Below are 119,835 nucleotides of genomic sequence, written 5' to 3' on the forward strand. Positions count from 1 at the left end.
GATGAGGAGCAGCAGGAGGTGGGTGTGATGGGCACAGAAAACCAAGCACACATGGTGGGAGGTGCTGCTCCCCCTCCAGCCCCAGCATTTCTCCCTCTGTGAACTCCCCCAGTCCTGAGTTTCTGCTCATCTCGGGCTGGGTGAGAGCCTGAGCTCAGAAATGATCCAGAAATGCTAAAAACCAACAGAGCCTTGGAGCACCTGAGAGGTGCCGTGGGGTTCAGGTGGAGCTCCAGCACCGCAGCAACCCCAGCCCAGAGAGCAAACATGCCTTTGGATTATGAATAAAGATGGAGGAGAGGCATTCCTGCCGCTCCCAAGGCTCTCCTGCCTGAATACTAATTGCTGGTCTGAACTGAGACTGCTCCAAAGTATGTTTGGGGCCAGGGTCTGGAAGAGACTGCGGAGCATTTGCATCATTTGGGGAAAAAACAGGTGGTTTTGCTGGATTCAGAAAACTTCTGTTCTTGGAGTAAACTTTGGATGCTGCCAAAACCCGAGAGGGGTGAAGGGCTGCATAGAAATAGCTGGAGAGTGGGGAAGGATTGCCAAGAGCATCAGCTCAGCTCGTGAGTCAGCAGCATTAGCTCTCACCTCAACAAGCAATCTGCAAATTGTGCAAATCTGCTTTTCACAGTTCACCTAACCTGCGAAATGGCCCCAGATTTACAGCCCCGGTGTTCATGCTTAAAAACAACCGAGTTAATGACAAACTGGGAGGGAAGGGGGGGAAATTACACAAAGACAGATTTTGGGTTTCACCTGGAGCTGTGGCTGGTGCCATCCTGCACGGGGGTTTCTGCCACACGATGCTCGGCCAGGCTGGGTTTGCAGTCCCATCCCCACAAACACCTGGGGCTGGTTCCCAAGCCTGGCATCCCTTTTGTTACCCTGTTTCCCCATCTGCTCACTGCAGCTGCAGCCCCCATCTGATTCTTTGACAGGGCAAAGGTTTCCAATCCTTCTGGATTCAAACCCTCCCGTCATCAGACGCAGAGCGGACGAGGAGATCAGTCTGTGCTAGGAGAGGATGAAAGGGGCTGTGCTTCCCCTCCCTTTGTAAAGTGGTGAGATCAATACCACGTTTCCACTGAGTTAAAAGGGCCAGCTCGGCTGTGGGGAAATTGCTGGGGAAGGAGGAGGCAGGAGCAGAATGAATCGGTGCAAGGAGCCACCCCAGGGTTTACCTTTAAAGTATTTTTAGTGCCGAGCTCGGAAGAAAAAGCTGCAAATGAAGAGTTCAGAGCAGGACAAGGAGAGGACATGGAGGAGTTACCTGTGTGCACAGGTCATGGAGCAGAACTGGGAATGGAGAGGGAGCAGAGGAGAGGGGGGAAAGTTGTGACAATTTCATCTGCTGCTTGCACTTGCACAGGAGCTTCTGTGTGATGGGAGAGTGGTGGCTTTGAAGCCTCTCTTGGGGCCTCACCCCTTGGATTTTAGATCTCTGAAAGAAAATGCATTAGTTCTTCATGCAGGGCTGTGTGTGAGAAGGTACCTGTGAGTCCCATGTGTGTGAAATGTGGTGTTCAGAAACCCTTGGGTGATGCTCTGGATAATCTCCAGCGTTTCATGGAGCTGTGCCACTGGTGGCTCCTTCAACCCAATCCTGGCCTTCAGACCAGGACCCCCCTGAGCCACCCTGAGCAAAACTTTGCCCACATTTTGCTGCCAACCTCTGCACTGGGGACTTTTTGATGGGAACAGTCACTCAGCTTTTCCCACAGAAACTGGGACTGTCAATCCCACTCCAATCCCAATTTCAGATGGTGTTTGCTCTCTTTCCAGCTAATGTCATCTTAATGTTCTTCAACGGGCTGCTATTAATCTTGTGCCGCAGACAGACAGATCATTATGGATGGGGGGATCTGCAGCACAGATTGATCAAGTCTCTTACAAAAAAGAGATGTGATTTATGTCCATATTACACCACACATATGGATATTTATACAGCACGTGCCCCCCACGTAGTGTGACACAGCATGGAGGCTTTTCAGGGGCTGTAATCACATCCTGGTGGGAGAAACAGCTTCCTACAAACAGTGGCTGGAGAAGAGGGCAGGCCAGCACTTATTATACAAATATAAATATGTATTTATATGTACTCAAAGGGGACACCTTGGGTGGTGCAGGAGTCTCACAGAGGCTACACCCAAGATGGACAATGGTCAAGGGCTTTTCTGACAGATATAAATTTGGTTTATTTGCATATCTGTCGCCCTGAAAATTAAACCTTCTGATCTTGTTTTCATAGTTCTAGCAACTTTCCCAGGAAAGTAACTATAAACATAGATGTTTATACATTCTTTCAAAGAAATGTCTTTTGAGGGATGTTTCTCATAACCAGTGTGATTGGGAAGGTGGTAACCTAACTATCAAATCCCTGGTCATTGTCAAGAATCTATAAATACTGGAGCCACAAAAATAAAAGCTTTCTTTTTTTCCCTTTCATACATTGAACTGTGTCTGTGTGAATCACTCTGTGTCCTACAGCAACACATATCAGATGTTAATTGTCCAATTACAGCTACAGGTAATGGAGTCCCATTCCCCCAGTTTGCTCCCCTACTTCACTGTTGTTCACATTTTTTGGGGCCTGAGACAGTAAGATGTCCTTTTAGGCCTAGAGAGAAATTGTTTAGTCTGAGTGAAATGGGAGAACAGGCTGTGGAGTTTTAGAATTATACAATAATTCTAAAAATTATTAAAAGTTAAACTAGGGCATCAGTCTAGCATCACCCTTCTCTCTTTCCCCTTCCCACACAAGGACTGGGATGAGCATCAAACAGCACCTCCCTTCTCAGCCAGCACCCCTAATCCCAGGCCCCATGGAGCACACTCCTGTCCCTGTGCCACCCTCCAGGTCCCCTCTGTCTTCAGAACATCCCAAGCTCAGCCAGAGGCTGCAGGGCCACTCTTGGAGAGGTCATTAAATCAGCACTGGAATCCAGGCTCTTTGCCCAGACCCATCTCTGACCTCCTGCTGCTCCAGGGGTCAGATCCAGCCCAGGAGCTGCCTGTGTTTTATTCAGGCTGACAAAGCACCTCCACTTGTTCTACAGCATCACCCCGTGAGGTTTAACAGCTGCTGCATCCCCCATTGCATTGCTGCACCCTGGGACCTGCCCAAGATCTGTGGAAGGCAGTGGAAAACTCCTGTTGGCATCAATCAATCCATGGTTAAACAGTGACTGTAAAGCCCCTGATACCTGAGGGATGAAAGATGTAAATAGAACTCTTTGTCAAAATTTACATTTTAAAGAAATGCAGTTTTCCATGATCAGTAAAAAGCCAACATTGCTTGTTGGGGTGAAACTCAGGAGATCATTCTCCTGATTTCAGGAGACACTGAGCACAGGAGGAAAGCTGCTGAAATCCAAGTACAAACCTGGAGGACAGAGAGGAGCACGTGTGCCAAAAGCACCTCGGAACTCAGGCTGAAGGATGCTTCAAGCCAGGAAACTCTTCACCCCCAGTGGCCTTTGCAATAAAAAAACCCAAGAAACTCTTATTTTTTGCAGCTTCCTTGAAATAACAGGGAAAGAGGACAAAATGCCAGGTATCCCAAAGTTATTTCTTTGAAATTGGAGCTTTAAAAGGACCAGTTTTATCTAAAGGTGATAAAACAGCAGAACTCAAATGGCATCCAAGCAGACCAAAAGCACATTATTCTGTGCTAGGAGCCTTACAGGAGAAAAGTTCTGGTTGGCAGCACCAATTTAAAGTGCAGCTTAAAACCCAGGGACTTCAAGGTGGGTTTTTTGTTTCTGTTTTGTTTCATTTTTTTTTTAAATTAATTACTTTGCCTTCTGAATGCTCTTCAAAAGCTTTGCTTTCTCTATCCAGCAATTCTCACACTGTGCTGCTGCAGAGCCCTGGTGGCACCAGACTTGGGAAAAATAAAGTAAATCCACTTTTAATCTCAAGGGCTGAAGGTGTTAGGGTTTTTTTTTATATTGCTACTATTTAATGTTGAATATTTTCAGTGCTTCTGATAACCAGGGTGAGGGTGTATTGATTTCTCCACTTCTTGCTATAAGGTGGCTTGTATTAAAAAAGAGATAACTCAGCTTTTTTTCTAGTTCAGAGCCTGCCCATGTTTGACTGTTTTTTAAGCAGTGGTGAACCACCCTTTCTACCCCAAGAAAATCCTTAAAAATATTCACAGAGGAAAACTAAATGCCAGCCTTTCTGATGAGTTTTGGAACAGCCCATTAGCAGCAAAACAACTGAAAGGATTTTTAACAGAAGCAAATAAACCAGTTTAACTGATTTAATGAGAAATTGAGGTGTCAAACGTGGGACTATACCCAAAGATTAGAGCTGAATTTGTGAGGAAATGCAAGGTTTTAAAAGCTTCTTGAGCAAGTTTGGGAATTTCTGCCTTGCAGGGGGCAGCAGCCCCTGAACACCTGCAAACTCTCAGTGACCAGCTGTGATGATATTGGAGCACTCACCTGTATTTTCCCAGCACAATTAACGTGGTTGTCTGGTGAGTTTGGCAGGACTTCCTTCCTAATCCCCCACCTCTGCTTTAAGGATGGAAGAATGTCCTGTCAGAGCAATTTAAATTTTCCAGCCTGGCTTTCCACTCTCCTGCCTCAGCAATTTCCAGTTTTAATTCCATGGATGTTTGTAATTATAGTGAGGGGTAAAACAAAAAACAAACGGGGAGATCTTGGCAGCTTTGCCTCTTGGCGTGTTTTGTTGAATGCTTTGGGATTAATTTCCTCATGTTTTTCTTCAGGAGAAAAGTACTTAATTCAATGAATCTCCTTTGGCTATAACCTTCCAAGGCCTCAGACCTAGGTGGCACCTGAGCTGAGGCCAGGAGCGCATCCTGCAGCAGCATCAGGTGCTTCATCCACAGATCCAGGGGAGAAAAAAACACCCAAAAGCTCAGCAGACATTGATGTGAAGGACCAGCATGGATTCTCTCCCTCGCTGTAGCTGGGAGCACATTTCTGTCAGAAAACTGAGGTTTGGGAAGCTCAGGAAGAAGGGTTTTGGAAGTGTGCGCGAGCATTTCATCAGAGTCACCTCCTGGCTCAGGAGGAATTCATCATGAGAGCAGGATTTATAGGAGAGCTGGGTAGAACCTCAGAAAAAGAAAACAAAATCTAATTAAGCCTCCTATTAAGGTCATGGTTTAGCAATTTTTGCTCAAATTCAGCATCTCAGGACATCACCCAGCTTTGGCTGGCCCTGCCCCGGGCTGGGATGCTCTGTGCCCCTCCGGGACCGGCTTTATTCCTCCCTCCCAACCTCCCATTCTCATCTGACATTTCCCTTCCCCTCAGGTCCCCCAGCAGGTTCCAGCCTCCCCAGCTCCAGGAACCGAGGGCTGGCAGAGTTTTTATCCAGCAGAAAATGAGCAGTGGCCAGGGGTCACCTCTGCCTGTGGCTGCTCCGCCGATTGTTCCGAACCGAGGGGAACCCACAGCCCATTGTCACCCCCGAGCTCCGGCTGGTGACACTTCAAAAATCGCTCCTGCTTTCTTTTCAGCATTTTAAAGAGGGATTGTCAACAGTAGTGAGGCTGTAAGGAAAGAAAAAGGGCTAAAAATACCTTAATAAACCCAAAATGCAGGGAGGAAGTGCAGGTGGTGAGAGACGAGGGCAGGGAGAGCTGCACAGGCACAGGCTGCTCCCCTCCATCAGCTTTATTTCTTTTATTTCTACACCAAGGCTGCACTGGAATTTCCTGCTCATAATTCTTCACCTGCAGATGCCGAATGAGCAGCTTGTTGTGAAACTCAATAGCTGAGATGTTGATAGCACTGGTTAATTGTAATTGAGTACATAAATCTCAGCCTGCATTACTGTTCCGAGCTCCACTCTCAGAATCACGTTCTCGATGCAAATATTTGTTCTCATGAATTCAAAATTATCTCACCATTAATATTTTTCACATATTTGTTGTTTTCTGGCAATACTCCTGAGCTGATCTGCAGGAACTGTTGGAGATGCTGAAGACCAGAGAGTGGGGCACCTTTAAACCCAAAATATGCAGCCTCAGCACCTGAGTGACAAAACTTCTCTGTCCTTGATCCTGGCCCTCTGGTTTTCAGAGAAACTTTTTATCAGTGCAACCCTGACTATTACCAACTCCAAGGACTCCCATTTTAAATTAGCTTCCTTATTAACATAAAAAAGTAAAGAAAATGAGAAATGCTAAGCTGAACCTGGGTTCTCCCAACTCAAAAGAAAATAAAGGTCCATTTGTATTCCTATGCCATACTTAATTTTTTTTTAATCCCCCTTTCATTTTTATGACACAAACCTGGTAATCAGGTATTAGTGCTGCTGTTGAACTTTACAGAGGATAAAATGCCAGCTGATAAAAAATCCTGGTTGCTGCAGGGACACACCCCTGCCCTTCCAGAGGGTCCTTTTTTAACAAGGAGCCTGTCTGGAGATGTCTCTTGTTTTGATCATTTGCTTTTAAAAGGGAAGAAGAAAGAGCCTCACAAATACTAACAAGTTCATGACACACACATGTCTTTATAGGAACTAATTATCTGATATTGCAATCACTGTCCCTCAAAGCAAGAGAGGAGACACAAACCCCAGTGACTTGGAGCCAGCTTTGTTTTGGGGCTGCTGCTCACAAAACAACCAATTCCCTCCTTACCCTGCTGCTTCCAACCAGGGAACAACCACGGGAAAAAACAGCTGGTGGCTGATGTGAAGAAACCCAGGTGAAGCCACCCCTTCCTGTGTTTACCTGCAGCAAATCTCCCCTTCTGAAGGACGCCAGGGGAGTTTAGAACAGAGGCCCTGACTTGCAGTGGAGCATTTGTGATGAACCATCGGAGACCTCGCCCTGGGTGTGGGATTCAGCTCCCTTGAGACAGCTCCTGCTCAGTGCTGGGGGAAGAGCACCAGGACATGGCCTAAAGGACCAAACTGATGAAATCTGTGTTAAGAGTCACCTTGAGGCTGATCTGCCCCCTCTTGAACGGATGTGAACTAAATCCATGCACAGATCCCTGCTGGGGTCACACCAGTGGAGGTGAGGGTGGCAGGAGGAACATTTGAGGCTTCCCTGAAGTTTTGGATGAGAGCTGGAATGGGACCCTGAACCCTCTGCTTCACCCCCTCCCTGCCAGCATCTCTCACCTCCAGGGCTTGGCTCTGGGTGTCCTGGCACAGAGCAAGGAGCGATGGATCCCCTGGTAAATCCAGCTGGTGCAGAGCTCAGCCTCAGGGGTGTGAAGGGGCCCAGTCCTGGCACTGCCCTCATGAAAAGCCTCCAGGGACAGGGGACTTTCGGAAGGTTTTGTTACATCTTTTGAATTTGCAGCTCTGGAGACACCAGAACAAGCTGCAGACCATTCCTGCTCACCCAAGACAGGACTGCAGCACCACAGCACAGCACAGAGCCCAGAGGCTGCCAGTGAGAGACAAATACCCTCATTTCTACCTTGAAAAGCAATTTGCAAACCCACAGAGCGATTCTGAAGAGCCTCACTGAAATCACGTTCTGAGTTTGCAAGAAAGATGCTTTTACCCTCCTGCCAGCCCTGGGATTCATCATCATCAGGGCTTAAAAGTGCTCTACAAGGTAACCCAGCTCTCACATTTTCAGAACTCCAGCAGCTTTTGGAGCGTGCAGCAGCAGTGGGGTGGGTGAAACCTGTGAGCCTTCAGGGGGTTTAGCCAAGGATGTCAATTTGGGGTTGAAGAACCTGCAGGAGCCCTGTCAGGTTCCCAGAGCCCAAGAGCTGTTGGTGTGGCCAGGGGTGCTGCACTGGTGTGATGGGATTCCACTCTTGTGAAGTTTAAAGCTGTTGGGAGAGGCCAAAGAGAAAAGGGAAACCTTTCCCATGTGCTCTTCCAGCTCTTCTCCAAAAGGTTTAGCTTTGAAATAGGACCACACCAACATCACTCACTCTCTTACTGCATTCCTGTGCAAATGCTTCCCTGAGGATTCCTCTGGCTGGTGCACAGCACAATTAACCCACGGCCTAATTCAAAAAATGCATTTGTTTCTGAGCAGACCTTAAAAACTTTGGGAAAAAGCAACAAATACACAAGAAAGGGAAGAGAACTAAAAGGCTTTGGTTAGAAAATTAAAGTTGTTTGCCATGGCTTGATGGCTTAATCAGTCGATCAATATTGTTCACAGGGCAGGCAGGGAGGGAGCCATGAGCGGTGATGAAAAATGCATGAGGGGACAAGGGAGACCTGGGAGCAGAAAATTAAAAAGTCAGCCTGTTACATTTGTCCAATATTGGCAGAGAAATTAAAGCTGTTTGGTGAGGGGTGCAGGGAGGGAAAGGGGAGCAGCTGCGAATCTGCTGTGGGTTCCCTTCACCAGAGAAACTTTGACATTAATTAAGTTGCTTTCTTAGCAAAAAGATGGATTTTGTAACCTTTAGCACTCCCCAGCACCACGAGCACAGCGGGAGGGGTTTGCACAGGGGAAAACAGGAGAGGATTTCTTCCAGAGGAGCATGTTGGACTCAGGGTGATGACACCAAGTGCCAGTGCCCAGGGTGAGGGGCTGCAGCTGCCCTGCAGCAGGAGGGGAGCTGCAAGGATGAAACAATCACACCGGGATGATTCAGCTCTGCCACAGCCAGAGCCACTACAGCAGCTCTTGTTTCTGCCTGTGCATCACTTTCCTTCTCTTTCTCGGTTCAATTTGGCCACTCCTGATTCTGCAGCAGTGCTGGCCTTGCAGAAATGAGGATGAGAAGTGCAGGCCTGGAAGATGCTCTGGAAGAAGTGGGAGCCAACCACTCCTTATGGATCACATCCTTGGTGTTTGCCTTAGAAACTGGGACTGCATCAATAACTGCAACAAACTACAGAGGTAAAAAGCAAAACCACTCTTTCCTCAGTTAAACTGCTTTTGGTCACCCGTCCTTTCTAAGGGTGACAAAAATAATTATAATGCCCAGCATCCAAAGCTGAGAATAAACACAGAAATTCTGTGTGAGAATGGCTCTGTACTTAGGAGTCACCTCCCAGTTTCCAGCCCTCACACTCAGAGCAACCTCTGCCTTCCCTGGAAATCCACATGCCAGGGATAACCAGGCACTGCCACCAGGCATGGGGACTGCCAGGACAACGAGCAGGGACAGGCACAGACTGAATCCTAACTGCTGGAACTCCTGAGTTGAGTTTCACTCCCCCTAATGAAAATATTCCAACCTGTTTCCCTTCAAGGCTTGCAGGGACAGAACTCCCTGCTCCTCCCAGGGCCCTGGTGAGAGAGGATCCTGATCCCTGTGAGACAGATCAGGGGGAAGGAACGTGACAAAGGGGTTTGTGCTGCACGTCAGTTAAGACAAATTATTTTTGTACTGTGGCACCTACAGCGAATTGTGTGACTCTCCATCAGACTCCCTAGTTACAGGTTTAAAATTTCAGGCTCAATTAACAGACTTGAATGATGCTGTTTTCTGAAACTAATTATCTCCAAATGCCAAGACACGATTCTACACTCGGTACTTTTGTGAACCTCAGGATTTGCTTTCTACACCATTATTTAAGCATCAACAGAAGAGAGCAGCCAGCACTGCCTAAAGCAGGTTGGATATCATATTATGACCTTTATATTAACAAAAAAAAAATGCTTATGCTATCAGAAAGCCAGGCCTTCTAATTAGCACAGGAAGGGGATGGAGAGTGGGGCTGATTGTTTCCAAGGCTTGGGCTCATCCAAGATGCAAACTTCGTTCTGTCTTGGCTGATCTTTGGACTGAGAAGGCTGCTTGGGTCAAGTAACAGCACAAAAAGTTTTCATTAGGTAATTCAACTGCAGCTGGCTGAAATGGCCATTATCCTGCTGGTAAATGCTTGGTAATTCTTCTGTTTGGCAACTGGGAATATATGAACTAATATGGATAAAAAATTAGATCTCATTATTAACATCCTGAAACACACACACTGCCATCCTTCACACACAATGTCGTGCCTCCAGCCCTAAACATGCATTTTCATATGAGCCAGTCCTGCAAAAGAAGCTTGTCCAAAGGCAGAAGGAACCTCAAAAATTACTCTGCAGCACTGTCAATTTATTTGAAAATTAATGGAGTGACAAGGATCCTCCAGAGCTCCCCTTCCCAGCTCCCAAATCAGCTCATTCTGAAGCCTTTGTGGTTTGTAGAAGCAAAAGGTGGGAATGAGAGTGGAATTAATCAAATTGGCTGTCAGGGGGTGACACAGGAGATGAGGATTCAGGAAAATACCACAAGAGATTTCACCCACTACACCCCCAGGCTGGGACAGGAGCAGGGACCTTTCCCTGTGTCTGGGGGAAGGAAAACCAGACAAGGCTCATAGGATGGAACTCTCCCATCCCTTCTGAGCTCAGGGATTGCTGGGAGGGATCCTGCTCTTCTCCAGCGTGTTCTGTGGACATTTAGGGAACACACTGGATCCCTGCTCTGCAGAAACGCTGTTTCAGTTGTAGAACACCACTGCTCATCACACATTTCCTAACTACTTCATACATGCAGATTTTGTTAACATTTCTCATTACAATTTTAGTAAAGGATAACATCTGTTTCCCCCTGCCTTAGAAAGTTACACTGCATCTTCCAAGCTGCCACATGCCTTTGAAATTCTGTGTTTAATCAATGCCATAATCTCCTCTTCCACTAAAAAACCCCAAGCACTCAGATAAGCAGCCTTGCAACAATTCCCCCCCCAACATTTCAGCATGTTTCAATGTTTCCAGTTTTCCTAAAGAAAAGAGCAGCACTAAAAACCCACACCAAACTCAAAGGTTTTGCTGACCAAACAACGAAACAAACAGCACAAATTTTGAGAATACAAAATTTATTTCAAGCTTATAAAAGTCCTCAGCATTGCAAATTCTGTCACAAAACACAAACTGTACAATGGATATTTTCATGAAAGTTTAGAGTAATGATAATTACTGCCAGATCTTCCCAGGCAGATCATTTCAGATCACACACAGCTTCTTCCCATCTTCTCCAAGATGTATCAGCCTCACATGTGCCTCGCAGATGGCTGCTCCAGAGTCAAATGTTTCAGTGCAACCTCATTGCTTAGGACAGGGAGGTTCAGAAGTGGAGGCATCAGTGCTGTCCCAACCCCCCTGAGTGCTGCCTGCTGCTGGTGGAAGGCTCTGGGCTCCTACTGCCTGCAGGTGTCGTGGAAAGCCTCGAGTGTTCGGAAGTCCCTCCACGTGGGTGGCAGGCCATCCTGCAGGAACTTCCCACAGCGCTGGCACGGAGCCTGGAACAGCTTTATGTAACTCCTCAGCCAGGTCTAAAAGGAAAAACGGAGAGAAATGAAAGAAAACTGGATAGAGATGTTCCCCTTTGTCATTATTCTTGTCAAACAGGAGCCGCAAGGACAGAGTTGTGCTTTGGCCAGGCCCCAGTGAGGTGCAGGGTGATTTTATAAACACAAGCACACTGAAGATTACAAGGTCGCTGTAGATCTGAATTCCCACTTTATTAATAATTTATTAATAATCTCTTGCTTTTTTAGTCACTTAAGCAAATTTGTTAATAGAAATTCCTGCCCTGTGAGCAGGAGGCATTCACAGCTCCAGAACTGCAAGGGGAGGCAAGTGCTGCAACACCTCTTACTTTTCCTGGGATATAATTGTTCCTGATGGTGCCTTCTCCAGCTGAGTATTGGTCTGTCTCCTGCCACAACCATCTATCACCCCCTGCTGCACTCCCACTGCAGCCTGGGCTCTCCAGAGCCAAAGACAGAAAGACTCCCACATCCAGCTAATGAACTTCCTCTCTAATGTGATTTTAGGATCAATACTCACTGATCATAAAAATACTGAGCCATTTTAAACCTGATTACACTGATGACTACATATATATATATATATATATACACAAATAAAAGGCCAGTAGTGCTGAACAACAGAGGGTAAGTTCAGATGTTCCTTCACAAAGTTCCTGTCTGAAATGGGTTGTTCCCATTGTCACACACAGCAATGAGCATTGCATAACCCAATTCCCCACTCAAGGAGATACACAACTCAAAAAACCCTAAACCAGCAGACTTATACTGTGAAGGATGCACATGAATCTTGTCATTTAAAGTCCTATTGAATTACATCGATAAGAGAAAATTGCTCTCTGAAGAAGAGGTCAGCTGAGTTTATTGAAACAAATCCTTCCATCTTCATCAGAGTCTTCTCTATAGCAACCAAACCTTGGGCCGTCAATAACTCTCCTCCAGAAGAACCAGATCTTGTCTGGGTTGAGCAGTAAATATGAGGACAAGGGCAACACAACTCTAAAAGTAAATTGCTGTTATTTACTTCAGCTTGGATGGGCTTTGCTTGCACTATTGAGAAATCGGATTTTCTGAGCCATAATACAAAAAAAGGTAAATGAAGTTAAATTGTGCACTTGAGATGTGTGTTGACAGAAAAGAAAGGAATGGGTTCTTCATTTCCATTGGAAAATCAGGGCTTCAGAAGATCCTGTCATGTGGATTGCACAAGTGACAGGTCAAAGGCCTAACATACTGACACTTGTGCTGGTTTTGCTTTGTTGGGAGTTTTGGTGTTTTCTCTGATCAATACAGCAGGGCTTAGGCTCACACAAACCACTTGTTCTATTAAACATTCATTTTCAGGACCATGTTGAACATGGATCTGACCAGTAATGGCTGCTTTCACTTTTCAAAACCTATTATTTTAAGATGTACTCTGCAAATCTCTCATCTTAGTGGCCTTTTTGTTAAATAACCAATCCAGCACAGCAGAGAGCAGAGCCTGACTGTTCTGAAATTACACACTGGAAATTAAAGATGTAAAAGAAGTGGTGCTACACACTCCTAAAGACAGTGAACAGCAAAATGAGGTTTTTGTTTCCCAAAGTCTCAGCTGCATTGCTCAGGTGAAGGGGTAACATAAGGGAAGGAAATGGAGGAAAAAGCCTGAATTGTAAAGAAAATCTCTTCCAAGATCTTCCATTGGGAGACTGCAGCAGAGAGAACAGCAAGTTTCCACTGCCAAAATTCTTGGTAGAAGGAATTCTGTATCTTAATTCCTTGTTCTCATCCTCTGGTTAACAGGGCTGCTTCTTATGCAAGTTTATTTCACAAATATGATTCTAAATACAAAGAGAATTAAAGGGGATAAACTTAAATCTGTATATCAAGGTAGAATAGTACTGAATTAATTTTATTCAGTAAGATAAGATCTGAATACTCCAGTATTTCCTTGCTTCTCCAAACACCTGCTGCCAAGCTGGGTGAGTACACACAATTCTACAGAAACAAAGTCTGGATACAGCAAAATGGAATTTTCTGTAAATAATGTAATAATGTAAATAATGGCCATCACTTCCATACTGGGCAAGCTGCCTCATCTGGAATACACAGACTGGGAATTTCAATTTCCTCTTACCAGGGAACTTCCAGTAGAGCAGATTTTGTACATCCTGAACTTGCACAGTAGGAACAGTCACAGGTCTGGGCCATAGGACAGAGTGTGGTTGAGGGAGTTTTTCCTCTTGTCATGGCCCAGACCCAGATGACCCAGACCTCTGCAGACAAGAATCATCAATATTGAGACCTGGGACAGCAGAGCCATCCCCAGCTCAGTTTTCCAACACCAACTACCCCAGGGAAACAGGAATGAGCTCTTCATCCCTGTCCAGGTAGGAGACACAAAGAATCACAGTCACCAGCTCCTTTGAACTGGGGAAATTACAACTGCATCAGAACTGCCTGATGCCAGTCACTGCAAACACACTCAGAGCTGGCTGGAAAAATGTGTTTTCCAACACCCTTACCATGAAGGACCTGACCACCACATCTGGCATCTGGGGCAGCTGGTAGTGCAGCAGGGCAGTGGTCGCATGATCTGTCACCTGCATCAGACCAAAAGAGAAAGGAAATACCTTTATTCATTCCCCATTTTAGACAAAGCAGTGTTAACCTACAGGAAAACTATAAATTCCTTGGGGAGGCAGCAGACCAGGGAGTACAAGGATTACTCAGTTTCATTTCCTCTGACATCAGGAATCAATTAATACAATTAAGGTTTATAAATACTTGCATTACTAAAAGATTTCTGATAAAGAGCTTTTTAATTTCCCCAAATGGAGCCATAAGAAGATCATACATCTGGGAATTGCACATGGACACAATACATATAAAATATGTATTTATAATAACAAGAATAATTAAAGAAAAATCAGGAAAATTAACCAATGCTGACAGATTTTTTTTAAAAAAAATAACTACAATTTATTAAATTATTCTGGAAGGGGCAGTTTCTGACAGTTATGATACAATGTTCTAGCAGTATTCAGCCTGTGAAATATTATCAACACAGTCAACAGCTTACTGCTTCTTAGAAATTCCAGGCTGAATGCAAGATATTATTGGAAAAACTCTTTAGGCTGGACAAGAAAGAGCTCAAAACAACAACATAACCACAGGAGCTTTTTCACAGATTTCAACTCATGAATCTCAGTGGTCCTCATCAGTAATGTCAAAGCTTCCAACAAAATACATGACTTTTTAGGGAGTGATTAAATTGTATTTTCTAGTTCTGACATGGAGGAGCAAAGCTCTTCTCAGGGTCAGTCTACAGACAACAGCAAACTTTGAGTAAGAGAAAGAACTGCAATTCCCATGGCTATTCCCAGCTAACTCCAGTTCCTCATTTGCAGTTCAACTGCAAGTCCAATTCAGCAACAGGAGCTGGAGCACTCCAAGTTTCACTGAAGAAAAGAGACTCGTGCTTGAAGCTATTCAGGGAGGTGGTTTTGCCAAAGATATATTCCTGAATAAATCCATGTATAGCCAGGCTCTCATTCACACCACACAAACTTCCTCCACAGAGCACTCCATCACATCAGTCTGTCTGAATCCAGTTCTGAGTTTTCCTGCTATTTTAGACACAGGATCTGCTCCCCATCATTCTCACACACCCAGCTCCGTTCAGCATGAGCAGGGACTCACATGTGATTCTGACATTTGGAAGGGAAAACTTTCAGGACTTTGCACATTCTGGTGAGTTTGCAAAAATATTCACAAAATGGACCTCGGCCCGTTTTAGCCACTTCTGTGTTACCAAGTAAAAATAAGTATGAGAAATAATGTGATGAACTGTGCATTAATAGCACAGCACAACTCAAACCAGCCATTTATTTTAAACACATATCATGTAGTGCTCAGAAGCCAACCCAAGCCCCACCAGCTATCTGATTTTTTTTTTTTTTGAGATGGTGCTTTTATAGGATAGTAGCAGACAAGTCAAAGAATTGGAAGTTCAGAAGATATTTATGAGCAGCCGTTCTCCTTCTGCTGTATTTCTACTTCTAACAAACTGTGGCTTGTTTTGGGTTTTTTTTTTTCCTCCTGAACTACAAAGTTGTTTTCTCTTGGCACCAAGGAAGTTGCTTAAAAAATACTGCTATTAACAAATTTAAATTGACTGGCTACTTTGGCAAAGTTGCCCATATGCTGTTGCTATTGTAATGTAAAGATAATGAGATTCCTTGGGGAGATAAAAGCCATCCCAGCATTGCTGGAACACTAATAATGCCTTCTGCATGAAAAGAAGGCAATTTCTACCCTAAACAAAAGCTGATAGCTAAAAAAGATCAAAGTGGGTGTCAAATTTGAGGAAGAAGAGTAAAGGAATGACTCCCCTCCCCTTCCCAACCCAGCAAGGAACGTGAAGTCAAACAGAAAAGAGCTGGGCCATGAATGAACTGCCCAGGGCATGGAGTGAGGGAGAACTCCATGCTGGTTACCCCCCAAGAAACATGAGAGAAAACACAAAGTGATCAAGATTAACAGGGAAGAGGAAAAATGAAAAAAAGAGGAGGGGGCAAAAGAACAAATCCCAAAAGATCAATACCCAGCTTTCCTAATGGCAATACAATTTCACACCAAAGCAAAGCAAAACAAACTGCATATGTGCCAGCTCACTTAAGGGACACACTTTTTCTTCCAGCCAAGCTGAAATCAGAAACTAATTTATTCTGGGTGTAGGATGATATTTTGTACATCTCAGGGTTTTATTTTATTAACTCCACTTTTATCGTTGTGTTTTACCTACTGCTATCTAAGTTATCAGTCACTTTCTCATTTCTCTATTTTCTTTTTATGGGGAAACATATTCAGGGGAGCACACATCGATTGGGATAGCTCTGCTCTGGACCTTGAAATGGATTTTCAAGAGATCTTGCAGAAGAGTTCAATATTTCACAATTCATCTATTGAAAAGCACTTGTGTTTCTTGTCTAAAAAAAGGAAAAGCAAGGCAATCTCATGCAGCAAAATTCTGCTAAATAAAATAGTCATTGTTTAACTAAGTACTTGGAGACTGAGGCAAATAGGCTTCAGTGACATGGAAAAAAACAAATTTGGCAAAGAAACTCAATTTTTCACAGGAAGAGTTATAATGCATTGGAACAGTCCTGAGTTTTCCAAAGATGACACATCCAAAAATGGCTTTATTGGGCTTTGATGACACTGGTTAATCACACAGAATTCCTAAAGCTGGAAAATCCAATTAAAAAAATTAAATTATACAATGTACAGGTGGAGAAGGCTGAGCAAGTCCTTCCTGTAACTAGGATAAGCAGCACAAAAGCAAAGACCTAAAGGATAGCTTTGCCCCACTGCAGATCAGGTGAATGAAGCTACCCCTGGCCTAATAAAAACCATCACATGACTGAATTAAAAAAGCTTTCCCTCTCCCTACATATTTTATCCCACTGCCAGGAAATATCCTTCTCAAAAGTAGGTGCAGAACTTCCTTTAAGAGCCACAACTTTCCCTGCTGGTTTATTCCCTCAAGCATAGCACTGACAACTCCATCTAATATAAAGGGATTCTTTAAATCCCCTGGAAGGTTTTTAATTTTTTTTTCCCAAACCTTTGTGAGTTCATGGCCTTAACAGTGGCCTGTAGCAATGAGCTGTGGAGGCTGATCACAGCACTAAGGGAAAGTAAAAAAAGGAAGTTATTTCATTAGTGTTTAGATCTTTCATAGCAAGGAAAACTGCATGAACGCCTTTGTTCATTTCCAAGGATTCCCATTACTCAATCTTCTCTCCAGGAACGCATCTGAGTCTCTCTGGAGGGAATGTGGAGCACAGAATGTGTTGCCCAGGAGGTGCTGGGAAGGATGATGGATGGAACAGACACTGATGAACTCACACAAATCTTTACACACCCTTCCCCACTCTCAGTGCAGGAAAACACCACCACACTTCTCTGAAAGACGGGATTTATCAGCTGTTTTCAGAGCTCACAAAGTGTTTAGTTATTATTTTGCTTGTTCTGCTTATTTGGACTGGGTCACAGAGGTTTTATTTCACTCAAGGAGGTCTTTGAAGAGAGCCAGGGACTGAGCCTGCCCAGGAGCAGCTGTGCAGGTGACCCTGGAACAGCCCAGCTCCTCTCCTTGAGCAGCAGCAGCACAGCCCACGGTTTGTCTCATGCATGCATTCATCCTGCATGTGATCTCACTCTGAGATTATTGACAAGAATACATCTTCATACATTACAATACTTATGTGCCCTTGTGGTGCTGAAAATGCCGTCACTTTGGGATCACACGGCTCACAAACAGCTTCTCAAAGTTCTGCTTAAAATGGGCCCTGGGGAGAAGCAGATCAAGCAAAAACAACCAGTTTGTGGCATTGTTAAAACTGGGGAGACTGTTTAGGTGAAAATAAGGAAGGGGCTCTGAGATCAGAAAGAAATAGATGGGTTTAAAAAAAGCCTTTGCATATGATTTAAACAGCCAACCTCATCATAGTACCCAGCAACACCAGCTATGCTGCTTTTAACTGGGCAGCTGTTTGACACCATAGCCCAGTTTGATTCACTCACAGCAGCTCCAAACTTCTGTGTTCTTCCCTCCTTTTTGAATGCAAAGTTATGAACATTGCACCATTCCTTACAGTTAGAATTTTGAACCCTTTGCACAATGACTAGAATTATGCAGCCTTCATGTATACCAGGATTTAAGCCCCAAAATCTTTCCTTATTTCCTGTTTTATTCCTCTTCTTGCGTTAGTGGATCAAGAGGCACAAAGTGTTAAAATAAGGAGGTTTAAGATGAAAGCATTTGCTGCTCCTGCAGAGTTTAAATGGCACACCAACATGGAAGCCTGAAAAACCTTTTGTTTGCTCCTTGTGCCTCTGCCCTTTCAGCATTCCCCTCTCTTATTTCCCAGCTCCATTCTCTGGATCTAACCCTGCTGGTGCATTGAGCACCTATAAGGTTTGTTCACCCCAGGACCAGGTTAAGGAAGTCTCCAGGAAATTGGGAAAATGACTGTACACTTGAACAGTAATGGGCCCTCCAGGAGCTGGCCCCCATCAAATCACACACACTCAGGTATCCTGCCTAATAAGGAGGAAAGAGAAAAGCCTTGCTGACACAGCCAATGTTTGCAAACAAAAAGTCAGGACAAATTTAGCTTCGTTTGACAGGGTTGGATTGAAGATCAGAGGTCTCTGGTCCTTAATCTAGAAAGTCATGCTGAAACCCTGTGAGAATTTGACAGGCCTGCAGCTCCCCCAGGCAGGGATCTGGGGAGCTCCAGATGCTGTTGTGTTATCTCTGAAGACAAAGTTGGGGATTTCAGTCAGGGTTTTAAAGAAGAACAGCTCTGTCCTTCAGAGGGGCGATGGATTTTACATTTAAAGGCAGCAGAGAAAGGGCAGCCCAGCCTCCTCCATGGGAGGAGCAGTTACTCATCCCTATTTTTCCTTCTTCCACATTGCCATACTGGTGACTGCCATGAGAAACACATTTCAAGAACATTCAGATGTGCTGACACATTTACTCATGATTTTTTGGTGGCATGAAAACATTTGTTCAGAAAATCCTGCAGTATAGATCCTACCCTGGTAACAGAGTATAATAGTTTCTGTAACAGTATTTTATCTACTTCCATCATTTTGCTGCTGCTAAATCACTACTCCTGGGCATTACAAATATACACAAGTGCAGCTTTAGAGAATAAAGAGGAAATCAAACCAAGCATTGCACCACAGAGAATTTACTATGCTGAACCACAGCACCTTCTATCACCTGTTTGAAAACTTGACGTGGGTCCCAGACTCAACTTCTTCAACTATCAGCTCAATCTACACCACCTATTGATTAGAAGGTGCCATCACCTTGCATTTTTATCACATTCCTCAGGCAAGAATCTGAGAGCTCTTTGCAACCAATTCAGTGAGAGCTCTTGTGAAGTCAGCAAATATTACCCCAACCTTAGGGATGAGAAACTCAGCCAAAGACAGGTGAAGTTGTCCAAGGTAACAGAGACAGAGTCAGCAATAAAATCTATAAAACTACCATAAAACCCCCCCACAGACATTTATTCAGCTGGTTACAGGACACCCTTTCCCTGAAGTCTTTCTGGGTTGGTTTTTATTTTTTGGTAAATATTAATAATTTGGTATTTAAGAAGAGAAAACTGGACAACAGGAACTTATGAAGAGAACAAAGATTCTCATTTATCCATACTGCAGCCACAGAGGTGTTTGTGTTCTCACTCATCTCTTCCAGCTTCTGCTCTGAAAGCATCACCTGGACATGAAGGGAAATTTATTCCACTTATTTATGCACCCTGAGTCCTTAATGTGGACATCTAAGCAAACTAGACATTTACTGTAGTCTGTTATCTTGCTATAGACAATTATATCATCAAAACCTGATTATTTATTATCATTTAACACAAATTTCAGAAATATGAATTTACCCTTTCAAGATATTCTAAACCAAAACAGCCAGGAGGACAATCTTATGCCCAAATGAGTATACAACCAAATACACACATCAGGAAATTGAGATGATGCAGGTCATCCCCAAACCTTATATTTATTCCACTGCAAAAATCACTTTAAAGCAGGCTGATAAGCAAATGCTGCTTTATTTCCTGCTCTACTACCCTACTTGATACTAAAATAGAATATTTAAACCACTAATCTCCAGGATAAAGAATCAACTGCAGCAAAAATTCCCTTTAATGCCAGGCAGAGAAGGGAGAGCAACTGAGCTCCCCAAAAGCTGTCCTTTGATCTCCAGCAGGGTAATATCCTGGGTCAAACATCTCCCCTCTTGACTGCCTCCGAAATCTTGGAAGGGAGCTGCACAAACACAGCCAAGATGCCGCAATTCTGACCCCTGTTCTTGAGCCTTTTGGAGTCCCTGACCCCCATTTGTTTCATGAACTACAAATGCAGATGAAAGGAGCCATTGCAGCAGCTGGAGACTGCAGCTCCTTGAGCTGGGGCTTGAGGGTAGGGAAACTGGAATTTAAACTCAGATCAATCTGAACTTACAGCGTTCTGACAAGAGGCCTTCAAAGAGAAATCTTCCCTTCCTTGAAAATAGCAAGATATAGATCGTTCTAAAATACACTTTAACCTTCTTAGCATTTTTATTTTTATTGCTGCCATTCTCTCGGTCTTCTCTTATTCACGGCACAACATTCATTCCAGTAAGTCCCTCCTCTTGCTTACACCATCATGGGAAGAAGAACAGGTAAAAATAGTGTCATGGAAATTATTCCCAAACTCATTTTGGAAATGGAGTTCCACTGATTCATTAAACTCAAGCCCTCAGGAATGTGAGGCAACCAACCCCAATGAAAACAACAAAATCCAAATGAACCTGAAACACTCTTTTCTCCCCCAGAATATTTAAACTGAAGGAAGAATGCTCAGAGATTCTTCATGAAATTTTAAGCCTAGAGTAGTATAAGCTCCAATTTCCTGTTCCAAACCATGGACTGGAACTGTGATGGGAAATAAATCCAAATTAAATAATACCAGAAGTGATCTTCTTTTCTACTCAGTGTTTTCCATCATTACAGATTATTGTTTGCTATTTGCAAGTTGTGATGACAAAGAATAAATTCAGAATTATTTAACATAAAGGCCCAGATACTTAAAATCAATTCCACATATGAGCCTTAGGTAGAGAGAAATGAGACTTACCTTCTGAAAAACTTGATAGTTGGATTTAGACCATATGTCAAGCTAGAATAGGAAAAAAAAAAGTTATATATTACTACAGATAAAGCAGCAGCTTTGGAGAGAAAATGGATCAACAAAGATGTACCTCTGAGTTCACTCTTTTGACCCCTTGCCCTCACTTGTTGCAATCCAAGAAAGGGAATTAATAATGTAAGGTTTCCTTTGTATTGCAATGAAAAATGAACATAGTTCAGCACAGTTTTAATAAAAAAATTATACATACGAGACCTGTTGAATTAATGAGTTCTCTTTAAAAAAGCAAAAATCTTCATTTGTATGGGGTTGTGGCTGAGCTATGCAAATATTCATCAGCTTGAGTGTGTTTCTAAAATGAGGGCATTTTATTAAGTTTATGCTTGTCTTGTATTGAATAACTGATTCAGTTACAAACAACACAAAGAGCGTTTAGCTGAATTAAGCCAAAGCTTTGGGTCTACTGGGACTAAATAAAACATCCCTCAGGAAACTGCATTTACATTTGCAGACCAAAATCACACTAAGAGAAATTTAAGGTTGTAGATAACTGCACACATCCATGACTTAAATGTGTGCTCAGCTACACACAAACTAAAAGAACAAAGTTGAAATTTAAGGTTTTTTAGCCCTCAAACTGGAAGGTAAAGCTGTCCTTGCTGAACAGTCCAGTGGCTCTGGTGTTTAACAATTCCTACTGACGTTAATGCTCTCTTAGCCCAGCCCTGTGGAACATCTTGGACTGTCAAGGAAAAGCAGCAGGGAAAAACAAAAGGAGCTTCCATCAATCTCAGACTTGCAAATCACTTTTTCCAACAGATCCCAGCGTACTCAACGATTCTGTATGCACAGAACTTGTCACGGGAAAGGTGTTTGATAAAGCATTAATCTCAGGAGTCTAGACAGAAGAACTGAGTGAATTTATGAAGCAGGGGTAGCTCCTCTGGTGCCTGATACCACGGTTGGACACACGTGTTCTCACAAGGGGGTGTTCTCTCTTTTTCTGGTTATTAAACTGATTATTTTACTTCTGCCTTAGGTGCCGATGCATTCCAACTGACAGTACAAGACTCTTCAAAGGCACAAAAAGAGTCTGAAACGAAGGAAGTCATATGAAGTGAGTAAAACACATTAGAGGGAGGTGAGAGAAGCGAGGGGGAAGGATGCTGAGTGATTAATTCACTATGCTAAAAATGGTCAGAACGCTGAAAGCTCTCATTCTTTTAGGAGTAGCAGTGTGAAGTGGCCCATGTCCAAATCCTGCACAGCAGTGACTCCTGAGTCCCCAGTGCTCAGTGTGGACAGGATGTGATGTTAAAACTTCAAAACTCACTCCAGGATCGATGTTTCATGGCTCAGCACTGCTGACCTTGCTGTGAGACAAAAGGCAGCTGATGTCTCAGTGCCTTTTCCAGGCTGGATGGAGACATGAGTACCCTGAGGCACCTCCCTACAAACCTTTTAACATTTCCTGGTTCTTGGGGTGAGATCAAGAACCTGTGTGAACACCAACACTCAGGGTGCAGCTCAGACTTGGACCCAGGCTTGATTTACAGGGTATTATCCCACCTATGCCTGCTGGGAAGGCAGCACAGCCAGCACTTCCAGATTGGAAAAGCCTACATTTGAAAATAAAATAAAATTTGAAAATAAAATAAAATTTGAAAATAAAAAATAATGTATATATTTTTTAAAAAAAAATAATTTACAGCTTTTTTTTTGCCTGCAGAGTTGCTGTAATTAGAATGTATAGATAGTTTGCTAATCCCCAGTGATCAAACCAAGTATGTGATCCTCTCCAGTTAGGCTCAAAAAAAAGTCCACTTCAGATGGTGCTTTAAGATGAGTCCAACAGGTTCTGAATGTTCATTAGCTGGCAGGGAGACGGGAAAGCTGAAAAAGTAATGAATGCCTGTCTTACAGACATGATGTTATCCATGTTAAAAAAAGGAAGAAGGAAAAAAAAAAAAAGCAAGAAAACCCAGTAGCCCCTGCTCCATGCATACATCTTAAATGAGTGCCCACCTTTCCCTCCTGAAAGTGAGGATTAAGGCAGAGGCAGATTAAAGAATGCATCGTTATAGGTCTATTATTCTTCAACTTTTCACTTTCAATCAAGACACACATTTGTAACTAAAAAACTGCTGAAAGCACAATTTCAGGGCATCCTCTGCATGTGAATTAACCTGGGGCTTGCTTTCCCCAGTGCCCCTCTCCCCACCCACCCCCAGCAGCTGTAACAAGAGGCCGTTTCCTGAAGGTCGCAGGAGCGATTTCAAAGGCGATAACGAACCAGAATGTTCCCTGCATCCCATATCAAACAGGTCCGGTGCCAACACTTATTAGAGAAATCAGATTCAACCCCCCCTTCACCCAAACACACACACACAGTCAGCTTTGAAGTGGTGAGAATGCAGGGATCAGAAATTACCCGAGAGACAGCTCTGCCTGTCTTTGAAGCTTTCCTTTGATACTACTATTTCTTCTCCCCTCTTATGCTAGGAGGCTAAAAGCTGCCTTTTCTTATTGATATGGGGTAATTAATGAAGCCATAGCATTAACATAACCCAAGTTCCTGAACATGAGAATTCAACAGAGACACTAATGTTTCTTTAGTTAAGTCTAAGGGATGCAAAGTAGGAATTTGGCTAGCCACTGGTATGAAGTGCCCACATGCCCTGTTCCAGGTGGTTCTTGGTCTCTGCATGCAAAGAAAAGCAAGGTTTATCATGCCAAAAAATCCCAAAATGATTTTTTTGTTGGCAAACCAATGGCTCAGCTGCCCTGTGAAGATGAGCTGCATAGCTTCATTTAGTCAGGAATCAAGAAAACACTGGTAATTAATTACTATCCATGGTTAAGTTTCAATGTGACAAGAATGTCACAGCCTGAAATTAAGGGTGGCACTGTGCCACCACTAAAATCATGAAGATAATTAAAATGCACTAGTCTGTGGTGGACATGAAGGGTTAGGATGGTGAGCAAGAGCAACTGTGAGCAGGTCCAGCACCCAGGACGTGTCAGAGCCTGCCAGATCTCACATAGTGTTTTTGCAAAGTGGCACCGAAAATGTCCAAGCTATGCAGCTGGCAGCTTGGCAAAGACATATTCTGCAGGGTGTGTGAATAATTCACGAGAGAGGTACACGAGGCACTTAAGAAATGCAGTGATTCTGTCTGTATAAGCAAAGCTTGAAAATAAAACCCCAGAATGGCTGGTCTTGTTTTACTCACTGCAAGGTTAAAACTTTTGTTTTTTCACCTTAATTTTGAAAGTATTTAAATGTGTAAGGAGGAGGACCCAATTTAGGGAGGCTTCAGCAGAGACCACGTGAGGCTGTCATGTAAGCACCTGTCAACCTGCAGAGCACGATGTGTGAGCACACAGCAAGAGAATGCAAGCTGGAAATGCAATGTCAGCTTTCCTGGGAAACTGCTGGTGTGTCACTGTGCAGCTCCACAATCAGGAGAAACACCCAGATTTGGGTTTTTTTTGCCAGATTTGTCTGACTGAAGGACCACAAGTCTCAACAGCTCTGCTGTTTGCACTTATCTATTCCTTTTTTCTTCCCAGCTATGCAGAATTTGCTAAAAAACAGTGTATTTTCAGTAATAAATGATGAGTACTCTGATCAGAGGGGAAACCTTTGGCCTCTTCTGTGTGCAGTCCATTTCTCACTTCCTATCTGTGTGACCAGTCTCCCACTGATGGCCAGTTCTCCTTTTTAAAATATCACTGAACACATCTGATTGCCCAAACCCCTCTCTGCTTGTAAAAGGTCTCCCACTGAATTTCACTTTTTGTACTTAAAGGCCTTTCCAATGTGTGCAGTTTGGAGGGTGACTCAGACTCTCATCCAGTTATTTAAGTGCAAAGAAATACAAAAACTTATCCAGTGTCCCTTATTCAAGGTGCCTTACAGAAAAGAGGCACTTCAGCATTGCCATATTGCAAGTTAGCACCTAATTCCTCATCTCCCTGTTGTTTACAAATATTAAGTGCTTCCTAGGAATAAATAAGCTAAATCCCAAATCAACAATGACTGTGTAAATTGCTCCCTGGAAAAATTATCACCTCCTACTGTGTTCCTGAGGGTACTCCATATTTCTGTTATTTAATAAGGATGATACTCACTGATCATTTTCTTACTTTTTCTGTGTGTTTCTCCTTAATGCCTGTGCATTTTTCATGCTATCAGGCTATCAACTGAGAAGCCAGAATTGTGTAGAAACCTCACTGAAGCACCTTCCCAACAGCATCTGTTGTGACAGGGAAGGAATTGCAATGGACTCTGTTCATAACTGACTGCAATCGCTCATTCCCAGCAGGCACAATAAAGAAAGCAAATCACTGTGAGTGCACAATCTTAATTCTTATTCTCCAATTACCAGAGTAGTTAATTAGTGACAGAAAAAAAACCAAAAAAAAAGGAGCTCGCTGTTTGTCAATATGTGCTCCAGTTGGTAAAACTAGCAAACTATGCATTTATTTAATCTTCCAAGCCAAATTTGCTCATGATTTAAGTGGCTCCAACTCCAATTCTACTTCAGTCAAATGAAATGTTCCTATTTATACCTTCAAGTTTGCATAATCTCTGGGATGCCCACTGGAATAGCAAAGTGCCACATAAAGGTCACAGGTTGGTGCAGCCTTAAAGGAGCAGTCACACAGCCCAGGTTTGGACAGAAAGCTCAATGGTAGAGAACAGACTCCCCTGCAGACTGGCTTAGAGCAAGAAATAAGCCAGGTGTTAACAGCAATGCTCTGGAGGAGCAGAACTGCAGGCAAAGGTTAGTGCTCCATGCCCAGAGCTGGCCTTGGCAAGTCCTGCTGTCCCCTGACAGCAAATGATGGCAGAGGAACAATGTGCAGCTCCCAGGAGAGTTCACCTTGAGCTGAACAGAATCCCAATGCCAGATGCTGAGTTTCAGAAAGGAACTCCTTACTTAGCTTTTCAGCATATATAGCATTATTGTATTTCAAGGGAGCTTCAAAGGAAACTGGATTCATCAGAGAAAACGAGCACACCCAAATGAAGTGTGACATGGGAATCCATCACACACTGTCAGTGCTCTCTCAGCAGACCATCATTTCACTTCCATGCAGAGCCCGGGGTGAAGAGGGGCTGGTGCTGGAGCTCTGTATTTATATGCAAATATACAGGGAGTAGAGAGCAGCTGCTTCTGCAGCAAACTGGTATTTAAACCTGCCTATCTGAGAAAGGCAAATCAAAATTAAGCAATTTTTACTTTACTACTTCTTAGGCCAATCCCCTGCCCTTTGAGGGAGAATGTCTCACCTGGGAAATAGAGCTGCATTGTTTCCTTCAGCAGCTCAGCTCCTGGCCTTTCCCAGAGAAGAGAGCTTCAGACTCAGAGCTGCTGAACTCTGGGTCAGCACACAACGTGCTCCTGTGTGCTGAAACACAGTTATCACTTTTGAAAGGAAAAGTCTCACCTCATTATAACATGGCCTATGGGTGCCAAATACTCATCTTAATATAATGAACTTTTTATTTTAATAGGCTTCATAATCAGAAAAGAAAGCTCCAGAGAGACAATGTGAAACATGGAGGTATTTAATGCTGTTACTGGCAACGGAGAGTCCTGGTGGATGTCTCGGGAACAGAGTCCAGTCCACCCTGGAAAGAGACCCGAGCTGAGCTAAGGCCATCAGGTCCTGTTAACATCTCCTGATGTGCTGAGGAGAGCCATCTGGAGTGTGTGCAGGCACAGGAAATCTCAGGGTTCAAGCAGGGTGAACTGTTCACAAAACAAATCACTTGTGGAAACAGGTAACACTTGCTGTAGTAGCTGCTGTTCAAGGTGTGCTGCTGCTGGCAAGCAAATTCTTGAGGAGCACCTACCAGTGATCCTCTCTGTTGTGTTTATCAAGCCAAAAAAAATCAGCCCAGGATTTCTCAATGGTTCTCAGAAGAGAGAAAGCTGAACCTTGGACTGCTGATGTGCTGGTACACTGCAAAAATGTTTTCTCAGCAGACACTACAAACACAGCAACTGGGGTCTAAGGTGATAAATCAGAAATTCAAGCGAAGGCTTCAGAGCTCAGAAAGAACTCAGAGATCTGGGGATGCAAAACCCAAGTGAAGCCAGACAAATTAAAACTGGAACATTCTGCAGACATTCGTCTTTTGCCAGTTTTGTGTTCCTAGTGTACTTGCAGTGGGATCCACGCAGTTTTCTACCATGTAAACAGATACAAATGAAATGCAGGGTTGCTGCAGAGGCCATAACCCACCTTGCCATCCTCAGTGTAGACGTTCTCGTTGTAGCCCTTGACAATTGTCCGGTCAATGAAGAGGCTCCGCATCACCACGATCACTTTTAACACTTTTCCTAAGGTAACCTGTGAAGAACAGGACAAGGACACAAACGAGCTGAGGGTGAGTCCATGGTGTCTCAGTTCATAAGACCATCGAGTTAACAGCTAAAGTTGATGCAGTTTCAGTTTTCAATATTTTATAAAGAGACCAAAATAAAAGATCTAAAAGCAGGGTGTATTATGAGGAGGAGAGAGACTATAAAGTGCAGAACAAACAAACATTCATTTGCAACTGAAAATGTATGAGTTCACAGAATTCCCTTGTGCAGACATGACACTGCCAAGCAATTCTCTCCATTTTATTAACACCACAACTCAATAACTTGTCAAAAACAATGGGCAAACGTGATTATTTTCAATGGATTTGATATTCTCCAATATAAGTCCACTTAGAGAAAAACAATTTGAAAGAAGCATTGGACTCTCGTAATGCTGGCTTGTTAAAAGCATGCCATGAGTTTAATGGAAAACATTTTCTGTCCAATAAAAATGTAAAATTATATCAAAGGAAAGTACAGCTTAAAGTAAAAATGTTACGTTTTCAAAGGCTTCATTTCCTTCTGTGAAAGTGTTAAAGTGCAAAGAATAAAACTAGTATAATGGAAAAAATATAGAGGGTCAGTCAGAGTATAACAACAGAAATAAGTCTAAATTATATTATTGACAAAAATGCAATAATGAAGGCATTTGAATCTAAAAATCAATTTATATTTCAAAGATGAAGTTGTACTTCAATACAGTTAAGAAGTGTGTCTAACAAGAATCTCATCTTTGTGTTTTGTTATGCAGAGATTATTAGAGAGCTTTTCCTCACCCACAAAAGCATAAAACCGAGGTAAAATAGAAACAATTAATTCATTTTAATATTTCCCAACCAGCAGTGGCTCATTTTCTGCCAGTATTCCAACATTTCATCCTGTATAGATTAACACCCACTAAAACAAATGTGTTTTTACTGCTGACCTCAGCAGACAAATCCACACCTAAAGAAATCAGTCAATATGCACCTTTATTGATCTGTTGGATGTTATTCCTTTGTAACTTCTGTTAATGACTCCTGCCCATCACCTTGTTCCAACACCAGCAGCTCCAAACTGAGCTGATTTAATCAGAACAGAGCAGGACAGAGCCACAAACTCTGGAGAGAACTAATGCCAAGCCTTTGGCACAGAACTCCAGCAGGAAAGATTCTGAACAGGGCAGGACAAGTTCACAGCAAGAGAAAAGACAGGAGAACTAGAAGGGAAGGCAATGACAGCCATCAAGCAGACAGGCTGCCACACATAATGCTGCAAGAACATAAAAAGTGGGTCAGAAGAATGGATAATTTCTGAAGAAAAAAAAAGTGAAAGGCTGAAGGACATGAACTTGTATCAGGGCCTGAGTCATGCACACACCAGGAACCATGAACATGTATGCAAACACTATGTTATGCTATCAGGTGCTGTGAATTTTGGTTTAAATGCAAGAGTACCTTGCCAGGGTAATCTTAAACAAGATCTAGTTGGTCCTTAAACACAGAAAATTGGCAGAGCTGTTTCAGCACCTGGCACTGTATTAATTAAGTAAAAAAATACAAAGTCATGACCCAGAGGTGCCTAAGCTATGATGCTGATCAGCCACTGGAATCACAGAGTTTTGTCATAATTGCTAAGAGGAGGAAATTAATAAACTTTGAGGAAAGTTGCCAGCACATTAAGAGTTAACAGTTTTCAATTTATTTTTCTGCCTTATTAAAACTGGCACTTCAGTGGGATATTAGTCTGCTGAGAGAACAGACTCTTATTTATAACTTCACACTAGGCATCAACCATACATAATAAAATCAAAAGGAGGAAAAGAAGATATTTTAAAGAAAAAGAAATCTTAATGAAAGAAGGATAAGGCTGCCCTACAAACACCCAGACTCAGATTTCTGTATAATATTTCCTATCCACATTGCCTTCACACACCTTAGTTGAGGCTCCCTTCTTTCCTCTTTATATTGTGCACTCACAGCATTTCACACTGCTGCCAGGTAGAAATAAATCTGAGGTTGATCTGAAGCTTGTGTGGGATGTTCCTGAAAATCCTCAGAGTGAACAGCAGAACAGTGAAAAATCCTGTGTGTGGCAGTCTGGCTTGCTGGAATAAACTTACTGCTGGCCTCCAACCTCCTCCCCACGATTTACCTGCACAAATGCTCCTGCATTAGCTCCCTTCCCTTTTCCAGGGGATCTGACTTCATACCCTTTCAGTGGTTCACTCCCCACTTCCAGAATCCATCACAGCACAGAAATGTCACATCCTGCACAGTGTCCAGGACAGACAGTACCTGGATCACTCACTTGCCTGACCGCTGAAATTCAGAATTCCTGTCTCTCACATGTGTAAGGAGCTGTGGGAACCCATCCCTAGCTGGGAACCAAAGTGAGCTCCCTGGGACAGGTCCTACTGCTGCACTCCCCCTTTACAGGGAGCACCCAGGTACCCTGGAAATCCAAACTTTGGCTGGGTTAGTGTTGGGTTGTCTGAATTAGCACTTACAGTGCTCTGGTACTGGAACAAAAAACTTTCCTCTTTTTTATCACAATTGTTTTGACAAGGGATTCCTCTAGATTTTACTCTGGCTGGAAGAGAGATCGAGACTTCAAAATAATTTCTGTAGGATTGTATCATTAGTTAAGTCTGACAGAAGCAGGAATTTTGTAAAAGAGCAGCTCAGAAAAATTGCAGTTCATCGTTTTAACAGCACTGAAAGAATGAGGGTAGTAGTACAAAGAATGAACAGCAGCCTGTCACCAGACTGGAAGATGCTGTGAGATGTGGAAGCCAGAACTGTGCTCCACAGCTATTTTCAGGGTGAAGCACATTCCATATTGTACAAATGAATACCCTTTATTTTTTCCTCCAGTAATCAAGATTCGTAACTATTTCCAGGGCTTAATGTTTTTGTTCAACTCCACCGTGTTTTACAAATCATCTTTTTCAGCAGACCATTTTATTCCAATCCCTGCTCAACTTGGCTACTTGGAGGCCGTGTTCAGAACAGATCTATGTATGGAATGTAATTTACACTTACAGTCATATAACTGTGTCCCTGCAGATCACCTGAAAGAAGGTAATAAAACACTAATGGCTTTGGTAAACCAGTAATTTAATAGTTTTACTCCAAGCTCCAAGAGTGCAGGTCTCTTCTGGAGGTCCAGACCCACCCAGATGGTCCCTATTTAATGGGCACTGAAATATCCTTGCATTTCCATGGGTACCAACTGAAATTTCTTTCCTTGTTCAGAAAAGGTACCTTTCAGTTGTGACAAAAAGGCAACAATTTCCTTTCTAAGCCAAGTTTTCCTATTAAATTTCAACTTCTCCTGTCGATATCCTGTTAAGACAGCACTTGGCTTTTTAATATTTTGCCTGAAGGATATATGCCAACTCGTCCTTGATGTAGAAAATTTTAATTCAAATCAATACATGTACAAGGTCACTTTAAAATTCAATTAATATGAATGAAAAAATATGCCCCACAGTTCTGTGAGCTGAAAATGGAACAGTTGCAAGTTAAATACTTCTGTAGCTTCTGTTTTGGGCTGTGTAATAACAATGTACTTTTAACTTCCTTTTAACTAAAGTATACTAAATTCAGACAGTTAAGTTATTCATAAATCCCCTGCTTCCTAAAATGGCAAGCCCCAGAAGAAGGTAGGACAGGCAGCTGATTGAAATCAGCAATATTATGCAGCTTTTCTGACAAAGACATATAAAATAAAAATCTTCTTGAAATATCCCAGTTTTAAAAATATTTTGTCTATCACCAAGATAAATCTCAAGGAGCATCTGACAGACACAGTATGCCAAGAAAGGGAGAGGGGGAAACAGAATAATCAGGGAGGATGACTTAGATAATTTCTTCTAAGACTGCTAAAAAAAAAATTCCTATTTAACACCAATTATAATTGGAAAAGAAGTAAGTACCTTTTCAAGTAAGTCAGAACCACGGTCCACATGAGTTTACAAAATGAAAAGGACTAAAATTAATTTGCCATGCCAGAGGAAACAGTCTGAAATCCCCCCCCCTAACTTTAATTTTGCCTCCTCACTGAAACTAATATAAAGTGAAAAGCCCTTTTATGAACCATTTTAACAACACATTAACAAATGTTCTGTCTTAAAATTTATTTAAGTTTGGTATCAGGGAAACGTATGCTGACAACATCAAGCTCCCACACTTTCTGAAATGAAAAATTCCCAAAGCTGCAGATTTCCCCTCAGGATTACAGGGAATTTGCTGCTGATTTGAGCTGCAGCTGCTCTGCAATGCAGAGCTAAAAGAAAGAAAACATTATTTTCAGTTAACATGGGCACCTCCCTGCTTCTATGAAAAGGAGCACAAGTATGAGTGTGGTTTTTATTCACCTCAGAAATAAGGCAGCATCCAACAGGAGATGTAACCAAGCTACAGATTTCCAGCAAAAGGCCAGACACCTGCTCATTGCCATGGAACCAGCCAAAAGCTCAGCCTCCCACTTGCAGATCCTTCTTACTAATCAGTACAATGCATGGAAATCGTATTTATATATACTGGGGGAAAAAAAAAAAAGGTTTTGCATTAAAAATAAAGTTTAAAAAAACCACAAAAACAAAACAACACACAGACTTTCAACTAGATTTTTTTTCTCCTCATTTTTTATGTCTCATCTGCTGCTGGTATGGCTGCTTTTTCCCTCACATGCTCGTTATTCTTTAATGATGCCTATTTGTAAATAGCAAGATAAGATGCAATTAAGCCATTAGAGTCTAAAATAAACAAACATACTAATTAGGTTCTTTACAAGGACTTCTTTTTTTATGCAAGGGCTGGAATTTACCTTTCATTAGTCTAAACTAATTGCAATAGCTCCTGATAAAAAGTCAACATAAACGAAGGACTTTAAATGCTCCCATTATATTAAGGATGAGCTGGCTCTTCTCCTTCGGTAACATTCCCTATTCTCTTAATAAGGCAAAAAAACTGTCACAGGAATATTTTTCAAAGGTTCAAGGACAGATTTTGCCAGTGGCCAGTCACACTTAGGGAAGGGTCACACCAGTCCAGCATTGCTACACAAGATGAAATGGATTTTGTCTCTTTTTTTCTTTCTAAATTAGAGCACAACCAGGAATTTTACAAGGATGAAAATGATGTCTGATCTTGCACAATATAAATCTATGGGAATATCAATACACATCTGAGAGCTTTGGGCACAGTAACCCTGTGGACAGAGCAAAGCTGAGGACATTTCTCACAAGTCTTTCTCTACTTTTTTCTACTCTTGTTCCCTTTTCCAAATGGAAAAGGCTCTTCCTTATCTTCCTTGTTCTTCATTAGACAAGCAGAGAATACTTTCCAATTTACTTGACAACCCCTGCTCAAGTACTTTGTTAATTCAAGACATTTTTCCTCTGCCCATGTCACCTCAAACACTGAATTAACACCCTTTAAATGCTGATTTTAATGCTTTTTAAATGCTGGTTCTCCATCTTAAGGCAAAAACTGTGAAGCCACTGCAGTCACAAGTCCCATTGTGAGCTCAGGAGTGGTTCCTCCAGCTCAAGCAGATCCTGAAACATTCCAAGAGTTCCCTCAAACACCAAAACCAAGCTACTGTCTCCAAGGCAGTAAATCCTTATATGAATATCCATCCTACAAGCCTAAAAATCAGGTGCCCAAGCCACCAAACGTGACCACCAGAGCTGCATCCCTCCCATGAACCTGTGTGCTTTTATCCTGGGCCTGCTGAGCACTGCTTTCCTGATAAAACACCCGACAGGGAAGAAGGAAGGCTTACACAGCAAAGCACTTTGAAAATACGGAATTGTTTTGGAAATAACAGCACTGAATTGTTTCCAATCAATACAACATCAATACCAATTTCAAATCACTTTGCAAATTCCTCCTCACTCCTCCCAGTTCTCCAACATCAGGGTCTCATGCAGAGAAATCAGTCTGGTGCTTTTCTTAATGGGCAAAGAATAAAATTCAGCATCCATTTTCCCCACAAAAATAATAATGGTTTTATGTAAAACACTAACAAACAACAGTGAGACACAAGGAATTATTCAGTTTCAGAGAACAGATGTCTGGCCTATTTGCAATTAATACAACCCACTGCCACACACTCAGACTGCTGCAAATGCCGGGAACAAGATCTGAAAGTTCAAATGCAAATGTGTCTGGTTTGAAGAAGAATGAATAAAACTGTGCAAAGACCTGCTTCATATTTTTCTATGACAGATATATTAAAAATCCAGGCAGCAGATAAATTTATAAAAATTCATTTAAAAGCAAATATTTGTAAGATAACCTGTAAAAAAAAATCACGACCATGATTTCTGACCTGAGTTTGGCAGAAATAATTCAATTTTTGGGTTGCAAGTTACTTACACATATCATTGTGCTTTAGAAAAAGAAATTACAGAAAACAGTTCCATTATCTGCAAAAATATTTACCCAGTGCTTGTAATTTCTGTAGTAGTTCTTTACAAAATTGGGGATAAAAAAGAATTAAAAGACAAAGTAGTTCCCAGACACAGGAAAGAAAATAAGCCTCTTCCCCAAGTAGGACTGGATAGGTAAACAATGCTAAGGAATTAATATTTTTCAGCTGGAAAAGTAGGGCTAAAGTTTACTGTCTTCCCAAATCTTTCTGTTTTTAATGAATAAATTGTACACAGGACTTGTTTCACACAAAAAATATTCTGAATATTGGTAACAGAAACAAGGTATGTGAAACAATCACAAAATAATTTGATTATTATAGTAGGAAAAATAATGTATCTAGGAATACAAGTAATCATTCAAGGAAAAAAATCTAGTTATTTTCATTCATTAAAAACTATTGAATGTTTTCTTAATAGGTAAGGTTTACCTATTTACAATTCCTGGCAAAATCTCACAAAAACCTTAAGGAGTCCACAGTTCCCCTGTGCTGCTGCTGGAAATTAATTTTGCCTAACACAGTTATTAGAGCTGATATATCCTATGTTTAATCTATTTTATACACAGTGCTATTAAAAGATTAATTGAAAAATCACTGGTGAAGACTGGGATTAAACAGCACCTTGAAATGCCACAATAAACTGCTTTTAAAATCGGACGAGGATCTCACACAGCCCTGAAAGGTTTCAATTATTTATGTGTTTGGCCTGTGTAGCATAAATCCAGACTAATGAGGTACAATTGCTGTGTATAAATCTAAAACATAAAAAAATCTCATTGTCTGGAGGCAGCAGTTCATTTTTCTCACAGAAGTTTGCAGCTTCTGGTCAGGGAGAGCCCAGCTGAGCATGAGAGTTACTCGCCAGCAGAGTTTGACCAACGGGCTCACACAGCTCCTAATTATTACAGAATTCCAGAATTGCTGGGGTTGGAAGGGATTTCTTGAGATGATCCCATCCAACCTCCTGCCCAAGGCAGGGTCAGCTGGGGCAGATGACACAGGAACATTTCCAGGTGGGTTTGGAATGTCTCCAGTCCATACGCTCCCTGGGTTCCTCTTCCAGTGCTCTGCCACTGTCCATGGAAAGAAGTTTGTCACAGAATATTCCGAGTTGGAAGGGACCCACAAGGATCACAGGGTCCAACTCTTACATGAATGGCCCATAAAGAGATCAAACCCACAACCCTGGAATTATGGGCGCCATGCCCGAACCAAGGCAGCTCATCTCAGGGTTCCTCCTCACACTGAAGTGAAATTTTTTGTGGTTTCTTTTAGTTTATGGCAGTTACTCCTTCTCCTGCCACTGGGCACCACTGAAGAGAGTCTGGCACTGACTTGACACCTCCTGGAGATATTTCCATGGATTGCTGAGATCCCCCTCAGCCTCCCCTTCTCCAGACATACCCGGCCCAGCTCCCGCAGTGTCTCCTCATCAGAGAGGTGCTGCAGCCCCCAGATCCTCCCTGTGGCCTCCGCAGGACCCTCTCCAGCAGCTCCTTGTTCTTCTTGAAGAGAAAGACATCTTCAACCACCAGATGAATCTTAGTGGTGCAAGTCCTACCTCTACAGCTAAGGACATAAACAGATTTCCACGTGCACATGAAGTTGTAGAGTCTGGGACTGAAACTTTCTCTCTTGGATCTTTCTCCTAAAGATAATTTGTTTGGCAAAGGCTCCAACGTTTCTTGAGTTTCAAAGAGTCTTCCAGGCCTCCTTTCCCCTTCTTCCTCATCTCCCTCCAATCATTTACACATTTTTAAGATATGGATAGTGCTTACCAGTGCCTTTGAAGATGAATGCATGTGTTTTCTCTGGTAGATTGTGTTCAAAGATGTTATAAAAACTGGACCTTTGCATCAAGAACCTTCACAAGACGCTAGGTGTGCTATGAACAGTCCAAGGACGAGCAAGGTTGAGATTGTAAAGTTAGTTAATTAAGTCTGGGCAAATAGTATGGCTGTGAAATATTCTGAAATAAAATGAGCATTATCTGGAGCCTTTGGCACTGAGGTAAACCAGACTGCTGCAGGGGAGCAGCTCCACATGTAACTTGGGCCAAGTTCAGAGTGAGAAATCACAAGTGCTGAAGAATCCTCCCTCCTTCTGGGGGAGGTGCTCTTCACACTGCCCATCCCACAGCACCTTTTCCACTGAAGGATCTGTGGCTGAAAACAGCAAAAGCTTTTGTAGCAGTCAGGGCCAGATGGAAAGTGCCATATTGGCAACATCAACTGAGACAGATGGGGAAGAGGGAAAACCTGGCTAAAAGAAAAAATTATAAACCCATCCCACAATCACACACAAAAATACTTTAAAAACAATCTTTTTGATCTCTGATCCAAGGGAAATATGCACACCACTGGTTCAACATGGAGTGGGGATCTTGTAGAAACAAAAATGTCCTTGATTTATAGAGCACATGGAATTCACTCTGTTCCTGCTGTTTGTGAAAGGCGTTTCCTTCAGGTACCTCCAAACCTTGACTCTTCCATCCAAGATCATTTACCTTATTTCCTAATTGTGACTGAGTCGTGAAAAACATCATCTATTTCCTGACCACCTCAAAAAGCTACCAAAAGTGGAAGGTACTTCAGTATGCAAAGTAGGGCTCCAAGAGAATGGAAAATGTTTCAAAGTAAGGAAGCAAAACCAGACATTTTTCTACAGCAAAACAGATAAAACACAAAGTCAGCTTAAGAGGAAATGCAAAATCTTCTAAGACTTAAAACTTCTTAAGACTGCACTGATGAATTCCATTCTTTTCTGGAATATACTGTTCCACTTGGTGAATCCAACAATTGCAGATTAAATGTTTTAATGCCAGCTGTTTATTTTAACCTCTGACTCAGTTAATCTCTTGTGAATTTGTGGCTGTTCAAAGAAAGTTAATAATGAGATGTTAGTTGATTAATTAAAATTAAATACAATTAAAATACTTAAAAATTAAAAATAATCAGAGAAATAGTTGTTATAGGGAAATTTCCATGAGAAATGTGAGATGGAAAACACTGAACTGGCCTCAGTTCTTCCTCTGTGTATGTGGTTTTATTTAAAATTTGGCAAAATAGGTGACTTCTGCCTTTCCTTAGAAGGAAATCAGCATCCAGCTGCCACAGCATGGACTCCTCTTCCACTTTGTAGTCTTAGAGCTTTGAAGACTTCTTTTGCTGTAAGAACAACAGCTGCCCGTAAAAATGGATGTGAACAATAGGTTCCTCTGCAATGAAATCTTGCTTGGTCAGGCAGAAATAAGTCGAATGTATTGGACTTGTTTATCTCAAATCCAGCCTTTATTGCTCATTTACTTCAATGGCAAATTCTTAACTTCATCATATAACAGAAATCCACTGACCCAAGAGCAATGTGAACAAATCTAAATCATATTGGTTTCCTTCTTCTTTTCTTCTTCACAACATTCTCTTCCTTCTTAATTATCATGATTAAGATTCACTCATTGCCAAGTCTGCAGAAAACCACAGTGAATATTTGAGTTTGTGCTCATATTTCTACAAATTTAACAATAAAGCAATAGATCTTCTGTTTAGAGGGGAAATTATTTTTATCACTTATTTGCCTAAGAACAAGAAAGATGCTGCACTGCTTTGGCAGATGACGAATTATATGTTTCTGGAAAAAAAAATCTTTAATAACCCGCATTTTTGGGACATTAATTCAACCTGTGAAGAAAATCAACTCAAGGGATTAAATGATCCAACTTACCAGAAGCATTGCAGAGTTTCCATTTGGCCGGGAGAGCTGAATGGACATTTCAGGGAACATCCTATCAATCCGACTGATCACATCATCAACGTATCTACCAACCAAACCAAACAGCAGCATTAACACTGGGGCTCTCTCTCACACACTCAGATGATAAAAACTATGCTTTTTAAAAACATTTATCCTTTTTAGAAATTATCCTTTAAAAAAATTATCCCTTTTAACCCTGTTCATGGGACTCTCCTGAATCAAAATAATTCAAAAATTATTGATAAGAGGAAACAAATCAAAGCCCTCAGCAAGTTAGTTTTGAAAATCAATTACTCTACCCTTAAAAACATGCACTCACTTAAATTTTTCTCCAAATCTTCAGCCTCAAACATCTACCATTGTATTTCTATACTTTCTCCTTAGCAGGGTTGGAGGACACATAATTAAAATGACTCTTCCAGTGTAGGAATTCACAGGCTGTCATGTCTTTACTCTCTCTTTGATAAACTTAACAGATAAAGGTTTTATCAAAGTTTTTGTACGATTCTAAGGGGTGGTTTTTCTTCCCTGAGTCTTTCCAATTTATTTCATGCACTGCTGACTCTGAAATTGGCTGGTAAATTCCAGATGTTTCTCTGGAGCAATCAAACACAAAGGTAAAACAAGATCCTTTCTGCTGGGTGTAATCCCTGTTTCTGCAGGCTAAGGTGAGCTGGCACACAGCAGTCCTGTTCCCTGGGATCAAATTAAGAACCTCCATTAACACTGAAAATGGCCTTACAGAGACCTTGTTTCCCAGCACACCTGCCCCCAGCCATGGACATGCCACTTCAGCCACTCCTCTGGACACATTAAAATCCAAATATTTGCTTTAGCAGAGTTTCCAGGACAGTCTGTATTGCACCAATCTGTCCCCACTTACAAACTCTGAAACTCAAGCAGATCCATGAATGAATTTGTAAATAAAACTGTTTTCATGTTAATCCACAAATGTACTCTGAAAAAAAAAAGACTTTGGGAAAATTGGTTGCCTGAGTTAGATTAACAGTAAAACTCAAAACACCCAAAGCTAATTATTTCCGTTTAATCTGCTTAAACAAAGGCAAGAAAAAATGTTGAATTCTTGCTCTTCAAAGCAATTCAGTTCTAATGTTAGCGCTAAAACCTCCTGGACAACAATGAGGTGCTATGCTCCAATTGTTACTTTGCAAAGGATTAAAACAATCAGAAAAAATACAACTAAATCAGGAAAGCTACACCTCCTCAGCTGGTAAAGTCAGCTTTTAAAAGTAACCAAAGAATGAAATAAGTTATGACAATTTTGCACAAAAACCTTAATCCACACTTGTCATTGTGCAGAACAAAGTTCCTCCATTCACTGCATTGACTCATTAACACTTGGTGCTGATAAGCAAAGCCAAAAACATCCAGAAGCCAAGAACTTTCTCAGCACTGGGGAAGAGGAGGCGCATCAGACACTGCTCCAGGAGGAATAAACTACACATGGACAGCACAAATCCAACTCATTTCAAACACTGCTGAATCCCAGACTGATTTCATACAGCATTTAAACTGCTTCATAAATGCCATTACTCCAGGCTCTGCAAATAAATTAATCTCTCGCTTGGGGGACCAGGGATGGCTGCCTGTGGTACAGGCAAGGAGGGATTCTGAAGTTATGAACATGTCATAATGCAGATTTTTCCATAGCTTAAGTTTTCCAGTTTGCCAAACTTTAGGCAATAAGAAGTTAAAACAAACAAAATAAGAAGTTGCAGAAAACAAGACACTCACATAGTCAATGCATTAAGGGAGGAAAATTCAAGTGATTTTAAATCATGTGAAAAACAGTTGGATGTGAGCACTTAATCTGCTTATGTCCTTCTGAAAATCCCAGTGGACATGTACACTCATTCTTTGAAAATGGGATATAGGCTGGCTGGAGGTAATCAATTCTTCAAAGTCTTTCTTAGATATGATTATTAAAGTGCAAAACCTGTCTTGACCATGAGGCTTAAAATATGACTCAAACCCAACAGTCACCCTGTGCCACATAAGCAGTGTAAGGCAGAAGAGGGAATTCACAGGGTTGTGAAATCTTCCCTTTAAATGAAATCACACATACAGCAAACCAAAAATCTTCTAATCTGCATTAACCACCTTCTGAAAGCACTAAAAGGTGAGTTACTATGACTTTTTGGGCTTAGATGGCTGTTAATTTTGTACCACTTTCCATAGATCACCTGAAAGAAGGAAAATGAACACCACATCTCCAGGAAATGTGATGTTTTACTTTGGCAGCTCTATCAGGACCATCACACAGGGAACATTTTCCTTCTCTTCTCAACCAATGGGATGTCAGAGAAGATCCCAGAGCATCAGGAGAAAACAGCATTGATGTATGCAGCATTGTTTTGTGTCCCTATGCCTTCTTTCAAGTAGTCATCAGGCTTTCCTGAGCACTCACCAGAACAAAGATTCTTCAAAAATACATATATAGTTACTCAGTTAGCATGACTGGATTGTGGTCTCAAATACAAAATGACAAATAACCTTATCTAAGGCAAAATTCTTCTACAGATTTGTCCTTCTGAGAGAACATCCATTAAAACATCTTGTGAAGTGATGGAGATGAGAAATCAGATGCAGCAAAGTAATGTAAAAGTGTAACTGATGATGACTTCAGAGAAAACTGAGGAACACATGATAAAGAAGAGAAGAAAGTGCACTCCTGAGGCTGTCTGGAAGAAGGGTAAGAGGAAAAAGCTGGAACTTATTTTGTAGAACTGAAACACATAAATTTACTGCCAAAATAAGCAATACTTACAAAATTTACACGTCTCTGTCCAGTTTTAGCTCAAAAATATGATAGTTCCTATTTATGTTACAGAACCTCTTGCCCAATCTCAGAGAAGCAAAGCACTTGAGGATGAAGAAAAGTCTAATTTTACTTTGCCAACAAGCACTTCTAACTCCTGATGTCCTTTGCACACCTCAGTTTTCTCCTACATACCAGAGATGATGGCTGCAACAAGCATTTACAAACCCAGATGAAGTAACACAAAGTGGGGAAAACCAAATGGCAATAGATTTGTTCAGACCTTTGGCCTACGTTCATCTTACGAAAAAGAAATTAATGGAATTCTCTGAATTAAATACAAGCTGAAATTTCATGTCCTGCAACAGGCATTGTTCTACCTGAGAAGGGCTGAAGAGAGCATCTAGACAAAATCCCCCTCGCTTCTCCAGGATGCAAAGGTTTTTCAAAGAGGTCTGAAGCCAGACTGCCAAAGATTGTACCCAATAATCCCCATTTTACAGCACAGAATTTTAACTCTTTGTAGACAGAATTTTATTTTATGAACTATCCTAGGTCTCAAAAAACACTTAACAACTTCTCACTGCAACATCCTGAGTTAGTCCCGTTCTATTCAAAGAGGCTTTAAGTAATTTCATCAACACCTGCATCCTAATCCAGATCCATATGTACCTCCTAATCCAGATCCCTGAACATCCTACTCAGAAAACAACAACACACTCAACCAACAGGTTTTTACCTCATTAAACCTTATCAAGTAATAAAACAATTTCTCCAAAGTAATTTTATTGGTCTGGGGGGAATTTTTTAAAATATCTCCAATAGCAGGTTTGTACCAACCTCCCTCTCCTATTTTTTCTTCTTTCCTTCAGGACACAGGTTCATGATTTTTCAGGAGGTATTAAAATTGTATTTTAGATATAAAATCTTTACTTTAAAAAATGCTAATATTATCATTCAGGGGTTTGCATCTGAATGTGCAGAGCCAGCCAGTCCATCAAAGGCTGTCAACACTATAAATCAGTATTTTTATTTTAATGTAGAAAAGTTATTTTTTCCACAAACATGCCAGATTAATGCAACAAAAGTCAAAACAAATCATGAACATCAGCAATGACTAAAATGAATTCAGAATATTACACTTCAAATGAAGCCTTGTTATGAACACACAGAAAAACCAACACTAGAATAAAGTAATAGAGATATTAGTTTAGAAATATCTGGCATTTTGCCAGTATGTGTACACATAAATCCTTTAGTCCCTATTAGAGAAACAATGCCTGGGACATGCAGAAAACACCTCTGAAGCCAGTTGGAAAATACTGTTTAGAAAAGCCTAATTATCTATGCAAAACTCTCATGGAGAAGTTTCATGCTAAAACATCAGGTTGGCAATGTAGAAATAATTCAGGAACCATTTTTGTAGATAAATGGTCTTGTACCATCCCTTTGATTCACAAAAACGACCCCCAAAAGACAGCAATATAGGAAAGGAATTCATTATAAATGCTTTTCAATTCCACACTGGACAGATGGCTTTGCTCTCTAATGTGACCTTTTAATTTTTTCTTTTTATTTTTACTGGATTAGATCCAGCAATCCAGTGTTAGTGTGATGTTTAACAGTTTAGACAGGACTTAAATAGCATTTATCCCACACAGTGTTTCACTTGCATGCTGTTCATTTTTTACACCCAATACAACAATTTAAAAATTAGAAATATAGGTATTAATAACAATTTTCTTTTGGAAGAAAGAAAATTTTGCTAAGTGATCTTGGGAGGATGGAGAGAAAGAGAAAAGGGATAAAAATACGTATTTGTAACATGAAAGAAGTTTATCTTTCCTATACACTTAGCAGAAAACACCACACATAAGATGAAAATAAACTCTACAATTCTGTCCAATCTGGATTCATGATACTCTGGAGAGCAACAGGGGAAACTCTCCACACATCCTCTCACTAGCACAGTATTTACTTGTTCACAGATCTCAATTTGGTTTTTTTATTTTATTTTTTGGCTTTCAGTTCATATTTTCAAGCCAGTTAATAATTTCTTTTCACATGTGTGATATTTCAGAAGCATGAGCTGGCCCTGCTGCACATGTTTGGATGGCTGATGGAGGCATCAGGGGACAGCGTTTGCCTGCACTCATTCCAAGACCTATGAACAGCTATTTTTGGCAGAACCAAGACTACTAAAGATTTTAGCAGCAGCAGCAGAATTTACAGTATTATAGATTTTGAAAGAGATTTAATAGTTTTTTCAGGCAGCCTGATTAGAGAAATAGTATATTTTAACACATACATGGTAACCACAGTTCTAGTGTGATTTATTTATCATGGAATTTAAGTTTTAATTTGATTCAGCTACCTGCTAGGCAAGTCTCTGCAGGTAGCAAATTCAAGTTGATAGAAGGCTTTTCAGAAGCATCAATTAACAATAGTTTTTAAAACAGTGACCTCTGCCAGCTTTGGTGAGATGACACTTCCTGCCTGGATAGGCAATGAAGAGTGTGAAAAGAAATCCAACACCACTCACGCTGAGAAAGCGACTTCACATCTCAAGACTAAATTAGACAGCTGACACCAGCCCTGACATCTGTACAACAATCCTGGAAGTCTCTGCCTCCTCTCCCAGATTCCACAGTTTCTGTTGGTTTTGGTTTTTTTATTATTGTTAACACAGGTTGTTGCTTTTTGCTTCTGCAGAACCTCTATAAAATCCTCATGGTTTCCTGGCTCCAGTACTAAACTCTCTTGTTTTGAGCAACTTCTCCTCCAGCCATGAGTTTCCTCGCCAGGCTGCTTTCTTATACAGCTGTTAACATCGTCCTCTTGTCCTTTCTGAACAAACTGCTTCAGCAGTTTCCTCTCTCTTCTCACCCAATTTCCAAGTTCGTTGTGGTAGAAGATTTCAGCCAGGATCCTCTTGGCTCATCCTTCTCTTCCCTTCTCATCTGCACATTGACTTGGTCTCTGCTACTCCTGCAATGCCTCTGTAAATTTATTCATGAATAAGAAAGGGAGAATGTTCTTCCAAATAACTAACTGACTTCTAGCCAGGAGGTGAGGTGAGGGCAGAAGGAGCAAATCTGAGTTGTGCACAGCTCTTTCAGTCTTGGGGCTAAACCACAGAATGAGCAGGAGGGAGTTTCAGCACAGGAGAGTCTTGGCAGTGTGAATCTACAGGTGTGGGAAGAAGTCAGGATGTGTGGGCTGCAAGGAACCTTGGTTCCTTGGTCCTAAGGAACAAATTTGCTAAAATTTTTGCCCAACTCCACTCCACTCCACCTTCAGAGGAGTGGAAGCACTGAAAGATCCAAACCTGAGAGAAGGCAGACTTCCATTGAGTCTTATAAATCCACTTGTTTTCAACTTTGCTACGGATGTTATTTTGGTCATAGAGGAATTATGCTTTATTACTAAATGGATGCAAAAGATTAAGTTATGTGCCTAAATAGTCTAGCAGTGTTTACATATAAACACAGGGTGGTCTGCTGCAAAAGCATATGCACACAGAGCTGTATCAAACACTCACCATCTGCACTTCTCACTCATAAAAGGCCAAACCTGGTACAGCACTTAAGGACACATGTGGAATCATTTGGACTGTTCTCTAGAAGCCGAGACAGAGTGTTTAAGGGTTGGATTTACAAAGACATTTAGAAACCTGAGGCTGTGATTCAACAATTTTCAGGCTTCAGCAGCAATAGTGACATAAGGCACTGACACATCCCCTCCTGCACAGCATTCAGCCCCCTCAGCTGTGCTGTGCTGGAGGAGCTGGAGTTCACAGCTGAGCTGGCTTGAAAAAATAAAAGAAGTATTAGTTTAAATCTAAACCAGTTTCATGATTCAACTCCCCGTGTGGCTGCACACACAGCGTGCCAGTACAATTCCTGCTGGCACGACACATCATGGGCCAGGAATGCCACACACTGAGGTCATTCTATTACAACTATAAAATATTGGTTTATGGTAAAATGTTGTTACTTAAGCAGTGTTGTTTATACAGCAAACACAATTCAGAATTCTTCAGTGCCACCGTGAGTCCACTGCTAAGTGATGTGGTGCAGACCTGCCTGGAATGTCCTCAAAGGTCTGAGCTGACAGTGATGGCACAAATGAACACAGGTTCTCCTGCTGAAAGCTTCTGGAATGCAAACCTGCTGCTGAATCCAGATCCAGTCTCTGGACATCTGCACATTTACATTAAATATGAACAAACAGCTCTGTAACACACTCTGCAAACATGTTATCAATGTATACTTTGTTTTTTAAGACAGAGCAAAAAGGCATCTGTTCACAACACTGAATTTCAGTGCATCACCTTAAAAAGTGTAACTTTAATAAGGAAAACTTTAAGTTACAAATAGAGACCTTGCAGTCCAATTCCCAGGGATATTTTATTGTAGTATTGAAATAGCTTTCTTTGTACTTATGTGGAATGCTCTTCGAATTGCCTTTAATTCACAGCAGTAATCATGAGAGGAATATGGATATTAGAATGTGTGAAAACTAGTTAATAAAACAAGCATGCATCTACTTTACAGTCATCACCAGGATCCTGCCTGAGCCTGCACTGGTCTGTGCTTTATGAAAAAGAAAAGCATTAACTCCTTTATACACACCTTGAGAGGAAAACCAGCCCTCCCTTAACCATTCAGCATCAGTGGTAAAATAATTTCAGAACCAAGTATATTTCCACTTCATGAAACACAATGTTGCACCACAACAATAATAATATTGTTATTATTAACAATAAATGCTAACAGGAGTAATTTTCAGGGGCCTGGGTAAGAATCAGAATTATTACATTAGTGTTTATCTACAAAGATGGTTCTTGAATTATTTCTGGCTTTCCAAGCAATTTGTGCCCCACACATCAGCCTAAATTTGCACGTGCACACACATCTCCATACAGCAGAGCAGTGTCAGAACTCAGGAGAAACTCAAGCCAGAGTCCTTTAAAAAGGAAAAGCAGTGTTTGCACACACACAGAGCTGTCCCCCATGTTCCAAAGCTGGATAATGCCCCCCACCCTCTGAGGGTTCACCTGGGGTTGCTGGGTCAGTGCTGTGAGGTGAAATCCCCTCTCCTGCGCTCCCAGAGTGAGGGACAGGGATAAGCTGATTTCAGTAAACACCAGACAGTGCTTTGACAAAGCCTCAAAGGAAGGCATCGAGTTCAGTCCTGCCTCGAGGAAATGCAATGGGCTCGGGATGGTTCCTTGCCCATCCAGACTGCCAAGGGAAGTGAGCAGGGCTGTCTCCCACCTGGGAAAGGCCCCCCTGTGTGCACTGACCACCTGATGGGACTCTGACACCATGCATTACTCCACACTGGCACTGAACTCGAGTTCAGCCTTCTCAAGCTACAATCCAGTATTTTATAACGTGTTATTTTCAGCTTTGCTATTGAAGATTTACTGCAACAGCAAAGCCTTCTCACTCTCTTTCTTTGTGCTTTATTTCTCCCTCAACAGAGCAAAAATTACAGTACTTACCTACTTTTATGAACAGAAACAGATGATGCATGATACCCATTATTTATTCTATATTTAAGGGAAGCAGCAAGATTTTACCTTAGGGTGCAGTGACTGATGAACAGGAACACAGGACAGGAAACACAGGATGCTGTGCCCAGTCCAGACCTTTTCACAGACTGGGCTTGACCGTGATGGGCACTGCTGGCAGGAAGAGATCTTAGCGATCACTCCTCTCAGGCACATCAGCTCCCAGAACTTAGTGAAGCCATCACAAATTCCAGAGGCAGGGAGGAAGGGAGGATTAGGGATCTAACCCTCTGGAGAGCAGAGCAGATCATTTCATACACGGGACTAAAAATACACAGAATTAGCGAGTGAAGACTCAAATTTCAAGCCTCATCCATAGACTTCAAACAGCCACTCCAAAATAATCACCCACTTCAAGCTCTAGAGCTTTGTTCAAATTATAAATTGTGGTAGGAACAGGCAAGTCTTACTATCACTAGTTCTAAGGGTACTTAGGATACTTGATATCAGCCTTTGAGGATCCTGAAGATCAATTTGTTCTTCTGTAATTAAGAGGGAAGCAAAGGTGAAGAAAAAAAGCAAAAAGATGAGATATAAATGTTGTACAGCCCACTGTAATTTATTACACAAGCTTTTACCCATTTCAACTTCTGTGATCACTTACTTTAAGTCTTCTTGAGGGAATTTCTAATTAGTCCTGGTTTTTAGCTCTTCAGAATTATGCTCTGACCAAGTACTTCGATCTGCCTGTGATACTACAGAGATAAAAATCTATCTTACAACTCAGAGGTTTATCAAAAGACTCCTTCAAGGTCATATTCACACTTCAGTAGAAAAACTGGAGATAACAAGTACAATTAAGCATTTATAAACTCAAGACTCTCCCAGTACAAACATTTAGGAGAGAGAAGCCCTTCCAAACACTATTTTATAAAAAATATGCTTTCATCACTTCTTCCTCCAGCATGACAAGCTGTTCCTTAGGTTGAGATTTTTTTATAGGGCTTATGGAAATTAATTGCGTGGCTTCCGTTGGAAGTCAATGTGGGGGAGGAGGGCGAACTCCCTTGAGGAAGTTCTCTGAGAAAAACTCTCTCCTTGAACAAGAAAGTTGGTTAAAGGGCTCATCATGGCAGTAACTCCTGGGCTTGGTGAACACAGTCCAGACACGGCAGCAAAGTGACAGCAGAAATTTACTGCACCTTTCTGGCCATTTCCCCACTCTTGTGATCAGATTTCCTCTCGTTTGTTATTTCCATGTGCAGCCCCCGCAGTGATCACACAGGTTTTAAGTTCACTGTGGTTTTTGAAATGTTGGAGCCTCTGAGTTAGAGCTGAAAGTCTTTCATGGGGCTGAGAGCTGGAGCCAAGAATCAGAGTAAGAAATACAGAAATCCAAAAGTGTAGTCCTGTACCTGCATCACCTGACATCACCTGCAGAGCTTCCCTAAAAAATCAAACCTAATCTAGCATTAATGCCAAATAAATCTAAAGTAGAATAAGCCCTGCAAAACTACCATGTCTGGTGCAATCTGGGAGAAAAGCTCAGCCTAATAAAAATTAATATGATTCTGTTTATGTAGGTAGACTAAGAGAGGAAAGTGCCCAAGTGAAATCCAAAGAAAGATCTCCCAAGGTAAGCACAAATATTATCATCAACACTGCCTAGCTTAGTTCCTAAATTTGTTTCTCGATCCTCTTCACGAACATTGAGCTCAAAATTTCGAAGAGCAAATTCCTTTAAGTCATGTCAAGCTGGTTATTCAAAGTAAAGAAATTCCAACTTGTCAGGTAATTTCCAGTAGTAAATAGATACAGATTAAAAAAGGAAAAAAAAAAAAAAGGACCATCTATGCATTCACAATCCTTTATTTAAAAGCAAAGAAAGAAAAAATAAAGCCTGTCCACTGTAATGTGACTGAGTGGTATGAAATAATCCACCTGAACCTGGGTCTGTACTTGGTCAAAAGTCAGGGTCTGTACTCTGCCAAACATCTCTAAAGTGCTGCTAGAGAAGGGCCAAGAAAACATTTCCTGCAGACCCTGCAGACAACAGGAGCCTGCTGAACTCTTTTTGATCAGCAGCCCCAGGGTCTGGCCTGTCTGTCAATGCCAGTGGCTCTCAGCAGGGAGTGGTTTATTATTCTAATAAGATGCTCCAATGAAGAGAGGGTCAGCTCTGAATAAGTGCCATGAGAAGATTTAATTAGATTTTTACACTCTGCACACACACAAAATTTTAAATATGGAGATAAATGACAATGTCTTTTAAGGCAAGGTTACTTTTGTTTTCTTTCTGTTTTAAACTCCCCATTTCTATTTTTCCTTTTCTCAAGATAGCTGTTACATTACACAGTTACAGTGTCCAAGCTTAAAGGTTTCTTGTGAAAGAGTTCAATAATTTTCTGATTAAAAACTCTCTGGGAAACCTGCTGAAGTATTCCACCCAATACAGAGCTCTATCATTTCCTAGGAAAAGATCTGAAAACCCATACCCAATTAAAAATTAGAAAAACCCAACAAAACAACCCAAATTTTCTTCATCACAGAGTAAAACTTGCAGGAATATTCAAATACATGTACATTATATATCAACACATTATTATTAATATGCTGTTTTAATTAAAAATATACTGGATAAGAGAAAGGGGTTTGGCTGTACTGATCCACACAGCTACAAATGACCTGTATTAGCAGACAGAATGTTCATTAAGGGTAACCTCATATCAAAGATTTTTCTAAAAGCCACCAAAGGAATGTTGAAGTCAAGCATGAGGGCCAGAGCTATTAGGGCTGCCTCAGTCATTAGGAAACCATTATCTCAAATTCATGCTGCTACCAGGATACAGGTTCACCCAGTAACATGACAGAAAATTATATGATTAATTAGCTCCCACATAGCTACTGTGAGTCAACCAGCAGAAACTGATGCCCTACAGAAAGAGATAAAATATTACACTGGTAGTTATTGGCTCCAAAGATCTTCCTGCAGTTACACTCCCAAACATCAGTGAATTTGTAGATAAAGTTTTAAGGGAGTTCCTCATCCATGCTCACTTTGCATTCACTACTCAGTGCACAGACATGCATTTCTGTATTTGATTTTTCTTCCACCATTTAATTATTTTAATTTTTTGCCTAATTGCAATCATCAAGTTTCCTCGATTCAAAACATAAACTTGATTCCTAGATTCAAAACATAAACTGCACTGGCACTCATCTAATGGCACCCATTCTTAAGAGCACTTCATTGGCATTTTAAAAAAGGAGACAAAATATTTGCCTCCTTTGGCAATTTGGCAAAAGACACAATGAGACAAACATTGCAAACAACTCTGAAAAGGATGATGGGAAAACTGGAAGAGAAAGCTTAACTGAGAACAAAAGAAATTAAATTACATCCACCACTAAGAAATTCCCTGCTCTGACTGCTGTCCTACATCCCATCCCACCAGCTGAGTCAAGTGGTGAGAAGTCAGCTACCACTAAAAATCCCCAAAACAAAACAAACATGGGAAACAACAATAAAAACAATCTCTCATTTTATTCTTTTCAAGGGTTTAAAAAAGAAACCCAAAGTACATATGTGTAGAAACATTACCCAGTACTACAGCAGTTACTGCTCACTGACACCTGGAAAGGCTCTGCTCACTCAGAGCTGAACTCCTCTCAGTACATCCTCTCCTCCACACTCAGGAGATGGGAATGAACTATTTATTTAGGATCTGAAAACAATAGGAGTCAACTGTGGAGAGACCTTATATGAGAGAAAACAACTTCATCCTTGAAACTCTCCAAAACAAATCAGAGCAGGGTAAGAGATAAGGAAATATTTGAAACAACCTGAAATCTAAGGACCATCCAATAACCAAGTTCTCCGTGTACTTTCTTCCCATCAGCATTTTAAGATATCTTGAGAATTTCAGCAGAAGGTATTTGAGAGGTTTGCAAAATGCAGAACTTTAAGAACCAGTATTTATTTACTGACACTTTACCAAAGCAATTAATGCCAAAGCAAACTATTCACTGGCACGAAGAGCTTTTTGGTGGAGGGTGATGCTTAAGACACTAAAAATTAACTGGCTTTAATACATACCAGCACAGAAACAGATGATTCAATCATGGCACTGCTGGAAGATGCAAAAGAGCAGGACAGAAAGAAGGATATTACAACATTCAGGCTTCAATATCAGAATTCTTATCCCTATCGATGACTTAATAAAAAACTGAGGGAAGACAGCAATTGTGGAACAACAAAAAGAAATTAGCAGCAGCAGATAATATTTTAGTTGTACTAGCAAAAATTATAATTGATTTTCTGTCTGTGGTGTTAAAGTTGTTATCTTTGCTCTGAAAATAAATTTTCATTTTAAAAGCATAATCACATGTTAAAATAGTTCTACCTGGCATTTTCTGTCCACAAGCTCATTTTACAAGAGGGATACAAGAGCCACCATTGCTCTGTCATGTCAAAAAATCCATTTCACTTCCTTAGGAATACCTAAGATTAGAAAGTATTAAATTTGCTTATCATCTACTATGCTGTAAAACCAGGTTGTTGAAGGAGGAACCTTTTGTCTAATTGAAGAACAACTTTCAGACTACAAAAGATCATGGAAGCATCAACATAGAAACTGTTTTAAGCCAAATTTCAGATTTTTAAAAAAATCACACAACTATTACTTTAAATGCCAAGCACTCCTCCTTGTAGCACTCCTTTCAATTAACTCAGCTTCTCACTGTGGGATTTTTAAGCAGGCTACTATAATCTACATTATTACTTAATGTAGTTCCTTCAAAAATATCTGTTTTCTCCTTCCATCAGCCACCGCCCTCAAACCATCCTTCTCAAGGGTTCACAAGAATTGGGCTTTCAGCTCTTTTCAAGACCTGTCTACACGGCACACACAAATCTGTCATGAGCAGAGGCATCATCTTTGCTGAGCAACTGTCAAAATGCAAAAGCTAAAATGAAAGAAGGTTCTGCATGTAAAATAGGGAAGTGGAAAAGCCTGGGTTTTGGCTTCAGGGGAGCTCAGCTTTACAGGGCTATTTTGGACACAGATATTATATTCTGACTTAAAACACATCAAAACCTTAGGGTATTTTTTTGCCACTCCTAGAGCACATTTGATTTGAATGCCAAGCACTGAATACAACAATCAGCAAAAGAGTTCAACAATTTAGAGGCCACAGAAGTTTAGGCAGCTTGACACAGACTGACAGGCTCCAGCCAGGCTTGTGTGGAATTATTTCATGTGTTGGCACTTTGTCTTCCATCACTGAAATGAGCACCTAAAGGCAAGAACACAAAGGATACAGGATAATACATCACCACTCATTTATCACAACGAATGCTGGCAGTGGATACTGAGAGCTTCCCATCAGGCCTTGTAAGTAGGAATTATCTGGTCACTGCTTCATTCCTCACAACGTGTCATTCCCAGACTCTGGATTTTTAAAAATCTTACCTGGTGCTGAACAACCAAAAAGAAAAGGAAAAAGTCCAGACTCTTTCCCTGGATGAAGGCATCTGCTTTGTGTTTAATGCCTTCTTGCTCCATCCACTCCCAGCATTCCTGCACAGCTTCCAGATGGTAAAATTCTCACCATTCCCATGGGGAAACTGAGGCACGGAACAACTCAACAAAACAGTAATTTGCTCTGCAAGAACTTGTTTAAGAGTCTCTGTATCTTTATGTGCTTTCAAACACAGGTGGCACAGAATGAAAAGGCTGAACACTATTCCACAATCATGTTTTGTGAGGGATGGAGTCAAAGCACTACAGGCAACAGTGGAGCATAATGATCATACACAGAATACAATCTTTATTTCTTTTCATTCCATTCCAGGTAAGCTCAGCAAATGTTAAGTAAGTGATTCACTACCACAAATTCTGTGCCAAACTCTTACTTTTGTTCCCAAAACTGCCTTTCAAAGAAGAATCTTGAGCAACACTAAAGCATAAATTTAATTTCAATGCAAAACTTGCTGCATGGAGGTGCTTTTGGCTGCTAAAATTAGAGGGCTTACTACAGGATTCCCCTGGCCATGACTCACAGACAATAAAGACACGGTGTGCAGCCACGGGAAAATGCCAAACCCAAGTCTCCAGTGTTAACAAGGTCCTCCCTGTCCAGTTTTTACTCCCTGTGTTACCCATGAAAAGGTATGAATCAGGTAAATACACAAATAATGAGGTGAATGTATCTATGTCAATTAGCAATGTGCATCACACTATTAATACACTTATTTTCACAATAACATACACATACTGCTGAGTAATATCAATGAAATTGAAAGGATGGTGTTACTCCTGTGTAGGTAAAACCTACACAACACAGAACAAGTGCTTTCCAAAATGAACCCACCAAGAATGGAAATAATAATAGAGCAGCATCTATAAAGAGATGAAAACTGAGTCACTTCACCCAGTAAAACTTCTAATGGTTCCATTTTATTTCTTTTTTCCCACTGTGTGTTGGGAAAATGGGACTAGAAAGTAAGTGTACCAAAATACTTCAAATCATCATAAGTGAAGATTATACTTAGAAAAGACAACTATGAAGTCATCAGCTGGAATTTGCAACCCCAAGCTTTTTTCATTTAGCCCATCCATAGGGTTCCTTGTAAACACACAAATACCCAGAGAATGCCCTAAAGTGAAATTAAAAAGTAATAACAGTTATTTTTAACAGCAGGTAAAGAAAGCAGAGCAAAGCAGTTCTCCTCTGTAGTTAGAAAGGACAGTCAGGCATCCTCTCAGACCCTGCATGTGGTCAGGAGCACGGCCAGAGCCTGGCACCACCAGGGTCCCACAACAGCCCCCTGAGCTCCAAGGACACCTCCATGGTGCAGTTCATCAGCTGGGAAAACTTCACCCTTTGTAGAGTTACTGCTGAAACTACAGGGGGCTTTAACTGTCTTTATTTCCAGGTACGATTTGCATTTTTGGAGTATTTTACTGTGATACAGACCTAAAGCTTCCTTCTCCTCAATGGTACAGGGTTCCCATTTGAAAGCACTTTTATCCCCCCCTCCCAGTGTAGCTGTTTAGTTTTCCTCTCAGGTTACTTTGTAGAGATACAGAAATAAAGTCATTAATTAATACATTCACAGTGGGCTTATACCACATTACACAATACAATTGTACAATGAAGCTGGTCTGGCTAAGACACCAAAATATAAAGACCTTATTATTCCACATTATTCCAGCTCTGCTCTTCCTGCTCCTCATCTCTGACAAGGGAATATACAACCAATGCAGATGGAAACACTTGCTGTAATACATTTTTGAATTTGGCAAGAGGTAGTTTTAATTTATTCTTTTCAGATTGATTGTCTGCTGCAGTAAAGCAGCCTCGAATCTCCACTTCCCAAACAGCAAAGCTTAAAAAAAAAAATAAAAAATGGAATCTTATTATAAAATCACAGCTTTGGCAAAAGCTTTGATATCATTATTAGGTTTGCACAAATTTCCTCTCTTATCTAGCCTGTTCTTCACTGTTTTAATTAGTTCAACCACACGTAGTTTGTTCTTTTTAACTTTTTTTTGACACAGAAACAAGCAGTTAAACTAGTATTTGCAGTCTTTAATTACACATTAAAATCTTCATCCTTGACTTTCTTTTTTACTACAAGTACAGGGATTCCCTTCAGTGCAATATTAATGTTCTGCTGGAAATGCTGCAAGGGCATCTTCTGATGATTGGGACTGAACAACTTTCAATTAATTGCCACCTTTTAAAGGCATGGTCTCAAACAAACATTACCTTTAAGGCAAACATACATCAAAGAGCTGGAAATTTGCTCTTTTACAACAGAGCTGGGGTCCCCAGTAATTCTAAACTCGCTAAGGGTCTGCTGCTCTGGATCTGTGCATGTTTTGGAAACAGCAGATCAACACTGCTCCACAGCTCAGTCTCCAAAAGGATTCATCTTTTTCACTTCCCAAATACAGTGTTCCACTTAATCTTCCCCTGAGTAGATGAGAATGATTTCAAATTGCTTTGCTCGGTCACACAGGGCTCCACATCACACTCACAACAATCCTGTTTGGGGGATTATTTGTGGAATATAACAACAAAATATCAACAGCCACCAGTCCCAGGTGCTTTTTGGCTCATGTTTCTACGATAGGCACGTGCACAGAGCTCATCACATCAGTCCACAGTGGCTCACAACACACTCATGAAAAAAGCTCCACACACAGGAAAGAAATTGTGAAATCTTAATTGCATGCACTCTCTTTCCAGAGTACCTGGTTGTAAGAGCTGTTGAAAATTGAATAAATAGAATAGATTTTTCCTCCACATTACAATACACCGTGAAGTTTTACCTCCTAACCAATGTTTCCCACCCAGAAGAGCTGTGGCTGTCCCTGGATCCCTGGAAGTGTCCAGGGCCAGGCTGGACAGTGCTTGGAGCAGCCTGGGATAGTGGAAGGTGTCCCTGCCCATGGCAGGGGAAGGAATAGGATGAGCTTTCAGGTCCCTCCAACCCAAACCATTCGGTGATTCTTTAATGCATATTTCAGTAATTTACTATGGATAAAGCAACATCCAAGATCCTTTTGTATTATATGGATAGAAATTATTCTCCTGTTAATGAATATCATGAGGAACATTTAGTTTCAGTCAAAGTATTTCCTTTGGATAATCTGTGTTGATCAATGCCTGCTGGTTTTTTGTAATTACTTTGTAAGAAAATATGCAGCTGTATAGTACTTAATGGAATGAAATTAAATTCAGCACATAACTACAGCCCAAAAAAAACCAACAAAAAACCAACATTGATTTGGCATAACAAAACAAAGAAGATTACTGCAGAAACCCCTGCTGCCAGATATATCAACATATTAGAAGATTAAATCAAGATTAAAATGTTTAAAAGAATTGTATTTCTAAAGATGCACAGAGCAGCAAAGTTCATGTTCTGTATCTGGTATCTACACAGGTTACAAAGCATCTGTAAAGTCCCAAAGTTAACATGATACATAACCCAAGGGAACAGCACTGAAAACAAAAGAGATATCAAGCAATTTAAGAACACCTATTCTAAAATTTACCTGTTACACTGAAATAAAATTTCAACTGGATTATCTCCCTTCTGTCTTTTTTGGAGCAGAGTTGGGTACGGTACCTTTGGCTACAAGCACTGAGATGACCGTTGTTATATCCCTGGTATGTTACTGCATTTGATCTCACTGGAGTTGCCTAATAAAGCCCTTCATGAATCAAAACTGTACTGTGGAGTTTTTTCTTTCCAGCTACATTATACTGAGTGCTCAACAGTAAATACCACATAACTGAGACAGACTGCCATTACATTTAATATCAGACTGCTTCCCCACCACCACATTTAAACAAAACACACCCAAAGCAGCAGGACAAAGCAACAGCCAGTCACAGAGCTCTGAAACATTTGTCCCTGCTGCTGACATGGGCAACTGGGAACAAAAAATATCTGTCTTTAAAAGCTTAGAATCATCTCTAACCAAATGACAAGAACTGGATAACTCATTTGTGTCACATCTGAAATCCAGAAAGGACCAAGAGCTGTTCCCTTGGAAAGCTCAGTTCAAGACAGGTTAATAATGTGTCATCACCTGAACTGTCCCTCATCATTTGTTACATGGATGGGTTCAGTTAAGGAAGATGCTTCCCCAGCTTTGGGATCCCAGAGTCCTGGCTCCACAACGCCCCAACACACTGAAATCAGTGTGGCAGTCAGGGGTAAATGGCAATACACTGCAACTCCCACCAAAACAGCTTCACAAAAGAGCTCTGCAACAGAAGTTCAACAATTTATTAAAAATAAAAAGAAAACAGCCCAAAGATGTGATTCAAACTTGTGTGCACAAGACATCAAATATTAAAATTAATTGTCGAGTGACACAGTACACGGCTGCAAAGTCATTAAATTTATTCTTGTAAATATTATTGTCTTACAATATAAAGAACTAGTTTTAAATCTTTTTTCCTTTCATATAAAAGGGGATTAATTTGTGGAGCAAAAGGGTCACATGTTTCAGCAACATGTTCTTTTACAGTTCCTGTTGCACTGCCTTGCTAAAATCAAGCTAAAGAATTCCATGAGAAACTTGAACAAGGATATGAAATGAGCTCCCAGTCTTGAAAGTTATTGGAAACTGATCTCTTCCTTATTAATACAATTCCCCATCATGTACAAAAAGATATCTCCATGTTCCAGAATGCAAACAGAGTTTTAATCTTTAATTATATTCTCAACCTCAGCTCTTCTGGAGAGAAGTACAGATGTGGGCCCGAGGATTATTCTTTATTACATTATCATCTCTGTGGTATTTAATGAATATTGATACTTAATGCAGCTTTGCCAGTACAGGCAAAGAAGAATTTCAGAACTGCACAAAGAACTTCTGATGACTTTTCTCAAAACAGAAAATACAGTCACACACTTCACTCTTCTACTCTTGAATACTCCAGGAGGCCCAAAGCTTGGAGTGCAGCTCCTGATACTGAATTACTGCAATAATAACACTGGCTGTTAAATAACCCCACCCCTACACCTGGTGTCACACTGAACTGAATCAGATTCATCATGGAATTTAGGTTGGAAAACACTAACAAGCCCTTTAAATAAGTTCTCTTGAAAATTACAAAACTTCTGAAAATTTATTGGCTTAAGCATGTTTTGTCATTACCTTTAGAAAAACCTGTCTCCTTCTTATATACTGAAAATCCCTGAATTTAGGAAGCAATTACATACTGTTTATAAAACAAAATGCTGAAAAAATGCTTTCCTCCAAAAAATTCTTGGCAAAGGGCTCAGGATTTTTCCTTAATGCAAAAATGATAAATTATACAAGTTAAGTTCTAAATAATTTATTCTGGCACATCTGATGACTGGGTGTATAGTTTATATATATATATATGTATATGTAAAAGCTGTTAAAAACAGCAACTTTTTTATTTAATACTAAATCCCTCTCTAAAAGTCAATTTGAGTGTCCTGAAAAAAGCTCTTGACCAAAGCCAATAGAATCTGACAGTACTAATTATAAGACAGGACCTTTAAACAGATAAGACATTAATGCTATGACAGAACACTTTGACTATGCTGGTATTGAATCAAGCTCCAATAAACAGAGTTTGGGATATCTGTACAGTTCTGTTCCAAATCCAGATGAACAAATACCTACTGAGCCAGGATAATAACTTTTATGGAATACTCTCACTATGGAGCATCTTTAGTTAATGCAGTTCTAAAAGATGTAGAATGTATAGACTTCTTTTGAATATATCCTTTTCTAGAAGAATCATCCAGATGAATTCTGAGGTGTAGAAAGCAGATCAGAGACCTCCTCCATCTCATCCAGGTGTAGAAACATCCAGAGACTCTATATCCTCAAGTCTTTATTATCTCCTAAAAGAAAAGTTACTTCCACAGATATTTTTTTTTGCTCATTCATCAAGAACAGTATCATGGGCAGCACTGCCTTTTCCTTCATTAAAAATAAAAAATAAGGAAAAGTAATTTTGTTGGTGTGCTCCTAACAATAGAGTACAAATTTACAGAGATTTTTACTCAATCTATTGCAGTATTTTCACTGTCAAGTTAGGGCATACATCAGAGCACAAGAGATTTACATGACAAGTTGAACAGCCTTAAAACAAAGAAGCTGGACTCTCTTTCACCCAAACCTCTCTGTTCATTGAGCCTGAAGTTGTCAAACAAGAACAAGATTTCCACTTCTTTATTGTTTATAGTGTGATTATTTCTCTAAAACCACAAAGTGACAACAAATGACCCTAAAAGGCACCATAAAGGGCAAGAGTCTGAGTACTTTTTGTGGTGATCAAGTTCTTGCTCTGGCAATTTTCTTCCTGACAGAGAAGACAGACGATTAATCTGGGAGCACTGAGAAAGCCCCACACAACAGAGCTATCAAAATCACAGGGTTTCCAACTGAGACCCCTAAAAATTCCCATTAAAACTGACTTGATTCTTGTGTGTGCCACTGAACTCCACTGCAAGAATACAGACAGCATCCTGGGCTTCCTCTTTTCTTCCTTCTCCAGCTCACCATGGCTCACTGCTGTTGTTTTCCAGTTGGACAGTGACACACCAGATTCTCTGGGATGCCAGCAGGGTGGTCCAGCAGCAGGAATTACCCTGAGGACTCCCTACTCTCAGCACTCCCTAAGAGTGCTGCTCCCTCATGGTCTCAGAGACAATTTCATAACTGCAAATTTGCTTTTGACACGTGGCGCCAAGCAAAATAATACGAGATTAATTAACTGCGCCAATTACTACATTTCAAGAGGAAAAGAAAAGCTATGCCATCATTTCTTATTGTCTTTATTTATTGATTCCCAAGCAGGAACAGCCACCCTGGCTTTCAGCAGGGCTGCATGTAGACACATCCCCAGGCACTCAGAGGAGCTGACAGCTCTCAGCACTTGAGCAAACACTGCCTGAGATTCCGTAACAGAAGGAAGGAACCCGCAGCCAGATGAGAGGCATGTGAGGGAACGCATCCATTAGCACGTACAGGAGATGTCTTGTTAATAGAAGACAGAAGGAGGGACAAAGCAGGCAGAGAAAGCAGCCAGCAGTTAGTCATTTTCTCACCCAGATCATTTGGCTGGGAATGAGACACACATCAATCCAGCCTTCCTTTCTGCGCTTTCAGAGCCAGGGAAAACCAATACTGAAAAGCAAAACCGAATGCCAAAAGGCCTCTCGTCAAAACTGCTCAGCACCCTTAGAAGTCCTCAAATAACAAACAGGGAGAAAATGCAGGTTTTCCTCATAGCTGATGCATAGGGCAGAAAACTTCCATTTTCAAAACCACCTTTTGGATTCAAAACTGCTGCTGTTTCAGGTATTTACTAGTGAAGGATTAGAGGTTCTCGCCTCCAAATCAGAGCACATCAGAAGGCAGCTTAAGGCTGGGGAGGAAAAGGGGTGAGGACCCACCAAGAATCACTTTTGCCATTAGCAAAACCCTTTCTTCCAGCTCCTTCTGCGAGCATAAAATAGGAAGAGATGGCTGAGCCTCCAAGGCTTGGGTTTACTTTGTTTGATTGGTTTCTTTAAAAAAAAGGCATTTTGGAGGGGAAAGAAAAAAGCAGAGCAGGAACAGAGACTGAAGGCTTAAGTGAACAGTGAACTGAACAAAACTTGATTTTTCTGCTGTATCACCCCCTTTATGAGAAGACACACCATTTGGGTATGTTTAGTTTGTGGAATACCATGCAAATCTCACCCCAGCAGCACAGATCAAAGACCTGGATGAACAAGAAAATTGCTCAGCTCTCACCACTGCCATAGAGAACATGTGCATAATCAGTGCAATAGCAAAAGTTACTCATGCAGTTTCTTCATGGAGCAGGACTATAAATCAACAGATGCCCTCTAATACTACCTTTAACTAAAATATAGACATGTTTACTAGCAAACTTGCCATGTGCAAAATCTGCATAAGAATAAATTTGCTTTAGGAGATTCTTTGCCCAAATCATCACCTCTGATACTTCCTGAGCAAGTGTTTCCTGTGTTCCTTTGCTGGCAGAAAGGATTTACTGCAGCATTGATATTCACTCCAACCTGTTCTGAAATGAGACATTTTGGCATACAGCTGATTTCAACTACTTCTGTTTAAGAAAAGATCTAGATAATATAGTTGCTCTGAACAACATTTAATAAACACTTGACTCATTGTTACTCAGCCCAATGACTTACCACAGAACTTAATTTTTATAGCATACATCAAAGCAAAAATAGATGAATTAATAAAGCTGGAAAAAAAAATATCCTTGAATTGCCATGGGAATATTAGGATGCAGGATGCCCTTTCAAGGAGATCTGTAGTTTTGCATCTGGATGTTTTCTTCTTTTGCATTTTATAAAGAATAAAGGGGAAAAAAACTCCACTGCATGATTCATCACTATTTGCATGAAACTACAGGAAAATCAAGATATTAAAATCAATTTGTCACACCTTTTTTTTAAAAAAAATATTTCTCATAAGCCTATTTTCTAAGTCTTTTAATAATCCGCTTCTGACCTGTATTGGAAACAAGATATTGAGCCCAACAGGTATTTCATTTGCCTTAATATCACTATCATTCTCTTAAGACACACCAAGATAGCAAAGAAGAACAAATATGGAAAGGTCAAAGAGAAGCCAGAGAGGAGGAAACCTGTGACAGATAAAGGGCCAGCTCAGCAGAAATACATTTTCCCTGTGAATAATGCTGCAAGTGGTAATAAGATATTGAAACATAATTCAACTACTGCCTAAAGTTTAGCTACCACACTAAAATTTCAGTCTATCTGCAGATCCTAGGTAAATGCACCACTGAAGGAAAATCATCTACAGATAACAAGACATATAATACTTTTAAATATGCATATTATGTATCTCACATTAAGATTTATACTGTAACTGTTAAGGAGCAGATTTTTCTATGCAAAAGTAGAAGTTAGTTCTTTATACGTATTTCTAGTAACTAGAGATGTCATGATTAAGATATAAAACAAAAACCCACCAAAATACTTTAAGACCTCTGAAAAAACTGTGTTAACTGCTGTAACAATATTCCAGTTCATAGACTTCTGGAGAAGGAAGTCCATTTGAAGCTCCAGATACCCCAATAGTAGTAGTTAGGAAAACTAACCAGCTAGTTTGTTACAAGATACCCCTGTTCCACCACACATTTCAGAGAAAAAAACATCTGGTTTTCCAACTACTGCTAGAGCCCCCTTCAAACCATTCTCCTTGGTCTGATATATTGGTAAAACAATAGAGCACTTTATGGATTCTTGAATTACCAGCACTTTAAAGTTAATATACAAGGGGAAAGCTCTATTGCCTCTTGATTTTTTTTCACATTTCCTTTAAGAAAAAAACCCTCTACACACTGACCTGTGAAATCTGGTGACAACAGGGACTTTTACTATTGCAGCTACAAGGTTTTTGGTAGCACAGTGTTTATACATCAGTGACTCTTGTTTTGTGAAGAAAAGCAGGCATTTTCCACAAGCTACAAGCATGCTCAGCACAATGAACAATTGCTTAGCACTTCATTTTCTACATAATAATAATTTTCTTACATGTAACTAAATATATTTCAGGCGGTTTATTAATTTATAAGCCTTGTTGTGTACATCTCTGTGTTTCTGGCATCACTACACACAGGCTGCTTAAAGTGTTGATACTCTCTGTCCTCAAACAGTTTCTAAGTGTCCTCATAATTGCTTGTCACCTGTAAAAGAGGTTTAGATCCGATGCAAAATCAACATATGGTGAACAGATGGACTCGGAACAGACATTTGCCGAGAAAGTACTCACACCAAAGACTTTCTGCCTTCAGTCTTTTAGGACCTTCAGAAAAGTCCTACTTGAAGCTTCAAGTCACAACAATCAGGTGAACATCATTCCTCAATGACAAGCTTGTGTTGCAAAAAGTTTTTTAATGACCTGCTACAAAGAGAATGTGTACGGAACAAAAATGCAAGCACGAAGTTGCTTAGTATGATAATTGAAAATTAAACCAAAAGACCAATAAGTTAATAAGAAATACTCCACCCCCAGCATGGAAACTCTTCCAAATATTCCATTACTTACTGAGGAGGCAGGACAAGAGTTGTTGGCTGGGCTTTTGGTCTGCGCTTTGCAGATACTCCCATCTGGTTGGCCGAACGTTTCAGAGACTGCTGATTCAAAAGGCCAGATGCCAGCCCAGCATGGTACTGCAACTGGAGAAGAAAAAACATATATATATATATATATATATATATATTAAAATACACACCACTGCAGTACTGTGTCTGTGTCAGACCTCTGCTACCTGTGGCACCTGATTCAAATTACAACCAGTCAGGGAATTAATATGTGGTATTTCAGATCTATTGCTTGGTGGAAGACAATAGGGACAAAAGCACATGGGTGAAATGGGTATGAGGAGCAAGTTATGCATTAGGGCAAGTAAGATGACAAATCAAGGGCTTCTTCTCAAGTCTAACTCTCTTGAAACCTGGGCTTGCTTTTAAAAATTGTGCCTGTTTCTCCTCTCTAGGGACTAAACATTCTCACTTTAGGAAGAAGAAAAAGAGGAAAACAGATGCAACTCTTTCACAATATAAACTAGCTTTTTAGAAATAACACTCATCTTTTTCTTCTTAAACACAGAACTACAAAACATTTGCAAAGGATCTCTACCACTGCAAAGAAAAATCTTGCTTTTAAAATACCTGCTCACACATCTCCACAGCACTGCAGAACAATTCACATTCAGTACCTTTCTCCTTGAAACTTTTCTTTTCCTTGCCAATAAAAGACAAATTTCTGAAGGACACAACATGAATCCGCAGGATTTTGAGTGCACTCTCACAGCTCTCAGATTTAAGAACAGCTAGAGGGCTCTGCCTGTCCTGCAACCACCTCCAAATGCAACAAGTTCTCCTCTGAACATTTTCAATTACACTCTGAGTCCCCCATTTTTGAACTGGAAGGGGGAGAAAGATTCAATGTCATACAAATGCTATTTCCTGCATCATTTCACTACCTGGATCTATGTGTTCATTACATTGTCTAAAGATTGGTTCTGAAAAAGCTGAATTGTTTCATACATGAACATCTCTAACCCCATGATATGCACATAAAAAATGGGTTATGCTCATGAAAGTATGATTTAAAAATGTTCAGAAAATAAAGCGGTCTTAGACCAAGCTGTTCTACAGGGGCTGAGTGAAAAGGAGGGAAGCAAAGCTTGGAATGATGTACTCAAAACCACCTGTGGACAGTAGGGAAGCAATCCCCTGAGCCAGTTTGACTCAGATGTCACTGCTCAGATGTCACATCCAGAAGGATTTCTAACAGCCTCCTGGTTCCCTTGGCTGCTTTGCCACGTGAGCTCAGCAGTGGCACAACACAAAGACACATCACATTCCTAATGAGAAGAGAGAGAGCTGTGCTCTGCCAGGGAAGGAGGGGGTTTTATTGCCCCAACCAATGGATGTTGCTCAAATTTGTTTTTCTCTGACAATTTTCTGAAATGAAAAAAAAATCAATGAGAGCGATGGAGGGTCCATGTTTGAAAGGTGATGTTTCAGTGTCAGGGGCTTAGTTTTCAATCTTCACTACCTGAATGTGCAGGGAGTGCAATACACAAGGAATTAAAGGCAAAGACAGCTCTGGCAGAAGGGCCCTCTGACTCCAGGAATATGCTTTTCCTTTTGCTTCTTGCATCTTTTTGTGCTGGTGACACCATTCAATACTGTTCCCTGTGCAGGTATTTCAGGTAGACAACATTATCTGGACACTTGCTCAGAGATGGAAGTAATCAGTAGTATTAATCAGAGATGGATTTTAAAGGTAATGTCTTAAAAACATTTCATAACCTCCCAGCTAGTGACATTTAGTGGTCAGGCACTAAAGAAACAACCCAAAAATTACAAAAGGAATAAAAAAAGAAATAGATTCTAAACCACAATTTTGTCCTTCAAGGCTCACTCCCAAGTGATTAAGTTATTTTTATTAATTTTAAGTATTTCTTCATAATTTACCTTTGCTCCTAGGAATGGAGGTCCAACTGTCAAAACCTGTAAGGGCCATTAAATATTTACCAAACCACCTTTATAATGGGAGAAAAGGTCAAAGTTAATAAAACTGACAGGCAGCTTCTGTCCAGCTTGATTTATACATTATTAAAGCATCACACACTGTACTGCACAGAGTGCTCTCTTTTTTGGGGACAGGGGGTGTTCACTGAAGGGATCAGGAAATTGTTTCTTAATCATTTTTCTGAGGAGCAGAAGCAAGACTGAAAACAGTGCCAAAGGAGGATCACAACTATCAAAACTATGGCCAGGAGATTCAGGATAATAGAGGCGCCTTTCAGGTTCCTTTTGCTCTTACAAAATAAACACCTTTGTCTGCCAGCATTGGCCATGAGAGAAAATCTCAGCTAAAAACACCAATCCCACCAAATTTTTGCTTACTAACAAGAGAATGCAATTTCCAAATACATTCTCTCCACTTTAGGGAAAAGTGCTGAAATGAAATGCACTGTCACAGGACTTTTTGAGTGCTAATAGGCTCTTGCAGGGAGGGACAAATCATGGGACACAAATCCTTTTTGGGGTTAATGAACACACAGGAACTACATGGAGCTCAAAGAATCCTGAATCCAGAGAATGCTGGTGGCTGGAAGAACACTGGGGAGAAGGTTGTGGGCACACAGCTGGAGATGAGACAGGGGGTGACAGAGCTGGACCAGCAGAGCTGTTGTGTTCCAGCACCTCTGGGGGGTCTGAGACCCCACAACCCAGAGCAGCCACAAATCACAGAATTGCTGATTGTCAAACCTGCCCTGCCCAGTGCATTCCCAACATTCCCAACAACCTCCCCTCTGCTTCTGACACCAGTTAAACCAGCAAAATGGTGAATTCTCATTGAAATGAGCACTGGTGCAGCACTAGGTAGCTATGCAAATCATTCCCCTATTAGCTGAAGAGGAATTCCCCATCACTACTGCATGCTTTGGGGAATTCCACCTGCCTTGTGTGAGGCTAAGCTTTTCCTAATGAAATATTTTTCTGCATAATATCAATAAGATTGATCCATTTTCCCCAATACATGCAGATGAAACAGAAAATCTATTTCAGAAAACCAAGAAATCAAAACCAGCAACAACAAAAATCAATTTACAACATTTAGCAGCCAGGATATACCCCAGTGTGAACTTGTATAGGTTTATAATGAATCTCATGATAGTTGATACTTTTCCTAAAACTGCAGTTCCAAGTAGATGTGTGAATTCTACATTTTAAAATCAAAAGTGACTCTTCTTAGGAATGTAGGAAAGCTACTGAAAATAACACTTCAATATATACAAAAGCTTTACACGAAGCTAAATAAAAACAGAACTTGGATTACTTTTCAATTCTTTTTTTAAGATCAATTATTTTTCCATGTTAATGGCCATGTGGCTATATTTTCTAGAACAAAATGCTATCACTAGTATTTCAGATTTTCAGTGTTCCTGAGTATATGAAAACTATATTCATATATTAACAGCTCTTAATCTTCCTCACTAAGTGAAAAGCATCAACAGAGAAAGCACTTGGGAGTCACTCTTCTCACAGCTGTAATCATAAGGAGGGCAATTTCTTCATCTACATAAGATGTCTTTGGCTTTCACAGGAACTATTTAAACAAAAAAAAAGAAGTATGTTAAAGAATTAAAGATCTGATTTAGCACTGAAAGCATTAGTATTTTTAAAGAAGGTAATAATATAATATCTTTTCCTTACTCTACCCCAGTGACTGTTCTTACCAGAAATAAGGTAACACATGTTCTAAAACAATGAAAATAACCAAAAAGAACCTCTCCATCCCACAAAAAATACTGCATTGTGCAGATGATCTTTAGGATTTGGAGCAGACAGACAACTTTTGCTACAGCCAGAACCCTGCAGGAAAGGCCCCTTTGTTCAGCTGACCATGTTACAGGTTTCCATCTTAGCCTGTAGGGTTACTCTGCAGTGAACGTTATGAAACCACAAACATGGGCACAGTGCTGATTTAAAACTTTGAAAACTAAAGCTTCATCATTAGAATCAAGCTGGGTCTAGAGGTCTTTAGTTTACATAATTCATGGGCTGGAGATTTTGCATGTGCTGACTGCTGCCCAAACAAGTGAATACACTGCACATACCAACAAGGCCACCTGAAGTTGCAAAAATCAGTTGAAAGAAGGCAAGAATCAGGGGGGAAAAAAAAGAGTAAGAGAAAAAGAAAAAGGTAATCATTTGGAGTATTAGCAACTGATCACATCAGCTCACAGCTGCACATTACATCTACATTTTGCCATTAATTAAAGCTTTCTAAGCACTAACACTTTAAAATGTGAAATCAGAAGAATGATTTTCTTTGTAATCACGTTACCCTGCTATTTCTTCCATTCTTATGTAAATACTTAGTATTCATAAATATAAACAGAAAAACGTTTTCTCAGATCTAGGTAATGTAAAGTTTACTTCCATTCCTCTAAGGAATGCCTTTTAGAGAGGTGGTTGACAGATACTCACCCACTGTGGCATTTTCTGTAATCCTGGTGAGGCACATTTGCCTCCCTTAGGATGCACAGTGCTCTGCCCCTCATCATTAAACAACTTCTCCCTTGCAGATGAAAAGGGATTTGTCTATTATGATAAAACTCTACTTATTCTTTTGAAAAGAGCAACGAGCAAGCAAGCAGGACACTCCCACAGTTTCATCTCTGCAAACTAAAGTAGGCAAGAGAGAAATTATACTACCTTAATTGAGATTTTTTAAGCTTTTTTCAGATAATGAGGCCTGTTTGGAAATTCTCTTTTTCTCCAGACAATATTTGATCATTTTAGGACAGCTGAATTCTTGACTTGACCAAAACAGCATCAATAAGCCAAAAGAGTCTCAGATTTCCTTATGCATCAGTTTTCCTCTTGTTGAGCTGGGCTGCAGGCTTTTCAATTAATAGGAAAGCTAGACAGTGTGTCTTTGCTCTATTTTACTATTTAATTAGGACACTTTATTCTATTTTTTTAAAAGCATTTATGCCCCCCAAACACTTTCCAGTCCACAAGAATATTTAAGCAAGAAACACCTATTCATGACAGGAATAAAGTCTGCTCCCATCCCATTCTTTTTTAAATCCCCGTGCAAAAGTTATTATACCTTTTGCCAAAAACTCTGATCTGACTAAACTGTGACAATAATGAGCTCACACTTCTCTTTCTCTCATACCTGGGCTGGGTCTTGAATTGCAGTGAGATGCCATGGCCTCATCCTGGTCAATAAACTGGGATATGGAGCAGGTTGGGAGCATCAGCCCTGCACAGGGCTTCTCTGTCACATCTCTCTCCTCCCTCACTTCCTGACCTAGGCAGCTCAAAAACAAGCTGAGACATTTTGATTTATTTATATAATGACATAATAGTAGGAAATGCATTGATACTCATGCCTGTTTCTTTTAATGTCTTGTCTTTGCTACAGGTTTTATTCCACTGTTTCTGAATTCATATTTTTGCTGAGAGTGCTGTTTTAATTAGTGTCAGATTTCAGCCCTAAAGTGTGTTCTTCCCATACCTCTCTATCAAAAACACTGAAGTTCTGTTGATGAATGACTGCTGATGAATGTTTCCTCACTCCAATACTGCTTGCAAGTTTTTGGCTTTTAACCATGCAGAGATAGCAAATCTCATGGCACTTTCTTCAAGGAATTGGTCAAAACTTCAGCATCTGCATCCTTGCTGCCAACAAAATGACCTGCACTGTTCCAAGCCTCCACAAAAGCCACTACTTCTCCTCCACATTTTTAAAAAATGTTCTGGAATCCATTTAATAGTTACAGAAGTGGCATGTTCTCGCTTTTTGGATAATGCCAACACAAAGGGACACCACACAGCCACCAGGCTGAATTTTAAAGGGATCTAGTGTTCGAAATGGATAAAGAGGCAGAGTAATCATAATCTGGGGTTACAAGCTACTTTTATTTACTCTTTAGGAGAATAACTATTTTATGCTTAAAATGTTTATACCTCCAGGTATCCTGTTGAACATACATATTTACTGAAAGATAACTAAATGAACTGGCATTTATTTTGTTGTATGCAGCTACAGCATAAACACATAACAGAATTACAAAAAGCAAAGTAGAATTATTACATTGTGTTCTGCATCTAAATGACAGAATAAAATCAGGTACAGTAATAAACAGAAGCATTTTCAAGTAACCCCAAGCTGAAGGCAGGTGGTTGGTATAGAGGTTGTCCAGAATAGGTAAATGGACTCAGTGTCACTCTGTGGGGTGTATTCACAATTGTGTGTTCCTTTAATGGACTTCATTAAAGTCTAAAGACCCAAGAAGTGCACATGATCAATATCTGACAGAAAATCCTAATTCCTTTTTGACAGAAGCATTATCTTTGTATAGGACAAATAATGTGTAATAGGGGAAAGCAATCATTAAACTCCAAGATAAGGACACAGTTAGTACCTTCCCCCAGAGCTCTGTGCTCCCGTTAACAGCCACCAGAACTCAGGACACACTGCTCTCCTGCTAAAATTAGTATTTTCTAAAGCCCTAGACTAAATCTTTGGTGTCAGGGGCTCAGCTGGCAGCTATGTCAGTATGAAGAATGACCTGCTGCCTCTGTGACAGGGGGTGCTCAGGTGCTCAGATAAGAAATGGGAAGACACTTTAAGCCCAAATGCAGAATAAAGCACTGCAATCAGGTACAGAAACACTCCCCAAACTGTCCAGCACCACGCCATGATTTGCAGCTCTGAAGGTGGCCTTTACTGCAGCAAACAAAGCACTTTACAGACAAACCAAGAAATAAATACTCTTCAATAAAATGTCTACATGGTGCAGCTTATGTAAATCCATCCAGTACAGTGCACAATCAAAGGGGATACAGGCAGTCAAAGCAGAAATGAAGGAAACCCATTAGTGGGAAAGCAGTGGAACAGCAATAACAACACCCAGTACTTGTGCTGCTGATTTATTCTTTCCCTAACTCATTAAATTTAATTATTTTAACTTCTGTTAAATGCCTTCCCTTAACTTTGGTCACTTGCACAATCATTAAAATGCCCAATATCCTTAGACTTTAGGCACATATCCATACTGAGTATCTGACAGCCTAGCTGAGGGTTTTCCTGCCAGCACAGGGAAAACTGGCTTTCCTTAGTGGCTTTCCTGAAGGAGAAATTGGAAGATCACAACTGCAGAGAGTCCATCCCAAGGCTCTGCCAAGCTACACCAGACACTATCACTCTCTTCTGCTCCAGGTGACCACCCCACTGCATACCAGCAGAAGGGGCTGAAGGAATATTGCTTAAACTCAGCTGAGACTGCCAAATTAGGAGCTAATTCTTCCTTAAACAGTTTCTTTTGCTAATATCTTTCTTTACATTTAGCAGGCAGAAGCAAGGCTGCAGGGGATGCTGATTTCCAGCCCACCAGCGACAAGCAATTAAAGCTTGAAGCTGGAGAATTCTGGAACAGAATGCACGAGGCCTATTTCCCTATAAGAACATTCCTACTATAGCTGCAGAATATTCACGACCAGATTAATTTATCCACCTTTTCTAGACACTATAAAGTAACCCACAGAAAATATTCACCCACAAGTAAGAGCAAATCTTAAAGGTCACTGTTACCACTAGTTTGAGTAAGAGGTTTTAACTCTCGTCTTTCCCAAGTAACACCAAACCCTGGAATCAACACAGGTGTCTGGAACTTCTGAAAGATCAGGTTAAAAGATACTTTCAAGATAACCATCCAAAAAATAAGTAGACATTTATAAAGATTTAGGCAAATTATTTCTTTAGACATCAAAGAGTTAAGTTATGAATGCTTTTGGGAATGCAAAAAGAATCTATCAGGTTTGATTGATAGAAGTGTAGCTTTTAACTAAGACTGAAAAAATGGAAGACTGGCAACATTCTTTTCCAGAATAATATGCTTCCTCTGCTTTTTTTCAGCATAGTGCACATAAATCAAAGAAATGTTAAAGAGGCCCATACATCACAAACTGGCATTTCTAAACTATTTACAAAATCTGTAATAGTCAAGAGGATGGAAAACATAAAAGTGTGACCAGCAAAGTTCCTGAAAGAAAAAGAGGCAGCTCTACCATCCCAGCAGGGTAAAGGTTGGAAACTTCTTGATTGTTGACTTTTAAACCATTAAACCAAGACAATCCTGATAATGCAGGGTTGCAAAAAGCAAACAGGATGGTGTTACCAGACAAATGTGGTGTCAGCTAGACAGACCAGAGCTCTGAGTGCCACATCCAGGGATGGTGACTTCATCTTCCAGGCCAGCCCCTTCCAGTGCCCAAGCACCCTTTCTGCAGAGAAATCCTTTCCCATGTCCAACCTGAACCTCCCTGGCAAATGCTTTAAGGAGGTTTGAAGTACAAAAGCAGGGCTGACCTCACTGCAGACAGCCCCAGAAACAGCAGGAGCTCCAGTGCTGAGCTGTGTGTCCATCCCACTTTCCCATCCCCACATCTACACATACAGCTGATTTCAACAGGTTTTCCTCAGCAACTTTTACAGATGAGAATCCCATCTCCTGTTCTGAAAGGAAAAAAGTGGATTATGGAAAGTTTATGTGTCCATCTGTTGGAGATGTCACACTCTGACTAGAGAGTGCAAAAAGCACAGAGATGTTTTACAACCAAATCCCAAACTTACTGTAGTCTGAACGAGTGGAAGAGCCATATGCTTTGCAAAAAAACACCTCTTTTGCTACACATTTTTTTGCCACAGCACAAAGAGTAACAGTTCGAAAGCTGCTGTAATCTTTATTTCTGAAAATAGATCACATATTCTTACTCTCATCTGCCACACTTGGGTGAGTTACTGATCAGATAGCAGAAAAACAAGGAAATACTACTCTGGGAAATGCCAGCTTAAGACACTGTGCACTGCAAGGAGTTACCTGCAGCTACAGCCAAGGGGCAGCTCAGAGAGCCCGGGATTGGGATGATGCACAACAGAAGGTTTGGTGCAATGACACATGAAATGCTTTTACAGTTTTCTCTGTTGAAGACTTGCAGTGGGAGCATTTGAGATGAAGCTGGGGGCCCTCAGAAATATCTTTAGGAGTAAAACAAATGGAATACACTTCATCCTATTTCCATGGGAGCTTATAATGATATTATAATTAACTCAATTACACCACAAGATTAATAGCCTTTAAAATGCTCCCAGTCATTCATTACAGGCCTAATTAAAACTCTTTTTTTGGTGCTGAGCCAGCAAGAAATACGAAATTACTTGCTAGAAACCATATAGAAGTATACAAGGTATTATCTTTACTGTGCTGGTGTTTCCATGGTCACAATTCAGTGAGAAGTCTGTGTTTGGGCTGTTTGGTATTTTTTTAATATCAAAAATAACAAGAAAAAAGGACAAGATCCACTTTAGAGGCTCCAACACCTGCAACAGCAAATCAACTCACTACAGCTAAACCAGTTTATTTCTAGTTTTGCTGCAACAGTTCAGGGCTTCTACAATAGCAGATGCCTTTCCTCCCACACATCAATTAATTTGCAAATGCGCTCAGGTTGTAGAAATAATGAAGTGCTGAATGCTTCTCTATTGACAAGTTTTGCTGTCAGGAGGTGGATGCTGTAGGCGAGGTGCTAAAATCCGCTGCTTCTCTCTGCATGCCAAAGGAAAGACACACAAAACTTGGACATGAAACTTATTCGACAGCTAACAGGGCACATCAATTACTTTATTTACTCCTCTCTTGCTGGAACCAAAAGGAAGACACCCTCTCCTAAAGTTTTTTTACTGTATTTATTTAGGTATTTATAACACACCATTTTACAGGGAGGTGGGAGGTCTTGTGCTGACCCAAGAAACATTGTATGTTTGAGGAGAAAAGTAGTATTTTTCATATATTTTTAGGTATGCTAAAAAAGTTACGTTAAAATTAAGATTACAAATGAAGAATTCCGTATCTAGGAAATGCTTCATAATGCCTGTGCAATCTAAATCAGTCTGCCTGTGCTAAGGATTCAGACTTTCATTACGTGCTTCCTTCCAGACCTCAAATTACCACAGTCTGCAGGAGCTCATGGATGAAGAGGCAGTTACTCAGCATCGTTTTCATGCACAGAATGTTATTTGCAGGATCTCACACAATGCCCACACTTCTCCTCTCAGATGCCTTCTACCATATTTTCCTCCTTTATCCTGCTTCTTTACAAATACTGTTAACTGTATTCAGAATTCTTATTCCACTCAAGCTGGGTGTGGATCTGAGGAATTTCAGATTTTTAAGAACACTGAATGTTTTTACTCCTTACTATATTTGTAGTAGAGTTTCCATAGATAATGACTGCAGTCAGGTGCTGAGTAAGTTCTTGAAGCAGCCAGAGGAGGCTTTCAGCCAGGTCGTGGCAAGGTTGGAATCTCTACCCCCACTTCTATCACTTGAAATGAAGGATCAGCCTGGAGCAGATCACTGTAACTTTCTGTTTGGACCAGCCACTAATTGGAAGTAAATGACATCTTACCAGACATTCTTCTGAAACTAAGTTAAAAACAGAGATGATGAACTTTCAGTTCCAAGGAAGGCAAGTCTTAGACTATTCCCCTCCAATTCTTCCCATGCCTAATTACCACAGGTGTTTAAACCATCCACCTCAGTAACAAATTTCTTAAACTTTTATTTTCAATTACAGTTTTTCTTTAGCTTGCTATAATGAAGAACCCTCTCACCCATGTCCCTCCACCAGCAGATGTTAGTAAAAAGCAGGTGACCCATCCATTATCTTTTCTCTCATGAGTGGAATAAATTGACTTGCTTGATCATACAGAAGGAGGACAGGAACCCAAATGCTTCTGGCTCAGTTCTCACGTCTCTCAACTAGAAAATCCCATATTAATGAGCACTAGACAAATGGTAACTAGGTAGTTTTACAATTAAAATTATGTTTAAAACCATTTTCAAGTGTTAATAACTGAAAATGTTATTAGCAAAGGTACTAACAGGTAAGGAAATTTGCTGTTATAAATGATGATTTTCTGCTTTTTAAAATATGCCATTTTCAAACTGACCTTGTTCCTTTTAAATTTTTATAGCATCTTCAGTTCCAATTTGAGATTTTCATATGGGGTAGGCAAGCCTTTTTATGTTCTGTATTAAATGCAAGACACCTCCTTGGAATGATCTGCAATATTAATAATATAACAGTACCAATTTCAGGAGCAGCACTGTAGCATCAACACATGCATACCTACATGAATCAAAATTTAACCATGTACATCATGGAAATCTTTAATATATCACAAGAAAAAAAGCAGTTCTAAGGCAGCTCAAAGACAATTTGAGATTTCCTCTTTTGCCATACAAACACATGACCTTGTCATGCCTCACAAGGTAACACCGACGTAGCTGATGCAAGAAAACATATGCTTCTTTTTACTGGGCTTAAAATAGGAACAGAGGGGAAGGAGAATGATACTCAGGGCCAAACCCAGGCTTCTGAAGACCAGACTTGCAGCTGTCACTGTACTGAGCAAAAAACATCCCCACCCACACAAGCCCTACAGGATTCCTAACACCGACTGCCACTACAGAATCGGGAAAATACTTTCTGGAAATTACAAACATTAGAGATTCATTACTTAGCTAGGAATTTGTACTGGTGCTATCACAGGGTTTTAAGACTTGGAGATTGAGCCATTTTTATGTTGCTGTGGGACACAGCTAAAGCCACAGGAAAATAGAAATTATTCTTTTTCATGGATTTCAAAGGAGATCGACATATATTTGATTTTCCATGCACTGGCTGTCTTGCAGGCACTCATCAACAATCCAATTACCACTTAAATGTTGGCCATCTAGCCCACAGACATTTCAGATCCTCATTTAAACCTGGACATACCGTATTTCTGAATCTTGATAATCACTAGGAAAATCCTACCAGATCAAAGCCCAGCAGTTTATCAGTACCTCAGTTCAAGGCACCAAGTAAACACACATTCCTCTCACTGCTTTGTGGACTTCATCACTAATGAAGTAAAAATTTCAGACATCAATATATTGCTTCAGATGGCCACCATCAGAAAAATAAACACAAATGTGACTGCCCACAGTGGCTCATCTGGCACATTCACTGGAAGGTAAATTAAAAGCACTAATGAACAGAGTATGACAAGCCAGGGAATAACATTGGAATAGAAAATGCATCTACACAGCTTCATTCAACCAAGGTGTGTTTCCTCCCTCAATCATAAGATAAATATCAGTGATTGTTTTAACTACTTCACCCATCACTGCTGAAGGCCAAGCTGCTTACAAGCCCCTACTGAAGAAATGAACACTACTGGCCTTTTCTTCTGAATGTTCCCCAATACCAAGAAAAAAATGAAAGGGGAGAAAATTAAAAAAAGATCATTACAGTATTACTTGGTCTCTTGAAAGAGCCAGTGAGGCTCTGAGGGAGTTCTCCTTCCCTGCACCTGCACCACCCAGTTCACAGCTGTTACCACACCCATCCCTGAACTGGGTAATTCCAAAATTCCAGCTGATTCTGGGAAACAGCACTGACCTCCCTACACATAGTTTGTGTTGTACCAAAATTCCAGCATCACCCTACTCATCCTATTGACTGCTTCCCATAAAAACCTCAATGCATCCCATATATAGAGTTTGCCACCTTCCAAAGCTTGCCAGTCCTCAACAGACACAGAATACTCTATTATATTCTCACTTATTCTTATTTTCCTCACCTCAAAAACCAAAGTGACTCCTTCTCCAACAGTTCTGAGCTGGCCAGAAGCAAACTCCCTAGGGAGGTGAGCACAGAGCCCAACCACCCACTGTACTGTGGGTGCAGAACATTGGAAAACCACTGCAAGTGGGAATGTAAAAATGCATCATACATGTAAGAAAAAAGAAAACAAAATCCAAACCTGTATTTTTGGTCTTGAAGACAGACAAGGAAATTACATTCAAAAAAACCCACTGCGACTGTTACATTACAGTTACAGTTGGAATTTTATATTACAAATACAGTTGCAAAGCAGACACAAATTCAGCATTAAGTTTTCTGAAAGTATTCTCAACTCTTCAGCAGTGCATGTACTTACACAACCAAAAAGGATCTTTCTGTACGAGCTCATAGCACCAGCAGTATGACAAACTGGTGTGCATTTAAGGAAACTGGGGCGGTGGGGGAGCGAGACACTGCTTCTCACAAACGATAATTTTTGAACTTGTTTCCATCACTTCTCTAGCTACAAAATCTTTTTTAATGAGGACACTACCTACCTACCTCACAAAGTTTATTTTATCAAGCCAATAATTCAGCAACATGAACAACTGACAATTCACTCAACTCTAGTTTTTCCCTGAGGCGTTCACAAAAACATAAAAGAGCAAGGAAAACTTAAAAATGGTGTTGGAGAGCTGAAGCCTTGCTGGCGGCACGCTGAACAAACAGAACAATTGAAAGCTAAGGAGCAGTCAGTAATTTATACTACTGAGTCCAATGCCTGGACAGAAAGGAGAACAGATGGCTCTGCAATATGGAGATGGCTCCATGAAAAGCAGTCGGCACAGGGATGCTGCAATAGCTCAGCAGCAATAGTTTGCCTGGCTGTAACAGCCACAGCAAACCAAATTCCATCATTTCAGATGATAAAACAAAAGAAAAGTAAATGAGAGTAGAAGAAAACAGAAGTTCTTATTACAGTTGGCCTATATTCCATGATAAAGCGTGGGTTCCTTCAGAGTTTTTCCAAGAGTCCTGCACACACAGTTCTGTGCAAATAAATGAGCTCCATCCACCCGGCAGGAGCAGCACTCCTCTTCCTGTCCCGGCCCCCTCCCAGCAATTCTGCATCACACCAAACGTCTCTGAACGTCAGCTATTTAGTTCTACTTTTAGCTCTGCTTTAAATAAAAGTGTGTGGAGTGCAAGCTGCATAATGAAGGCTCAAAACCATGGAAATGGCACAGACTGCACCGGGCAGCATTACCAAGCTGAGGGGGCTTTAGGGTTTGTTTTTCTTTCTGGCAGACTTATTTACAATGAACAAAACCAGAATTTTCAAAAAGTTCCCAGCTCCATGCTGGAGGAGACAAGAAGCTGGTTCCAAATGGAAATGGTCCTGTGTTTGAGCCTTGAGGACATACCCAGAGGCAATGGCAGAGAACACATCACCAAACACATCGACACAGGAAGAGCGGGCGAAGGAGTTCTTGACAAATGCGTAAGGACCTCAGACTAATTTTTTTTTAAGTATTGCATTTCAAGGCCATCGTGACTAAGCAATATACCAGTTATGCAAGAACTTAAAATAAGCTAGAAATCTAGCACAAAACTTTTCAGAAAGGCCAAAACATTACAAACTCTTTGACCATAAGAACCTCTTAAAATAAATATATACCCACTATGGAATCAGAGCACAGGTGAAAGCCTCAATTTAAAGCCAAACGTAAGATCCTCCTTCCTCTGCAAGTTTCCTGTGATAAATCAGGTTATTTACAGGGCAAGCTCAGTAGCTGGATTTAGCAGAGGAAGTATCACCTTGCCCTTGCACACCATGACAGCTGATGCTACTCAGCTACAGATTATGCTGACATATTCCTGTTTCACCTACAGGACTCTTTTAACTGAAAAAAAAAATTCACTAAAATGAGTGTTTTACTGTAGAGTATGCCCATTATTTTTTTTTAAAATCAAAACTCATTGACACAATTGCTGATGTTGGTTAAAAGGCCTCTGCATACAGTTTCACAAATGCTTTAGAATTCAGCATAAGCACACAATTGCCTGCACTTGGGGTAGGCTTGTAAAACTCAAAAGCACAAGTTTATCATCACTCTCAGGGAGTAACCAAATGTTATTGTTCTTTAAAGTAATAATCAAATAGAAAATCCAAGCAAGTTCTTTTCAAGGAAGACGTTTTCAGATATATTTGTCTTTTTCCAGGCTTAAGCCCGAGACACTGTACAAGAATTAGATCAGAACCTGCGTGTACAGTCCCAGCATCCTCCTGCCAGGACTGCGGGCACTGGCACTGCTCTTCCCAAGAAAGCAAATATTGAGATTGATTAAACACCTTTTTTCAAATACTCTTGATAATAAAAGGATTATTCTTCCCCTTTTCTAATGGGTATCTTATTCTGGCAACTGATGGATCATATTTTAAACTGTTTCAATTCCAGCAGCATCTGCTGCTACAATTACCAAACCGAAGAAGGGCGATAAAGCAGTTTGATTTGAAGGAAAAACAAGAGAAAAAGGCATAATGTTTACATGACACTAACAATCCTACTGACAGGTTTTTCTGCCTTTGCAAACTTCCTTTCACACAGAAGCATTCTTTTATAACCTGACAATTCCCTATAGCCTGAAAACTTCATGAACATGTCACAGATTCTTGTTTTCAACCTCTCTGAAGTTCCTGTAAGAATCTTTCTGACTAGTCAGGACATCCAACTGCAGATGTGAAATTAATAACTGCACTTGCAGTACCCTTCTTAAACTACTTCTGCCCTTTACAAGATTCATTGTTTCCCTAAGTACCCTTTTAATGAAGACAAACAAACATAAACAAAGGTTAAAAGAAATAAATAGATTTAAGCAACCTGCAAGAAAAAAATCAACAAATCAATCAGTCAAGGCATATTTGACTTCAGCCACTGAGAAAACCAAAAGGATGTGCTGCTGCTCCAGTTTGATCATGCAAGTCTCTGAGAACTTTCCCTGGTCCATTTTTTATTTAGGAAAAAAAAAATCCTTTCCATCTTTAACATGAGAGTAGTGAACATGAGACATTAGTTTTCCAGACTTCACAGTGGCTGACAAAGCAAAACACAGACTGAATTTAGGCAGCCAGCAGAGCAAGAATCTCTGAAAAAGGGCACCTTAAATAAATGCACAATAAATGTCTCCTCAGCCCGCTCAAGCAGAGCCTTCAGCCACTGCTATATGTCCATGTCTGCTTTAAAAGCAGGTCATGGATGCTTAGAGAAAAGCCACAGCCCCTGATTTCCATCCAACTGGGAATTACATTTTGCAAGTTAGCACATATGAAAATGCACTAAGGACAGTACTCTCTGAGTTCATTTAGGCTCAGAGAGTTCCACTACAAATAACCTTCATAAAACAGTTAACATGACCTACAACAAATTTTTTGAAGGAATGTGACTCTTAAAGAGAATCATCTTTCCACATACTGCTAACATAACAAAACTCTTTCCATAGCCTGACCATCAGCAAATATGCATTTATTAGCCATAAAAAAAATCATAAGGTTACTCTGAAATTTGTTTGAAGATTGGCTTAAAGTATTCGCAATGCTTTACTTTCTCACTCAGGAACAGCTCCCATGCCATTAAAGTCTATTCCATTTTCAACTTCTCCTCTCTTATTCCATAGAAGATCCACACAAGTTTATCAGTACAAGAAGAGAGCAAAACTTCATTAATAAAGTCCTATCAAATCGATACAGCAATAATATGGTTCATGAGGGAACAAACTTTAACAGTAATGTGTTTTGGTTTATCAACCTAAATTAAATCTCTTTCCCTCCCATTAACCCCTTTTTCATTTCAAGACTTTTACTTTGCAGGGAAAATTAATTTTATCTGAGCAGGTGAATATTCCATTCCCTGCTGCTTTTAATTGATGCAACCTGCTATAGCAACACAGTTGTTTCATTTGGGCTCTTGCAAAAACTTAATAGGAAATTTATTCACATGTGTGTGCAGACATTGTTACCTATTACATAACTTCAAAACACCGTATTTACAAAACAGAATACTGCAAAGCTGACAGGTCTCTGTGGACATTTGTGCAACACCAAGTGCAGCATAAAACAGGAGTAATGGAAAGTTCTTTTGAAGGTGCCCACACATGAAAGGGGGTTCTGCAGACTCTCTGCACCTGTGCTGCTCTTTGAACGGACAGAATCTTCCCTGGGATACATCAGCTCAAGCAATTGTGTGGATTACCTAACAAGACAGCCAGACTGCAGCTCTCCTCACAGCTTTTCCCTGGAAGAGACATTTGTTCCTTCCACATCCATCAGGTGCAGTGAACTCCTCTCTGCTTCAGCTCTTCCAGAGGGAAAGTATTGGTTTGGAGGAAATAACAACTAAGTAGCTCCCTCATCGACAGCAGAAAGCGAGCGCATTGACTTGTGCCCTTTCTGTATTGATGCTCTGGCTGAGTAAATGAAGATGTACAGGGGAAAAGCAAAGAGCACCACAAGCAGGTATGTGACCCAGAAAAGCACAGTAGCAACTTTATATCTTCTTCAATCTTCCTGAAATGTGATTACAGTTGACCTTTAAATCTAGTAGATCAACCAATCGATTCTGCTGGAACAACCCCGTGTGTGATCTAAGAGCATGCCCATGCTTAAAAAACTTCCCATGCCTGCCTGGCATAGTCATTTTATTTCGTTGTAAAAGTTACCAAGATTTGTCTGAATTGATTTTACTTGCAAGAAAAACACACTGTCAAAACTGCAGCATCAGCAGACACTAAAGGTCTTAGATTCCTGCAGGATGAATGCAATATCAATACAATTAGGATGTATCCATATGAGGTACACAAGAGGGATGGAAAGAAGATGTTTCTAATCTCATTTAATCCTAATGCAGCCCCAAGTCTGCCTTTTTAGACTGTGGGAAAAAAATGAATACAAGAAAAATTACAAACACTCTGAAGTATTTGCCAAGCAAAACTGAATTTGGAACAGAAAATATATTTAACAGCTCTTTAGGAAGTAAAGCTTTAAAGCTTTCCTGTTGTGTTGGATGGTAGTTTTATTCCAGCTGATAAATTGTCCTTTAAAAAAACAACAAACCTCAAAAGAGACTTCAGGATGGTGTTTGTCCATAGTGGCTTGGAAGTGAGGACCAGCAACACCTGGGATCCTGCTCATGTGCAGTGTCTCTGTCAGACTTCTCGGAGCACTCACTCTGTAGCACAACCCTTATTTTATAGTTAGGTATTTTACAGATGGGAAAAGACATGCACAACAAAGCCACTCACAAAACCTCATCCAGCAAGCTAAGGCCAGAGGAATGAGGAGGATGTACAACTCCAGAGTCCCTCCAATCCCATGACAAACTTGGCAATGCTACTGCTAGCGAAATCTTCATCCTCCCCATCAGAAGTGTTTTGGGAAGTCCACATCACACACTCGTGTTCACAGAGTCAACTACATCGCAAGATCTTTGAAGCTCAAAGTTAGTAACTTCATATTACCTGCAGGGTGCCCAAAAGAACCAGAAAATTGCAAGTGAAAGGTCAGCTGGTGCTTTATCAGGGACAGGAGAGCTTACAGACTTGATCAGCTCTGTGATCTATGAAATTTCTACAAACAGCTTTGGAAGAAGCATCAAGCAGTGCAGCCAAACAAACAAGAAAAGAAAAAAAAAAAAAAAAAAAAAAAAAAAAAAGGCACTGATCAAACTGAAAATGCTACACTGAAAATTCTGAAAATACAAGATTTGACTCCAGAGTAAAACTGAAGCAGACGGCAAAGCAGAGAACTTGTTAAGTCTGAGTGCAGAGACAACTGCAGAGAAGACTCTAAATAGAACCCAACTGAAAGCAGATGGGTAGGGCAGGGAACATTAGAATAAAAAAATCTTACTAATGGTAAAACACACAGGGATGTTTTTTCTCAAAAGAGAAACATATATCCACCCTCACTGAGGGATAACCTCGGAGGGAGGAGGAAGCCATTATCTTTTTAACTGCAGCTTATCTGATACAAAAGTGACATTTTCTCTGAATGAGGAATTCTTTTTTCATAAAGAAAAGCCACCATCTGAAATGAGACAGAGCACAGTAACACTGCTGTAGTTGAGAATGTCATGATTTCCATCAGAAAACTGTTTTGCAGAGATCAGGAACAGCTGTTTCAAACTGACTTAGACTAAAACTAGAAACAAGCTGTCAAAAACCAAAAAAGATATTTTATACATAAAAGAATGTATTTGATTCAGCTGTTTTATCATGGTGGTCATCCAAAAGAGAAATAAAGTAACATTCTGAGATCCAGACGTTGTCACAAAGACTCTCCCATTTTAACAGTCTTTATGTAGATTTATTCCTTTGAGCACTTGGAATAGGAAAAATGTCAAACAGCTCATATCACAGATTCTTGAATATTTTCAAACCATGGGCAGCTTAAAACAGCTTAAAGACACCTGAGGACTCTTGGTGCTCCAGCCCACATTCTCTGCATCTTCCATAGCAGTAACAGGCTGGTACAATAAGGAAAATATACTGAATTGATGTTGACATGAAAAGATTAAAATAATTCACTTTAACCCACCACTTGTGGGTAATAGCACATGCATCCAGCTCCTTTTTGTGCATGCTTGCAGATCCTGGGAGGCTTTTAGTGGGTATTTTCAATATTGATTTCCCCAGGAATTGCAGTTACATGTAATGAGAAGTAAATACATCTATTTTAGAATATACTGTAAAATGTCACATCAAGATCCAATTCCTTTGTGTCTAATGGCCCATGCAGTACACAGAGCACCTTTAGTACTCTGCCACTACCAGTTACAGGAGCCTAGAGAATCCAGATACAACAACCAAATTAATCAAGACTGTGCTGGTTTTAAATAGAACTATTTGTTCCAAAGCACAACTCTGAACATCAAAGACCTCTGATTTTATTACGTGCTGTAAGATGTAGCCATTATACCCTGCTTGCCAACCAAGTCTGAGGTAATCTTGAAAATACCCTTAGCATTTCAACATGGTCATTACTTCTCATAATGATGATTCATGCTAATTCCATCTAATAAGGGTATTAGTTATTACTGTCAGCTTGTTAGCAGATGGGCTTTTGAAGAAGAGGTTTCTGAGAACAAGCAAATTCCTGAGCATATAAAAAAATGCACACCCCAAGAAATGCATTTTTTAACTCAGTAGAAGACCAAGCAATCATGCAACTGCAGCCTTGTGTCATTTCTCCTCTCAGATTGCTCACCCAGTCCACATTTAGGCATTTTAACTCGAGGGTTTAAGTTTTCAGCATACTCAATACAGCTCCAAAGTATAACTGAATGCTTCAGACTAAGCCAAGAACTTCATAACACAACAAGGTAACTGCTGCTCAGGATACAGAAACTTTTGATCTTTCTGTGAAAAGATAAAAAATGGGGGAAAGACTAGCATCTGGTAGAATCAATCAGTTTTCATTAAATCTTTTATTAATTCAGAGGACACCTTTTTCCACACATACGGTAACTGAACAAGTGTCAGTGGTTAAAAGATTTATTAATGGTTTTGGTGGTTTTTTTCTTCTGCAAGAATCATTACATTCAGGCACTTAAAATTAGATTAAATGAACTGCTATAAATGCTTGGGCTGATCTTGTATCAGCAAAGGACAAGATAACATGTACTGATAAGTGTCTTTATTTCCAGAACTTCAGGATTTGACAGCTCTACTAGATTTAAATGCTAACTCATACCACGAAAACACAACAGTAGCAAATGGAGTTGGGAGTGAAACAGCTCTGAATGTAATGATCATATTCTGATCTCTTTTCTATTTTCCTATCAATTCCCAAACCAGCCCAAGCACAGCACCACCCAGATCCCAAGAGAGCCAAGGCATGGTTCTGGAACTACTCCAGAAGACTGAGCAGACACAGAGGTACACAGCCTACAGCTCTTACTCAGTAATGGTCCTTATGTCATGGTCTGTAATTCCTTATTCACGTTCTTCAGCAGTCACAAAGGCACAAAACACCACCCTTTGTCCAAAGCAGGATTACTCTTCCCTCCCAGGAAAATAAAAATCAGCCTGCATTGACCCCAAGAGACAAGAGATTTTGAAGGTCACCACAGACCCTCTGGCTTACACACCTTCAACATCAGCAGAGCAGTATTAACTCCTCCTGAACAAAAAACTGCTGTGACCTTTCTGCCAAATGCACATTTCCACAAAGCAGCAAGCAGTGGTCAGAAATGCAGTTTTGTTTACATGCTTACACAGTTCCTTACACACACTAGTCTCAATTTTATTAGTTGTTAAACCATCTCCATGTTTTCTTACCCAATTATCAATAGCATGAGATTAAGATACAATGGGGAAGAACTCAGCACTGTTCATATGTAATTCAAATAAATAAATCCACTGTGAACTGTCTGGGGAGGGGGGAATGGGACACTTCAGTAACTTCAAAAGAGGACTCAAAGAAGAATACAGATGACTACACTTCTGCATTAAAAAACCCAAATAACAGTCACAATAAAAGACCTGACAACAACAAAAGTAGAGAGCAACAGGGTGACATCATTAAATTTTCCATTTTATTTGATTTCCTCTAGAAGCTACAAAAAAATCTTTTCCATATGAAGAATACCTGTGGGATGCTTATCACCTGCATCAGTTATTTTATATTAGTGTTCATATTCTTTGAGTGTCCTTCATATGAAGGTCAGCAAATACTTTACAAACATCTTTAATTCACCTCAAAGAAAGCAAGAAAGAACACTGAGTCTCTGAAAACATTCTTTGTGTTTTCATGCTGGTACCATCAACGAGATGGTCAGGCTTTATCACCAGCAGCAGTCAGTCTGAGCCATGGAGAGCCGAGGCAGAAGGAGAACTGGAAATTCAAAGGAATGCTGGGTCTGAGGCTTTCTCACAAAGCTGGTCTTGTTCTGCAGTCCTGCATATTCATCAGTTAATCCCCAGACAACTTGGATTTACAGTTATACTTTGTTGTATTCCTCGGATTCTGAAAGTAAAGCCTTTTCTGATGCTCTGATGGCTGTACTATGAGTTACCCAGGCCACATTTCTGTGGCTGTGCCTGGCTTAGCTGCATTCAAACTCAATACAAAGCAAGGCAGTTTTAATTAGGTTTGATGATCACATTACACAACTTAGAAAGGGAAAGTGATCACTGCCCTATTAATTACATATTTGAGCCATCCAGCATGAATTGTATGAGTTGTTCTTGCAGAGAGAAAAAATGAGTTAGACGAGGAAGAACCAGGAGTGGGAAGCAGTGTTTTGGTTAAAACAGAGCCACATCAATCATTTCCATCCTGAAATAGGCAAACAGCTAGGACATTAATACTTATCAAAGAAACGGGGAAAAAAACCCACTCATTAGCAAATAAAGGTGTTGCAAAGCATTAAATAATTCCCACCAGCTGACAAGGGGGCTGTGATTTATAACAGTGTGTTATTGATAGATCACTTCCCATAATTAGGAAAAGTGAGGCTGGTACTGCTTACAGCATTATTTTGATCAGAGCCTTGAAAACAAAAATACTGTTGAATAACAACAAACAATTGGCATAACAATATAAAAACACCCTATCATTGCTCTCAGGCTACTTGAGATTTGGAAAAAAAATCCTAAAAAAAATTCAGTAAGAAAGGCAATTCTGTTTGGACACATAACCTTACCTCATAACAGCATCCTGGTGTGAATTATTACTATGATAACTCTGGGAATATCACAGATATAAAACATTCAAACTATGTAGCAAAAGTAAGTCTATCACGGTCAGAACCAAAGACTAATTATTTCTTATTTTTTAAGCAACAAGTTACTCCTCATATCTCTTCTCTTCCTGAAGTAAAAGAGTAACCTCAGTCTACTAAAATGTCAAATAAATTCAACCAATTTCTCTACTAGCACAAGTCAGCATATGGGGGAAATTCTCACCTGCCATGATAACTTTCCATAGTGCAAGGAAAAAAACACATTGGCAATTTTCATTTAATTCATATTATCAGGTGTCAAAACCACTTTTATAGCCATAAGATAACAATAAAATAGTTGCAATACTCCTGGCTTGGACTTTTGTCAGAAACCAACTTAAAAGTCAAAGGCAAAGAAACACAGAGAAAGATTCCAGGGATTCACTGCTGAGGAGGGAAGATTCATTTCCAAAGAGAAGACATAACTGATGTTACCCATCCCTAATGTCCCAGACACTGCTTTAGGCAGGATCTCCAGGGAAAACAAACCCTGTCTAACAAGCAGTAGCTGGTGATTTTGCCTTTACTGCTGCTATTATTATAAGCATCCCTGTTTTTCTTGTTTTCAACATTTTCCCCCTCTCACTGTATTCCCTTACTTTTTTAAAACTATCATTGCAGAGCTCAAAGACTCTCAAAAAAATGTCATGTCCCACCTTTTTCCTTCTCCAGTAAAGCACACAAGGACTACTGAAATTACATTTTGGTACAAGCACTTTCTTCCTCATCACAGCTTTTCCAGTGCTTTTCCCTCCCACATTATAATATCAAGGATAATTTCCACACAACCAAAATTTGCCATCCCTGTCATGGCTGGGCACTAAAATCAACCTTGTAATAAGAAAAGTCAGTCTTCTCCAAACAGACAACTGAGCAGTAATTAACAACTGCAGCAGTTAGAAGCAGAGAGGTAACCACTTGTTCCCCAGTCATAAAAAAAAACAAAAAACAAACTGTAACATTAATATAATCCTGAACAGCAAGGGCATTTTACCAGATATTTGCCCAAAATCACACAGAATTGCATTTTTCCAGACTGCCAGGCAAACAACATTAGTCACTGGCTTTATAATACTTGGCACCTACAAAACATTTCTGTCCAAACAACTCAATGCACACACTTGAGACACACTTAGACTAGAAACTCTCCCAAGAAATAGGTTAGGTGATATTACCCTCTTTTATTTACACGAAAAATGAGGCACAGTAAAAATTTGTGTCTCCTGTTCAAGGTTATAATAATTAGTAAGAAAAGCAGGAACAGAATCCAAGTGGCCCAGCTCCTATTTTGTGTCCAGTGTACAAAACTCACCAGTCTGGGCCATTCATTCCTCCAGTGACCAGAATATAAATTCCTGGGGCTGATGTGCACAGGAAAGGAGCCCAGGGGTAGATTTCTCAATGCAGCTCCCTCTAGGAAACTCTCATTCTGCTCTCACCAATGAGATTACATCAGAATCTCGGGATCTCCACAGAATAGGATGTCACAATATTATAATGCTGCATTTTTGTAGGAATAAAAGTTCTGAAAGGATGACATTTTGGCCACCTACCTAAAATACCCAAGAAGTGCCATCACAATAATCCAGTTACATTGTCCATGCTACTGTAAAACCACAACAACTTCAGAATGTTTGAGCACACCCAAAATTCAAAATTAATGCTCCCTGGAATGAACAAGTCCTTTTACAATCAAGATGAAGTAATTTTTTTTTCCTGTTCTGCAGTGTTTCTCTACTATCATGGTTAACATTTAATGTCATTTATTGTCATTAAACTCAGTATTTGTGTCTAATCAATACTAAGCTACCAAGTGCAGCTGTAAGAAGTCTGGTCATTCTCTACATGCCCTATTGATTGCTTTTTTTTGATCCCTACAATAAAAACAATTTATACACATTATTTATCAGAAAACATATCAAAATAATTTAATAAACAAAACCTATCTATACCCTTTTTCTTCAGTCATGTGACAAATTCATTTTGACTCATTAATGGTAATCTTAACAGTTAAATTTTTTATTTATGTAAAAACAAGAGGAAGCTATGAAGCAAAAAATTTAAATCCAAATATTTGTAGCCTATTTCCACATGCAGATCAACAGTAATATTTTTTTTCATTTTGCATTTCCCAGCATATTATTTTCAAATAAATTTATGACAACTCCTGTCCAGCTTTATTCAGTTAGAAAACTTATAATGCACAGATATTGTAAAGTTTATCCAAGTTCCCAAAATAATCTTTTGAGATAAGTTAAATAATTTGATATAAATCCTACTTCCCCAGAAAGTTACAAAGTCAGAAAAGTTAATTTTTTTTTGCTTCCTGCTTGAAGCAGTAGAAAACTGCCAAACACATGGTTATCACGTTTTGTATCATCTCATGAAGATAAAACAATACCACCACCTACACACGAGTTCAAGAAGAGTTGGAACTGGAATAAAGAACATGGATAAATGTAGCTCTGAGAACAGCAGGGGATATAACACTGCACTTCAGTGAAGTTAAAAATCGAGGAAAAAGTTTAAAATAACATCACCTGTTCAAGACTACAATTGCTCTCAATTTCCCCACTTCTACTGCTGTTAATAAAATTATTTGAAGGTCTGAATAGAAACCCCTCACTGCAAAGGAAGGGGGAGAAGGAAAGATGACTTGCAGAAGACTATTTTTACTTGAGCAAGTGAACTCAGCTGATGCTGCTGTCACTCAGCAATGCAGGGGAGACTGAGTTTGCTGCTCTCCAAACACAACACAGCGTTCCTTCACCGGCTGAAAGTAATTCTGGAGCTTGGTTTGAGAGTTGATCCATCCTGCACACATCCTTAATCTAAATAAACAATAAACAAGCAAAAAAACCTCTACAGTGATTAAAGCTCAAGTGTGGGGCACGAATTACTTAACAGCATCCCAGCAAGAGAGGGGAAACCTGAGCAAAAAAGCATTTTCCTTGCTCAGTCGACATAAAATACACTATTTTCTGTTCCACTGGAGCCAGTGGAAACCCCTTAACAGACACTGCCTCGGGCACCCACAGGGCGAGGACATGAACAGTCTACCAAGGGCAAAGGATGAGCAAGTACACACTGCAGGCCATAAATAACCTCACTGAAGCTGCAGAAACCCAAAGTTTATACCATTCAAAGAATGAGCTGATTCCTGGATTCCAAAAACCTGCTCTGACCATTCGCATTACTGCAGCTGGATCAAGTGATCACACCAGCACAAGCTTCACTGAACATTTCATGTGTGGGGAAGTATGATATTGGATTAATCACAGCACCAACAAGTATTTTCTCCCCCTACAAAACCTCTTTGTCACCCAGTATTGAGAACAAATATTGAGAAACAGGCAGTTGCTTAGTAAAGGAAGCTGATATTCATGAGCTGGTGGTCTCATTTCCTGCAGGAAACAAACAGCACTGGGAGCAGGGAAGGGTGGCACAAGGGCACCTAACATAGAAGCATCCTGAAGAGCAGAGAATAGAGTTCTTGCAGTATCTACCACAAACATCAGGTCACACCTTGTTAAAAAAAAACCAAAATCAAAACTTAATCAGTATTTCAGCCTAGAAAGTGACTTTCAAAAATTTCTTTAATCTAAGCTTAGCTGATGCCTTCTGCTCTGTGTTGATTTCCCTTGAATTCCAAGTGAAGCAGGCAGCTGGCAATGAGTGGTAAGGCAGAGCCTCTGCAGACCCAGTCCAAAATGCTCCAGGCACACACACACACCAACCAGGAGCCCTCCTGACTGCTGCTGTCATCTCAGATTTCACCTGCTCAGACACAGCAGTATATTACAAAAAGAAAAAATCAACTGTCAAGATGTACATAACTACTAAACCGAGAATTCAAGTGCAATGACTCAACAGAGACAGTCCATAAGAAAAAAAAACCCTACTGCTAGCTACAAACATCCTACCTTACCCATAATACTCTCTCTGCATTAACCTTGCAGAATGATAGCTCATTTATACCTTATCTAATATTATATCTCCAGGATTACATTAGAGGGAACATATGGATCCTTCTGGGAAACAGCACTTCAATTGTAATAAAGATAACTTCTTTTCTTAAATAAAATTGAAGAGGAGGGGAAAAGAAATTTATCAACTAGACCTAAATACTGTTCCATGGCTACTACACGCCTCCATGCATCCCACAGGCAGCAAAGTAATTCACTTCCATGATTTCTACTCACACATAAAGTAAGTTAAAGCAAAGAAGAAAAACCACTTAGCTGTTACTTCCAATAAAATAAACTTAAACTTCCAGTGTTTTTCAGCTATGGCTTGGTGAGAGCTGTTAAACACCTGAAAAAGGAAAAGTTCCTTTACAGTTTCGTGTGTATGCAATTAATGCATTTGACAAGCTGTTGTGTTCCCCAACAGCTGCTTCCATTACACAGACAACTTTACCATCTGCAAAACTACTGGATAAATTACAGTAAGTAAATATCAGGAGAACAGGTGCTCATAAATAACAAGCGCTGCCAAGAGAACACAAAAGGCAAAAAAAAAAAAAAGAAGCTTTCATTCTTCCCACTGGACTTTTTCTTACTCCTGAAGCAGGTAAGCTTAAAATCAGAAATGGAAGAAACGGTGCTGCGATTCACAGGAGCAGTAAAAAATGTTCAGGGAGAGTATCTGTGAAATCACAATTAAATGCAACTCATCTCTACTGCACTCAGCCAAAGAGGTCAGTAAATTTGCACCAGAAAGTAGATCTCCAAATACATAAAGCACAGCTACAAGTATTAATTATGGTAAACAAACCAAGCCAGTTAAGTGTCAGCTTAGTCTCATCTCCTGTATCACCACTCACACCTTAAACACAGTATTTTCCATTTATGTCTGTGACTACAATCTTCACTACATTTCATATCCAGCACTGTTATGTAACCCAAAAACTTGTCCATGCATCCAAGACCAGAAGAAAATCAGGCATTTGCTGGACCCAACATCAAAACAAAGCTGTAAATAGAAAGAAACATCTATTCCAACATGCAGTATCCTCATGAACCACAGGCCAGTTCTTTGATATACTGAATACTAATTTGCTTTTCATAGGTAGCCCAGTTATTACCATTAATTACCAGTTATTATTGTCCTAAAAGCGACTTAACAGTCTCCTCATGTCTTAAAAATAAGCAGAATGCATTGAGACATGCAGCACAGTCTGTGCACTCATTTTCCTTGTATTTCATGAATGTTCTTTTGGAATGGCACCACAGCCCCAGAAGTCTCCTCTGCTGGCAGCCATGGGGCCGTTCATGCCATCAGTAATGCATGAACAGTCAAAGGCAGAGGAAAATGCCCTTATCTCAACTCATCAAAAATACAAGCAGGCAAGCCACAAAGGGGTCACAAATTAAAAATTAAATGCAGGCAGACCTGAAGAGTATTGACAGACCATCACTTCCAAACCATCCCTGCAAAGCAGCTGGAAACAAGAGACCTATAATAAGAATCGAAGGCAACCAGAAGAAGTAATGAAATAACTCTTATTCCTGAAGTGTATTTAGCAATGAAGAATTAAGCAGGAACAGAAGGATCTCTGCTGGTAAAGCCAGCAGCTCACACCCTCACACAGGCAACACATTTCCTGCAACTTAGCTAGTGTTTTTCTTTTATCTCTGTTGTCTCTGACTTCTGTTTCATAGCTAAAATAAAAGGTACTGCTTTTCTCCTGCAACATTTCATTGTGAATATGAGTGCACAGGATACTAAAACTTTCAGCTTTCTCAAATCAGAATCCAGGATTACAAAAAATTGCTCTTTAAAGCTCCATAACACTCTAAGTTAATAAAAAACTACATTAGAACAGCTCTGTAAAGCTATTTCATTACTGCCTGAGTTTACTCTGATAATGACATAAAGAAGTAATTAAATCCCCAAAGACTTAACTGCCTTACAAGTTTATAAGTTCTCCTACTTTTACTTTTGCTGAAAGTAGCAAATTAATTATTTTTTCTTCAGTGCTAACAATCTGCTGCTAACAGCAAGGAACACAGGGAAACATGAAATACCTTCTCAATTACTAAATTTCCACTTAGAAATCTTTCCTGTCTCCCATTTTCCAATCATACTAAATTTCTCTCAGTGCCAAATTCTCCTGATTTAAAAATCATCAACACATACTTGTATTCTGACCCATTACTGTAGGAGAATTACTGTGGTATTCATATAAACATTATTGCAGTATCCTATCTTAAATCTGAGTGAAATTAGAATGGTTGGCTCAATGTATAACAAGAATTTGCCTACAAAGTATTTCTGTACTCTCAAAGTTTTCCTGGCTCATGTATCATAATAAATAATTTAAAGTGGAACTGTTTCTTTTAATGCTCTAACTATTTTCAGATTTATTATTCCTGCTGTCTCACATAAGGGTTGTAAAATCTACAACTCCAGACACACTTACTACTAATAATTATTGTAACAGAAATTAATCCATCTTTTATATTTTTTAACAGCTTGCAGTATTTCAAACATAATTTTAAGAAAGCTTTTAAATACTTACTCATCTTAATACTTCTATAAAAAGTAACAGGCATGCTCAAAAAAACAGGATGGGAACCTGAAATATAAGAGTGCTCAGAGGCCAGCAGTAATTGCGATGCCACGTTTACTTATTTAAGAAAATTAGGTGAGAAAATTATTATTTTTGACCCACAAGTAGATTGTTCAGAGTAGAAAAGGAAACATACCTATCCAAATCCCACATATATTCAACACAGAGGTTTATGAAACGGAATTATGCTGTTGAGAAAGAAGTTTCTTTCAGCAAAAACAATTTTTTTATATGTAAAAGACTGCATTAATATTATCTGCCTTTTTCCTTGACACTACTCACAATTCAGCCCCAGATATATGATATGAAAACAGGAGGGATGTCAAAGCTGCTGAATACAAAGCTGCTTTTGAGACCACACTTTTTGGAGAAAATGGTAGGGGAAAGGCTTCAAGATTTCTGATGATGACAACTTCCCTACAGGACTCTTTCCTAGAAATAGTTTGGAGGTGACATAAGGCTGCTGATTCTCTGTTCCAATATCTCCCTACAGTGTTTACTGCCAGATGCAGAGACACAACATACTTTTAATTTATATCTACGTAAGATGCTAAATGTGGAAATGCTTGGGAGTTAATATCCCCTTTGAGATCAAGGGCACACCTTGGTATCACAGAAAAGTCTCCCCTTAATTAAAACATCATTTTATCCTTGAAAGCAAGTTTAGGTACATATTATGCTCCTCAATTCCAATAAAAAGTCAGCCCTTTTGACAGCCCCAAACACTCAGGTGTCTGCTGTATGGCTAATGCAATATGCAATGGGATTACACAAGTAAATCACACAGATGTATTTTGTTACCTTGTTTGACCATTTGTAGGCCTGGAGAAGTTGGCTGTAGAGGGGGGTTTTGTCCTGCACAGGGTCAAGGCTCAGGAGCCCACTGTTGTGTAGGGGGTGGTTCTCTGAGGGTTTCCCAACAAGGTTGCTCAGACGCTCCAGTTCCCTGGAAGAAAGCAGAATGGAATTTTTTAGAGTCAGATCTGGGAACTGCAGATGTTAATCCTCCAGGGACAGCAGCATGCACCAAGTCAATTTTAGTAGCTAAGTGAGTTTTAAATACATCCCAAATTTGATTTAAAACATAATCCCTCTTATTACTGAAACAATTTGAAACAGTCTGTTGGTTGTTAAGCTCAGCTCTTCTTCAGAGAGAAAGTACAAGTCAAGAGTCTTTGAAAATAACCTGGAAAGAGTCAGACTATGGCAGGTCCTGTTCACAGCCCAGGGCACTTCCTAAGCAAAGCAGCTCCTCAGAAACTACAAAATTCTGACTTCAGCACTGCCAGCAATACTAGAAGTACTTTTTTAAACTACCAAGAAAGCAGATGCCTCATAATTTCATTAGAGAACTGCAAATTAACATTGTCCTCATATAAACATACACAAGAACTAGCATTAGTCCTAAGCCTGGAGATAGTCCTGCAAAGGCTGTGATTATTCTAATCAAGTATTGGCCTTCCAGGTTCTCAGGACAAGGAAAGACCTTCTGATTTTCATGACCAATTTGTGTATCTGTAGTGTAAAATACTCAACTGAAGCATAATAAGCACCATTTTCCCATGAAAAAGTCCCTCACTGTGAAATGATCTCTCATGGCTTCATACCTCATTTGTCAAACACAACATTTAATCATAACAAAAGTTAAGCAATTTTTCAAACTTGCATTAATCAACTGTAGAAGAAAGACTGGTCACTTTGCACAGATACAAAAAACAGTGAAAAGTGACATGACTAATCAAGTGCTTTTCCTTCTGACTACTCAGTGCTACACCCAAGTCTGAACTTCAGAACCTCCACTAAATTAAATCTAGCACTCAAAAGGCAGCTTATGAAAACAGCTGTAAAGAAAAATCCAAAATACCTCAATTTACATTTAAGACAGGTTACAAAAATAAACTCCCAACAATCAGGGAACTGACAGTTAAAAGGCTTACAGACTTCACTACCATAAGATTCTCCTTTATTAATCATCATTCCTTGAAGTTTCCATGGCCTACATTCTTTCCAAGCCTCTGGTGCTGTGAACACTTGCAAATCTGCTTAATATTCCTTGACAAAAGAATACAATAACACAAGTGTGACTAGGCATAATAACTGGGGATTTTCTGAACAGAGACACCAGTCAATATTTTCACTACATAAAAATGCACTGGTAATATTAACCTCAGCACACCTTGGAGTATTCCCTTGCTACCTGAATAGGCCAGTTCATGGAATACCCTGAGGTAGAAGGGACCCACAAGGATCCAAGTCCAGCTCTTCAGTAGTTACCTATTATTGTCTGGGAATGAGATTTTGGGGTTATACCTGATTACTCTTTAGGAGGCCAAAGAGCCAGGCTAGGAGGATAACCAAAGGAAAAGCTCAGCTTCCATGGAGGGAACTGCGAGGCCTCCTCAACCTGAAAACTAAAAACTAAAGGGATACAACACCTACCCCTAGAGCTGGGTACAGCACCATTCATGAGAAGGGTTATCCACCAGCTTCCCCAACAGAAGAGTAGTGGGTAACAAATTATATCATCCAGCTAGAAATCAGCAAGGCCTTTTAATCAACAAGAAAGAAATTATCGTACACAAGACCCTGAAACAGACGATGTTCTGGGAAGGGACAGTTAAGTACCTATGGACACATCCCTGGGCAGTGCTGATGGCTCCCAGGGGGATACAGCCAAACCCAGCAACCCAGTGATGGGATCAATACAGTCAATCATTGAGTCAGTTAGGCTGGAAAACACCTTTGTGATCGTTAAGTCCAACCATAAACCTCACATGGCCAAGTCCACCACTAAACCATGTCCCCAAATGAACACTAAGTACTCAATTCACGTGTCTGTGTAGGGGTTTTCAATTTAAATACACAAAATTGCTGAATTAAACTGTGTGCCAGCCTCTCTCTTCTGCCCTTAACTTTCCTCCACGTCTTCAGCCTCAGCAGTTTGTCTCTACTTACACAAAACACACCTGCTGGTACTAAGCAACTCCACTTACCTGGGATAACTTTCCAGCCTGACAGGTTTTGGTAATAAAACGATTATCTTCAACCCCTTACATGCTATGGAACAGTCTGCATCTAGGAGGTGCTTTAATTTATAACAAAAATCTTCAAAATATAGAGATAAATCTCTCTGCAGCCAAACACCTTCACCTTGTCAACGCAATCCCACCGAGAGGTCCTTCGTGAAAACAAAACTAGAACAAAAACCAGGTGAATATTACGAGCACGTTCAACCCTTTGGAGACCCTGGAGCAGAACAGCACGAAGGGGTAACACGCATGGTGTTGTGGGATGAGGGGAATAAAACGGAGCGTTTTCGCATTTATTCGCCTAAAACTTTCCCCTGGAGTGAAGAAGGCTGAGAGGAGCCAGAACACACCGGGACCCCCTCCCTGCCCACCGGGGAACCCCCGCCGGGGCCGCTGCTCACCCCAGGTCGCGGCTGACGGAGTGCAGGCTCTCCTGGAAGGCGGCCACGAAACCCTTCTCGCGGCCCTCCAGGGTCTCCTTGTTGCGCATCCCATCCTTGAGGCAGTCGAAGACCCTGGTGACGCTGGAGCGCAGCGCCTGGATGGCGGCGATGGCCTGGGAAAACGCCTCCAGGTTCACGCCGGGGCTCAGCGCCCCGTCCGCCATCTTGGCCGGCGCCACAGGCCCCACCGCGCCGCCGCGATGCATGCTGGGAAATGTAGTCCGGGCGTGTGGGGAGGGGTATGGCTCGCCACCAAACTATTATTTTTTTGAAACTTTTATCTTCTTTTCCTGGGCCACTTACGTCAATAATCACGGATTCGGCAAGGTTGGAAGAGACCTGTGAAATCATGGGATTAGTTCAGGAGAGCATGGTGCTAATAACACCAAGGTTGTGGGTTCATGTGTGGGTCATTTATTTGAGAGTTGGACTTGATTCTTGTCTGTCCCTTTCAGCTCAGAATATTCTGTATGGATGAACTGATGTAAATCAGCAGTTCTAACCATCCACCCAGCACTACTACTGTAATCCCTAAATCACATCGCTCAGTGCCATGTCCAGATGCCTGGAATCACAAAAATGCAGAACCATAAAATCAGAGAATATCCTTAGTTGGAAGGGACCCAAGGATCATTAAGTCCTGCATGAGCTCTCCAACAATCCCACCATGATCCCTGTTATCCAAACACTCCTGGAGCTCTGGCAGCCTCGGGGCCATGCTCATTCCCTGGGGAGTCTGTTCAGTGCCCCACCATCCTCTGGGGAAAAAAACCTTTCCCTAAATCCAGTTGTTGGGAGTTAGGTGTCCTTCTTTTAGTTCTGGCTCACCTGTGGCATTTTTACCCATTAGTTGCGGGGAAAGCCTGACTGAGGGTACTTGGTGGGTGCGTGAGAAACATAAGGTTCGGCCGGGCCCAGGAGGGAAGGGGACAGGAAAAAGGGAGGGTGGGGACAGTTTTGCAGCTTCTTCAGCTTCAGAGAAGGACTTTGCTGGGAGCTGTTGCTGTGGAGAGATGGGAATTTGCCATCACCCAGACGGAGCTGCTGCTTCTTCTCCTTCCCTCTTCATTGGTGGGCCTGGCACCCCCTGTCCTGCCGGGACGTGTGGCAGTGCCAGCCATCGCCGTGGAGCTGCTGATGCACCTCAGCCACCAGCCCAGGATCTCAGCTCATCCCTGCTGTTCCACCTCAGGCCACCGGCCCAGGATCTCAGCTCATCCCTGCTGTTCCAGCCGGCTGTTCCTCAGAGCCCTGCAGGAGCACCGGGACTGCCCGAGGGGGTTTGTGAAGCAAAGCCTCTCCTCCATCCCTTCCCATCTCGGCCGAGAAAGCTGTCACAGGGTCCCTGGTTCTGTTTTGTTGTCAACGCTGCAGTTATTGTTGTTTGTTTGCCTGGTTATACTAGTAAAGAACTGTTATTCCTGTCCCCAGATCTCTGTCTGAGAGCCCCTTGATTTCAAAATTATTTGGGGGATACATTTTCATTCTAAGGGAGGCTCCTGCCCTCCCTAGCAGACACCTGTCTTCCAAAACCGAGACACCAATCTAAAGCTCCCCTGATACAGCTTCACATCATTCCTTCAGGTCTTGTCACTGGTCACCAAAGAGAAGCAATCAGTGCCTGCACCTCCATTTCACCTCTTGTGGAAGCAGCAGACCACAATGAGGTATTTATAGGGTTTATTCTCTCCCTTGGTTGTTCTGTGGCTCTGTAGGGTGTTTCCCAGGCACAGAACCAGAAATAAAGCCATTTGGAATGGGAAGCAAGGGCCCCAGTCCTGCTGCAATAAGTGCACTGAGCTTGATGCAGGCAAGAGCACTTCCATCATCCTCATGCTCCTGGGATGTGCAGGTCCCATGTTATGGTTCCTGTCTTGGTGATGGAGCCACCTGGTGCAGTGAAAGGTGTCCCTGCCCAGGGTGAAATGAGATGACCTCTAAGGCCCCTTCTAACCCAAACCTGTGGTTCTGTGTTTCTATATTTCAGTTGTGATTACTGCTGAAGCAAGGCTCTCATTACCCAACCTTTCCAAAGCACTGCAAGGTTCAGGAGTGCTTTCACAGCACTAGACAATATTGGTTTGATTTTGTAGGAGCTTCTTATATTTCCTATGCCCCTGCCAGCTCTTTTCACCCTCAGAGTGCAGCTAAAATAAATAGAGCTAAAGTAAATGAAGCACTGCATAGGCCAATAGTTGCTCCACACAGAGTAAACTGCAGCACAGGGATGGGTCTTTTGTTTTCTCAGCTCCTAAAGTAAACAACAACCCCTTTTGTAAAGTTATTATTTAAAATCAGTAAGCAAAATCCACACAGATCCTTTAGCCATGGGTGATCTTTTTTTTTTTTTGGTATGTAAAATGGAAATGAATATGACAAGGAACAGCCAAGGTGTCAGTGGCCAAGTGAAGCGAAGCTTCGCCCTCCACTCAGTGACACTTTTCTGTCTGTCAAGTGATGGATCCTGAAAATTGTATCCAATCAATTAAATGTTCTCAGAACACCATGTGAGGTATTGGAAAGTGAAACCCTATTACTTAGCATGAAAAATGAGAAAATGGAAGCTCTGTGGTTCCTCTTCCCTTGAGCTTAGGGATGCTGTTCTATCCGAGCACTGGGGTAAAGCAAACCTGGAAGCAATATGGGCTGAAGCAATGGAGTTCAGCCTACACAGCCAGTGAAATACATAGCAGTGTGCTTCAAAGAATCAGCAATGGACTGAGCACACTCAGTAAGGTAAATAGGAACAAGGTAGGAATAGTTCTTTGTGTTAAAAAATAGTGAATCAAAGAAAAGCAGCCTGAGGCAGAAAGGACAGGACTATCTCGGCCAGACCAGCAATCTAAACTGTTTATGGATCTGTAATGCTAGTTATTTCAAACATAAAATACATTTCTTTGCACTAAAATAGATTAGTCAAGAAGATATTGTTTTGTAAGGGAATACTTGCAGGCTGAGAGAACATTCCTGCATTAAATTATTTTTTTTTCTTCCCACTACAAAGTTCAGACTCTTGGTGCACATTGCAGATGTCTGTAACTTACTTTGTGTGTTATCACTTGGAAATGTATGATTCTTTTCCATTTAATAGTTACTATTTTAAAACATATATTTTTGCATGTCAGTATGGCACTTATTTTTATTATCTCCAAGAGCCCTGTCACTGTGGTGCCCAAATGCGAGGAGTTCTGATTTCACATCCTACCTGGAACAGTAGAAAAGTTTGACAGTTGTTTTGCTATTTTTAAACAAATGACAAAACAATGGCCTAAAAACAATTCCATAAATATATAAGGAATCATTTGGAACTTGCCCCTATAGAACAAAGTGCACCACATAGCTTTGCCTTAGAAACTCAAAGGAGAGCATTCATAATTTTTTGCTCCAGGGATCTGCTTTTTCTTGCATAAATGAGGAGCCAAGTCCTCCTGAACAGACAACAGGCAATTCAGAGCACTCAGAGCTCCACTGTCTCCGTGGGGAGTTAAGGCAGGCACTGCTTCAACACCTACAGATAATGGCTGAAGAAGAGAGCAGGAGCTCCTTTTCCTCTTGTTATTCCTCCTCCTGTTTTGCCACATCTAGAAGGAAAAGGCTGCATCATTTTGTGTGCTCATTTGTAGGGCATTGCCGTGTCGATGTTGCTCGTTTCTTTTAAGCAAAATTCCTTAACTGGCAGCTTGCCCAAGCCAAGGCAGTATGTTCAGTTCATCTTCATTATAGGTGCATTGTAAGGGAGTATTATGGAGAGAAAATATGTGGAAGCAGGATATCTCCAAGGTACCAATAAAAATCTTCCTGCCTTAAAATCATTAATAAAACATAAAAGCAAGAATCCAGTTGATGTTTGGAACATCCAAAAATCTTATTATCTGACAGCTGTTGAGTGGGCTCCTGCAAAATTATCTGGGTGGCTTGATATGGACAGGTTTCCACACCTGAGCAGGCAGCAGAGCTGTTGTCTTTTATCCTCTCCACCAGAAGTTCAAGGACCTGGTGATATTCCACCAAAAAACAAATTTAAAAAATCACATTTAAAGCATAGAGGGTATATCCACATGGCACAACTTGATGTCACGTGGAGAGGTGCAAACAGCAGCCCTGCTCCCTTAGTGCAGCATCCTGCCCACGCTAATTAACCCTGTGTCTCAGCCTGGCTAATTAGCTGTGGCAGACCCTCATGGTGCTCCAGCCAGCTCAGTTCTCCCCATCAGTGCTGCTCCATGCCGAGCAGAGATGCTACGAGATGGAAGAGGGAAAGCTGCTCTGAGCTGCCATTTGTGGATCTGTTCTGTGGCTAAAGAGAGAATTTCATTTTGGGTGCTGTCAGTCTCGGAACGTACATAAGCTCTGAACTCACTTGGAGAGAAAGGAGGGGTAAAAAGTAACAATCCAGCCTGGCATCACATGCAGCAAGAGAAGTTTGGTTCCCTTCTCAAGCAGAAGCTTGGCTGGGGGAGTATGTGATTAAGATGAACATTTCACAGCAAAGTATGTTACTCAAAGTGCAGCTACTAAGAACTCACGTGGGCTGTAATTAATCAGCAACATCAAAGCAAAGGGATGACTTCAGAATCCTTGCAGAGGTACTGTAAACAATTTGTTAGGGAAGAAAGTGTCCAATTAGAAATGCATTCTCATTTAAGAGAAATTAATTTTGTTGTCAGGAGAGACAATTAATGGGCACTATTGGGTTTCAAAGCAAGTGCAGATAATCTCTCACAAAACGTCTGAACAGGGCTCAATATTTGAAATAACTTATAACATAAGAAATTATCTTTATCTTCCTCTGACAGAGATAAATGCTGATATTTATTCTATGGCAAGCTGGACTGATATTCATCACCAGAACCTCTTCATTTCTTTATACTTCATTGCTACATTCTTGACAGCACTTCAGATAAATATAATAAACTGATTTTGTTGTTGTTGTTCAAATAATTGTGATGCTCAATAATGCAATTGGCACAATGTTCTTGCTATTTTTACATTCCTATTAATTTCTTTCAGGTTTTCAGTCTACAGTTAGCCACAGTTTACTATACGATGCATTATTGAAAGAGAAGAGGAGCTGAGGGGTTATCGACTCATGTTTGAGGCTTCTGCCAGGAGAAGGGAATGAGTCCTGCTTCCCTTTAGAGAATGCTGGAATGGCATTTTCAGATGTGGAGGAGACTTGCTCTTCAGTGTATATCTTTCCTATTGTTCCCTGAATCAGAATCCCCCACTACATCCAACAATACTGAACAAAAATCTTATCTGAACACTCCTGCCAGAAGAAACAGCGAAATAATGAACTGAGCTGACAATGATGTAGCTATCATCAGATTTCTTGTGGGATGAATACAGTTAGCTTCCTATTGTTTCATGCTCTCAGGCAACCAGGCTCACATTCAAAAGGATCTTCTCCAGCATCATGGTGGATGGAAAACAGACCTGAAGGCCTCTTTGTCCCCTTAGGGGGTCTCTGTAACTGTAGGAACTACAATATTTGGGTGGTTATTCAGTAATCCAGAGTATTTTCTTTCAGTTTATGGTTATAAAGTGTCCCCATGACATGCAGAGAATCCAGATTTGTCTGCAGAACCACCAAGGCTGGCTGGATTATGACTCTTTGATTCCCTCTTGCCTGATGAAACCGGCACCCTTGATATCAGTTTTAAGAAAATGGAAAGAGATCTGCTGCTGTGTTGTGCTGCTTCTGGAACTTCATTCCTTGGAGACATCAACTTATCACCTTATCCCAGCACTGAATTTCCATAAGAAGTGTAAAGCAAAATACAAAAAGTAAACCATACGCAGCAAAAACTCATGGTGTTTTTTCATGCATGAGGAATTTTGTCCCAAAATGTGTCAAATTTTACTTGCAAAAATAAAAGGCTGCTGTTTTATTCTGTATGTGTGCAATCTGCAGAGAACTCAGTTACTTCTTTTCTTTAAACATTCAGTGATCAAATGGGGAATCTGCTGTAAAACCAAATGGGAAGAAAGTACCATTATTTAAAGGCTACAGAACTGCTTAAAATTAGAGCTGTGAAGGCACCAAAAAATACCAGAAATCACAGATGGCTTGCAGATAAATTCACATTGCATTTAGTCCACTCAACATCTAAAAAAAACCCCTATGCTTTTGCCTTGCTTTTCAGTCTATCTGTTGATGCCTGCTCAAAACGTACTTTCTTTAAATTGGGCTTTGAGTCATGTTCTGTTGCCTTACACGTTCAGATCCCAGTCATTTTGAAAAATCTGCACAAATACGTATTTTTTAATGGTGTTGTTAAAATTTAATATATTCTGCATATTTGCAAAATCACAACTATCCTGAGCAGGTTAAATAAGACATTAGCAGGGATAAAATAGTAGCAAGAACAGACAAGCAGTTCTGCAATATGCAAGCGGCTGAGACAGAATGACCCAGTTGTTTCTTCTTGTCTATACTGATGATTCTGCAGTATTAGAGTCAGTTAAACATTGTTTTCCCCACCCAAAGACTGCAGGATCAGGCTTTTACATAATTCTGGGATATTTGTATATTCTGTAATTTATCTAATTAAAGCCTATTTTTTTTTTAGTGCCTGGGCTGTATTTTCAAATGCTCTCTCTTGTCCCCTGGGTTTTCTCTCTGATACTGGCTTGCTTTGGGGAAAATTCCACTTCCATTATCATGAAAGATCAGGATTTGGCACAATCATTCCAGCCTCACTGCCTAGCAGCAGTCAGCAGAATTTGTTGAATACATAATGCTCCATTCTCCTCCTTACCAGGTTCTTGCAGAGGGATTTTGCAGCAGGCGAGGGGAAGCTCAGAGTGTGATGGTCGTTCAGGACCTGCTTGAGACATCCAAGAGCTCCTGCTCTTCATTGCATGGGCACAGGGAAGTTTTAGATGGCACTGAACCCACTGTTAAGAGAGTAAATATGGTGAAGTTCATGGTACAGTATATGACATTTCTTCTTGCCAGGAGCAAACTCTTACCTGCAGCCTGGAATAGCCAAGGCTGCTTTTCCCCTGGCTCACTTAAAAGCCTGACACAGTAAAAATCCCTGAGATAAGTTCAGAGAGTTCTCAAGTCCCTGATTAGTAAATATTATTTGTGCAAAGTGTAATCTCAGGACAATAAGGCCTGACACAAACCAGATTTGGGCATGTGTTTGGCAATCCTCAGCTTTATTCCTTCTAAATACAAATGCAGCATGCCAAGCAGCAATCCTCTAACTCCTGAGCTTAGCTTTCCCCATTCCACCAGCCACTTGCCAAGAGTCATTTGTTCCAGTTTCTCACAAAAGCCAAGCTACTTCTCATAACTCTCCATCCTAATTAAGCTACTTTCTGGCTTTTATAATCACCTCTCCATACACCTATCAATCTCAGCAGGATTTTTAACAGATGAAACTTGGCTGATTTACTCTTAAAGCACCAACCATCCTGGAACAATAAGGTTGGGTTTTTTACTATTTACTGCTTTTCTTGCAGGCCCTTTTTCTTGTCCACCTGCTGAAAGTGGGGCTGACAGCAAAAGTAAATATAGTCAAGTATGCTTGAGGGTGAAGAAGGGCATGGAAATCTGCTGTTTTCCAGACAAGTCAACCAGTTCTAGTAACTGCACAGACCAGTATTTTCTTCAAGCTATTCCACTTCTTTTCACTATATTTCACTATATCACTATTGTTCATCAGCCCATCAAAGAAGACAGGACCAAACTTTTTAACAGATATCCAGACAAAACCAGCAAAATAAAGCAAAGTTCTAGGATATTCAGAACTTCAGCATTTCAGAAATTCAGTACTTCATCTTGACCTTTACTGAGGAAAGCAGCTTGAAGTAAACTTGGAGTATATACAAAGGGAGTTTTCAATCAATAAGTCATTCTGCAGTCACTGCTGCCTGCTTCAAGACCCTGCTCTGGAATCTGCAGGGCATCTAAACAGAGCTCAGTTCAGAATCTACAACCATGAGACCATTATCCAAAAAGTGCACAGAGCATCCCCGAGTCACTGCAGCCTCACCATGTTCCCAGGATGCAACTGATGCTGCTCAAATTGCCACTGGGTTGGATTTACCCAGAAGCTCCTAACCCCTCAGACACTGTTATGGAAAACATCCTACATGAGGGGAAAATAAAAGTTAACAGATTTGATGTCAAAGGCAGCAGGGTGTTCCTTGCCGTCTCATAATGAAAGGAGCATCAACACTTGGAGATAATGGAGGCGCCAGATGAAGGGGAAAAAAACTGACTTCAAACAAAAACCCAGCTTCCTTTTGTCAGGACAGAACCAGAGCAGATGGGTGGGGACACAGAGCTTCCAGCACCCCCAGCCAGGGTCAGCCCTTTTGGGTCTTGCCCCACCGAGAGCAGCAAACCCAAAATCCACACTCAGGACTGTGTGCTGTCGGTGCCTGCCCACTGCCACCCCTCTGTGCCAGCTGACAGCATCCACAGGGCTGGGATGTGTGGTGTGGGCAGTGGGTACAGAATAGATTGGATTGTTTCCAGAGGCTATTATCTGAAAAAGACTGCTTTATGCTTGGGCCAATGTGGTAAACTGCATCCAGTTAGCTCAGGGAAAGGTCAGACATATTTTAAAGCAAAGAAAGGCCATCTCTGGCAGGTGTATCCAATTCAGAGATATATATTATCCCCAAAGGAACATGAAAAAAAAAATCCTTATTTATTTTATTTCTGCATATTCCAGTTAGAGTTACCCTGGTGCATTCATGATATGGAATTGAGCAATGTTTTCAAGCAGAATCCAGCCAGTCTTTCCTAAAATGAGACACAGTTTGTCTAAACAGACAATCACTTCCTGGAATTTGCAGATCTAATAATTCCATACTTCAGTATTTAAGGCCTCCAAAAAAGTGACATCCGTCTTCCCTCTTATAAAGAAAAAAAAAGGAAAGATTTTCCTTCTATCTAGAGATTATATAGTGCTCTGTTATTGACACTGCTTCTATTGAAAGATTTAAAGATAAAAATGCAGTGTATTCAAGTAGGGATCATTTTTCATCGTCACTTAGTGACAGGCCAGCCTGCAGTCAATTCCAACAGATTTCTCTTTTCTGCTATTGATCCTGTGTGGGGCTGAGCTATGTGCAGGGACTTGGCTGTGGTGCTTCAGAACTGCAGCAAGAAATGCAAAAGGACAAGAGAGGTGCCAAGCAGTCTTGTTATCATTCCCAAGCTGTTTAATTATTTCCCTCTGAGTGGTGAGATAGGCTGCTAGAAGATAACTTGTGTGTAGACACATGGCATTTCCTGATGGGTGAAGGGAATAGATGCCATTTCCCCATGTAGCTCTGTGTACAAGGTGTTCCAGAGCTGGGTTCAAGATGTTGGACACAAATCAAAACTTCAGGTACTGGAGGGACAGATGTTTTGTGAAAAGTAGGAACTGGCAGTCAAGTCCCTAAAGCAAACCTCCTATGACCTCCCGTGGTGAAGATGCTCTCTTGTGCTCTCATGAGGATTCCCATCACATCATGGAAGGAGTCTTTCTGATTTTTGAAACCAAAAGAGAATGCAAAGTATTATCCTGAGACTTTGGAGCACTCCGACCTCCAAAGTTCCATGACCAATTTTTATACTTAAAACATAGAGATTAATTCTGGTCACTTTCTGAGTGTAGAGTGAAGCTGAAGGGGAAAAAAACAACAAAACATTTAGATGCAGCAAAACATCTAGAATCTGCATCTTCTCAAACAGTTCAATACTGGATCCCAGACTATCTACTATTGTAAATAGAGCCGGACTTCTATATATGCTCTTCTTCACTTAAGCCAAATATATTGGTAAATGCTGATACAGAGGTGATGGCTGAATAATGTTTGAATTCTTCAGAGACCAAGAAAGCTTTCTCCAGAAGCTGTCATGCACTCCTGATGGATCACCACTCACAAACCATAAAGGCACTTAATGTTGGGAGCAGGCAGAACCAGATCACCAGCTTCCTACAGCAGCTGCTCTGTTATGGAGCTAAAAGGTGCTTTGGGGCTTGTTTCCCTTACCAGATACTGGCTGAAATGTGACCCACACACCTTGAAAGCTGGTATACATCAGGTGTAAGTTTTAAATACAAGCTGGAAAAAAACTTGAGTGAACAAACAATGAACAAAAAAAGACAATGGTGCCTCTGTTATTTGCAGCTTTCTCATCCTGCTGATGTGGATAAATGAACATTTATCCACAGTTCCCACCTTGACTTTGGGTCTTTTTTAAATACTTCCCACATGGGTTAGGAAATGGAGACACAAGCACTGGCTTGAACAAAGAGAGTTATTCTTGTGGCTGGGGACACCCAGCAGATTAATTCACACAACAGCAAAACCCCCAAACATTGCAACTGCAGGAACTATGTCAAGATGAAAATCGCAGACCATATTCTGGAGGCAATGACTTAGCCAAAGCCAAGCAAACTATACAAATAGAACACATATACAGGTTGACCTCATGAATGAGCTCCACAGTGTTCTAGCCCTCCTCTCCTTCCTTGTTAATCATGAGCTGCTGAGATTTGTTTTCTAATCACTTCTGTGAAAGACATTCTTCTACAGAGACCTAATCTTGCACTCCTCTGCAGCTCTGGCTATCTTGGCATTTCCTGATCCAAACCCTTTTGATTAATCATCTCTGAACAGCTATACCAGTCTGTTCTGAAGCCTGCACACAGGAACATACATGTTCAGCAGATATTTCCTCCCTAACTTTCTCTGCTACACTATTTTGGAGAACTGTTCCAATCTGTGCCAGCTAACTCTTGCTATTTGCAGACATTGGAGATGGGATTCTAAGCCATGAGCATTTGCCAAGGTAGCTATATGGGTATACTAGCAAAAGGATATTTCTCCTACTGTATAGCTCGTTCCTGTTCTTCAAATAAGCTGTAGGAGGATAAAGACTTCCACTGCCTCAGCAGAAGGCTTTTGTTGATAGTTAATTTCACCTTTTTCATTGCAAACCAATGTAGCAGTGATAATACAGCTTTTGACCAAAGTGAGTTGTTTTCTCCTCAGTATTCATAGCTGCCAGAGAAGGAATATGAGCACTGTCTTGAAGAATAACAAGTGGCTTCATTTTGTCCCCCAAAATAACCTGCACCTTAGATCCATTCTGAATTCTTTCACTTCCAAGGCTTTCCTGCACAGAGAACAACATTAAACAAATTAGCAAATTACCCTCTCTGCAAGAGCCAGGTCATATTTCATCATTAGAAAAGGAGTTTGATTTTGGTTGGGTGAAAATAAACCCACAGTAACACCATTTGCTATCATTCATGTCTCAACATTTCCCCTCAAAATAGTTTCATTTTGTTATATTTAATGCTTCAGCATTGCATCTTAAAATAATGCCAATAATTACAAATCTCACTGTTTTATTTTAGGCGCTGTTCTCCTGAAGTGACAGAAGCACACAGATTGAAAATGTTACTGAAAGATTGCTGGAAGAGAGGAAAAATATATCCAAGCTTTGCCTAAGTGGTAAAAAGGAAAGAGATGCTCTTTGGACACAGTAGAAGGAGATAAAAAAGTTTGTAATATTCGTCATTTGCTTAAAGGCTGAAGAGGATTTTGGGACAGCAAACGGAAGCACTGCAGTGTCGTGGGTTTGTGGTGCAATATTTTGGTCCTTGTGGGATGTTACACTGCAATATTGAAATGAAGGATCATCCTCTGAAGTCTGCAATCTGGTGCCCCTCTCTGGCTGTCATACCCAATTCTAGGCAGAAGAAACCCAGTAAGAGATATCGATCAAACTGTCTGATGTGTCAGTTAAAAAATAGCCTGTCATACGTAAACAAAAAAGTATTTGCAAAAAAGAAATAAATTCAAAAACCTCCCCTTCTCCAAGTTATTAAAACTCTTTCTGTTGCTGTACAATGAGAATCTTTTTATACATTTTATGAGTTCTATCACTGATCTATTCATTTTCTAATGCCTGAAAAATTACAGATCTTCTGCCTACTGAATGAAAAAGCAAAGCCCTTTACAAGCCTATTAGGAAAACAATATTTACAACAAAGCACCAAGGAAAACTCTCCCATTAAATTTTACAGCAATTTCCTTGGAAGAGTCCTTTCCACTGAGAACAGCTGGACTTAATTGCAGATGAGCTGACTGAAGGAAGTACAACTGATTGCAGATGTAATAAAATTCATGCTTGACACCTTAATTTTTTTTAATATATATTGGCCACCATCAAATCATTGCATTTGCTGGTTTGCAGGCTGAATCTATCAAAGTTTTGGCAGGAAAATAGACAGGGAACGGAAAAGCTTGTGGAGGCCTTCAAAGCTTGGTGCTTAAGACACAGCTTTTTAATGCTATTGATTGCTAACAATCAATATTTTTTTCAATAAGAAGGTCTCATATTACCCTTTTTCCCAGCCACCCTTCACAATGAACTTTGTTAGGATGAAAAAGCACTTAATGGCTTTCTTTTGAGATTGGTTTTTTTTCCCATGTTCATTGCAGTCTCTTCTTCCCTTACAAAGTTCACCTTGCTCAGCCCTTCTGGTTGATGCTACATGGTTGTGGAGTGGTTGACCAGATGTTTCCATCATAACAACCTGCCATGAGGTTAAGGTTTGACCCAGAAGAGCTAACTCCTTTCAAATAAAAGACATTGCAACCTCTAGCCTTTAAGGTTATTTGCTTAGAATCTACCATAAAACCAAAGAGCTTGTTCTTCTTCCTCATCCCTGTTGAAATTCTGTGAATAATTTAATTCTCAGTGAGTTTCATGAACAAGGCTTTTTAAGTACCTTTTTACCATTAAATTTGAACCAAAGTTGTTTCTGTTGGGAGTTTTTCACAGTGACTTTTCAAAAGCTAGAGTTGGTCATCTTCTGTTTCACAAGGGTGTGGAAATTGCTTCGAGAGAGAACAGGGGGAGTTGGAACTGTGCTTGCTGCCACTTGAGATTGCCCAGGAACTGAGTTGCATTGCTGACTAATTGCAGGCAAATTGCTTCTGCTGGAATATATTGAGTGAACAGCAGCAGCAGTGCTTGCCTGGAGAGCAGAAAGTTTAGCAAGGATGGAATAAACACTAAATGCTGCCTGAATCCTCCTGCAGTGGGGGTGTATAACCCCTTCCCTCTTCTGTCTGTAATATGGGAGTGGGGGATTCCCCTCCCATTGTTCCATTGTTGTTCCATTGTTCCACTTTCTGCCAAAGAAAATATTGGGATACTCTTCCAATTCTTTCCTGTCTCCTGACCTAACAGGATTATTCCTGGATAGAAAAATACACTTCTGTGAAAGGAAAATAGCTCTGCTTGTTGTGAGCTGAAGCTGATAATCAGGACTCATTACAAACAGAGGCTGCTCCTCATGTCTGGGGTTTTTTTTTGTTTGCAGAGTAACACTGCGTGGGCATCCCAACACTTCAAAACCAACCTGCTGCTCCTCAGGTACCTAGCATGCCACTAATAAGAGCTTCATGAATGTTGCAGAATCTATAATAAGAAACTTAATTTTTTTTTTTTTCAAGGAATAGTGTTCACTGCTTGTTTCTGTAAGTGGCTGTTTAACCATGCCTGCCAAACATTGCAGATGTACACACAACTGCATTTTAATCAACCACAAAAACACTCTGTAGCATAAGTAGTTAGGCAGCTATGCCCACAAGAGTACAGGTAAGTGGCCTAGTAAATATTTAATCAAGTATTATTGCATGGGATAGTAAACATGAATATTTAGTATAATATTTACTTATATCCCATCTTTAGAATAATATTATGTTTAAGGACAAGTATATATTCAGATGTTTGGTCTGGTAATACTACTCATAGATATCTGCTTAGGTAAGTTATTTAAACACCGTCATGATGCAGGCAAGAGAAGGAAAGGATTAGTTTATAAGATATAGACACACACACAGAGCTACATACATACTTACATTTTTTCTTTGTGGAGTAATTGCACTGTGAGAAACAAATGCAATGTACACATCAGAATCTCTTTGCAAGGTGGTAGATATTGGGCTTTCAACATCAGACTTGTCACCTGTCAGGGAATGACCTTGGGGGGCTGCATTACAAAACGCTGGATTGGCACGAGGGTACTTTTCCAATGAACACAGCATGAAGTGCAAATATCACTCCCCAAGGCACAGCCCCAAGCACAGATAGACCTCATGCCTTTCTTAGAGAGTAAAATTGAAGAGTTGGTGATTCTTTAGAGAAATGCAGGATCCAATCACTCCAAAGGAAAAAAAAAATCCTTAACAAAAGCCCTGGGAATGCACCACCTCCCTGGCAGGACTGTGACTCATCCTCCATCAGCCTGGCTTTTGCCTCCATCCTGAAATAGAGGTGGCATCCAGCTTCACATATTAATATTTACTGCAACTTGCAGTGCAGCAATAGTCCTATATCAGAGCTGACTCTATTACAGAAAAGACCTGCATTATAGCAAGAGGTGGCCCTTTACAGGGATTTAGGTTTTCTGCCTGATAATGCATTTTGGACTACTGAGTCTCTATACATTGAAAATTTCCTGTTACAACCACCTTGCATTCATGATGCCAGACAGCCTTTCTCTTCAGCTGGGGGCCTTCTGAAAGAGTCCCTTAAGGTCTTTTTTTTATTTATTGACTAAATGAGACTTCTTGTAAAATATATGTCTGGATGTGGATGTGCAGGCTTGGGTACTTGTTAGTGCCATTCATATTGGATCCCTGACCAAAGCCACATCATCAGCTTGATCAGAATATTTTGTGCCAAAGTAGAGAAGTCATCTGAGGACCAGTAAAGCAGTAAAAAGCATTTAATCACTATTTCATGGGCTTACAGATGGCCTGTGTTATTCAGGATTGGTTTCACAACCGTGACCTCAGCGAGATGTGGCGTGGCAGTGGGTCTGCTCTTAGGGGATACAAGTTGTCTGTTGTACAAACAACATTGTCACTGCTGATACAGAGATATATCAGAAGGATATTCTGCCAGAAGGACCTGTGTGTAGCACTGGGGTTTGTTGCTTTTTTTCCTTAGCATGCACTGCCTTTTTAGCAATGCTGAATATTAACCACCCTAAAGATCCCAGCGCAGCTCCACAGCGCTGCTGCTGCCTTTAGTTCTGGCTGAAGCGATTTTCTGCATTTGTAGCAGTTTCAGTAGAAGGGCCAAGGACTGGCAGAACTACAGCAGCTGAGCAACCTTCCTCCTCTTCACAGGCAGCTCACAGCCAGGCACCAGTGCTGACGCACGGGGCACAGAGATGCTCTGTCCTCTCAGGCTTTTTTGACAAGGGCATGTGGTGGTAGGACAAGGGGGAATGGATTTAAGTTGGAAGAGAGTAGGCTTAGATTAGATTTTAGGAGGAAATTCTTCCCTGTGAGGGTGCTGAGGCCCTGGCACAGGTTGCCCAGAGAAGCTGTGGCCGCCCCAGCCCTGCAAGTGTTCAAGGCCAGGTTGGAGCAGCCTAGTTGAGTAGAAGGTGTCCTTGCCCATGGCAAGGGTTTGGCATGAGATGATCTTTAAGGCCCATTTCAACCCAAATCCCTCTGTGACTGTGATTCTATGACTGACACACCCTCTTGCAGCTGGACTGGCTGATGTGGCAGCTGTGTTTGGATGCCCACCACTGCTCTCCCCTCTGTCTACCAGCCTGGCTGGGTTACTGGGGGTGAGGGCATCCAGGAGAACTGATGCAGCCAAGACCCTCCCAAAACAGGGTCTGCTCTCTCTCTGACCTGTCCCCAGCCTTTCTGCAGGCACATTTCATTTTTCATTGACTCCCTGGTAGCATTGTGCCTGACTTCATTGAGAGGCTTTTAAAATCTTCAGCTTTGCTATTAGTATTGATTAGCTTTGTCCTCCTAGCAGGAGTTTGTTTGTTGTTGATTTGTTGTTGTTTTCTGTCTCCTGGCTTGTTGCATTGTCAGGTTCTATATTGCTCTTTAGGGTTCTTCCCATGGATTTGTAGGTGTGAATATAGCTGGGGACAGCTCTGGGAAGAGATGCTAATCTTCTGCACAAACCCTCCAGACCATCTTTCAATGTTCAGGAGACAATTCACAATGAGAAAGAGGACAAGCAACCTGGTCATTGAATATGGGAAAAAAGGGGGGGAAAAACAAAAGGATAAGAAAAAGAGAAAAGAGGGAGAGCAAGTTGCTCTTCCAAAGGGACAGAATGAGTATTCAGTAACTTAGTGAGCCAATGTACCAAATTCATTCCTGCAGCCACGGGTTCTAAGCTTAAAAATACAGGAGAAGTAATTAATAGTTTGCACTTATATTGCATTTTTGCAGATTAACCTCTCCACCAAAATTTTACCTAAATCTAAATGCAGCCATTTCTGTAGTGGAAAATAGTGGGACTTTAATAATGCATAGAAACACCATGCAAGAAATCAAGTCAGGATTATACAAATATAAAAATGCAGGGAAAACGTTCACAGTGAGAGAACTCAGCTACTCAGGTTGAAATTGCTTTGTCCTGTCCAGCTAATAACCTGCCTTACAAAGCTGTTGCTGAATTGTTAAAATATTACAAGTAGGTGTTACAAGTACACTTCAGTTCCATATCTCATCTTACAGCCAGCATCTCCCAGAGCACAGTGCCTCCAATCAAATCCCCCTGCACTAATCTGATATTTATTCTGAAGAAACAGCTTCTGAGCTACCCAAACAATGTTTTGCAGCACAGAAGGTTTCCATGGACATCTGTCCTCCAGCCACTGACCCAGCGCTCCAGTAAGTTGTGAGAACAGCAAATATCACTTTGCAAGGTGATGTGGGTGCAACCCATTGATTAGATGGCCTCATCCTCATCCACTGGGAATGCATCCATTGCACAATTTAGCTTGGATGTCAGGGAGGTACTGCAGACAGGAGAGCTGCCTCAGAAACTGATGATAGTTAATTCTGCTTTCCCTATTGCTGGAGAGACTTTGCCATCTCTGTTCTTCACTCAATGTCCCCAGTCCTCAGCATTGTTTGGCACTGGTTTGCTGTCCAATGGAATGGGGATCAGGAGTCATTTTTAGCCTCTTCCTTGGGTGCTTGTGCCTGGGGTTTGATGCTGAGCTGCCTCCTCCCCACCAGCTAAGCTCCTGCCTGTGCCTGTCACTGCAGACCATGAGCTCTCCAGCAGCACACACCTCATCCTCCTGCTGCTTGGAGAACTCCTGACACATCTGGATACGGTGCTGATGTACAGCGAGTTCAGCTCATGGAAGAGGGAGAAAATACTCCTTAGGGGGGTGTTCACTCATTAGCTGACCCCAGGCATTCCTTAATTGGACTCTGCTTCCCTCAAAATTCTCTCTTGAGCGTTGAGCTCTAATCAAATTAATTTGTCTCTTGGCCAGTGAGGAATAACAGTAAGTCTGAAGTCCCTGAAGGCTTATGGGAATTGGCCCACATGAACCATATCATTTTTAAATATGAAGGAGAAAACTGATTTGCAAAGAAAGTTTCTTCGCTGGCAAAATAAGCTATAACAGAGAGCAGAGCAAAAGGGAGAAAGTAGTCAGGAGAATACTGCAACACAGCTGGAACACAAGGTTTTTGTTTGAGAAAAGCACTTTCTTGTATTTTACCAGAAAGGCATTTCACTCTGAAAATGAAATCCAGACAGAATGTTACTGAAGGTCCACATCTTATTTTCAATAAATGATGAACCTTCATGTCCCATGAAATATGAAAGTATAAAGCTGCATTTCTATTATATTCAGCAAAGGTAGAGGGTTTTTGTTCCCCTTTGTTTAAATATATTCATTATCAAAGGTGTAGTGCCCTTGAGAAGCTGAGAGAGTTGCTTGTACTGCTGTGCAAGGAATTTGAGAGACTTGGTAAAGTTTTTATGAACAGTGATGCAGAGATGTGTAGTGTGTCTTTCAAGACCCCTGATCCATCCATCCAGAGCTGACACTTGAGCTATAAAGAGACATCCTTGTCAAACCACTTACATATTGCATATACAATGAGATAGCCCTTCATTTCCAGCACACCAGTTGTAGGAGGCAGAAGCAGAACGGCTCCAGACCTCTTATTTCAGATTCTTGTGGCTCCAAGCGTGGAAATCACATTGACAATAATGAAAGGTTGCACAGTTCGTGAGAGGGCATGAAAATATTTTGATGAAAAAGAACTTGAGCTTCAGAAATTGTCAGTGTGCTACAAATCTGAGGGGTATGGAGGGACAATGCTTGCTTGGGATGCAGGTTATCCCTGTACATCCTTTGTTTTGTCCTGCAGTTAGGAATGACACCGTGGAAAACAAACCCACCTGCATGTACCATCTAGACCTATAATACAAAAGAGAGGGAAAACTATCTCAAATGGCTGGTTTCTGAAAGTCAGTAAGAAAAATAAGATTCAGTTCAGTCCTTAGATATACACCAATAGCTTCATCTTAGGATTCCTCTGTACCTTTTGCTTTCACTCTGATTTTATTTTAGTAACACTTTTCTACCTTCTCCCTGTCCTTTAGACACACTGGTTACTATTTCATATAATATTTCCATTTTAAATTGTGTGATACCCTCACACACAGTTCAAAATCAGGGAGAATTACTTATCTTCTCAAAAAGTAGCAAGGGTTGCTATTAACCAGATTTTTGTATCTGCAGTACCACTGGGAAAAGGTGGCTCAAGTGACTCCAGTTATAACCCAGGAACTGAAGGAACCAGAAGTCAATGCCTAAGTTGACAGGAAGCTTTCTCCTCTGGCTGTGTGTTTCCAAGGAAAGTGCAGGCACAGTCATGCTGGGTATTAAAGGAGATCCATTTTATGGCAGTTTTTGTCCGTGACAATCTCATCAGCAGCCATAGAAAAATCTGAAGATGGATGTTAACAATTCATTTCCTAAATTTCCATAGTTAATGTAAACTTAATAACTTCCACATCCTACCAGCTTGATTGTGCCTGCTGGAGTCCACTGCTTAAATAGTTCTCCCTGTAAGTAAAATGTACCAGGAGCATCATCTAGACCAGCTCATTCACTACCAGGAATTTGGACGATTTCATAGAAAAATGATCTAGGCAGCTTTTTTACAAATCACTGCAAGCTCACCACCTGTGAAAAGGGTTTTCTGAGGGAGAACTCACAGGCACAGCATGTTTGGAGGCAAGATTGGAGGAGTTTAAGATTCCCCTCTGCCTCCATGGGAACAGTGCCTTTCCCAAGGCACCTCTCAGAGCAGCAGAAATCCTGCACCACATCAGCTCAGTCTTACCCAGGGAAGCTCCAAAGGTTGCTCCAGCAGCTGGAAATCTTTAGAGGTGCTTTATAAATATGCCCACTCTTACAGCAGATGCCACATTCGGGTCCACCAAGGAATTTTCCTGCATCTGTTCCACGGAGAGATCTGTGCAAGGCTGAAGGTCACAGCTCTGAGAAGTCCTTGTGTTGAGTGACCTCAGCTGGCTGGGATGTGGTCCTGGGTGATGTCTAAAGGGTTTCATATGACTCAGATTTTTCTCCTTTGTCCTTCTTTCTCCTTGCCCAGCATTTTGCTAGTTAGTGGTTATGCAGCAACAGCTGCAATGTACCCTTTCAAGGCAAATTATTATTAACATGGCTGTGCCAAATTGGCACAAACTGCCAAGCAAGGAGTCACGGAGTGCTTTGGGTTGGGAAGAACCTTAATAATTATCTAATTCCAAACCCCCTGCCATGGGCAGGAACATATTCTTCCAAGCATCATTCCTCCAAGCCGCCTGCTCACTGCAACTCTCTAAGCAGAGCACGCATTTTTAACTCCACATTCTTTTTTATCCTGGGAGAGGCTAAAAGGCAGAACCTTGTCTGTCAGAGCCCGCCCAGCACAGCCCCGGGCAGGAAAAGCTGCTCTGAGCGAGTGATGCTCTGCGATGTGGCAGATCGGAGGTGCCAAGCAGAGCTGATGCTCCAGAGCGATACTAGAGGGCACTGTAAACCTGGCAGTTTTGGCTTCCGAATGGGACGAAGCAAAAATTGAAGTGTTTGCTATTTGCGGTCGTTAAAGCTCTCCTGGTATTTAGAGCAAAATTAGTGCTAACCCCCGGGTGCAGAGCAAATTAATTTGTGGAATTACATTCTGCTGTCGTAGATCCCCCCTCACAGTCCAGGATCCTCATTCACTGCCAGACCATGCTGGAGGGGCTCCTCTCTCAGTAAATGGGCAGGCTTGGAGGAAAGGGGAGCAAGAACCATTATGAGAACTCAGCAACTTTTTTTTTTTTTAAAGCTATCACTTAGCAGTAATGTGTTCATTAATTGGCAGCCAGACCATTGCCTGGTTTCATTTAAAACCTGATGGTTTCCTTTCATTGTGGTAGCAAACATTCCATCCTGCATCTTTCCTATCTGCCAACATCTTTTTTTTTTTCACCTGATTAAGGATACATACCTATGAGAGAGAAGGAGAGTTCCTGCCCTGCAATAAAACAAAAATGTTTTTAAAAGAGTCTTTTAAAACATATTTTAAAATAGGAACATGTTACTCTAAATTAAACACTCCAATCAATGCAATCAATAGATTAATAGGTTTCAGTACCTGTCTCCTCAGACAGTCCTCATACACCCAACCACTGTAATTTCTAATTCAGTGTTCAACTTAAATTAGTAAAATTTAAACTGAAACAACAATGGGCTGACAAGTAAACAAGACTTCCCACTTTAAATGTAAAATGTTTACCCAATATGCAGAATCAAGCTCTCTGCTCTCACGGTATCACCGCCACACAAAATAAACACATAGCCACATGGAATGAAATGAAAGAGGAAAAGGCATCTTGAGAGGTCACCTACACCATCTCCTTCCCCCAGGGTAGGATCAACCCTGCCCAAATTGGTCTTGACAAGAGAGATTCTCTAACCTGTTCATCTCTGGGGGTTTTAAAGGAAATTCCTCAGATGGTCAGTTCTGGGTGTCAGCTATTCTTGTAGATGGAATGTTTCCCCCCCAAGTCTAACCCAAATTACTGCAGTCTAATCCCACTAATTCTGTCTGTGAGCAACAGTTCATTACTTTTGTGGCATCTTTTATATTTGGGGAGATTATTACTGTATCTTCATCAGCCTTAGGCAACGGACAACAGTTCTTTTCCTCTTGGGAGGTTTATTTTCGAGACTGTTCTTTTCATTTTCTGTATTTCTCTGGAAGTCTGATGACAAAACTGCTCCTCCCCAACACTCAGCAGAGAGGGGAGCAATGTACCAATGTACCACACCACACTCTCTTTATGTATGGCAGTGTTAGCTTTGCTTTGCTCACACCAGGGCACCACAGTTGGCTCAGGGTTCATTTTTAGCCCATGGTATTGTCCTTTTCTCTTAGGAATGCTGCCTATGCAGACATTTCTGGACACACATTTCAACAGTTTTCATACATTCAGCTTTGCTCTCATCCCTGCAGAACATCAATCTTTTCTTTCCAGCCTGTTTCTTCTGTTTGTTAAGATTTTTGAATCTTTCTCTTGTTCTCTGAGAGCACTTACAGTCCCTCTCAGCTTGGTATTGTCTGCAGTATGCCTCCTCCATATTCCACTACCCAAACCACTAATGAAAATATTGAGCAATGCCAGAGCTGCACAGACCCCTCCAGCACCGTATTCAAGACATCCTTCCACTTGGACAACAAAAATCAAACATTTATCAGTGTGTTTCCCAGCTGGTTTGGTACCTTACAACATTTCTCCCCATCCACATTCCCCCACCTCACTCCTGGAACACCCCATGAGTGAGAGTCAAAAGCCTGACTGCAGTCAAGCTGCAGCTCCTCCCCTCTCAGAGACCTGCTGCCCTGCCACAGGAAAATTAGATTGCTTTGACATGATTTATCCTTGACAAAACCACAGCTTGTGGGGCTACTGCATCCCTCATGCCAGTGCCATGCCTTGCCTTTGGATTTAGCAAGCAAAATTCTGTCCCTTTGAAGTAAGGGACAAAACTCCCACAGTCCAGGGGCTTTACCATGTCCAGACTCCACCCAGCCCCCAGAAGAGTGAAAATACCATCACATTACTGCTCATTTTGGTAAGCAAGGGTTTCTTTCCACTGAGAGCTGCAGAGGCAGAACAGAATCATAACCACAGCTGGGTTTGAGCTTTGAATCCCCTGAGTACCACCCCGCTGTGGATACACAGCCCCTCCCCAGAACTGGTCCTACCTCATTTCCTTAGGACGGTTCAATAGAGGTGGGAGGAGGTATAATTCACACTCTGAAGGGAGCTGCAGGGAGGTATAAATTACTCAAGCACAAGCTACCTTAGATTGACTTGAAATTCACTCTGAATTTGGCACCAGAAATGCTGGAGATAATCAAGTTTTCCTTTTTGAGATCTTGTGTATTTAAAACCTGCTGTGTTTAATTTTTGCAGTCACAACAATGCTCATTCATAAATATTTCCTAATGTTTGATCCTATTAGTATGTACAGTGCAGTGTTTGATTAATGGACTAGAACAATGCGATCAAATATATTTTGAGCTCCAGAATACCACTTTGTAATGCCTAATATTTGATGAGATATTACAGATAGGCTTGTCTTCTGACTAGAAGCGATTGCACTTGAATTCTGAGAAACCCAGATACAGATCCTGGATAAGATCTGAATTTCAAGCGAGTCCTAATTACACAGCATGCTGGACCAAAGCTCAAGGTCTGCACATTTCCAGTGCTGGATTCTTCACAGCTCAGATGCAAATGTTGTTTCTTAGTCCTCTCTCTCAGGAATTCATAACATATTCATCAACTTGTAGTACCTAAGAGCTCCGTCCGACTGTATTTGGAAGACCTTAATTTGACTCTGGTAGGAGTTTAACAATATTAATAACTAATATTAAACTGGATTCCTAACGGGGATGCCAGGAAAACACTCTTTGATCACTGCATTAATCTGATGCAATTGTGTTTATATCAGCCTCGTTCATCCCATGTGAGCTCAGTACCATCTTGGCATGAATATGAAATATGCAAATCTGGGGGATACACGTTAATAGTGGGTCCATCTGCTTGGATCTTTTATTAAAGGGAAGTGTGAATGCAGTTGCCATGCAATACACTCTTACACACAAAGACCACGAGTTATGAAAACAAGAGAAAACATCTCGTGCTTTGGCCTTATTGGTATTTCACATTTGTCGTTTCTGCATCCGGTTTTCATTTTAATTTAGAAATTTTCCCCAAAACGAAATTTGAGTGAAAAAGCTCAACAGCTAGCAACGACTGTGCTTATACACGCACGCACATCTCTTCCTCTCTAGTGACAGACAGGATATTACTTTTCCACTGCATATGAAATTAATACCAGAAGCACAAGAAAAAACATGTAAATGCCATCCCTTAAAGCATGATCTGGATCTCACTCCTATTGCTTAAGACATATATAACATTGAGGAAAACTAGTTGTTGGAGTGAAAAAGAATGTAATCCAGAGCTGGTTTGGGAGAGCCAAGCCCAAACGTGAGCTCAGCCTTGGCTATGGAGTCATAGCCCAGTGCCTCCACAGGATATGGATGAGCTGCCATGTTCTGCTATCCCACTTTCTCTGTGATAAACAACTCTCTCAACTCCATCCAAAAGGAAAAAGCTCCTATGGCTCATTGTTCCCGTGCAGTGTCCTTAGCTTGTCTCCCTTGGGTGTGTGCTCTTCCATGCTAATGGTTTGGGGGGAGTGCGCTGTGATTTATTTAACAGTTGGCAGGTCAAACCTCTGTGCCCCAGATATGCAAGTGCTGATTCGCATGTGGAGGGGAGAAGGTGCCCTGATGACATAAAGTCAAAGTATCCACCCTGCTGAGGATTCTTAATCCAGGAATGGTCCTTCATCCACCACCCTGCAGAAATGGAGAGCTCCTGGCACCATAGTTGGTTCTGAGCCTCACACTCATCCCAGAAAGTTGGATTGAGCAATCATTTTATTCAAGGACACTGGGATCTGATGTACAAAAGGGCCCATATTCTCCTCCTTGATTCACAGATATTTGAGTAGGCAGCAGAGTAAGCAAGAGGAGTTTCTTCCATATCTTCAATATGCAAATAGATGAGTGAGCTCAGCTCTCTATTCATTACTTCCAACATACATGACACAGATGATACTGTTCTCATTGTCACGCTAAAACTGGGGGCTTGATGACAAGAAATTCACTGAGCTTCCATCTGCATAGAGCTGAGATGGTTGATGGAAAGTCACTGCATTTAGATTATGTCAGCTCTACTGTCTGCATCCACAATTTATTAGCTGTGCTTGGGATCTGAGAAGCCAGTTGGAATCTCTGTTATTCCTGCATGATCAGCTCTTGGTGCCACCTGGGGTGGGCTTCATTTGTCACTACCCAGGGCTGGCACCTCTCTCTCTAGCAGGGGCACAGGGACTGTGATTTGGGAGTCAGCAAAATGACTGAAAGGAGTGTTCAACCAGCACGTGACCCAAGAAAAACATTAAGTGTTGAGATTTATTACACATGTATTTCTTAATAGCATATTAGCATAACTGGGTCAATTATCTGGGAATCAGCACGTGTGTGCCTGGGAGGGGGACATGTGCATGGGTCTGCTGGTTCTGTGCTGCTGAATACATCACCTGATTGGGAGGGAGTGACTGTGTTTATCCCAGTGCTGAGGAAAGAAGAACCAGTCAACTTTCCACAGCAAGCTGATTACGAATTTTCCACATCAAATTGTCAGCATTTATTCAATTATTTCACTCATTACAAGTGTGTTCTTCAGCCACTAACCTAAAACCCCTCCCTGCTCTCAGCTCCATTAGAAGTGACATGTTCCTTCCTCAGGTTAAAAAGCTTTTGTGGAAGGCATCTCCTCCCAGGACAGGGCTGGGGACTGTTGGGGGAACACAGCCCTGCTCTGGGAAGGGAGATCCTCTCCCTCTGCTGCCCTCCTGGAGCACAGGAATGCACCCAGAGATTGAGGTGAATGCTCCATGGGGTAGCAGGAGTTGTTTTTAAAGCCAGACACTCTCTGAGGCAGGAATTAGAGGAATTCACAGGGCTCAGCCAAGGATACAGAGGAGATCCCCAGAGCCAAAACTGTATATTCTCCAAACACTTCCACTTTAATAGTAAGTTAAAAGGAAAGTTCCCCTTCTGAGAGGTTGTTAATTATAGATCCCTCCTTTAAACGGTCCTCCTGTTTTTATCCATGCTTACACCCCCACAGCTGGTAAAGATGAGGAAAGCTCTACCTTCCCCAAAAAATCAAATACATCCGAAATGCTTCCTGAGCTGATTCACTTGGCTGGGCTCCTATTTGATATATGAAACAAAAGACAAGGCAGCAGAAAGCAACATATTTTCCCTGTGTCAAGGTGAAGCACTTCCCATCACCCAGCCCATCTCTGCTGGGGTTAATGCACATCAATAATATTTAAATGATCAAAGTTTTTCAGCAGAGACAGTGATGGTTTTTTTTCTGACTTGTCATGCTTGTTTTCCTTAAAGAGGCAATGACCTGCTGTAGTCAAGGCTTGCAGCTTGGCACGCAGGAGCGTTTTGAGAAGCGTTATCTCCCGAACAGAACAGCAGCCTCATGTTTCCCTGCACAACAACCTTTCTTAGCCTAAAATGCTTTGCATCCCATTTCCTTGATCTGGCTAAGTGCTTGCATGCTGAAAATCCCACCCTCCCTCCAGCTGTCCTTCTGGCAGGAAAGAGACAGCATCTTCTCTCTGGAGAGTACAGTCACTGCTCCTTTGGTTATCTAATCAGGAAGGGCAAAATTCACTCAGGGCCCTGTGAAACCGGCTGAGCTGCAGAAAATGCATCCCGAGGTCTTGTGCGGGAGGGTGGGAGGAGGCAGCCGGAGAAGCCTCCCCTCCCAGAGCAGGTGCTCTGCCATTTCCCCAGTAGCTTTCACCGAGGAAGAAAAATGTGGAGTACTCCAGGGACTGAAGCATTCGGCTCTTCCCTGCCCTGCTCCCCGGGTCTGTGTGTGACTCGGAGCAGGGCAGGGTCTGCCAGAGCAGCCTGGGCAGC

The 119,835-nt window shown here is 40.9% G+C and overlaps 1 protein-coding gene across 1 annotated transcript; it reads right to left on the minus strand.

The window, feature by feature from the left end:
- Positions 1-10,777: 10,777 nt before the first annotated feature.
- On the minus strand, positions 10,778-95,061 carry MED27 (mediator complex subunit 27). The gene is made up of 9 exons (XM_023938228.2): positions 94,744-95,061; positions 93,874-94,254; positions 91,245-91,389; positions 61,426-61,556; positions 37,482-37,575; positions 27,217-27,324; positions 20,947-20,988; positions 13,755-13,832; positions 10,778-11,250 (listed from the first exon to the last, which is right to left on the minus strand). Exons 2-9 carry the CDS (start codon positions 94,119-94,121, stop codon positions 11,116-11,118), a joined length of 981 nt encoding a protein of 326 aa, XP_023793996.2. The 5' UTR covers positions 94,122-94,254; positions 94,744-95,061; the 3' UTR covers positions 10,778-11,115.
- Positions 95,062-119,835: the final 24,774 nt, after the last annotated feature.

The sequence above is a fragment of the Cyanistes caeruleus genome, chromosome 20 (genome assembly GCF_971803275.1).
Source record: "Cyanistes caeruleus chromosome 20, bCyaCae1.hap1.1, whole genome shotgun sequence".
In the NCBI taxonomy this organism is placed as follows: domain Eukaryota; kingdom Metazoa; phylum Chordata; class Aves; order Passeriformes; family Paridae; genus Cyanistes; species Cyanistes caeruleus.

What these genes read in the sequence shown, in the direction of transcription:
- MED27 (XM_023938228.2), bottom strand. Translation starts at nt 94,121, where the DNA reads ATGCATCGCGGCGGCGCGGTGGGGCCTGTGGCGCCGGCCAAGATGGCG. An exon ending in TCCGTCAGCCGCGACCTGGG is followed by an intron (nt 91,390 to 93,873) that starts GTGAGCAGCGGC and finishes GCTTTCTTCCAG; the next exon opens with GGAACTGGAGCGTCTGAGCA. An exon ending in TCTACACTGAGGATGGCAAG is followed by an intron (nt 20,989 to 27,216) that starts GTGGGTTATGGC and finishes TTCCTATTCTAG; the next exon opens with CTTGACATATGGTCTAAATC.